The sequence below is a fragment of the Rhinatrema bivittatum genome, chromosome 2 (assembly GCF_901001135.1).
Source record: "Rhinatrema bivittatum chromosome 2, aRhiBiv1.1, whole genome shotgun sequence".
Lineage (NCBI taxonomy): Eukaryota > Metazoa > Chordata > Amphibia > Gymnophiona > Rhinatrematidae > Rhinatrema > Rhinatrema bivittatum.
The window spans coordinates 263,975,841-264,097,736 of record NC_042616.1 but is presented as its reverse complement, the minus strand read 5'-3'; the positions used below and the strand labels follow the sequence as shown (position 1 = coordinate 264,097,736).

The window sequence follows — 121,896 nt, the reverse complement described above, 5'->3', positions numbered from 1 at the left end:
GATTGGATCGAAACTCATGGAGCGGGTACATAACTTCTGAAGGTGAGGAGCCCATCTCTTCACAAAGCCTGGAAATTTTTTCAGCCCTTTGCCTCCAGGCCAGAGGGGACATGGTCTGCAGTCCCTGCAGTTAGCCTGGTCATGCTCTAGACAGAGGCATAAATAACAATAATTATGTCTGTCTATAGCAGACATAATATATCTACAGAAGCAATATTTGAATCCTGGGGCTTTCTTCACAGACATTTCAAAAAGTAAACAGTGACTGAGGAGAAAATTCATGTCTGCGTGCAATGCGGAAATAGCAAAGCTCTGCTACTGGAGAAAGTACTGAACCACACCGCCAGGAAACGTTGCACTCATACAGAATGGTTCTTTCACTCGCTTATTGACAGAAAAAAGTGGTGAGAGACACAGAGGAAAAGCAGAGGAAAGGAGGACCTGGTAAGTTAAAAAAGGAGGGGGCCTAAAACGTCCCTTTTTTTGTTTAACCTGGGCTCAGCCATCCTGGCTAAGAGCACAACCAGGTCAATGGCTACTGGAGAAGAGGGCACAGGCCTTCACCGACAAGCACTCCTTCGTCCTCTTTTCTGCCTTTTTTTTTTTTTTTTTTTTTTTTTTAAGTCCTTGCCTTTTGGTCAGGCTTCTACACTTAAAGCACTCAACTGAGGGAGGGACCAAATTGGTGTCACATCAGGAGCTCAAGTGTTATGTCTGAATCGTCTCCTAATCTATCTTCAGTTTCTTCTTCTTCTTTTTTTTTTTACCAAAAGCAATCCCCACAAGGGAGATTCATATCCACCATCTGCTGCAGATAGAGAGTACTGGCAAGCTGATTTCAGGGCAGAGCTATAAGTCAGTGAGTCAGCTTTACTCCATCTCCATCTGCTGGTAGGAGTGCATAACCCACTGATGTGGATTGGCCTGCCTGAGTGCAGAGGAAACATTTATTGGCCACATATATACCAGTCAACATGCCTAATCTCACCATCCTCAGATTAATACAAGCAATGCTAGGTCATCCTTAATTTTCAAAACTGTGTACACAGCTTCCACACTTAGTAAATGCTCCATGTTACACACACACACTTTGGAACATTTCTTGGTAACATAACACTTTTTACTTAATTTTGAGAGTCAGTTATATAAATGCAAATATCTGGGTGCACTTCTACAAAATCTGCAATGATGCAGCATATTGCAATTATGAGTTGCAGAGAAAAAAAAGCATAATTAACTTACTTATTTTTAATAAACATAATACACCACCTGAAAGTAATAGTTTCTTGGGGTTGTTTTAGTGTTGCCAATATACCTGTAGTCCTGCTTTTAAGAAAATCTGAACTAAAGTACATAAAAGCAATGGGAAAAAAACTCAAGATTGGATCAATTTGTTATGAAATAAATGGAGGTAGCTGGCCACCTCAGGAAACTACTTTTCAGTATATTCCCAAGTAAGGAAGAAAGTCAAGTCCATGAGGAGAGGGCCAGATGACTCTTTCCTCTAAACCCAAGGTCATAAGAGGTAGCTGAATCATCCCTGGTTTAATTTAACTCATTTTACAAAGCACTCAAGGAACTTCTCAAAAGCAAGAAACTTGACAGCAGGCCATCAAATTCAGAGCCAACTCCCATGATGCTTAGGATGCAGAGACAGGAGGTCACTTTGCTGCAAATTGCAGCAGGCCAAACCCTGTTACTTATATGTATTATAAGTTATACTAAAATGCTACATTATACTTCAATGTAATGGAGAGTTTTTACCCAGTGACATGCCATACCTTACAGGAGAGTACACTCTGCTGCTGATAGTGTTATTCTGCAGAAAAGTGGAAGGAAAATGCAAAGGCTATTAGGCAGCACTACTCTTAGCATGACATAAGAAGATAAGATATGCCATACTGGGTTAGACCAAGAGTCCATCAAGCCCAGTATCCTATCTCCAACAGTGGCCAATCCAAGTCACAAGTATCTGACAAATATCCAGACATTAAATAAATCCCATGTTACTAATGCCAGCAACAAGCAGTGACCATTCCCTATTGATTAATAGCAGTTAATGGGCTTCTCCAGGGACTTATCCAAACCTTTTTTTAAACCCAGATATATTAGCTGTCTTAACCACATCCTCTGGCAATGAATTCCAGAGCTTAATTGCATGTTGAGTGAAAACAAAAAACTTTTCAGATTTGTTTTAAATGTTCTACTTGCTAACTTCATGGAGTGCCCCTTAGCCCTTGTATTATCCGAAAGATTAAATAACTATTTTCAGTTACCTGTTCAAGTCCTTTCATGACTTTGTAGACCTCTATCGTATCCCCCCTCAACCGTCTCTTCTCCAAGCTGAACAGCCCTAACGCCTTACCTCACAGGGGAGCCATTCCATGCTTTTTATCATTTTGGTTGTCCTTCTCTGCACTTTCTCCAGTGCAATTATATCTTTGAGATGTGGTGACAGGAACTGCAGAGAGTATGCAAGGTGCAGTCTAACCATTGAGCAATAGAGGTATTATGACATTCTCTGTTTTATTCACCATTCCCATCCTAATAATTCCTAACATTCTTTTTGCTTTTTTGACCACCAGAGCACACTGAGCAGACAATTTCAATGTAATATCAACTATGATGCCTAGATCTTTTTCCTGGGTGGCAACACCTAAAATGGTACCTAACATTGTGTAGCTACAGCATGGGTTATTTTCCCTATATGTATCATCTTGCACTTGTCCACATTAAATTTTATCTGCCATATGGATGCCCAATCTTCCAGCCTCACAAGGTCCTCCTGCAATTTATCACAATCTGCTTGTGATTTAACTACTCTGAATAGTTTTGTATCATTTGCACATTGTGTAATGTTTGAAGACAGGGGTGGGCTTAGGGATCTGGTATTCTAAATTCCATAGAAGGTATCACTATATCTCAGGTCCCTGGTTGGATTGGTGTAGAGATTTTCTACCTCCTTAAAAAATAAAAAAAAGACAACCTGAGGCACTTCATATTCTTCCAACATTTTCCTTTTAAAAATTGTTTAAAAAGTACCCAGTTTAAGGATACAGGGTCTGCCTAGCTTATAGCACTGGGTGCTTTCTTTCTGTTTCCTTTAGGGCCAAGAAGCCAAGTAAAAAAGGGTACAGGAAGATGACAGCCGCTGGAAACTGAAGGGCCCAAGCCCCACAGTGCTCTGTGCTCTAGCTGGGGCAAGGAAAAAAACTCACCTTTTCAACATTTTTTTCTCATACATTTTTATTTAGTATTCTGCATATCTGTTTTCAAACTTGGGGAAGGAAGCCCCAGTCAGAATAATATACTTACTTGGCTTATAGGTGACAACCTAAATCGTTGGGTTAGCAAATAAGCAGCTGGGTATACCTTTTTGCTGGACTAAGGTATTACATTTATGATTAGATTGAGAGTGAAGGAAGAAAAGTTCTACAGTTATAAAATGAGCTAGTTTATGCCACTAAAAAGGTACCATATGCACAGTATTTTTTAATCATTCCAAGCTGATAGGTGGGCAGTCACCATATTAGTTCCATAATATAAATGTAATGAGAGGAAAAACAATTTAGTATAACATGAAGTGCCTCTATAAACCAAGGCTCCTCTAATTTATTTTAAAATGTGCCAAAACAATATACCAATTGTTGCCACAGTCAGAAATGCTGATCGCTCTTTGAAAAGCTGAATCCATCCCTTGCTAGTATGTACATTTATGATGCATGTAATCCTTGCATTTTATACACAGCAAAACATATTTTACATTTCTCTAATTATTACTATTGTTAGCAAAAATAAAACTTCATCTTTGGAAAAAGCATTGAATTTTTAATAATCTCTCATCCAACATTGCGCTGGGAAATGCACGGGTTTTAAAATTTACTTTCTTATATGGCTAAAGTCAGAAAAGCAAAATATGAACAGAATGATTGTATATTATTTCTTAGTTTCAGTTTTTGGGTTAAAATAATACAATTCTTTCTTAATGAAAGTTAATGTTTTTAAGCAAAAGGGGAGGAAAAAAAAAAGATTAAACTTGAAATTAACTATCAATAATAACTCCACTATAATGTGCATGTGAAGAAGAGTCCCAGGTCCTTTTGCATGGCAGGTTCTTAGCAGGTTAGATGATCCTCCTTTAGTGTCTAATTCTCGGCTTCATATCTAAATTAGAAGCAGAAAATGTTAAAGATAAATTATTCATACTGAAGATAATTTTATAACAGCACACTTAGGAGGAAATCTTCAGAAGGGTTTACGCATGTAAAACTAGGTTTTACATGTATACTGTAAATACACATTACCCATGTAAGTGGGCCTTTGAAAATTGCTACAAGTTATTAAATTATCAATAGGTTTTACCACTGTAAGTGCACTTTAAGTGGGTATTTAGACGTTTAAGAAGTGCATACCTCCTTTGAAAATTACCTCCTTAGGGTGGAAGTCTGCATGTATAAAGGACACGCAGACTTTAACCCAAATATTTTTTTTATATTGAAAGTTTTATTGAATATCTACATAGAAAACATTACAATAGCCTGAGTCAATAGCAAACAGACATCCAAACATTTTTTTTTTACAGTATATCCCCCCTGAACCCACCCACCCTTTATGCTAAGTAAAATAAAATGAAAAATAAAAGTGAAAATAAATTTCCTTGAGCAAAACATGATAGATGCAAACTCAAAACCAAACAGAATAAAATATACATACATATATATGCATAGGTTAGATATTTTAGATGGAGGACTGCACTGGTTTATTATCAGAGCATGCATTACAAACAGAAAAATAGACAAAAAGAGCTCACCTGAATCTGCCTAGAAGAGGCACTAAGGTAACCTCAGTGATTTTAAGACTCAAATTAATTACTATCCATACCCTGAGAACGTCTCCAGCGTACAAAAGGGTCCCAGATAGCCCTGAAGGGCTTTAAATGATTATGGCATAAAACCATGATATGAGATAAACGATAAATGTTATTTAAATGGTGTATTATATTCTGAAAAGAGGGAATGGTAGAGCTTTTACATAATAGGTAAATCTCACACCAAATTGCAATAAAGATCTGGTAGCAGAGACGCTGATAATATTTGAAGATACCCTCCATTGGTAGCCCCAACAATACATGACAAGCGTCAAATGTATTTTCAGTCTCTAACACAGTGGATGTCCAATCAGTAATTCGATGCCAGCAAGACGCAACCAGCGGCAATTCCACCAAATATGTATATATGTGCTTATATTCCCGCAATTTCCTCAACATAAATTGCTCACTGAGGGATACATATGGTATCATTTTGAAGGCGTTATGTTATTTTGCTGGCACCTAACAATTTTCTTGGAGATTAGCCCATATCAAACATTTGCTAGCGCTAGAATAAATGACGTCCCAATCTCCCACACTCAATTCTCTCCCCAAATACAACTCCCAAGCCCTAAGATGTGAGAATTTATCGCCTGTACAATGATTGGGGATATCATAGACCTTACATACGAAACCTTCTAACTTGTCTACCTGCTCAAAAAGATTTACCCTGTCTTAATGCTAGAGTTTTCTGTTGTGCCAATAAAAAATGTCTAACTTGAGCGTATTCCAAAAAGCTCAAAGTTTAGGATAACAGTTGACATTACTCAATTTCATAACCTCATCAAGCTGCAACAGATGACCAATTCTTGTTATCCCATGCATTTTCCAGTTTTCAAAGGATCTAAGAGGTTTGCACATAGGAAAGGCCGTATTATGGAAAAGATGCAATAAATAAAATTAAGAAGCATCGCCCACAACTCTATGTTTCCACTGTGACCAGACTCACAGTGTTGCATTCAAGAATACAGGTACGCATTGTAAATAACACCAGGTGGAACAAGGCTGCCATGGTAGAGCTGATAGAGACATTGACCCTCCCATACTTTGTTCCAGGAACGCCCATTGCTTCACTTCCACAGACCTATGAACGTCAATAAGGGTTCTTAATTGCGATGCGGCATAATACCATAAAATATTTGGTATGCCCAAACCACCTCTTTGCTTTGGTTGAAATAAGATTGCTCGGGCTACCTGTGGTGGTCGCCTCCTCCAAATAAAATAAAAAAAATTTCTTTTGCCAGAAGTTCAAAATCACTGCTGACAGAAAAATGGGAATAGTGATAAATAAAGAAATCTGGGCAAAATATTCATTTTAATAATGGCAACCCAGCCAAGCCAGGAAAAACATTCCCTGTTACACTTGTCCAAGTCTCTACATATTGCCCTCAATAATGGATAATAATTCAAACAAAATAAGTCATTTACATTGGAGCTGATATGTATGCCTAAATGTTTCAAGGAGGATTTAGCACTGCAGAAAGGGAATTGGTTTGCTATTAATTTGGCCTCTGTTTATTCCTCGAATGTTAATCAAATTGAGTTTATCACATTTCTTACATGTAAGACACTGATAAGACAGACTAAGAGAATTTGAAAAGAAGTTGGCTGTAGAGGCAGAAACTCACAGTAAAAACATTTAAAAATATATCCGAAGCAGAAAGTCTGCGAGGGAGTCAGTTGGACCGTTAGATGATAGAGGAGTTAAAAGGGCACCTAGAGAAGATAAAGCCATCGCGGAAAGATTAAACGATTTCTTTGCTTCAGTGTTTACTGAAGAGGATATTGGGGAGATACCCATTCTGGAGAAGATTTTCATGAGTAATGAACTAAGTCTCGGTAAACCTAGAAGATTTGGTAGGCCTGATTAATAAACTGAAATTTCAGACCTATTAGTAAAAATTTGTAACCTAGCATTAAAATCATCCATTGTACCTAAAGACTGGAGGATAGCTAATGTAACCCCAATATTTAAAAAGGGCTCCAGGGGTGATCTGGGAAACTACAGACCAGTTAGCCTGACTTCAGTGCCAGGAAAAATAGTGGAAAGTGTTCTAAATATCAAAATCACAGAACATATAGAAAGACATGGTTTAATGGAACAAAGTCAGCATGGCTTTACCCAAGGCAAGTCTTGCCTAACAAATCTGCTTCACTTTTTTGAAAGAGTTAATAAACATGTGGATAAAGGGGAACCGGTAGATGTAGTGTATTTGTATTTTCAGAAGGCATTTGACAAAGTTCCTTATGAGAGGCTTCTAGGAAAAGTAAAAAGTCATGGGATAGGTGGCGATGTCCTTTCGTGGATTACAAACCGGTTAAGAGACAGGAAACAAAATGGACAATTTTCTCAGTGCTTTATAATAAATTTATAAATGATCGGAAAAGGAATATGACGAGTAAATCAGATTTGCAGATGATACAAAATTATTCAGAGTAGTTAAATCACAAGCAGATTGTGATAAATTGTAGGAGGACCTTGTGAGACTGGAAAATTGGGCATCAAAATGGCAGATGAAATTTAATGTGGATAAGTGTAAAGTGATGCATATAGGGAAAAAATAACCCATGCTATAGTTACACAATGTTAGGTTCCATATTAGCAGCTACCACTCAGGAAAGAGATCTAGGTGTCATAGTGGATAATACATTGAATTTGTCAGTGTAGTGTGCTGCGGCAGTCAAAAAGGCAAACAAACAATGTTAGGTGAATAAAATGGAAAATGTTATAATGCCTCTATATTGCTCCATGGTGAGACCACACCTTGAAAATTGTGTACAATTCTGGTGCACGCATCTCAAAAAAGATATAGTTGCGATGGAGAACGTACAGAGAAGGGCGACCAAAATGATAAAGAGGATGGAACAGCTCCTCTATGAGGAAAGACTAAAGAAGTTAGGACTGTTCAGCTTGGAGAAGAGGCGGCTGAGGGAGGATATGATAGAGATGTTTAACATCATGAAAGGTCTAGAATAGGTAAATGTGAATCTGTTATTTATTCTTTCGGATAATAGAAGGACTAGGGGGCATTCTATAAAGTTAGCAAGTAGCACATTTAAGACTAATCGGAGAAAATTCTTTTTCACTCAATGCACAATTAAGCTCTGGAATTTGCCGCCAGAGGATGTGGTTAGTGCAATTAGTGTAGCTGGGTTCAAAAAAGGTTTGGATAAGTTCTTGGAGGAGGAGAAGTCCATTAACTGCTACTAATCAAGTTTACTATCGGACCGATACAGTAAGGAGCGGTAGGAAGAGCTGCGTTAGTGCCGGGCGCACCCGCGTTTGCCGCACGCACAGTCCGGCTCACCTACCGCTCGATACTGTATTTAAATAGCTTGCAAATGCAAGCCGCGTCCAAGAAGCGTCCGAGAAGGGTTAGGCCCGCGCAATCCATTTTACTGTATAGAGCGCTATACAGCGCCTATACAGTAACCTGGGTGCGCTGGTACCTGTCATTTCAAATGACATTTGAAATGACAGGTACCAAGAAGTGGACGGTTCTCCTACGCTTGGGATTACCAGTCCTCTCTACCCTCCTCCCAAAGCAACGAAAGCGAAAAAGGAGCGAAAAAGGAGAAAAGCGACATGTGAAGTGTAACTTACTTTACAACACTGTAAATCATATACTAAATACCGTGCACATTTTTTAGTGTGCAAATGTGAAATAATTGGTTGTTATATTATTATTGTCCAGTACATTGTATGCCTCACATATTCTTGTTGTGATAGTCCTATCCTGGACAGGATTCGGTACTGGAACTCGGGCGCCAAAGGAACAGTAAGTAGCTGGAGGCACCCAAGCAAAAGGAAGGCCTAAGCCTTGTAAGTCCAGGTCCAGAGAATAGGCAAGGAGAGGCATTACTGACAAGTGAGGATCGGAGCCGGCGGCAAGTGGAAGTTGTGGCAAGCAGTGTAGAACTCTGGAAACAGAGGAGTCTGTAGCGTAGTTGTTCAAAACAAGGGTCAGGACACGGAGAAGGCAGGCGTAGTCAAAGCAAGGGTCAGGGCACAGAGAAGGCAAGCGTGGTAAGGCGTAGCAGAGGTCCGGGGCTGGAGAGAAGTTGAAGAATAGTCAGGCGTAGCAATGGTCAAATCCAAAGAATCAGTCCAACACATAGGCGAACAGGAATTTCAGGCCCCTGAGAGGAGTTGGCTGCAGCACCTGGACAAAAATGGCCATTTTAGATTGCACAGAGCATGGTACTCAGAGGTGACCTCCATTCAACTGCCTCTAGCTCTCCAATTAATGGAGATCCAAGTGAAAAATTTAGTACAGTTTTGTTTGAGACCCTAGAGAACATCCGTGTAAAAGTTTGTTCAATTTGGAGGAGGTTGAGCATGGACACTTGGCCCACTTGATATGGAAGACCCAAATGTAATATCTATACTTTCTTTGAGATAAATCAACTTACACTATGAAAAGCATTTTAATTAAGAAATCTAGTCTTAAAAATCCTTGGAGGAATGAAAATTCTCCTCAAACCATTTCTCCCTTTTATTAATCTTTTTGTTTTTACAATTTATAACATTTAGTCAATCAGATCTCATTTTCAAAAGGTACCCAATTTGCACATCCCAGGGTGGGCTTCTTGACTACTGTAGCAGAAGGAAATTGTCAGGTAAATCTTAATTTTTCCTTCCTTGTCCTTCTACTCCACCAGTCAAGAACTTGGGATGTATCAAAGCCCTAGTACATCGAGTGGGTAGATTGCAAACTCACTCTTAAGACAGCTGTCCCAAAATTAGCATCTTATCTCACAAGAATATCCAACTTATAATGCTTGGCAAATGGACCTAGAGTTGTCCAAATTGCCATTTTACCCATATCAACAGGATTTACTGCAGGTATTTCTGCTCATGATGAAGACTATGCTCTTGTCGAATGGGTCCTGATGCCTTCCGGCAATTGCAGCCCCTGAAATAAATACGGCTTTCCTAATCCATCTTGAAATGATCACCTCTGAGGTGGTCTCCCACTTGTGTATGCTAATTAATAACACAATCTATCAAAATTAAGCTATTTACTTATCTTTAAATATTCTCTTACACATTTCCTGACATCTAAGAACTTTAAAGATTGGAGGCCCCTGCAATATTTCTCATCAAAAGATGCATTGGTTTAATATTTTTATTATTGGTTTATGTCTCCAATACTGTACTTAGCATCTATCTTGTTATGGAGACTGCAGAATATAAAACATGCTAAATAAATACCGTATATACTCGTTTATAAGTCAATCTCATGTATAAGTCAAGGGTATTTTTTGGGCCCCAAAATCAAGAATTATCTGTCACCCGTGGATAAGTCGAGGGTAAAACCTAGGGGGCTTATGAAATGGTGAAATCATACTAAGAAACAAACCAATAACTTAAAGTCACTTTTATTTTATTTTTTTTAAAAGAAGAATAAAAGTGTCTCATAAGAAACATTATCAGTTAACACTTAAGAATATCACTTATTTACCAGTACTGGTGGTTATTAAATGAAATATAAAGTGCCTCATTCAAATCCTTCCAAGTCCAATTCTTCATTGTTGGAATATCCAAATAAATAGTGGAACTATTCTTTGATGATGCCATCAGCGTAAATGTCTTCTCTGTCTCCATCTGTTGAATTATCATCCATTGCGGATTCATCTTTGTCTTCATAGATTGCATCATCTTCTGATCCATCCATAATATTGCTAATGCTGCATTTCAGAAATGACTTCTTGACCATTTCTGGTGGAACTGACCCCCAGGCATCCTTTACCCATTTTGCTACCAAATCAATGTTTGGTTTCATCAGGTTCCTGCCTTTCGTTAACTTTGCTTGACCAGAACACATCCATTGTTGCCACATGTACCGCAATTGGTCCTTGAAAGGTTTGTTGAGACAAACATCTGAATGCCTGGAGCAAGGTGGTCAGACCTCCTGGAATCATTGCTAACGTGATCACCATTTTCTTTGCATCATCCTTTACATACTGTTATATATGCGCGGAACATATCCCACACCAATAGTGATGGTCATTTTCTTAGCCTGCACTACCCCACCCATTGAAACAGCCACCATTTGTTCCTTCCTTATCCATCCTGCCCTTTAGAATGAACCTGAACAGATATGTCCACTAGAATTTTTAGGTTCTTCGGCATCGTTTTTCTCTTGAATATTACCGGACACAATTTTGTGCCATCTGCCAGGCAAGACAGGACCACTGTGAAATGGGTCTTTTCATGACCAGTTGTTTTTACAAGTACGGTTTTCTCACCATCGCCAGCTACAGTGTGATTGCCAGGCATATCAAAATGTTATAGGCATTTCATCCACATTACCAATGTTATTCATATTAAAATGATTCTTTATTCTCTGCTAACTAATGAACTTGTGGAACAAACAGATCTTTTCATCAAGCTCTTTTAGGCAGTTTCTGTGAAATCTGCGTGTGCTGACGAAGGCACAATCCATATCTGTTCATGAACCACGAACACCAACCAGACGATGCTGTAAATTCTTTCAGACCTTCAGTCGCTGAATATTTTTCTTCTTTTGCCATTTGAAGGACAAGAATCCTAATGATCGAGTGAGTCACAACGTAGCCATTCTGTCAGCATTCCATTACCCAGTTATTCAAATCCTTTTCCATTCCTTCAAAAGGTGCAATTTTGAAATGCAAGGCTTTCTTTGATTTTGGCATTTCTAGTAGCTTTTCTTCATTTTTTTTCTCCAATCTCTGATGAGTTTTTCTCTAATGTAAAATTCTCTTGCAGCTGCAGAATTATTGGCCTCTTTTGCACATTCTATAACCTTCAGTTTCAGTGATGTGGTGTAAGATGCTCTCTCTTTCTGAGGCTAAGAAGTCATTATTCTAATGGCTATCTCTGCTATCTGAATCCTTTCCTCCCTCCCCCAATGCTGTCCCTATCTGAATCCTTCCCTCCTTCCTCCATGGCTGTCCCTGCTGTATGAATCCTTCCTGCCCTTCCAATTCCTTAACTCACCCGCTGCTATCTGGACAACAATGGCACTTTCAGTTGCTCAGGAATGTCCTCCTTCCTCCCCCATAGTATCCCAGTCTAGCGGTAGGACAACTTCACCAGATCCCTTAACTCGAAGTGCTTGCTGTTACTATGAGGATGATGACGAACTTGCAGTCATTCAGGCACTTCCTCCCTCTTCCCCCGCGGGGTCCCAGTGGCACGCTTTGAACCACATGGTTCTACATGCCCCAATCAGACCCTGCACAACCACAAATCCCGTCGTTGTTCTGATAGCAGCGAGTGGGTGAGTTAAGGAATAGGGAGGGGGTGCAGAGGAGAAGCTGTCCGAATGCCTCAATGAACACCATGGGGGAGTAAGGAGGATGTGCATATATACATATATAAAATATTATGTGCCGATTTAAATGGAATGCTGAAGTTACCTTATGTAACAGGTTTCAACATTACAGAATCCTTACTAAACCTTAAAAAGGACTAACTCCAAAATGCATCTTGCTGAGGTAATTTACAATAAAAACGCAGTTTTCAATGTCAAGTCCTTCTGAGTTGCTTATCCTAATGGCTCATAAGAAGGGCTTGCTAATGCACTTACTACCAAATTCAAATTCCATAACTTTATCATAGACCACAATGTAAGATTAAGGCGTTTTAACTCATTGCCAAAAAGAGCAACACCTCCTTGTGAGACAATATAGATGTCCCATTAAGCTTTCCCCTTAATAAAAAAAAAAAAAAAAAAGAATTGCTGCAGCCTATACTTTTAAAGAATTCAAGGCCAAGACCTTGAGACTCTTCTATAAGAATGTCAGAATATCTCCTATTTGTAACACCATGACAAACAGTTACTCTGTCTACAATATATTGCAAAAATTTGCCATATCCTCACATATACTCTCTTTGTGGAATTCTCTTTAAAACTCAACCTTGTTCTAATAACGTATGTTTTTATCCCTTCTTGTCTAATCTTGCCCACTCAAAGCAATGCCAAAAGTGAGAATGAAGATGGGCTTCCCATTACTACTGATCCCCGGTGAAGGAGACACCTATGTCTTGAAAATGCAATGGTCAATCCACTATCAGCCTGCTTAGATCAGCGTACCATGGTCTTTGCAGCCAGTGTGGTGCTACTAGGACCTGATATATCTAATCCTTCCTGAGCTTCTTTATTACAAGGCCTATTAATGGCCAAGGTGGGAAGAAAGCATACAAGCAACAACATTTCTCTTGGCCACTCCTGTATCAGCACATTCATAGTCTTCGTAGGCTGAAGAACCTTCTTGCCTTTGCGTTCTCGTGGCTTGATTTAGAGCCATCTATGGTTCACCCCATTTTTGTATTTTCTGCTTGCATGCCCAATAGCCTAGCACCTGGGTCTTTGTATTTGGCTCAAAAAATCTGCTTGCCTGTTCTCTTGACCTGCAATGTAAAATGCTGAAACTTATAGCAGATTTTTCTCCTACCATGCAAATAGTAGTTCTGCTTCCTCTGAAGTTCTTTGGCTCTGGGTAACTTCTTGTTTATTTAAGTATGCTACTGCTGTTGCATAGTTGCACAGTGTACTTACTGTTCCTCAACTAATCATTGACTGAAAATGGAGTACTGATAGCTTTATGACCCTTAACTCTAACTGATTTATGTACTATCACTTTGCTCAATCTTGAGCAAAACTGTTCTGGCAAAATGCACCCCAATTCTTTAAAATGGGCATCTATTTTCTTAATATCCAATCTAGATACCCTAGTGATATTCCCCCTCTGCAACATTCAGGGAGTTTGTACATCAACAAAAATCCTACCATTATTTTCTTAAATTATGCATGCAAATATAGCATTCTATCATAGTAATTTATATAAGAACATAAGATATGTCATATTGGGACCGACCAAGGGTCCATCAAGCCCAGTATCCTGTTTCCAACAGTGGCCAATCCAAGTCACAAGTATCTGGGAAATACCCAAACATTAAATAGATCTCATGCTACTAATGCTGGGAACAAGCAGTGGCTATTCCCTATTGATTAATAGCAGTTTATGGACTTTTCCTAATGTGGACAAAAACCTACTGACAAATCAAAGGCATATGTTATAGCAATTTTCAAAAGGTCACTTCCATGGATAAAGTCCTTTTAAATGTGTAAAGCTCAGCATTAAACAAGAAAATGCTTTTGAGCATCAGGTCGCTAGCATTAAACTGTTTTCTTTGTGACTCCAAGCAAAGACAAAACATGAAAATACAATTCTGAATTTAAAACGAGCATGAAATCAGATTGCTGACTCCATATTTTTAAATGGAAATTCAGTATTATAGTTTATTTTAATTTATTGCTGTGATAGGTCTAGCAAATTCAGATACATATGAAACCCGGAATTGGTCTGTAAGGGCCAATCCCTTTTATTTATTTTATCTCTTTTGGAATTTCAAAGTACAATGATTAACATCTTTGCTCTTGCTTTTGAAATGGAGCAGGACATAACAGTACTAGCTTCATAATTTTAGTGTTCCCAGTATAGCAAGTGTCTTCACTGGTGATAATCTCCCCCTGCTTAATGATTAAGTTAACGTTATTACCTCCCTCCCGTTCGATTGTAACTCACCCATGTTCGATGTAAACCGATGCGATATGACTTTCGCCATGAACATCGGTATAGAAAAGAATTAATTAAATAAATAAATAAAAGAAAAACACGACTGTGTTGGGGAAACCAATTCTAGGGCATATCCAAGATCTACTAGTCTCTGGTAATGTGGATCTACTTTTTGTAAAAACATTTGTTCTAGGTTTTCTGGCACTCTATAAAGTCTTAACCTATCCTCAGGAAATCTCTGTAGTTTTGATTTATTTTGACTCAAGACTAGTCTTTCAAGTATCTCACCAAATTCTCTCTTTGCAAGGCATTTGCAGCAAGAACCAGCAGCCTAATGTCTGAGTCATAGAGGTCTTCTAGCTCCTAATTTGCTACTGATCTTGAAGAACTAGAATTTATTACCTTGACAAAATGATTGGCAGCTATAGATTCAAACTGTGCCATCTGTGCTCCATCAAAAAGCTGCAGATTTCTGCTGAACAGAGCTCTTTCCACCCTTCTAGTGCAGATGCCATCCGCACAAATAGTTGATGGAAAAAAAAAAAAGTGAAGCATAATTCCTTGCGTGCAGTGCCTCCTTCTACAAGGATAGATGATTTCCTGCTCAGTGCTGAGAATCTGGCAACAACCTATGGGGCAGATTTTAAAAGCCCTGCGCGTGTAAATCCGGTTGGATTTACGCGTGCAGGGGGGGGGTTTGCGCGCCGAGCCTATTTTAATTAGGCCCGGCGACGCGAGCAAGCCCTGGGGCTTGAAAAAAGGGGCGAGACGTGGGCGGGTCTGGGGTGGGGGCGTGGCCAGCGTGCGCAACCTATACCTGCCCAGAGGCAGGCACAACTTAAATAATAAAGGTGAGGGGGGGGGGGCGGGGGGCGGAGGGAACGGGGAAAACCTTTGGGACTCCCCTAGGGCTCGGCGCGCACAAGGTGCACAAGTGTGCACCCCCTTGCGCATGCCGACCCTGGATTTTATTACATGTGCGCGGCTGCGCGCGCATGTTATAAAATCGGGCGTGGATTTGTGCGCGCCGGGTTGCGCGCACAAATCTACGCCCACGCGTAATTCTTAAAATCCGGCCCTATGTCTTTTAAAAACAGACACTACTTTCCCTGTGGGAAAAGTCCATTTTGAAAGTAGTTTAATCTCCAGTTCTGCATAGAGTGGAACGGCTATGGATACCTTCTGTGTCCCTCTCAGAACTGAATCTCAGTTGGCAAAACTTTTCATACCTAAATTTAAACTTAGTGAAATAGATGGATTATTGAGACCTCCTATTGCTTAGAATTAATCTTTTTTTTCTTTAAAGGCTGAAAGGCTTTGTTTTAGAATTCTTAAGGATCTGGGGAGAAAAAAACCACGAGGCAGGACACCCCAGAGGCATAATCACTTTGTCCCAGCACTTGGAAAGTTAAACAGCAGAAGGTCTTTGTTTTTAATCATATGCGGCTGTGCAGAGCCTGTAACTGCTCAAGCGCTCTCAAGATGGCAGCATTCCAGACACAACGGAAGAAATCACCCTTAGCTGCTTTCTCTTCAGTTAAAAAAAAAAAACCCAAACGGGTGAGGCTTGTCCATAACCTTCCATCCAATGGCTGGAGGCAGAGAACACCGGCTGTATCTGGTTCCATGCATGACGTACATACAGGTGACGTCAAATAATAAAATAAATGCCTCCAACTGCTGGATGAGGGGACTAAACCCACATGTTTCTTGACTGGACAAGGAAATAGGCTTTTAAACAAACATTGCTGGTGAAAGGGATCTTAGCAGTCTTGAAAATTAATCTTTAAAAGTTACCAATCTCTGCTCCAGTTTTTTTTTTTTTTATCAGACTAGCATTGTACTGTTTTTCCATTTACTTAAAGATTTCCCAATTTGATAGACTTAATTTGAAAATATATTCAGGTATCTGTTTTCCCAAGACCTTTTCATTCTTATTTATAGAAGAAATATGTCTTTTGGATGAAGTACACTTGCAACTAGTTTTTGGAGAGCTAAATCTTCATGGTGTACATGCTCATCTTTCTCTCTGTGATTGTAGACGGGAGTCTGAGTAAGAGATGATAACCAGTAAAATGAAACATCTTACTTGGTGAGTCGTTTCCGTAACTCCTTTATCAGGTCATTCTTCTTGGTGAGCATGTCCCTTCATGTTATGGTAAAACAGTTGTCTGCTGAAACTTCTTTTCTAACTCCTGTACATTAGAAAGACCAACACATTACATTGATACGCCTGGTTTAGACAGAACCAGTATTTGCCATTTACTTTTTTAAAATGTAAAACCAAAGTGTAATCCTTTGATAGGAGAAGCCAGCTTAACTTAAATGCCCTGTTTTCAACTGGGTCCTTGAGGCAAAAGGAAATAAGAGGCTTTTTATTTAAAATAATTTATAAAATTGGCCACACACTAAAGGTTTTCGCCCATATTTTGTCTATGGGTAAAATCTTTAGTAATAGGGCCCAAAGTGACTTGCCCAAGTTATACACAGTCAGTAGTAGAGAAGAATCTTGAATTTATATTCCAAGCTTTCTTCTACATTATAGTCTAGTGCCCTAGAGGTTTTATTGTCAGTCCTTGAAAGTCACAAAAGACATGGTTTTCAAAAGTAGCCAAAACATAACACACCACCTTGTTCTTAGAACCAAGTGTATACAAATACATCTCATGAATGCTCATGGTGGTCATGAAAACCAGGCAGGCCTCAGGTACTAGGATTGAGAGCCACTGGCTTAGTGCATTGAGAACCAGTGTACTAAGCCAGTGGTTCTCAAACCTTTTTTCTGTCGGGACACACCTGACAGATGGTTCTCACATGCGCGACACACTGAACACATGACCATCATAGGGCTAAATTGTAAAAGTACAGTTTGCATCCACGGGAACCCCCCTGACCCACAATTATGGATGTAAAGCAGAATTATGACATTCCCTGTACAACTCGCCTTACAAAAAAGATATTCTAGTGTCATCTCAGTAACAGCAACACAAACTCCTACTACCAGGCTCAATAACCCCTACTTATGAAAAGACAGCAGTTTATCACTAATGCATGTCCTCTTGAGAAAATACAACAAATAAGACTGATACAGTAAAATACCTCACCCTCTTGTCACATACACAGAACCAACCTAACATACTCCCAGGATCTACAGTAATGCAAACTAATCTGCACACAGTTACACTTGTATTATGGAATGCATTCAAATAGTAACAACCCTACCTATGAAAAGGCAACACTACAAATATTAAATCAGGCCCTAAACACCAATACACCTCCTAGTAGGAAAATAGAACTAGCCAAGCAGCTATAGATCCCAACACAGAAATAATTGTATAACTATGCTAATAAGCAGAATAATGAACAGAATAATATCTAACAATAAAAAACTCAAAAATTATTTAAATTCTCCAAACACCAATAGATATTTCAAAACAGCAGACATCACATAATATTCAGTAATTAAAATGGCAGTCAATCAAGAAAAATAAAAAGCCACCTTACTAACCCCCTCCAGCAGCTCTCCTCTTCCATGCAGGCCAGTAGCACACACCAGAAGCAGTAGTGGGCTGAAGCTCTTTACTCATGGTCCTCTTCCTTAGGGCCCACGACCAGTCTCTCTCTCACACACACACATACCAGTCCACACCCCCATGACAGTTTCTGTCACAGCCATCATCTCCCAACCAGACGTTTCTCTTACACACATACCAGTCCAACCTTCCAAAACAGTCTCTCTCTCTCATGGACAGACACACACCACACACCCACACACACACACTTCCCCTTCCATAAAAGTTCTATCTTACATATACAGGCGTCTCACTCCCATGCTGTGTCTTACACATACCTATTTCTCACTCCTATGCTAGCTCTCCTCCACATGCACAGACTTCTCATTCCCATAATTCACCTTTCTCCTCCTCTCTCTCTCACTACACAACACACACACCACACACCTCCAGTCATCTCCCTGACAGTCACTTCCATTGTCCTCTCCTATATACATACATCACCTCTCTAACCAGTTTCTCTCCAATGCACACTACCATGCTCTCTCTCACACACTTTAACATAATGATCTCAAATCAATGCTCTCACTTACCACAGACTCTCAATCACAGGTTACAACATACACACTCATCAATCACACATACATTCTCTCATTTACAGACAGGCTGGCTGGCTCTCCTATCTCTCTCTCATTTCCTGAACCCCCCCCCCACCCGAGCACAAATGGTAGCTGCAGGCAGCCTCCTCCTCCAGCCCACTGCAGACCAAGAAAGAAGAATCCCATCAGCCACGGGGAGGCTAATTCTGCTGTCTCTTTGCCGATTGCTGGCTGCTTCAGATTTTGCTGTGGGCCCACACTACTACTGCCGCCCCTACGTTTCCATGCAGCATGGCTCTCTTCCCGCACAACCCACTGCACATTACCTCTTGTTCTGGGCTATGGGGGCAGTGCGGGAAGAAGAAAAGGCCCAGCCGCAGTTGCCAGCCTCCATTAACACTGCTGCCGTTCCCATCCGGGCTTGAATGTGCTGATAGCCCGGGTGGCAACGGCAGCAGTGGAAGAGTGTCCGTGTCTAACTCGGTGAAGGAAGAGGAGGTAAGAGGCAGCGGGAGACGGTAGCATGCGACACACCTCCCGGTGCTTGGCAACACACCGGTTGAGAATCGCTGCACTAAGCATTCGCCCTAATACAGAAAAAAATCAATTGCCATTATGATTCCACACATTTACATCCAATCTGCCACCCTCAAACTTTGGATTTTCACATTTTGTAAACCAATATACTGGCTATACTGAACATCCCTCTAAAGGTTTGAGATGGGGATACTGCAATAACTGGCAATATGTCTAGGACATCACACTTTGACAACTTCTTTTATGCCACATAGATCTAACTTCTACCCATTATAATCAAACACCACCATCACAAGGCTGACATCTCATAACATGATGTTGGTCACATTCTGCTTTCCACACTGATCTCAGATAGGAGATTATGGTTTCAGTTCTTAAGTGGTACACTAGCCAAACTCTCATATTAAAGGGAAGGATGCATTGCTGTCTCTCAATAGTTCAAATTCTCTCTCTCTTTCTTGGAGGGTTGGGGGAAATGGTACTGATTTTTCTTTTTCTGTCAAGAGGTTTTGTAAAGAAATGGTCCAGGAATTAGGATGAGGGCAGCTGGTGCCTTTGGAAAAAAAAAAATAGAAGACTGATCTGTATGTAATAGCAAAAAGACGACAATTTTGGGCTGGCAATACAACATGGTGCATGATTCATCCAAATTCAGAACTTAAGATAAATTTATAGCTGAAACATATTCACTAAAAATGTAAAAGGAGAGTTAAAGAAACAAGAGGAGGAAAGCATATCAGAAGTACACTATAAGCCCCCTTTACACTGTTTTAGAATCACCCCTGTTCCAAACTGCATGGAAAATTAGCATCCTCCCTGTAATGTGTGTGAACCTCAGTGACCTTTTGATATGCATCTCCACAACCTGATGTCATCTGAAATGGGGGCAAAGGGACCACGTAGTGCAAGCTCTGATTCTGATGAGAGTACATGTAAGTATTTAAAGTCGCACTAAACAAGATTCATAAAAGGAAAACAGGTCCTTATAAATGGTTAGGAGATAGGAATTTAAACAAAGATGAGAAATGGATAGATTTTAAGATGACTATCATTGTGCTTATACACAATCTATTGGATATTACAAATTATTAAAAAAAAAAAGAAACTCTCATACAGCCAGATCTGAGAGCGAGAGAAGAAGAAGAAGAAGAAAGGAAAGTGAAAGACAAAACCAGATATATGCCACAAATATCCATTCACACATTTTTTGGACACTTCTAGATGGTATTAAGGGCTGAAATGTTGTACACATTGAGGGGCAGATTTAAAAACTTGCGCGAGCGCGTACTTTTGTTCGCGCAGGCAGGCACGAACAAAGTACGCTGGATTTTATAAGATACGCGCGTTGCCGCGCGTATCTTATAAAATCCAGGCTTGGCGCACGCAAGGGGGGTGCACATTTGTGCAACCTGCGCGCGCTGAGCCCAGCGCGTGCTGCCTGTTCCCTCCGAGGCCGCTCCGATTTCGGAGCGGCCTCGGAGGGAACTTTCTTTCGCCCCTCCCCCCACCTTATCCACCCCCCGGCCCTATCTAAACCCCCCTAAACCCCCCCTTACCTTTGCGCGCGTCGGCCGGCTGCCCCGCTCCGTGGTCTGGTCCCGGGGGCTGTTCCGGAGGTCTCGGCCACGCCCCCGGAACACCCCCGGGCCGAAACCACGCCCACGCCGCCGCCCCCGAAACGCCACACCCCGCCCCCTAAACGCCGCGTCATTCCGAGACGCCCCCCGACACGCCCCCGACAGGAAGCCCCGGGACTTACGCGCGTCTCGGGGCTTTATGCGCACCGGCGGCCTATGCAAAATAGGCGCGCCAGCGCGCGAGGGCCCTGCGCAGTTAAATCCTGAAGGATTTACGCGCGCGGGCCTTTGAAAATCCGCCCCTGAGTGTCCAACTTTCAAACCTATCCACAGTAAAGCATTTACATGTGTAAGTAGATTAAATGCTCACATTTTATTGTGTGGTGGGAGCTGCACAATTTATAAAATACCTCATATTTCTATTCTGAACATACAGGTGATTATTTCTAAGGCAAGAAAACAAATACTTTGTCTACCTATTTTATAAATACACCCACATATATTTTATACATAAAATAATTGTGATAATGCATGAATAAACACCCAGAATTAAATACGGAGGCAGGTATTTTATAAAGTATGCATGTATACAGTTTTGAAAATATTATCTGTGCACACATGTGGAACCACCAGTTTGCCAATATCTCTGCCAGTTCACCCAGTCCTTCTAGACCCTACAACACATCATCCTGAACCCCGACCAGTTCACCTAGACCTCCCACCCAAAACCTGCAAGCAGACAAGTCCAATTTTACTTGCGTGAGTCAATTAGCAAGTGTAAATATATGTGAATACGTTTGGTAATGTATGTCTTACAAAATAGCAACTACTGAAAGTACTTCAAAACTCTGCATTAGAAGACCCCCAACCTCCCCACCCCCATAAAATAGATGCACAAAACCAAAAATACACGTATACTCGGCATATAAGTGCATATGTGCTATTTGTACACACAAAACTCCTTTGAAAATTCACTCCACAGAAGATCATTAGTTGTGACCTGGAAAATCTAAAAAGTCAAAAAAGTAGCATGGCTTAGGAGCCACAGGTAATTTTCCCTTCCAGTATTTTCCCACATCAACAACAATATTGAGAAATGACTACTTACCTGATAATTTCCTTTTCTTTAGTATAGGCAGGTGGCTCCAGAGCCAGTGGGTTAGGCACTTCTACCAGCTGATGGAGACAGAGCAAAGCTGACATCACAGTATATAATACCCCTGCAGTGACATCAGCCTGCCAGTATTCTCTGCAAAAGCCAACTGTGGACAGACTAACAAAACTTGATTATTAACAGATAACCATTCTAGCATTCGGCCAACAGAAAAAACACTGAGCTCAAAGAACGTATTAAATTTAGTTTAGGGACTGGACCTACTTACCAGTAACCCCTGGAACACCCAGCCACGCAGGAGAAAAATAGCCCAATCATTCGGCAGCCAAGGGCGGGAAGCTGGATTCATCTGACTATCCTAAAGAAAAGGAAACTATCAGCTAAGTAGTAATTTCTCATTTCTTAGCTTCTAGTCAGATGAATCCAGAACCAGTGAGATGCACACAAGTTACTTCCGAATAGGGTGAAAGGCTGCTTGCGGTCCAGTCAAAAACCGCACGTGCAAAGGCTGTGTCCTCTCGGGCCTGTATATCAAGATGATAATACCTAGAAAAAGTGTATAAGGAGGACCACATCGCAGCTCGGCAAATGTTGATAGGAGACAACAATCTAACTTCTGCCCAAGACACTACCTGAGCTCTAGTGGAATGAGCCCTAATTTGAGTAGAAAACAGCTGTTCAGCAGCCACATATGCAGCTGTGAATACCTCCTTAATTCAGCAAGGTAGCCCACAAAGCCGGCTCGCCCTGTTTACTACCACCATGGAGGACAAACAGGCAATCTGAGTTCTTGAGAGGTTTAGAAACCTCCAGATACCTCACAAATTTTCTCTTAACATCCAAGGGTTGCACAGGTGATATTCCTCTGCAGCTCTTTCCCTATCCAGATACGGCAGAGAAATGGATTAATCAAGTGAAAATCTGAAACTACTTTTGGCCCAAAGGAAGGAACAGTATGCAGTTGTATTGCCCCAGAGTCACTCGAAGGAACGGCTCCCGGCAAGACAAGGCCTGCAGTTTGCAAATCCAGTGCACAGAACAAATCGCCACAAGAAACACTGTTTTCAAGATCAGTAACCTCAAGGAAAGGTGATGCATCAATCTGAAGGTAGGGCCCACTAAGAAATCCAAAACCAGATTAAGACGAAGATGTTTCACTTCTTTCAAGAAACGGGCCACATCTGGATGAGCTGACAAGGGACCACCATTCACCTGATCCCTTTAAGGAATTAAGGGCCAACCCTTAATTCAATCCATTCTGTAAGAACTCCAAAATGAGTGGGATCTTAACTGAACAAGGATGAACACCTCAATCTTCACACCAAGCCTCAAACACTCGCCAAGCCTGTACATAGGCTAAGGATGTGGAAAACTTTCTTGCTCGTAGCAAGGTGGAAATCACTGCAGTAGAAAATCCATGCTTCAACAAGTCAGCCCTCTCAAGGGCCATACCATAAGACAAAATTAAGTTGGATCTTCATGAATAACCGGACCCTGCCACAACAGATTCATGAGCCAAAATGAATGTATCAAACATACAAAATTTATTTAAATACACCACCCATAAATAAACCTGTATAGACAATAAAAACTAAGCTAGCACACTCACACATACACACCCACAAAATAAAAAATATGTCTTTTTGAGATACAACATACAAGTATAATCTCTTACTGCTAATGCATTTCACATATGTTTCTTCTTCATAAATACTCAAAAAATACATATATCATGTGTTTCTGAATTAAACATCCCAGTTCAAAAAATTGTAGAAACACATGATATATGTATTTTTTGAGTATTTATGAAGAAGAATCTGGATAGGGAAAGAGCTGGGATGTTTATGAAGAAGAATCTGGATAGGGAAAGAGCTGGGATGTTTAATTCTGAATTAAACATCCCAGTTCAAAAAATTGTAGAAACACATGATATATGTATTTTTTGAGTATTTATGAAGAAGAAACATATGTGAAATGCATTAGCAGTAAGAGATTATACTTGTATGTTGTATCTCAAAAAGACATATTTTTTATTTTGTGGGTGTGTATGTGTGAGTGTGCTAGCTTAGTTTTTATTGTCTATACAGGTTTATTTATGGGTGGTGTATTTAAATAAATTTTGTATGTTTGATACATTCATTTTGGCTCTCTAATATTTGTGTAATTTTATGACAAGATTATAGAGAGTTGTATTCAAGTACCCTTTGTGTAATTACATACAACAGATTCATGTGCATCAGAAACCGGAGGGAGGAGTCTACCAGGTGCTTTCGCAGATCCACAAACCATAGTCTCCTGGGCCAATATGGTACCACCAGGAGCACCATCCCTCTGTGATTCTCAATCCTCCAACCATTCTGCCTAATATGGGCCATGGGGGAAAGGTATGCGGCAGCTCATCCTTCGGCCATTCCTGCTTGACAGCACTGATACCCAATGATTTCGGAACTCTCCTGCGACTGAAGAATCGAGGAACCTTTGCACTGCGAGAAGTCACCAGCAGGTCCAGAAACAGAAGGCCCCAGAAATCCACAACCAGCTGAAAATGCCTCGTCTGACAATACCTATTCTCCTGGGTCCAGACTGTCTGATGAGAAAGTTTGCTCTTACATTGTCTTTTCCAGAAATGTGCGAGGCTGAGATCTCCTGAAGATGCCCTTCAACCCATTTCATAATTTGGTCTAGGATAGCAGGATGTTAGTTCTCACACAGGGGTGACATCATCGGATGGAGCCCAGCATGGAACTTTGATCTCAAAGAATCTAGATCTTTTAGCATGCCCTACTGAGCATGTGCAACTGTAGTCATCACCCTGTCCCCTAGGCAGAGTCTCTTAGTCCAAGATACAGCTAATACATGGAGAAACTAACTCCCAGGGTAGGCGGGAGGTTTCATGAGGACTAACATCCTACTGTCCTAGGAGAACACCTATTACAGATACGCAACTCTGCTTTCTTCTGCTGAGAAAGGAGAGGCATCCCAAGCCACTCTCCTGATGTTCACTCTTCTCAGGATCCGACCAGGAATGCAGTCCTAGGTCAGTCCTGTAGCTGTGGAACACAACCTGTTGTGACCGCCCAGAGGGAAAAAAACCCCAACACACACACGTGTCCAAGCAGCAGAGGGCAACTGGAAGCCCTCCGCTGTTAAAATACACTGAGCAGTACTCATGCAGTGGTAACCCATTCACGGATGGCAGCACACCTATGATCCTAGTGCAGTACTTGTGGGAAAAATTCCACGTGCCAGAGTCGGTGGCTACATGCCGCTCCATGACCAAGCACGGAGTGTGTAATGACCCTCCCCCGCCAGTGCTCCTCAGCACTATGCGGTACAGATGGCAGAACCATAGTATGGCTGAGGACTGCACAGACAGGGAGAATGCCGCCTGCCAGTGTCCGAGGCACTTGGAATAGGTGCCTTATCTTTCCCAACCATACAAGCTGTACGTCAACGTCACTAACTCCAGCAGAGTGGAGAGAACAGTGTAACGATGGCATCCCCAGCACCAAGGCTGCTCTGGGTAAGGCGTCAGTCTATGCTGCCGCCACCCCCTGCAGTACCTGATAATGCTCAGAGAGGTGGGCCATCAAACCTGCAAGTCCCACAAGGAAAGACAGCAGCGAAGTCCTAGGGCGTACTGTGGACATGTCCTGCAATCTCCGACTGCAGCCACTGGTGCCCAGAGCAGTGTCAGTGCCTATAGGGCCCACGACGCTTTCCCGCTCACCAACACAAAGCCACCACAGGGCACCCAACTCTACACCTAGGGCCTTGACCGCACTAAACCGAACTATAATCAGTTCGACGGTATATAGCACCATGCCCGGCGCCACAGGTGTCCATGGACATCAACTGCCCAGGGGCCCCAACGGGGACTCAGTGCTCTAAAGTATCGACCTAGGAAGCCCTAGGCATCTGCAGGGAGAGGCCTTGCAGCCCACCCACAGGTTATTGATGCCAAAAATAACCGATCACCGCCAGTACCAACAGCAGTACCCCTCAGCTCACTTATTTGTCCAAGGGTATTGATGCTGTGAGCTTGATGGCCTTGCAAGTATTATGACTAATAAGAGCCTCACTAGCATCCATTAACATTGATGGTGTGCACATCCTAGAATCATCAGCTGAAGGGATAGCTCTGAGCTTCTCAGTGCTCCATAATGGCCACCACCCAGGAGGTTTGAGGGCACTGGACCACTGCGTACAGATGCACCAGTGCATCAGGGTGCCTCGAGTAGTTGGCTACTCCTGAGCTCAATCCATAAGAGGCCAAAAACCCTTGCCACCTGAAGGCTTCAGGGTCACATGGGGGCTTCAAGGAGCCTCAGCGGTCGATGGCCTCAGGGGCGACTAGGGCGCTCAATGGCGAACCCGGTGACTGATTGGTGGAGCTAGATGTAGTCGAGGTGATAATGAGAGGCATTGGTGGTACGAAAGCCTCTATGGTGGCTCTGCACCTCGATGGCCTCAAGGGCGCTTATGATATTGGGGCAGCACAGCATCGCAATGGCATTGAGGTCATGCTGGCACAGAGGCCACTCATATCGATGACCTGGTGGGGGGCCACGGCATCAAGGGCACTTGCCTTGACAGCATCAAGGGATGTCGCAGCATTGATGCTATGCAGCTCAACAGCATCGAGGGCCTGCCACAGTTCAACCTTGACAGCTCCGAAGGTGGACATGCACGCACCTTGACGGATCAAGGGCGCATATAGCATTGAGGGCCCCGCAGGCATCAAATGCACCACGAGCATCGAGGGCACAGCAGCATCGATGGTACTTTAGTCACCACAGCACTGAGTGCAGTGACGGCATAGAGGCATCAAATGCAGCAAGGGCACTGGAGATGGGCACTTAAATGACCTTTTACCATCAGAACCTTTTTTTTTTTTAAATAAAGACAGTGAAGTCTTTGAAGACTTCCTAAAAAAGTGGGAGGACACCATCAGTCACAGTAAAAGATTCATCAGCAGCAGCATACATGCATCAACTCTCCTAGAATATTGTCGTTATAAACGCATCCCCAGGGTGTTAAGAATCAACAAACTGCCTAATTTGTTTAAAGAAGACCAAGAATTTCTGCGATCATGGGAAGCTATTCTGAATAATGTTCTTTGGACCTTATGATTTTGATTAGACATCTAAGAAGAAAGAATAAGAAATTAAGGATGAACCTGACGCAGCTTTAGAATATTTGAAAAAGAATGATCTGTGTTTTGATATGATTTATGCAGATTACAAAGAGAACCTTGAAAAGTTTACAAAAGATCTGTGTTCTGTCCCCAGCAGTGGGTACATGTTTGTATCTGTCTGTATTGTAGTTTAACTGTGTTTAGTGCAGTCTTCACTTCTGAGGATTCTTAATAATGAAGCACTGTTTGTAACCTATGATAAAAATCTGTGAGGCTTTGTCTTTAAGAGGCCCCCCCTCCACTTTCTCTCACCATCGGGAGAGCTTGAATCCTAGTCAACCTAAATTAAGTTTTCCAGGGTGCCTTATAGGTTCAAAGGACTGCCCTTCATGCTCCCCCTGTTTTACATGGTTCTTAGGCTCGTTGCCATTGGACCCTGTCCTCTGCCTCTAGCTGTGTGGAGGCGTTTCTTTTGGCAGCTCTCGGCCACGAGGCAGTTGCTCCATGCTTGCCTCTGAGTAGCTTTGTGCTCTGTGTTACCTCCTGAAATGGATTGGGTTTCACCTTCCCTCTTATTGCCTTCTTCTATGGGCTAAATAAGCCTCATATTCCTCTCTTCCTTCCCACCTCTACAATAACTAACTCCTGCAACACAAGAAACTCCATTCTCCTTTCTCCTGCCATAGTTCCAGTTACCAAAGATTCTTGCCTGGGGCTTTCGTCTGAAGTACAACAATTGTAAGTAAAGTTTACTTGTGCAATCAACAATTTCAGACTTTACAGAATCTTTGTCATGAGGACTGATTGGGGGGAAAGTTTAGCTTCCTGGGTAATAAAACATGGATGTTATGTGAGCCAGAACAATCTGATACATATACAGTTAGGAAAATTTAAACATGATGAACCAGACTAAGAAAACAATGTATATACATGGCACCAACAATCTAAACAAGTGTTTAAATACAATAAGGAATATTTCCCAGTACATAAGTCTAAACCCATTCAAGGTCAGAAAGAAAAAGAAAAATTTACAGGAAAACAGTCCGGTCACAAAGAGGAATATTAAACGTATGAGAGAGGCTTCAGAGCACACTCCTGACCCATTACTGCCATTATTTATTTCCCCGCCCCATATAGTTCATCAACCTACCACTTTTACAAAAAACGAACGTGTATTCCAACTAGGAAAAATGTGGAGAATAGAGTCTGAAAGTCATAACCCATGGACAAACAAATGGGAAAATCCGGGATACAGAGGGAGAGGAAAAGTTTATTACAATCAACCTTACTAGACAACATGGTAAATGACGACAATAGAATTGTTGTTATGACCATCGGCCGCGGCCAAGCCGGCAGGCCTAAATAAAAACAGCTGAGTCTGTAAGCACGATGAAAAGCGCCATCAAAAGGGCCGTGTAGCACAGCTTACCCTCTTCCCTCAGAAGCACCCCGGAGCCCTGGCAGCTGAGGGGAAACGCTGACTGGCTCCCTGAATGGCTGCTGAGGCCCTCCCCTGCCCCGACTCCTTACCTCCAGAAAGGAACGGCAGCCGCTAGACTTTTTTTTTTTTTTTTTTTTTAACTTTGGAGCCTCATGCAGGGAAGGTGAAGGGAGCAGGTGAAGAAGCTTCGGTGAGGAAAAAAAACTAGGAGCCCCTAGCCTTCACCCACCGAACCGCAGCGGGCGAAACCTTGGCAGGGGTGTCCAACCCCTCATCCCCTCCAAAAGGGTAGATCTGAAAAATTCTGATTGAGGGGCTGCTGAGGCAGCAGCACATAGAACTTTAAGAAAATATTAAAAAATTAAAAATACAAAGCAGTGAAAAAAATCACCAAAAAAAATTCACAAGATTGGGAATTATCTGTGCAGGAGCATAGACTAAGAAAGATCGAGGGGCTCATAAGGCAGTGACTATGTATGGGAACAACCACACATGCTCAAAACATTTTTGAGATCTGGGACCATGTTGGCGCCAGATGGCATCACTCCACTGGTTATGGCCAATTTCATCCTTCTTGGTGACAGAAAAAACAGGTAAATCCCTTTGGTACTGACCGACGCCCCTCTAGATCGCTTCAACCCAACTGTATAAAATGACACTACTAGGTGGGCAGAACCAGTTGTCAGCATCCAGGGCCAGAGGAGGAAACTCGGTCTTATTTCCTCCTAGCTTAGCATCCAAAGTTACTCTGACAAAGAAATGCTGGATAACAAGCTAGGAGTAGTTACATCATCATTCTGTTCCTGGCTTGGCTTAGGAAGTTTACAAGGGGGTTCTGGAATTTTTTTTTTTTTTTTTTTTTTTTTTTAATGAAAATCAGATGGGGAGAAGGGGATGGGGAGACCTTTGACCCTATTACATTTTTTTTTTTTTTTTTTTATTTCAATGGGCTGTTAGGTGTGGAAATATAAGGTCTATTGGCCCCATACTGATGAGAGAGAACTTAGCAGGCCAGTGCTGAGTTTCAGTGCTTGAGAGTAAAGTTTATGAACACTGTCTGAACCCCCTAATCCTAGCTGGCTGAGTTTTAGCTGCCTATATTTAGGATGATTTGCAGCAAAAATTCTAACCAGCTGGATTGCCTGAAAATCAGTTTAACTTAGCCAGCCAAATTTTGACCAGCTAAGTCAGATGCTCAGTGCTTTTTTGAAAACTGACCCCTTAGTGAATTTCTCAAGGCATCTTTGAACTCAAAGCAATACAAACTTAGCAACGCAACATAATGAATATCTAAATTTGAAGTCAGAAGATAAAGGACTCAGTTAATCAGATATTCAGAGGACAAGACATAACAGCATCAAAGAAGGGAATGAAAACATACTTTTGAGGCTTCAGTAACATGTAGAGGTAATATGAATCTCTACAAGCAGACTATTCCAATATTAAGAAGCAGAGGCAGTGAGAGAAACAGCTTGCATTCTCCTAAACCGCAGCCTATTCATTTCATTTATTAGGAACCCATGAAGACTGTCTTTGTTCTGACAGAGGTACAGCAATGACAGCCTTTGTGAAGTGATAAAAAAAAAAATTCAACAAAAATTGCTTCCAAAATAAAATAACTAAATTGGAGATGAGAAGACAATATATGGGATTGTATAACAATAGAGAAAAACCCCCCAACTATAATGGAAGTGAAACAGGATGGCAGTTTAAGGATCAGGGACTACAGGAAATCCATCCTATGTCTCAGCTGACCAGGAAGATCAAAACTATGATCTTGAACTGGGAGCCAGGGTGAGCTCCCAGAAAGCAGGGTATCCATGATCTAAAGGATAGTCAGACGACAGGAATCTGAACAAGATCACACAGACAGGGATGTGGTCAAAGAAGACAGATAGGGAAAGAATTAAAAGGCAGAAATCACCAAAGCCAGGGCAAGCTGTAAAGATGTAGCTGGTTACATGCAACTTCAGTCCTAAGAGAGGAGCGGTTAATTTAATAAGATTACTGATCAAGCCTCAGCTCACCTTCTCAGCCAGACTCAGCTGTTCCTGCACCCGGAGTAAATCGTGCTTGGTTGACACCAGGTTCTCCTCCAGACACTTCTGGTTCGCAGTGCTGTCATGGAGAGACTTTTCAAACTCAGACTTCAGCGCCGACACCGTCTTCTCCAACTTGCTGATCTCCTGTGTTTTGGAATGAGTCTTCAAAAAACAAACATAAAATTTGAGCAGTCTGTGCAAAATTTCTGCCTCTCTCTCCCCCCCCACCCCCCAAAAAAAAAAACAAACCTATTCTATAAATCAAGGATTGTCATATAGTTATCTACAGGAATACTTTCATTTTAAAGGGGGAAAAAAGTATTCCTAGTGCACAGGCTATGAGAAAAATGAAATGCTGCCATATGTATTAAAAGTTTAAAATGCAATTACAAAATTCAGTCCTCTTCCTATCTGCACACTAAAAGCCAGGATTCCTGAGGAATAATTACCAGACCAGGGCTTCTGCTTTTTGAAGACAAAAGATTTTTCTTAGGAACCAGCAAAGAATCAGAATTTTAAATGGGAGGATGCTGCCTGCAGCTCTGACCGTGACTAGAAAGAAGGCCAGTAAGCTGTCCATAGAACACCATTACAGCTCATGCAGTACGTAGACCCCACTTTGACTATCAAATTCGTCCAGATTGACATCACAGCTGAATAAGATGGTTCACTAGTTTCTTTTCATGAGATGATGGTGCAGGTAAGAGGGCTTTAGTTTTGTTAGGAACTGGGCAACATTTTGGGGAAGGGGAAGCCTATTCTGAAAGGATTGGTTCTATCTTAACTAGGGTGAAGCCAGGCTGCTGGCGCTAAACCTTCAAAAAGGAGATAGAGCAGCTTTTAAACTAGAACATGGGGGAAAGCAGACAAGTGCTCAGAAGCTCATGGCTTGGAAGTAGGTATCTTCAAAGGATACTAAAATAAGATACAAGTTAGGGCATCCTGACAGAGAGGTACCAATAAAAGCAATAGTAGCCCATGTGCCTATAAGTAAAGAACCACATGAGTTAAGATTCCAAAATACACCTCTAAAGTGAGCAGATTAATATCAGCAAAAAAACCCACACTTTTAAATGTCTGTATGCTAATGCCCAAAGTCTAAAAAGTAAGATGGGAGAGTTAGAATGTATAGCACTGAATACAAGAGATAGACCTAAAGGAAAATTGGTTATTACCTGCTAATTTTTGTTCCTGTAATACCACAGATCAGTCCAGACCAGTGGGTTTTGTATCCTTACCAGTAAATGGAGTCAGAGAACAAAACTTTGGGCACTGCTACATAACCGAGTGCGCCACCTGCAGTCCCTCAGTATTGACCTGTGCTCAAGCCCAAACAACTAAGTTACTAATGGGCAAAGGGGTTGGACCCCAAAAAATAACTAAGCCAAAACCGCCCATAACTAGACAACAAATCATTGAAACACCACAGATCCTGCTCCTCCAAGAGCATCTGAAATGGTAATTTTTTTCTTCAGCAAAATAATTTCCTTTCAAGGCAGTCTTTCGGAGCCTGAAAAGGGGATGGGCCTCTGGACTGATCTGTGGCATTACAGGAACGAAAATTAGCAGGTAAGAACCCAATTTTCCTTTCCTGTACATACCCAGATCAGTCCAGACCAGTGGGATGTACCCAAGCCACTCTAAACTGGGCAGGAACCTGAAACACCCACGCGCAGTACACTCTCATCGAAGGATGACTCATCCTGCGCCCTAACATCCAAACGATAATGCTTGGTGAAGCATGAAGGGAGGACCAAACGGCTGCCCTACAAATTTTTTGCAGTGATAGAAGCTGACACTCAGCCCAAGAAGCAGCCTGAGCCCTAGTGGAATGAGCTCTCAAACCCATGGGCGCCTGCTGCCCCCAGGAGATATAGGCGGAACAGATAGTCTCCTTGATCCACCTAGAAATTGTAGCCTTAGAAGCAGTGTCACCCTTCTTAGGATGCCCATATAAAAGACAAACAGATGATACGAGTGACAGAAATCATTGGTAACCTCCAAATAGCGTAAAAGCATCCATCTGACATCTAAAAGATGAAGGTCCCTCTCCTGAGAGGCATCCTGAGATCATTGTGGGAACCCTGGCAACTCCACCGACTGATTGACATGAAAGGCAGACACCACCTTAGGAACAAAGGAAGGCACCATTTGCAAGGACACTATCATCATAGATTCTCAGGAAAGGATCCCTGCATGACAATCCCCCTCCTCAGAGCACACATGCTCTTCCAGCCATCATCCAGCACTCGTCTCTTCCAGCCATCATCCAGCACTCTCCCCTTCCAACAAACATCCAGCACTCATCTATTCCATAAACCATCCAGCTCTCATCTCTTCCAGCAATCATCCAGCACTCATCACCACCTGCACTCATCAACCACCCTGCCTTCATCACTCCCAGCAACCTTCCATCACTCATCTCTTCTAGCAACTATACTTCTCTCCACGGTCCTAACCATCATCCATACTCCTCCAAAAAGACAACATGATACAAACCTATCCCATACTCACTCCTCAACAGAGTTAATCCACCCTTACTCAATCTACGCTCAAAGAGATCACTGATTCCAATCATGATCTCCCCTCTAACCCAACTCTTAGGTCTGTCTTTAATCACCTTAACTCTTCTCAACGCTTAATCCCTCTCAAAAAAATCTCACTTGCTCAACGACCACCTCCTGGACACCCAACTGGACATCTGCGCCATTACCGAAACTTGGCTGAAAAACACAGATACTGCCCTAATTAATCAACTACCAATACAACTATATGATTTCTTCTCTATCCCCAGACCTAAAAAAAGAGGGGGAGGAATAATGTTAGCCGCAAAAAAAGAACTGAGACTATCCCAGCAAGCCTTTAAATCAACGACCAAACTGGAAGTCGGACTATTCAAATCCACCCAGCTTCAAATCTGCCTTATATACGCCCCCCCCCCCCCAGGGCTCTTAGAATCCGACCCCTCTCCTCTCATCGAAATTATAGCCAAACACATCAACACCAACTCCCCAGCTATCATCTTAGGAGACTTCAACATCCATGTGGACTCCCCTTCTCCCTCATCCAACTGCGAAGCCCTTCTTTCCTCCTTCCAGACTATGGGCTTCAAACAAATTATAAACAATCCCACGCACAAGGTAGGCCACACGCTAGACCTTATATTCACGAATGAAACCATCTCGCCCATCTCCCCTCCTACTTGTACCCCCATCCCTTGGTCAGATCACTCGCTGATAGTTACAGAATTATCAGTAAAACAAAAGCAGACTCCCATGGTCACTAAAACTTCTATCCAATTCAGGAAACCATGTTCCATGGATACACTCAGCAACAGCCTTGCCACGGACCTAACTAACCTGGACCTCTCCGATGCCGACACTGCTATTAACTCTTGGCTAACTATCACGCATGCAGTAGCAAACAAAATCTGTCCCATGTCTTCCAAAGTTATCAATCCAGCCCGAACCAACAAAAAACCCTGGTTCTCAACAGAATTAAAAAAACTTAAACAAGACCTACAACACAAAGAACAACGCTGGCGAAAGGATCCCTCCCCTACCTCACATGCTTCTTACAAAACCGCAATGAACTATTATAGAACTTCCATTCTTCGCACTAAACGAGATTTCTACACCGAAAAAATACACTGCTTCCTTTATGACCCGAAAACTCTTTTCTCTTATGTTGCAGCCCTTACCACCCCTATTCCCCCTACCATTCCAGAAGAAGAAGCCCAAAACAAATCTACAGAGCTGGCAATCTACTTTGACAACAAAATCAAAAATGTACTTGCTCCTCTGGCAACATCTAACACATCAAACACCCCTCCTCCACCTAGCCAACATTACTCCCCAGCTGTCCACAAACAGACACTAGAATCTTTTGAACCCACATCTTCCTGGGAAATCGAATTGATAATCAAGAATATGAAGCCTTCATCACATCCATTGGACCAAATACCTACCAAACTCCTTCTCACCATTCCGAACACTATTGCTAAACCTCTGGCCGATATCATTAATTGCTCCCTCATTCAAGGATCTGCCCCTGACTCATTAAAAACTGCTTCTCTGAAACCCTTACTAAAAAAACCCAACCTGGAACCAGCCAACCCTGTAAATTTCCACCCCATTGCAGACTTACCTTTTATAGCCAAGCTAATGGAAACGCTGGTCAACATTCGACTCACAGACTACCTTGACTCTTACAATATTCTCTACCCTTCTCAATTCGGATTCAGGAAACGCCTAAACACAGAATCTCTCCTTCTTTCATTAACGGACAATATCCTGATGGGCAGTGACAAGGGCCAATCCTACTTTCTAGCTCTTCTCGACATTTCCGCGGCGTTCGACACTGTAAACCATACTATTCTCATCAATACGGCGCGAGTGTAGGAGGTCGCTCCCGGACCCCCGCTGGACTTTTGGCAAGTCTTGTGGGGGTCAGGAGGCCCCCCCAAGCTTGCCAAAAGTCCCGCGGGGGTCCAGTGGGGGTCCGGGAGCGATCTCCTGCACTCATGACGTCGGGTGACAGGAACCAAAATGGCGCCACCTTTGCCCTGTCATATGGTAAGGGCAAAGGGCCACTGGCGCCATTTCTATTAACGCAGCCGTGGCCCGAGAGCAGGAGATCGTGCCGGGACCCCCCCACTGGACCCCAGGTAATTTAAAACATTTTGGGGGGGTTCGGGAGGGTGGGGGATTTGTTTTAAAGGGTCGGGGTGGGTTTTAGGGTTGTTTTGGTGTGCCGGTTTTTCCACCCTCCCCCGATTTTTTACGATTAAAAAAAAAAAACAAAACAAAACACATGACGATCAGATTTCCCTCCCCCCCCCAGCCAAAATCGATCGTTAAGACGATCGATCACACGATTCACATCCCTACTTGACTCTGGAAGAAGAGGCAGTGGAATATGGAACTGCTCTGAGAAAGGACTCCACCTGGATAACAGAGCACGCTGCAAAGGCTGCATGTGAGCGAATGCCCAAGAAACCAAATCCAAAGTGGAATACATGGACCCCAGAACTTGCAAGTGGTGCCAGATCGCAGGGATCTCTCTTCGAATGAGGGCCTTGACCTGAGATTGTAACTGTCACATGATCCGCTGCCAGGAAAACTTTGCCGAGACGACTATTGAAGCGCGCTCCCAAGTACACCAGAGTCTGAGTGGGCTCCAAGTGACTCGTCTGAATATTTATGATCCAGCCCAGCAAGCACAAGGTAGAGATCACACTCTGGATTGTTCTTTCGCAGTCTTCCAATATTTATGGAATTGAATATATATATCTACGTCAACTCACTATTATGGCAGGACAGTTATTTAAGGACCTTCATAATTATGGGCCGATTACATCGCCACAGGCTCTTAAAGTAACTGAATAGTTTCAAAGCCCTTATTTTAATCATTGGTCCACAAAAAGTTAAACAAGGGAATCGCTTATCTGTGGTAGAACCACAAGGGTCCTGGAAGCAGCTCTAAGATACTCTCACCCAGGATAGATACTGCTTAGGTACATTTTACTTATCTGGACTGGTCTGGTAGGATGAGGAAGATTCAGTTAAGCCTTACCATCTAATTGTCTTTCCTTGAGTCCTGACAGATCAGTCCCGAGCTGAGAGTAGATTGGTGGTCCAAAACAGAAAAAGAAAAAGAAGAGAAAAAGTCAGAAGATGAATGGTAGCTATGAATTAGGTGTAACTAATCAATGGACAATTTCAACAAAAGAAAAAAAAGAAGACGAAGTGGCAATAAAATACAGTTCATAAGAGAAAGATAAACAGAAAACCTTATCCCAGGATGAAAAGGATGTCCCAGGAAAGAAGAGCAGAGGTAATGCTCAATCACTCATTTTATTTATTTATTTTTTTATTGAAATTAGCATGGCATAGCTTTTTTTTGTTTGAGTTCCAAGAGAATCTTGATCTTCAGCATGGGCAAAAGACTATAGATACCTTCCCTGCAGCACCAGGCTATAGACAGGGGGGGGGGGGGGGGGGGGGGGACGACATCTGGTCAAAACAACTTGCCCTCTACCTCCATCTGCTGGTAGGAAGGATGAATCCCACTTGTCTGGACTGGTCTGTCAGCACTTAAGGAAAGACAATTAACAGGTAAGGACTAATTAAACCATTTTCCCCAGCTCTATTTCTGTTTAAACTGTATTAAGATATATTCCATTCTTCTGTGCTCTGCCAGCTTTTTCACCTCTCTTTTCAACCAGCGAGCAGTTTTGCAATTGGGTAGGAATGCTGACTGCTCTTTTTACACCTGGATCTTTTTGGGCCTAGTTGGGTGGATCAGAGGAGCTACTGAACATGTATCTTCTAACCTACCTGCCATCACCCAGACATGCCAGACTTATCCTAAGTAAACATTTTTCTTACAGAAAAGCTCTCTTAGAAAGTTGGTCTTTCTATGTCCTGCTCAAGCACTCCTCCAATGTCTGATATACAAAAGCTAAACTAATATTAAACACTCTAGAAAAAGTAGTATTCTAGTTTTACAATACATTCTAAGCAACATGCTGAACTACTGCTTTAGATAATAAAAAGGAGAGACGACAGCAGAGACGTATGCTCACCTTCTGATCTCCCTGAACTTTCTGTACATCTTTTAGAACTTTCTCAAGTTTTGATTTTTCATCTAATGCGCTTGTAGCCTGGGAAAAATAAGAATATAAAATCTGTTACAGCTGTTTAGCATGTGCACCGGAGCCAATATTTATGTTAAAATAGATTGCAAACGGGGAAACAAGACCATGTCCCAGTATCTGGAAAATGTTCTCTTCAGTCCCATCCTAGGAATTTGCCACTTGCTGATTGCCTTAACTTTCTGCCATGGAGCTAGGTTTCTTCTAAATTTTCTCCACATCCCATTCTCATCTTTGTTGGCCCTCTCTCTTCCTTGCTATCCATGCATCCTGTGCTGCCCGTTCTGTGGCTTGATAAGGCAGCATAAGCAGAAATAACCCTGAATTACAGGGTAGGCACAGACTGTGCAAGGAAAGAAAACACAGAGTTAACAGTTGGAGGGAGTCACTGTGGTCCATTTTCAAAAGCCAGGTGAGAGGCAAAAGTTACCTAGATAACTTTGTCCATATATTCAGTAGCACTTACTTTGGTAAAAGTATCACTGAATGTACTCTGATAAACTTTACCCAGATAAAGTTATCCACATAAACTCTACCCCTGGAGTACAGTGGGAGGAGGAGAAGGTCTTACTGCCTCCTGCTCTGCTGAATACTGTGTCTATAAAGCTGACAGGTACCAGCACTTAATATTAATTTACTTACTACACTCTGGGGTAAAGAGACTAACCCTGCTCAGAATACATTTCCAAATAGGGACTGATCTCTTCAAACAGGCAAAGGACAAATTCAGAACTGAAATTTTGTATAGAGAATGGTCCCTTGCCTGTCAGTGAGGGGACCAACTCCGGTTCAAAACTCAGTTCTGAACAAGTATTGTCTTGTCACCCAAGTTAAGTGAATAAATTAATACTAAGTGTTAGTATCTGTCAGCTGTACTGGTACTTGGCATTCAGCAGGAGTAGGAGGATGTAAAAGACTCTTTTTCCTCTCACTCTACTTTGCTGATATTTTGGGTATTTCAGGGAGAGCAGGTTGCTACATGCCCACTATGGGCCGGATTTTCAAAAGGCCTAGCGGTGTGCATAAAGCCCCGGGACGCATGCAAGTCCTGGGGCTTTACAAAAGGGGCGGTCCGGGGGCGGGGCCAGAGGTCTCCGACAGAGTGACATTGCAGCTCTGTCAGAGGATCGCATGCCAGATATTTTGGGTGTTTCAGGGAGAGTGGTCGCATGTGTGCCCTTGCCTATGGAATGACTTCCAGGGTTGACGTCATGAGGCTGAGGGCTTGGAGGTAGTCCCATACCTTGGGGCGAGCATAGGTCAACATTTTTCGCAGCTGACCCATCAGTTTCCTTCTCCTTGGAGGGGAAAGGAAGACCTTGTCCTGTTTGGTGTCGAACCGGACTTCTAGGTACTCTGCAGTAGAGTCTTGACTCTGTTGGTCGCCTGGTGACTCTCCTCTGGAGACTTTGCCCTGATCAGCCAATCGTCCAAGTAAGGGTGTACCAGGATTCCTTCTTTCCTCAGTGTTGCTGACACTACCATGATTTTGGTGAAGGTTCTGGGGGTGGAAGCTAGCCTGAAGGATAGCGCCTGGAACTTGTAATGATGGTCCAGTATTGCACAGCGTAGGAAGTGCTGATGGTCCCGATGGACCGGGAATTGGAGGTAGGCTTCGGATAGATCCAGAGAGGTCAAGAATTCTCCCGGCTGTACTGCCCTTAAGACTGAGCGTAGGGTTTCCATGCAGAAGTGTGGTACCCTCAGGTAAAGATTGACGGTCTTGAGGTCCAGGATAGGCTGGAACATTCCTTCCTTCTTGGGGACGATAAAATAGATGGAATAGTGACCAGTATTTTGTTGGTGCATGGGCACCGGGGTTATCGCCTTTAGGCTGAGTAGTCTTGCTAGTGTGGTTTCCACTGCCATCCTCTTGGGGTGGGAGTGGCATGGTGATCTCATAAATTTGTCTGGAGGGATGCTGTGAAATTCCAGAGAGTATCCTTCTCGAATGATGGTTAGGACCCACTTGTCCGACGTTATCTCGACCCATCTTTGGTAGAAGAGGGTAAGTCTGCCCCCTATGTCTTCCTGTGGATGGGTCTGCTGTTTCTCATTGTGGGGTACGCTGGGGCCTGTACCTGAGCCTGCTCCCCTCTTGGTGTGCCTGTTCCAAAAGGACTGAGATCTTCCTGAGGGGCAAGGTGCTTGGTAGTGTTTGTTCTTGAAAGGTCTAAAGTGCTGTGATCCTCTGCCCTTGGTTCTTCAGGGGAGAGGAGCGTTGACTTCTTTTGTTTCTATCTTCTCTGGTAGCAGACGTACTGGAGATTCGCCCCATTTGTTGGCTAGCTTCTTCAATTCACTTCTGAACAGGAGAGATCCTTTAAAAGGCATGAGGTTTGCTTTGGAGGTCACGTCGGCTGACCAATTTCGGAACCATAGTTGTCTTCTGGCTGCCACTGCCGTGGCGACACCCCTGGCTGAAGTGCGCACTAGATCAGAGGTAGTGTCCGTGAGGAAGGACACCGCAGGTTCCATTGTTTCACCGGGCGTGGTTGCATCTCTGGCAAGGAGCAAGCAGGATCGTGCCACCACGGCATAGCAGGACACGATCTGTAGAGTCATAGCTGCTACATCAAAGGACTGTTTAAGGATGGATTCCAGTCGTCTATCCTGAGCATCCTTCAGTGCCGTACCTCCCTCAACGGGGATTGTCGTGCGTTTTGAGACTGCACAGACCATAGTGTCCACTTTTGGGAACTGTAAGAGTTCCTTGGCTGTGGGTTCCAGGGGATATAGGGCTTCTAAGGCCCTCCCCACTTTGAAGCTGGCCTCTGGGGCATTCCATTCCAGGTCAATTAGTTGCCGGATGGCTTCCAACATAGGGAAATAGCATGAGGCCTGACAGAGTGACACCAAGATGGGGTTAATCTTTGGTTCCGCTATGGGGTCCATGCCTGGAATGCCCAGTGTCTTCAGAGTCTGGGCCACCAGGTCTGGTAATTCGTCTTTGCGGAAGAATCGGAGCATGGTTTGGTATGGCTCCATCCCTGGAGGGATTTCTCCTTCCTCTAGGGAGTCAGTATCGTCATCTGAGGTGTCCATATCCCTGTTAGGGAGGTTCTTGGTTAGGCGAGGCATATCTCGATCACCTTGGGAGGTGCTGGGAAGGGCTTGCGCTTCTGGCAGGGCGCAGCCGAGGCTGGTTGAGCCTGAACAAACGTTTGCAGCCCTTTGAAAAATTCCACCCAGGAGAAGGTCCCTGGGTCCATGTTGATCCCAGGAGGAGTTGTAGTAGGAGCCTCAGAGAAGCCTTCTTGTGGGAGCGCTGAGTTAGAGATACATAGGTCTGGGGTGCTATCATCAGTGGATCTGGATCCCTCTCCTGGCTGTAGGGGGCCTTGTTTTGGTTCCCCCCAGGGCCTCTTCGCACTGCTGGCATAGGCAGGAGTTCAATCCAGGATGTGCTGCTCTTAGGTGGCAGGCTGGGCAGAGTGCTTGTCCCCTGGCCTTCTTGGAGGGCGGTGCCATGGTTTGTGCAAGTGGAGGGCTTCAAACTTGGCTGTGCGTGTAGGTATGCTCGCTGGGAGGCTTAGTTGTGTGCTCCGCGTGCGTAGAGGATGTGCACGTGGGATGCGCAGGGTTGTGTGCGTGGGCTACGAATTTTGTGCGTCCAACTCCGTTGCGCGCCTGGCACAAATGCACGCAACCGGACCAGAAATTTGCGTCGCTGTGCGCCCGGCTCAGTTGTGCGGACAGAGCAGCAGCCGAGAGGGAAAAATGGCGCCGACGACTCCGCTGGCAAGATGGCTCCTCCACTGGAGGGTATTCACGTGTGTGAACTCTCGCACCAAATCGAGGCCTGGTCCAAACAGGACCGCTCAACCCGATTTTTTTGAACCTCGTCGGGAGGAAAAATTTGTGGAGCTAATCGAGCCTTGGAGACCGGAGGCTTAAGTAAAGGTTTCTACCTTACCTGGTCTTGGTGCTTACCGGTCGTGTGCCGGGCGGTCTACAGCTGCAGGGGGAGAGGGAAATACCTTCACTGCCGCGCTCGATTCTGCACCCGCTGCCTCTCAGCCACTCTGGGGGCTAAGGGAGCTGGCTACCGGACCAAGGCTTGCCTCTGAGGGATCTTGGAAATCACCTCAGGAATTCTCAACTGGGGGAGGGACCCTTAGGTATCACCACAGGAGAGCGGGGCTCATCTTAAGGTAAAAATTTTTTTTTCTTTTTTCTTAGTTGTAATTTTGTAATTGCTAACACTATTCTAGTGTGGGATAGTGTCCGCATCTGCTTAGGAGACGGAGAAATACTGAAGAGCTAAGCTACCCGCACAGGTATATATAGAGAGTGATGTCAGCTTTGAAATCTGACTCAGTCTCCCATCTGCTATCAGGAGAGCACTATACCATTGGTCCTGAGTCCACCTGGCTACATGCTAGGAAAGCGTGTGCACTTCTTTTAAAATCTACCCCTATATTTTTATCTTGGGGATTAGGAAGGGAGGAGGGGATGCAGCCATTGCTAAATTTTCTCTCTTTCTCTTTGAGAGGGCATGAGGATGGGAGGGAGCATGGAGGATTGGGGCCTGTCTTGGTTATCAGAATAGGACAGCTACCTGACTGACCTGAGTTATTTAGGTAACTTTATCCTACTAGCACTGAACATCAGTGCTGAATGGCTAAAATTTAGCCACTCCATGAAAGAACCCAGCACCGCTTTTACCCAGCTAAATTTTATGCGGGTAATGAGTTGCTTGGACAAAACTTAACCGGGGAATGGTAGAAAGCAGAGTTGCTTACCTGTAATAGGTGTTCTCACAGGACAGCAAGATGTTAGTCCTCACACATGGGTGACATCACAGGATGGAGCCCAATCACGGAACACTTTTGTCAAAGTTTCTAGAACTTTGACTGGCACCTACTGGGCATGCCCAACATGGCACTAACCCTGCATCCAACAGGGGTCCTCCTTCAGTCTCGTGGATAGCAAGAAGTACGTGCGAAAAATAAAATAATAAATCGTGAACGAATCCAACTCCACGGGGTGGCGGGCGAGTTTCGTGAGGACTATCATCCTGCTGTCCTGTGAGAACACCTGTTACAGGTAAGCAACTCTGCTTTCTCACAGGACAAGCAGGATGGTAGTCCTCACACATGGGTGAATAGCGAGCTGAGGATGCAATGCACCAAATGCACCCAAAAACGTGCAACAGGCACAACAACAGGGATGGATTTGGATAGGAGGGCATCCTGAAACCCTGAATGGGTCGCTGGAAGGATATTGGGAAGTTAAACTGAAAATAAGTTGCGAAGAACTGACTGGCCAAAGATGGAATCTTGCCTGCCGGCCTTATCAAAGCAATAATGGGCTGTGAAGGTATGGAGAGAGCTCCAGGTAGTAGCCTTACAGATGTCAGTAAGCGGCACCGAACAGAGGCGTGCCACTGAGGTTGCCATGGCCCTGATAGAGTGTGCTTTTACATGGTCTTGAAGTGGAATGCCTGCTTGCTGGTAGCAAAAGGAGATACAGTCTGCCAACCAGGAGGAAAGGGTCTGTTTTCCCACTGGATTTTCCAATTTAATGTTATCGAAAGCAACAAACAGTTGAGTGGATTTCCTGTGGGCCGACATGCGGTCCAGATAGAAGGCTAGGGCACGTTTGCAGTCCAAGGAATGTAGAGCCTGTTCTCCTGGGTTTGAATGGGGCCTTGGAAAGAAAGTAGGTAAGATGATAGATTAAGATGAAATTCTGATACTACCTTTGGTAAAATTTTAGCACCACCCTGTCATGTAGAATTTTAGTGTAAGGCAGGAAAGTGACTAATGCCTGCAACTCACTAACTCGCAGTAGAACAAGTGAAGGGGTCTATGGACATGGACGTGCACCAGACCGTAAACCTTTTCCATTTAGAACGTTAAGATCGTCTCATGGAAGGCTTTCGTGAAGCTACCAGGACTCGGGATACAGACTCCGAAAGGTTAAGGGGTTGGAGTATTAACCTTTCAACATCCAGGCAGTCAGGGACAGGGCCTGGAGGTTGGGTGGCGTAGGCACCCGTCGTTCTGAGTTATCAGAAGAGGATCCTCCCCCAGAGGGATGTGCCGGCATACTGATAGGTCCTGGAGGATTGGAAACCAGACTTGGCGTGGCCAGTGAGGGGCTATCAGAATCAACAAGCCCTTGCCCCTCCGTAACTTCACGAGAGTTTGATATGAGTGGAAGTGGAGGGTACGCATAGAGGAGACCATTGGACCACGAGAGGGCTAAAGCGTCCCTTGGTTGTGAGTGGCGGCTGCAAGTGAGGGAGCAGAAGTTCTCTATTTTACGGTTGTGAATGGACGCAAAGAGGTCTATGTGTGGATAACCCCAATGTTGGAAGATTGTGTCTGTTACTGTGGGGTTGAGAGACCATTCGTACGGATGAAAGGTTCGACTCAACTTGTCCGCTAGCACATTGTCCATGCTTGCCAAGTAGGTCGCCCTGAGGTACATCGAGTGGGAAAGAGCCCACGCCCATATCTGCGCAGCTTCCTGACACAGAAGATAGGAGCCCGTTCCCCCATGCTTGTTGATGTACCACATCGCCACCTGGTTGTCGGTCTGAATCAAGATGGCTTTGTTCGAGAGGCAATCCTGAAAAACATTGAGGGCATATCTGATTGCCCGAAGTTCCAGGAAATGTATTTGTTTGGCTTCCTCTGGAGACCGGTTCCCTGATTCTGCAGGTCGTCGACATGAGCATCCCACCCTAGGTTGGAGGTGTCCGTCGTCAAGTTAATCTGATGTTCTGGAGCCTGAAAAGAAAGGCCTTGAAGGAGATTGGAGTGTTGCATCCACCAGGCCAGTGACAGGTGGAGCTGCTTGGTAACGTGGACAATGCTGGACATTGGATGATAAGCTTGAGCCCACTGGGATTTCAGAGTCCACTGTGTTACTCTCATGGCTAGGCAGGCCATCGGAGTGACATGTACCGAGGATGCCATGTGACCCAGCAAAGTGAGGAAATGATGAGCCATTGAGTAATCTCGAGCCTGGAGGTATTGCGCCAGGGACGTGAGAGTATGAGCACGATCCTGAGGGAGGGAGGCTTTTGCCTGTATGGTATCCAAGTCTGCCCCTATGAAGGATAGGGTTTGAGATGGAACTAGCTTGGACTTGGCATAGTTGACCAGAAACCCGAAAGACAGAAGTGTATGGAGAGTTAGACATAAGGAGGCTAGTGCATCCTTTGGGTTGGAGCCCTTATCAACCAATCGTCAAGATAAGAGTAGATGGATTCCTTGACCCCTGAGGTAGGCCGCGACCACTATGAGGCACTTGAAGACTCGAGGTGCTGACGCTAGGCTGAATGGCAGTGCCCGGTACTGGAAGTGTCGGGGGCCGACTAGGAACAGAAAGAATTTGTGATGAGACGGAGTGATCAAGATGTGTGGGTATGCGTTTTGAAGATCTAGAGAGCAAAGCCAATCTTCTCTTTATAGAAGAGGAAGCAGAGAGCCCAAGGTTACCATCCTGAACATTTCCCTTTGTAGATACCTGTTTAAGGCACGTAGGTCCAGAATTGGACGAATGCCCCCCGACGTTTTTGGAATAAGGAAAGACCGGGAATAGAACTCCTGCCCCTGTTGGGAGAGGGGCACTGGTTCTATCGCCTGGGAGTTGAGGAGGGTGGAAATCTCCTCCTCTAGGAGAGAGGAGTGGTCAGATCATCCCCACTTCGGCCGAGGTGGGGAGTCCGCCGGTACAGTCAGGAAGTTGAGGTGGTAACCTTGAGTCACTACAGTGAGTACTCATTGATCTGTAGTGATCGTGTGCCATATGTTGGTGAAGTGGCACACTCGACCGCCGACGGGTATGGATGGTAGAGGAGGTTGGCATATGCTCTCCAGCGAGGAGTCAAAATCCTGAAGCTGGGCCCAGTTGAGGAGCTGTTGAGTCTTCTGAGGCCGGGATTGTCTGGGCTGATCCTTCTGGTAAGGCCTGGAGGGGCAACCCCGAGAAACAGGACGATAATATCTCCGCGGCTTGAAGGACGGCCGCTTAGAGTCCCTTCTGAATGTCCTCTTGGAGGTGGACGAGAAATCAGAAGGCACCGAAGAAAGCTGACGTAGCGTCTCATGGTGGTCCTTAAGCTGCACTACGGTTTCCTGGATTTTGTCCCCGAAGAGATTATCACCAGCACAGGGAAGGTCAGCTAACCGGTCCTGTACCTCTTGTCTTAGGTCGGAGGACTTTAACCAGGCCCACCTCCGTTTACTAATCCACACTGCGGACAGCCTAAGGCAGTGTCAAAAATATCATACACAGCGCGGACCTCATGCTTGCCAGCATCTAGACCCTTCTGAGCCAGGCTACTGAGTTGATCCTGAAATTGGTCGGGCAAAGTCTCAGAGAAATCCTGGATCTTCTTAAAAAGGTCCCCATTATACTGGGTCATGTATAACTGGTAGGAAGCTATGCGAGAAATAAGCATTGAACCATGGAAAACACGTCGGCCAAATGCATCCAGGAACCTCTGTTCCTTCCCTGGAGGTATGGAAGAATGAGGCTTAGAACGATGTGCCTTCTTCTGGGCCGACTCCACAACCACAGAATGATGGGCCAGCTGTGGTTTCTGAAAACCAGGGGCTGTTTGCACCAGGTAGGTGGCATCTGTTTTCTGGTTCACCAGTGGTACAGAGCCTGGATGTTCCCAATTCCTCTTCAGTAGGTCAAGAAGAACTTCATGAACAGGTATGGACATGATCTCCTTGGGTGCGTCTACAAATTGGAGCACTTCCAGCATTTTGTGCCTGGAGTCCTCTTCTGTCTGAAGCTGGAATGGTATGGCTTCAGACATTTCCTTTATAAAATTAATAAAAGGACAGGTCCTCTGGAGGAGAACGTCTTCCCTCTTCAGGGGGAGATGGTTCTGAAGGCAGGTCATCAGTATCTTGGGAAGAATCATCCGTCCAAGGATCGTAAGTTTGGTCTCCGGCTCCCATGGGATCTCCAGAGGGAAGACGTGGGGCTATTCCTAAGGGATCAGGTCTAGGCACCGATGGCACCGGTGGAGGCATAGACGGCATCGACAGTGGCACGATTGAGGACGATGCGGCATCGATGGCGGAATAGGCACCGATGGAACCAGTGACATCGGCGGGCGAGTCGGTGGCAGGATTCCAGACGGTCCAGGTATAGGTTCCGGCCTCGGTGCGTCTTCGTCCTCCGACAACAAAGGAATCGGGGTGGAAGGCATGGGACATACTGGTGTCTTCGGTTCTACCGGTGGAAAGGCACCAATCAATGCATCCAGCCTGCCCAGTAGCGGTGCGAGCACCGTAGGAATCAGGTCGGTGACCAGAGCTGGAATCGGTGCCAGCGTCGATGGAAGTTGAAGCCCTGTAGTGCCTTTACGATGGCCTCTTGGATCATCCAATTCCTCGCGGAAGCCTGGGGCGTGTAACCCCAGCTCCGGAGTAGGAGGCAGTGCTGGTGTAGCCAGAGGGTCCACCGGTGAAAGTGGAGTCGCGGCTCCCGGCACCAATGAAGGTGGGGAACGCCTTGGTGAACCAGTCGCAGAGGAGGATGGGGGCTTCTCTGGATGGGATTTCTTACTCGGTGGCTCTGTCAACGCAGATGCTGAGGGCTTGCCTGGATCGGCGGACTGAGCCTTACGATGGTGGTGCTGACATTTTTCACGATGTTCACCTCGGTCCTTCTCCAGAGCCGAAGAGGAAGAAGTCGATGCCTTTGGAGTAGTCTGTGCCGGGTGGGCAGCACTGGTATCCTGCTGCTGGCGAGAGGTCGATGGCACCCGTTCAGATTATGTCAAAGCGCACGATGGAGTCTGTGGCTTTGCCTGAAAAGAAACTCCATCTTCTCTGAGCAGGCCTTACAGCCCTTTGGTGTCATTTGGGCACATTTGGTGCAAGTTAAGACGTCATGGTCCGACCCCAAACACAACACACAAACCCTATGCGGGTCTGTGATGAACATTGTCAGAGGACAAATCGGAGCACTGACGAAAACCTGACGCCATTGCTTTGACAAAAATGTAGCTGCAGTGCGGTCGATGGCCGGTAGGCCCCGAAGGGAAAACTCTAAGGGAATCGACAATGGAGGGTAAAGCCTTACCTTACAACAGAGGATACGGAAATTGATAGGGGGACCCCGGATGAGGTAGAATTTTTGAAATTTTTAAAGAAGTTCCATGAGGAAAATTCCTGTCAAGAATCTCTAGAGAGCTCCTTAACCCACGTGGCTACTGCTGCGTGGGGAAAAAAAAAAGGAGACTGAAGGGGGACCCCTGCTGGATGCAGGATTAGTGCCATGCTGGGCATGCCCAGTAGGTGCTAGTCAAAGTTCTAGAAACTTTGACAAAAGTGTTCCGTGATTGGGCTCCATCCTGAGGATGTCACCCATGTGTGAGGACTATCATACTGCTTGTCCTGTGAGAAAAGGGAGAATAGAGTTAGTCAGCCAGAACTTAGGGTTCTATTTCTTTAAAAAACAAAAAAAAGAGACAAGAGAGATGACGTCAGACAGTGTCCTGTGGCCTCCCAGGGGTTGTCAGGTCCTGAGGGGACCATCCCTTATGGTGATTGAGGCGGCTGCGGCCAGGGGTCGAGGGCCCTTTTGTGCCAAGGTGCAGCAGTGCTTGGGGTGATACCGGGGAGCCCGGATCACTCTCCCCAGCAGGACCACACCAGCACAAGATCCAAGATCTGCGGATCAGGTTTGGACCTTTCGCGTGTAATATAGAGGTGTGCTGCTTTTGGAGAGGGGACTTCGAGAAGGAGGTGGTGTGATGAGCGTAGAGATCGAGAGGGTTGGTAAAATTTGAGTAAGGAGTTGGCCCATGGACAAGAGCCGTCATTCAGAAGTTTATATATTATCGTTCCCAGTTTTTATTTATTTATTTAAAACTTTTCTATACCGTCGTATAGTGGAGCACCATCACAACGGTTTACAGTTAGGCACAAATATGTGGTTTCTAATTTATCCAAAGGGTGCCATTATTATACGGTAACATAGTTCGATAATATACTCTAAATGGGAAAGGGTGTGATTACCATTTACTATTAACTGTCTTTATAATTTTATACTTAAATTGTGAGAAAACAAAAAGTAAGCAATACTGCTTTTTCTTGGTGAATTCCTGCTTTGTGTATGTGTTATTCCGTTACCTCACTGTGAAATGCTTTTTTGAAGAGCCATGTTTTTAAGCCTTTTTTGAAGAGTTTTATTTCTTTCATTAGTCTTAATTCTAGTGGTAATGTGTTCCATAATAATGGTCCTGCCAAAGATAGTGCTCTCTCTCTAACTTGGGTTAACTTTGCTGTTCTGACTGAGGGTATGGTTAGTAGAGCTTTATTGGCTGATCTGAGGTTTCTTTGGGGGACATGTAGTCGTAATGCGGTGTTTAGCCAGTCCGAGTTTTCGTTGTTTATTAGCTTATGAACTGTGCATAGTGCTTTAAATTGAATTCTCTGTTCTATTGGGAGCCAGGGTAAATCTGCAAGTGTTTGGGTGATATGATCTCTTCTGCCTTTACCAGTAAGTATTCTGGCAGCCGAGTTCTGTAGTATTTGCAGCAGTCTGATAGTGGTGTATGGTAATCCTAGGAAAAGTGTGTTGCAGTAGTCCGTGCTGGCAAATATTAAAGCTTGTAGTACTGTACGAAAGTGTTCCTGATTTAATAAGGGTTTTAGTCTTCTAAGGATCATTAGTTTGGCGTAGCCTTCTCTTGTTTTTATTGATATGTGTTGCTTAAGGCTCAGTTCTGTGTCTATAATTACTCCTAGGTTTCTAGCTTTATCAGTTAAGTCTATTGATTTGTCATTTTTAAGTCGAATGGGATTTTGAATTCTTTCAATGTTTTTTCGTTCAAGATGTATGAATTCTGTTTTTTCAATGTTGATTACTAGTTCCATTTGGTTTAATAGTTGTTTTATTATGTCTAGGTATAGCATTGCTAAGTTTAGAGTTTTTTCAATTGATTCTTCAATTGGTAGAATTAATTGAATGTCGTCAGCATAAATGTAGTGCATGACACCTAGACCAGCCAGTAGGTGGCAGAGGGGGAGCATGTAAATGTTAAATAGAGTTGCTGAAAGTGCTGAGCCCTGGGGGACTCCTGTCTTTAGTGTGATTTTCTCTGATATTGAGTTTATCTGTACCTGATAGGATCTATTGTTAAGGTAGGAAACGAACCATTTAATTGTTTTGTTTTGTAATCCAATTTCTTCCAGTCTGTTCAATAGTATGTTGTGGTTTACTGTGTCAAATGCTGCGGACAGATCTAGTAGTATCAAGATGTAGTGTTTTCCACTGTCGAATCCACGCAGTACGGTATCTGATAGTGAGATTAGTAGAGATGTGAATCGGAACCAGAATCGGATCCGATTTCAGTTCCGATTCACATCTCTATAGATGTGAATCGGAACCAGAATCGGATCCGATTTCAGTTCCGATTCACATCTCTAGAGATTAGTAATGTTTCGGTGCTATAGTGTTTTCTGAAGCCATGTTGTGATGGGAAGAGTATGTTATTGTTGTCTAGATGTTCTGCTAGTTGCTTTTGTACTGCTTTTTCTATTAATTTTGCAATCATGGGCAAGTTTGAAACAGGTCTATAGTTACTTAGGACGGTTGGGTCACTGTTTTTATTTTTCAGAATTGGTTTTATTATTGCATTTTTCAGGTCTATTTGATGTGTTCGGATATGGATAGCCAATGGAGATGAATTAGAGTTGGTGTAATGTGATTTGAACGTTTTGTGTCAGTCAGGGAGTTGTGCAGCAGAGTTGATTAAGAGTTAGATAGATCGTAGAGTTGCAGCAGGAAGACCAATGTATAAAGCACTACAGTAGTCAATACTAAAAAGGTAGTTATTTACAGAATTAAAAAAAGATGAAAAATTATTAAAACTTTTCTATATTAAAGGCATAAGAATTACTCACAAATCATACTGGCATCTTCATGCAAGAATAGGAAGAGTAGGAGTGGGGGATTCTCTTTCACAAATCTCTTACTATTAAAATGTTGAAAATAAAGAAGGATAAAGAGGGCAAGCGTGTGATGCTTAATACCACCATAGGCTCCCAAACAGAACAAATGTCACGTTTTTGATTCCTCGACAGAACTGGTAGTGGGAGGCAATTTCAATTTAACTATCCAGCCCTTTTTAGACAATTCTAAACCATCTATGCAATCTCAGAAAACACATAGAAATTTTTACATATGTTGGAAATAGTAGATAACTGGAGAACATTAAACCCTACCACAAAAGATTATACATTTTATTCTGTGCCAAACTCTTGCACAGATCTGCTGTTTTGTTCTTCAAGGCTGGTAGAAAAACTTCTCCAAGCGGGTACTGTGCTCGAGTATGGATGGACCATTTAGCATATTTCAGCCAAAAACATATTGTAGATTGAATGATACACTCTTGAGGATGAGAAAATATGCTTAAAGATTGAGGAGGAAATACAGGAATATCTCCTCTTTAATGATAATGGTGAAGTCAATGAGGCAATCTTATGGGATGGATTAAAATGTGTTTTTATGAGGAAAGTTAATTATGTGGGCCTCTCTGGTTAAGAGGCAGAAGCAACAAAAGGCAGCAGAATTAAGAATGTTTATAGCTGATTTGGAAAAACAACAAAGAAAAAAAAGGATCCCAAAACATTTTGGCACAATTGGAGGAACTGTGAGATCAGTTGCAATCACTGCTACTTGATCACATCAATTAGCAGTTGATACAGGTTAAGCAGACCTACTTTGAACAAGGGAATAAGTCTTCTAGACTTCTGGTGTTCAAATTGAGAGGACAGGTAGCACAGATGCAGGTAAAGGGGACAAGGATAAAAGAACGTCATCTAGAATAATGATCCTTGTCGAATATTGCAGAGGTTTCATGAATTTTATCAAGATCTATACCAAAAAGAAGAATATTAAGGATGATGATGTAGTAGCATACTTAGATGTACAGTTGCTTAGTGTGACACCAGAACAGGCAGTGTTAGAGATATTTCAGAAAGGGAAGACAATAGTCATTCAATACTTAAAAGTTGACAAATTGCTGGGGTTAGATGGTTGTACTGCTTGATTTTACAAGTGATTTTCTAGCCTCTTGGTTGGCTCCCTTTGTACATTATTTTTAAAGGATGGTGGATTACCACCATCGATGAGGTTGGCGAGTATCGCCATCATTCCTAAACCAGGTAGAGATACCACTATATGCAGGTCATACAGACCTATCTCTCTGCTCAATATTGATGTAAAAATATTAAAAATCTTAGCATACAGATTAGCTAGAATTTAATTGGATTAATCCATGAAGACCAATCTGGCTTCATAATGCAGAGGAACACATTAGATAATATTAAATGAGTACTCAAATCTTATTTGGGCTTTCGGAGAGGTGCAACAAGATTCTGAATTGCTTGCTATAGCCGCGGAAAAGGCATTTGATAAGAGTACATTATGTAATGGGAGGTACATCCCATTACTCAGATTAAAGGGGAGTGAAGGGGAAGAGGAAACCAATGTAGGCAGAACTTGGGGTGGGGGACAGGATAACTACACCACAGGGCTAAGGGAAACGGAGATTGCGCAAGACCAGGAACCAAGTGGTGACCTGATTAAGAAGGAGCTACCAGATATACAAAGCTGGTGAGGAAACCAAACAGAGATTAACTGCAAGGGGAAGGAAGGAAGAGAAGCTGCTAGCATCTAACAGCAGAGAAAGTCTGCAACTGGACTGCAGCGGGAGGAGTAGGAAAAGTTGAAATCCTTGGCATTGAAAAGGGAGTAATTCAGCTTGTGGGTTTCCTACAAAGGGAGAGGTGGCAATCCTCCCCAGCTACGGAAAAGTAACCAGGCTGGGGGGCAGGGCAGCCAGCACTTTACTCCCAGACACTTAAGTGCTTGGGCTAGGGACAAAAGGATCAGCTGGGAACTGCTGTTTACAAAGGATGGTACTGGAAGGGAGAACCAGAACGATTCCAGACTCAGCTATGCTTTTAGCCCATATTCCAGCTCCACTGGTCGTAGGATTCTGCAGAGGGAACAGGCCTGGGGAAGCTCAAGCAGCAGAATTCTACCCAGCGGGTCCCTACAATTGGCAGTTCATGTACAAAGTATTGGAGAAATATGGCCTGGGGGACCAGTTATGTACTTGGATATGGACATTATATGATTCCCCTCAAGCCTATATCAAAGTTAATGGAGGGTCTTCAAGAACTTTTTACCTAGAGAGAGGGACAAGGCAGGGATGTCTGCTATCTCTGCTCTTGTTCACGCATGTTAGATCAGAAGGAATGGGGACATTAAAGGGATTACTAGGGGACAAGCAGAATATAAAGTCTTGCTATTTGCAGATGACAGTGTTTACATAATCTAACCCTTAAACATCCTTACTAGTTCTAGTTGAAGAAATTACACAGTATGGATGAGTAGCAGGCTTTAAATATGAGTAACGTGGAAATTCTCAATTCATCTACTCCCCAGGGACTGGCAAACCATTTACATAATTTTCCATTTAAATGGGTAACTGAATATATAAAATATTTAGGGTTCAGATTAACTAGAAACTATCAACATTTAACAAGATTAAATTATTCTCACTGATGTCAAAATTTAGATATTTTGAGCAAGTCCACTATATCCTGACTGGGGAGGATAGTAATACTAAAAATGAAGTCACCACTGTGACTGTGTTACCTGTTCAAGGTTCTTACCGTGGCTCTCTCCAGGGGAGACGTTAAAAAGATTCAGAAAAAGTTTCTAGATTTTCTATGGCAGCAAAGCCTCTTAAAGTTGTTAAACACGTTATGTTTCTGCCTAAAGAAGGGGGAGGCCTGTGTGTCCCAAATGTAGAATGTTATTATAAAGCGGCCCAGGTTAGAGCAATATTGGAATGGCACAGAGCACCACTGAAGATCACTTTAAGTGGGATCCAGATACATGCCTACCTCTGGTTGTGCAAACTAGAATCAAAAACATCTGTAACTCTTTTACTAGGTGGACTTTAGAAATCTGGGGCTCTATCAGGAATAAGATGACCTCTTGGGGGCCATACTCCCCATTACTGGCTATTCGACATAATCCAGCATTCCTGGCTAGAATGGAGGGGGCACGATTTAAAATTTGGGAAAGAAAGGGACTTGTTTGAATTGGACAGCTTTTAGTTCCTCAGGGTTAGTTAACCTTTGCTGATTTGAAGGAAAAATATAGTTTAGATGATAGAGATCAGTTTGCATATATGCAATTAAGAAATTACATGCACCAGAATTTGGGCAAAACCTAGATGGGAAAAGGGCACTCTGTTTGAAATTCTGTGTAAAAGGGTTGCTTCCTAAGGGATTCATTTCTAGCATCTATAAAGTGCCGAGTCGATTCCTAGAGGGGCTACTTAAACATGAGCGAGCCTGGGAGGGAAATTTAGGGTTTACGGTTGAGGAAGAAACCTGAGGAGGATATTAGAAGACAATTTAGGAAAACATCTATCGCTGTCTCATTAACAGAATATTCTTTTAAAATATATTTCCTGTGGTATTACACCCAAATTAGATTGAAAGCCATGTTTCCTAATGCATCTGATCAATGCTGGAGGAATTGTGAAGCACGGAGTTCGATGGCAGGTATTGTGCCCGGAAATTGTGCTTTACTGGAATATGATATGTGCTTTAATTGCAGACATTACTCAATTTACTACAGACAGCAAGCCAATGGTACTTTTACTATCGGCTTCAGTGGAAGGAACACGAAAAATATAGATCGCTGGGTGACTCAAATACTACTTGCCATATGACGCAAAATAGCCTGCCACTGGGAAAACAAGAATCCACCTAGCAAGATTTTGGTCTATCAGCGACTTCTTCAAATTTACCAGATGGAACATTTGAAAGCACTTTGGTGAGATACCGTCTCTAAATTTGAGAAAATTTGGAGTATTTTTCAAACCTGGAATAAAGATAAAAGCTCTTCTTTTTTGGAGGAGGGATAGGGAGGGTGTGGGGGAGAAGGGTAACACTTGTATTGATGACATATTATTGCATTCCAGTATGTCATTCCAAAACTGTTTCAATAAAACAATTATAAAAATATATATATATTGCTCCAGCTTCCCTTGTTTTATGTATTTTATAAAGTGAACTATTAAGTTCTGGAAAAGAAAAGAAAATTCCAGAGAACACTGGCTGCACATTTTCACATTCTGCATACAGTAAAAGAGCATGCCAATCTTCTCAAACTCCACCGCCCAAACTTGAATGAGGTGAACATAAGGATTATTGTGCCCACCATACAGACTCATACACAAAGTTACATTTGGAGGTATGACATTACCTGTGTTTCTATCGTCCGGAGTCTGGCCCTTAGTTTCTCATTTTCTTCATGAAGCCTTGCAATTTCCTGAGATGTGAATAAAACTGCTCATGAGAAGGAACCACCGAGGAGTAAGGATATCACACCATTATCCATTCCCACAGTAATTTCACAATAGCTTTTAGACACACAAGTGATGGGCATGGATGCAGCCAAACTAGACCACTATCATCCCAAACAGTCCTGGGATGAACAAAAAAAACAAAAACATACAAGCAGACATACATTTTGCGTTTTAGTAAACCACACAATGCCCTGCTCAGGAAAGGAGGAAGTATTTAAATTTTTATTCCAAGCAAAGAACTATATTCATTTTCCATAGCTGGGCATCCAGGGTACTACAATGCAACAAAAAAATAAATAAACCAGACCAAAACCCCATCTCTCCTGAAAAGGAAACAGATGTCATTTGCTGGTTTTGAGGGCTACATGTGTCAGTAAAGGGACAATCTAATCCCGCTTCAAAACATAATGTTGAAGGGAGATTGGACCTTTCACTGACAGTTGGGAGTGAAGGGATCATTCATTGCCTGACTGCAATGAATAAATTAATACCAAGTGCGGGTAACTGTTGGCACTCAATATTAAGTGGAACAGAGAGATAAGAGCCTCTCCTCTTCCCATGCTGAACTGGAAAGGGAGAAGCGCAGACTTGATCAACCATGGTAAAATTAAAAAATATTTGAGCTGGGAGGGAGATCAGGTAAGACACAGCTACATCTTTTTTTTATCCTGAGCAGTAGGAGGGTGCTATTGGTCACTGACTGGTCACTAACTTTAGAACAAGAATTTTTCTGATCAGAATTAGCTGGCTAAAATAGGAAAATTGGTTCTTACCTACTAATTTTTGTTGCTGGAGTCCCACAAATCAGTCCAGACTCATAGGTTTTTCTCCCCTACGAGCAGATGGAGACAGAGGAAAAAAAAGCTTTATTGAAATCAAGTTACTTAAGCCAGTGTGCCACATGCAGTCCCTCAGTATACACTATACCCAAGCACGGAGCCCATTAGTGTACAGACAAGATTCAAAAACTCTTAAACTAAAGAAGGCCACCTCCGATTATATACACACACACTGGAGTGGTCTTTTGAAAACAGGGCAGGGGTTCTGGACTGATCTGTGGGACCCCAGGAATGAAAATTAGCAGGTAAGAACAAAACTTTCATTTCCTTATCATCCCCCAGATCAGTCCAGATGTACCCAAGCTCCCCTATACTAGTTGGGAACCTGAAAGACTGAGTCGCAGCACACTTTCAGCAAAACTAGCTGGTTCCAGTGTCCAAACATCTAGCCTGCAATGATTTGCAAAAGTATGTAGCAAAGACCAAGTAACTGCCAGACAGATCTCATGAGAGAAAAGCAATTGATGCCACCAGGGTTCTGATGGAATAAGCCCTCAGTCCCTCTGGAACTTAGCGTCCTTTACAAAATATAAGATGATGCAATGGCTTCCTTTAGCTATCATGCAATGGTTGCCTTAGAAGTCTTGTTACTCTTACTTGCTCCACTAAAAAGTACAAATAAATGATCCAATCTCCAGAAACTGTTGGAGACCTTCAAATAGCATAGGAGGACTCGAAGTACATCCAGGAAGTGTAATTCCTTAGCCTGTGGAGAAGAAGACTCCAAATTTCAAAAAGCAGGGACCTCCACCTTCAGGCTTGCATGAAATGGAGTTTCCACCTTTGGTAAAAGATGAAGGATCTGTGTGTAAAGATACCTTGTCTTCCAAGAACTAAAGGAAAGTCTATACAAAACCACGCCTGAAGTTCAGAACACACAGCTAGCCAAACAAAACATGCCACTGGCTTTTGATGTGGTGTCTTTTAATGATGCTTTCCTCAAAGGCTCAAAAGGACAGACCACGCAACACCCGTAAAACTATATTAAAGTTCCATGGGGGAGGAGGGGGGGTGGGGGAAGACAACGGGAGTTGTAAACGGTTCACTTCCTTAATGAAACTCACTATATCCGGATGCCAAAGTAGAATCCTAAACCCTACCTCTAAAGCAGGGCAAGGCTGCCTCCTGCACCCTTAATGAACTCAAATCCAGCCCCATTAGCAGACCCCTCTGCAAAACAGGCAAGTATTCAAGAAACTGATGCACGAAGTAGATGAGCACGCGCCTTGAGAGACCATGATTCAACCACTGTCCACATCTGGACATAAGCCAAGCAAGTTGAGGATCTCCTGGCCTAAAGCAAAGTCACAATAACTTTCTTTGAACACTGTTTAAACGTAACAGATTTCGCTCAAAAGCCAGGCCATGAGACAAACGTGAACCGCCTTTTCCAAGAAAATTGGTCCCTGAGGCAGCAGTCCAGGAAGATGCCCAATACCAACAGATTTACCAGATCTGCAAACCACAGACACTGCTGCCCCTTCAGAGCCACAAGGACCACCTTCCCTTGATGATCCTAAATACGCCTTAGAACTCTGTATACCAGAGGCCAAAGCAGAAAACATGTAAAGCAGGATATCACGCAGCTACGGCTGAACAAGAGCATCAAGATTATCTGCTTCCACCTCTTGTCTGCGACTAAGTACTGACAAGCTTTGGTGTCCTTCTTTGACAGCATCTAGTCTAGCTGGAGAAATCCCCAGTTAAAGTGAATGAGAATCATCGCCATGCTCAACAACTCCTGTTCTCTGGGGTTTAGTATATGTCTGCTAAGGAAATCTGCTTGCACCTTCACTACCCCGGCCCCATGTGATGCCGACAAGGCCAATAGATGCAGTTCTGCCCAGTGAAACAGCTCCTGGACCTCCAAGGACACCATACTCCTTTGCCAGTTGATGTAAGCTACCGCTATCACATCATCTGATAAGTTTCTTATTGCTTAATCGCTAATTATTGAAAGAAAACAGTAATGCCTTCCGGATCACTCTAGTTTCCCAGAAACCAATGGACCATGATGCGTCCATCAACAACCCATGACTCTGTGCTGTTTGATCCTGACAGATTGCCTTCCTTCCAGTCACACTGGCATCTGTGGTCACCACTACCCAAATCAGAATTTCCAGCCCCTCGCCCATCTCTAAATTGGCTTGTGAAAGTTAGCAGAAGAGAATTGACTTTGCCTCCTCCTGAAGGGTCAAATGGAATTGGAAGTTTTCTGTCAATTCAAACGAAATGCCTCCTTGAGTGAGCAAATATGTGCAAATGCCCCTGGAAGTAGATCTAGGGTAGACACCCTAGAACCAAGGATCTGCCAATAACCCCAGAGTCTGGATACTTGAAGCGCTTGCAGCTTCAACAACCTCTCCTTTTAGAGAATTACCTTGCTCTCACGGGTTGAGCCTTTGGGTACCGGGGCCTGCTGGGCTTAGGTGGGCCTCAGTATGTCGTCGTCAGTGGAAAGGAAGCGAGGTCAGCCCAGAGGCAGCAACAGGAAAATGGAGAAGTCTGTACTGGATGAGGCAGAGTCCCGGAGACCAGGGCGCCAACAGAACCAAAGACAGACAGGGGGCGCCCGAGCAAGAGCAGGCCAAAGACTGAATAGGCCAAGTCCAGGATGTAGACTGAAGAGGCTTCGTAAAGCAAGCTGAAGTCAGGGCCTGCGGCAATCGAGGAGTGGTGGCAAAGCAAGTCTGAGGTCTGGGTAAGGAGAGAGTCCATGGAGTAGTCAGGCAATGCAGAGGTCTGGGCTTGGAGAGAGTCAATGGCGTGGTCAGGCAATGCAGAGGTCGTGTCCGAGAAGGCAATCCGAAGGAATGGAAATCAGGAACGCAAGAACAAAGGAGAAAAGGAGAAAAGAAACTGGAACTAGCAGGAATCAGGAACCAGGAACGCAGGAGAATGACCTGGAGACCTGTTGCAAAGGCAATCACTGGAAGTCAAGCCCGGCCTTAAATACCGGAGCTTCGGTGACGTCATCATCCGGGGCTGCAGTCAGGTTCCTGCCGCGGGCCCTGCAAAAGGTGCACTGATGCACGCGCGCCTAGGGAAGGGCATGGAGCTGGACGGCGGCCTCTTTCCGGGGGCCACGCGAAGAGGCCTGACGCAGAGCATGGAGGTCTGTAGCTGAAGCTGAGGCACCAGGGGAGGCCCGAGGACGGAGCCGGCGGCCCACCGCCGCCAGAGATGAGGAAATAGGCCCTGGATTCTTCAGAGAGGTGAGGGGGCCGAGCCGCGGGGCTGCCGCAGCTGGCACACACAACAACAACAACATTGGGAAAAAAAAACACTTCCCTTTTTTGAAGTCTTCCGCCAGGGCCTAAGGAGGGAATCAGACAGAGAGAGGGAACATGCCTCTGGGATTGAGGGAGCCAGCACCGCTGGCTATCAGAACTTTCTCAGCGTCCAGGCACAAGCTACCAAGCGCCACTGACCCCCCTCAAACAGAGAGATGGTCAGAAATCAAGATCTAACACCCTTGGGAGCAATCTAGATCTTCCAGTCCGACTGCATGTTTTGCACTTCTACCATCTGCTAGGAGACAGAGAAATACTGAGGTGGCACAGTGGCTTTAGTAATATGAGTTCAGTAAAGCTTTTTTTCTGTCTCCATCTGCTGGTTGGGGAAAAAAGCCGATGCATCTGGACTGATCTGGGGGACAATAAGGAAAAAAAACATTACTCTGGAATATCCCTGACACCACCTCCTTTTATCTAGCTAACTTGTCTCTAATTTTGGGAGTGAGCAGGACAGTTAGTCAAATGTCTTTTAGTATAGGTCTCTTAATATAAAAGATGGCAATTATCGGCGACTTTAACTCAAGTGATAAATGTCTTGCCAGCATAAAATCGGCATTGAAAATGTTCTTCCCTCAATACAGCTAAAAATACAAGCATATTGTTAGCTTGTAACCCCAGGCATTTCCTGGGGTTTGATTGTGTTTGGGTAGTCGAAGTAGTGTGTTTAGACTGCATTTTCAAATCTACATCTGTTATTTTCTATTCAAAAAGTATCCATACAGGTGCAAAATGTCTGTGGATACTTCATACCCACAGTAATGGTCAACACAAAAGCACATGCATACTTTTCTTTTGAAACTTGGTGCAAGGCCTGCAAGTAAAAAAATAAATAAAATATACCTATGGATGATGTCCCAATGCAAACATCTAAAAAATTGCTCCCAAAGCAAATGCATTGGCATGCAATTCCAAAAATATTGCTAGAAATCTGTACCAACCACACTTGCCAATAAGGAATGGCTTCAGATTGGATTAAAGGCACCGCACTATAAGCAACTACATCATAATATTACAGAAATGCCTGCTGCTGAAGCACACTGGTGACCATATAATGACATTTTTCTTGTTCTCATGTATAAACTCTGCTGTTAGCTTTTGGTCCTGTCTGAAGGTCTCGTCTAGGTTCAGATTCAGCTAGACCCCAGCAGGTTTGTCATAGTATGCTGGGAGTGGGAGAGTCCTGGTGCCATCATTTCCAGCTGGGACAGCTGGAAGGTGGGCAAGTGCTGCAGCGGTCTGTGTAGGAGAAACAGGTCACCTAGTTTCCAACAATTTGCCTGCTGAATCTGATCTAAGGCTCACCAGAGGCAAACCTCTTTGTAGTCAAATTCCTGATAACCTAGGTCAGCAGCTTATTTGTGCCCTCAACTCCCCACCCAAAAATAATGCCACTCCTACCTTGTTGAGCAGCTCCATTGATCCACCTTCATTTAAAGGGGCAAGTCTGGGCTTATGGGTCTCTGGATTTCCCTAAGGAGATGGAAAATGCAAGCAAAAATCAGGTTTAAAAAGAAAAAAAAAAGTGAAGAATTAACTATTACTTCACACTCTAAAATAATTACTGTAAATCAATCAACAGCAAATCATTCAGAATAACAGTAACCGTGAAAGATTCTTTAGTCCAAGCAGAAACATGCATAATCCCAACATTTATTCTTCTGGAGCTCTGGCATGCTTCACAAATACATACACCAAACCAAATCAATTAAATCCAACTGCCAATCAAGTTTTATTGGAATCATTTTTTTGCCTCATCGTAGTCTGAAACAGTAAAGCATAGAACAAAGCAGTAAAATTGTTTGTTGTTTTTATGTTATTTTATTTTAATGATTATGTACGTTTTATTGTACCCTGCCCCAAACTATTAGAAGGGGCAGATAATAAATCCTTTTAGATAAATATGACAAACATTTTCATCATAAAAACACCTGGGGTAAGAGGCCCACTTTCAAAATGTCAAACTAATCTCACTTAAATTAGGAATCCATTTGGCCAAAAACTTTTTTTTTCCAATCTACATGCCTGCACCAGCAAAAGGCTGGAGCCAGGGGTGCTCATGAACCACAGCTTATTGCAACCTTGCAGAGAGGCTTTAGAAATAATGTACAGCTGCAATGTCTTACTTACAGGTTTAAAGAAACAAAACAGGTAAACCATTCAACCCCACTCCTAAAATTTTTAAGAGGCATAGAATGATGCACAGCCAATTTATTTTTCTGCGTTGGTTTACATATAGATGAGGAAATGATCAGCCACCCTACAGCTCCAAACACTGAGATTTGGGTTTTTGAGGTTGTCTTTAGCACTCTTAGAAGCAACATGAAAAACATGACTACTTCATAGGTAACAATGGGCAAGTGTATCAACTCAGAAGCTACTATAGAGAAGTGCCCAACCCTTCCCCGGGGATGTGTGCGTAACAGCTCATCTTGCACCCAACAGTTTGTACCTTCTCAGGGCAGCACCTTCAGAAAAGGATCACCAATGGAGTGCTTCAATGCTTTAACAGCAATCAGTCTTGCTTGATACAAGTGCACTAGAAATCCTAGGCTATACACATTTTACAACCTGTGTCTTACCACTGTTAACAACTCAAATGAACAATAAGACAGTACAAGGCAGAGTGCCATCAACAATTACTGGACTTCTCCAGCAGGGAAGATCCTCATCACATACTTACACAGTAAAAGCTCTCAGTATCTTTTTGAAAATTAGATACAAGGTCTACAGGTATTTTGCAGCTTCACAGGCTATCTGAAAATTTCCCTCATCCATATATATCAAACTCATACCAACAGCTGTGCAGAACTGCAGCCAACCCCCAGATGCTGCTCATCCACATCACCTCCCTCTCTGCAAAGGACACTACATGCCAAAACCCTTTCCTGCTCCTCAGATATGCAATGCTCTGTGAGAACACAGGCCTACCTTTATGTTTGATGTTGTAAATTCTGCCTTTTCAAATTCTGCAACTTGTTCTAATAATGCCCTTCAAGACAAAGAGAAAAAAAATAAAAAGGGAGTTGCTACCCACTGTGCACACAAATCAGTTAATTTAAATGTATAGGTCTATGCAACAAACATTAGCATACACATTAAGGCCCTCGTATGCATGCTAAAAATAGCAAGATATACAGGAAGACCTTATCAAATACATTAAAGAAGTCCAAAAAGACATAATGTGAGCCTGATAAGGGACACAGATTTTCACATGCTCATGCTTAAGTATCAAGTTGTGCTCACCCTCCACACTGTTTAGTGAGCACTAACTGGACACTATACAATATCTGTTATGCCAGGGTTTCCCCAAGACTGTCCAGGAGACACCACATCCAGCCAGGTTTTCAGGATATCCGCAATGAATATGCATGAGACAAATTTGCATACACCAAGTCTCCATTGTATGCAAATGTATCTCATACATATTCATTGTGGATATCCTGAAAACCCAACTGGCTGTAGGGTCCCCAGGATTGGTTTGGGAAGCTCTTTGCTAGGATCTGGTGTTAGTAACATGCTCATGTCAATAAGTTAAGGGCAAGCTAGATCACATGATCATGCTAAAATGAGCCTACTCTTGAGAGGACTCTGCTAACTGGAAACAAAGAGCTTGAAAATGAAGGCCAAGGACAAGAGATGATCTGCACAGCTTACCCATAGGCCCTTGGGAATTAATACATTTCACCACACTTTTCTTTGCCAAAACAAAAAAAGAACCGACATTTTGTGAGGGAATTCTTGTACACACTCAAGCACTGCTCCATACCTCACAATGTACAAGGCATATAGGTTTCATACTGGTGTGTAAATGGACAGTTTCCAAGTCATTGGCATGATTAAGGATCACTGCTGTGATTAATCTGACCACTGACGGCATTCAAAGCAGTGTTTGTGGGAAGCTTAGCCCCACCCCCTGGCTAGCCGGAATAATGGGGGTTCCCCCTAACAGTAAATTGGCTAAGTGACTAGCTGATGTCAGTGCTCCCATTCCCAAACCTTCCTCAGTCCCTGTCGCCAGAGTAAATGGTTTTGTTAAAAGCACGGTACAAGCAAGAAAGGGGAGACAAGCAGAAAGAGACTAGGAGGTGATAAAGGACACACCCTTGTGCACTTAAAAAAATTAATCCACTTTACTTTACACAAGGAAAATTTATCTCCAAGCAACAGGTAACAAAGGTCTTTGCCATCATTGATATTGTTACTGTGGTCCAAGATGTTCAAGTTTTGAGGCTGACGAGCAGTCTGAGCCTCAGAAGCATTTTTCAGCTGACCAACTGCCATTTCTGTGGGCTCTGAAGCAGTAGCATACTGTGTGGTACAGCCATTGTGGTGCCTACACTATAGTGTGGTTGTAGAAGGAGGAATAGTTGGATACCACTGCCCTTCCAAGTCACAGAGGCCAGATTCTTCCCTGACGTCCCTCCTAGCATGCTCTCCTCTATCCCCCCATCACTTACCAAGGACAGCAGTTTAGTAGATCCCATGTGAATGTTGCCATGGTTGGAAATAGCACACGTTCCCAGCCTTGACAATGCATAAATGGCAGCCTCCCATCCTGGCACTACCATCTTTTAAATGGGCCATAGGTCATTTTAAAAGACCCCACACACCTTGGAAAAAAAAAAACATCCATGGGCATCTCCAATTCCTGCTAGTCCCACACCAGCTCAAAACACTGAATTAAAAAGTTCTCTTTGTCAAGTCATGGCCACAATTTTTTTTTTTTTTTAATATATCTACCTCACCCCCACCGGGGTTCGCCTCTCCCTATGTCTCCTCCAGATAACACCATTTGTGTGTGGGGGGGGGGGGGGCGGCTGACTTCAGAAAGCAGAAATGGTTCCTGCTCGCTCCTGTTATTTTGAAAAATGGCACCAGCTGACCACAGCCTCCCCTATGCTCCTCTTGTCAGGGGAAAAATGAGTGCCTGGGATCATTTGGTGCCATTTTTCAAGATGGGCACTCTCAGGGCAGAAATGAGAGAGAATAGCTCCTGCCCTCTGAGGGCTCCTCTAGCTTACCTACAAACAGGGTAAGCTGGAGGAGTCCTTGGGGCATGACTTGACAAGGGGAATTTTATTTATTTTGTACAATTTTACAGGCTGGCCTAGGACCAGCTAGAGTGGGGATGTCTGAGGCTCAGGCATTTCTCAACGGAGTGGTGGGGGGCTTTTAAAACGGATTTGTGGCCCTTTTAACTGTGAACCCCAGGTGCATCACCAGGCACATTAACTTTCTCCTGGGAACATCAGCAAGTTACCTCTTGAGATGTAATTAATTGCAAGCCATTTTATTTCTAGGAAAAGTTTTCTGCAAGCTGTGTTATTCTTTTCCATAATAATGAACTAATATGCATTCATTTACATATAATGCATCTCATTTTTAACTCATGCTGGGCCTAATTTTTCCGTGTGTGCTAAGCTGCAATATTGGTTAACAACGTAGCTTATTAAATAAGCCTTAAATCATCTCCAACAGTATCTCTCTGGAGCCAGAACCTAGGATCTCAACAGGAGACTCTTCCCATTGTTCCCACTCAGGGATACACTCTTGTACCTTATTGGTGTTGGAGGGCATCTACTGGACTGAAATATAGGAAAACTGGTTCTTACCTGTTAATTTTCGTTCCTGTAGTACCACAGATCAGTCCAGACTCCTTGGTTTTGCCTACCCTCCAGCAGATGGAGACAGAGAAAGTTTTACTGACACTGCCAGAAAAGCCTGATGCAGAAGGAGGATAAACTCAGAGGGAAACTCCCCTGGGATCTCCTCTCCCTCTGAAGGATGGTCGGGCATAGACACGTCATCAAAGGAGCAATCCTGCTCCACAGGGGCTAAAACGGGGGAGGGGAGGGGGAATCCTCATCCTATGATCCCTGCTGCGGAGGAGCCCCCCCTCACAGGAGGGGGCACCAGCTCAGCCAACTGAAGACCTGATTTCCCTGGCCTAAGGCCCAAGGAGGAACCCTCCTGGCCCGAATTGCTGCCCGGGCAAAGAGAGGCCGCATCCAATGCCTGCCCCAGCGCGCCACAAGCACGGCAGGCCAACATTTTGGAGCGGGGTGTCATTAGCGGTGCCGTGCAGCCACGCGGACCGGGTGAGAAAAATCAGGCACGTCTGGCCTAAAGCGCAGCTCCCAGAAACAGAGAGGCGCAGAAAATACTACCGAGGAGGAAACAGACCGCGCGACGCGGCTGTCAAACTGCGCCACAAATTCCTTCTCCTTCCCTCGCCGTCAAAGTGCCCGGAGCTCCGGGTGCCGACAAAACTGCGCGGGAAGACCAGCTGCTCAAATCCCAGTGGCCTGCCGGCAAGCAGACAAGACCCGTCCCCAGCGCAGACTCCTTACCTCAGTCCGAAGAAAAACATTCGGTTTTTTTGTAACCTTACGGAGTCAGCCTTAGAGGAGCAGGGATCCAAAGGAGCAGCTTCGGTGTGTGAGGGAGCACACCGGCCTGTTGTGAAGCTTCAGTCAGGGATGTCCAACCCTCCCCCCCGGTCACCCTGCTTCCGCTGAGGGATGGCCCATGACGGCACCTAACACCTCAGGGAGCTAGCCTACCAACTATCTAAAATTCTCTCTTTTTTGTTTTTTTTAAACTCTCAGACTGCAGGAGTGCACATCTACCATCTGCTGGAGTCAGAGAAATACTGAGGGACTGCAGGTGGCACTCTCGTATATGTAGCAGTGCCCAAAGTCTTGCTCTCTGACTCCCATCTGCTGGGAGGGATGCACAACCACTGGTCTGGACTGATCCGGGTATGTTCAGGAACGGGTACTCCGTGTTGAATGCCCGCTCTCCTGGGCGTGCAAACCTATATTTAGAAGAGGGGTCGCGCTAAAAGGAGGCAATAAGGATGATTATGTGCCCCTAGCGCCTCCTTGGCCCAGGAGAGGTGGCTCTGTCAGCAGGGTCAGGAAACAGACGCTCAATTTTACGAGCGTCAGTTTTCGAACCTGCTGACAGCGATAGATTAGGAAAATGGGTGCCGGCAAAACTGAGCATCCATTCTAACCGGACCAGCTGGCACATTTATTTATTTTACATTTTTGGTTCCTCTGATTTAATATTGCTAGGATATTAAGTCAGAGGGAGATGGATCCATAATTATTGTGGACTTGATTAAATGACCATTAATAGTATAATGACTTATTTGGATAAATGTATCTTAACAAATTTATTTAAATGGCCATTGTAAAGTTCCTAGCTAATAAGTATTTGCTTGTTGGGAGTTACATAAAATGTGCAATAAATAAAAAATTTAAAAAAAATAAAAAAAAGTAGTATTTTCAGCTTTTCTGTACACTTTGGGTTGCTCCTAAATTAAATTAATCTATAAGCGTAAAATGTGTGGATTGGACACATTTTACTTTCAGTATCCCAGGTGACTAATAGCCTCATCAATATGCATTTGCATGTGATGAGCGCTATTAATTTTCAGGGGGGTTTGGCTGCGCATTTTCAAGGCACTAAACCCCTTACAGTATAAGGGGTAATAGACGCCCCTCGAAAACACGCGGCCAAATCTATGTTAAACAGTGCGCATAGCCGAGTGCACTTTACAGAATTTGCCTGCATGAGTTGAAAAATCCTCAGAGGTCTGCTTAGATCACCTGTCCCAACCCCTCTGCATGCAGTCTGTGGTAGTGAAAAATAGTTAAAGCAATTCTTAAGAGCAGAAGCCTTGCTCCTTCACTGAAAAAAAAAAAGAAATCCAGTTCCGGGAGGTGGGGCCCCTCCCCCCACCCTAGCCCATCTCCCTGGACCCACTTTTTGTACTAATAAAATTGCTCTGATGGACTCTCATCCTGGACCCCATGCTTACACAGAAGAAAAAAGCTCCCTGATGGTCTAGCGGCCCCCTGATACCCATCCTCTTCTCCTTACTCCACAGATAGGAAATGGTAGTGCAGGTGTGGCCCGGAGCTGTGCAGCCCATTTATGTGATGGCAGCCCCACAGTCCCGGGGCTGCCAGCATGTTTTGTGTAGGAGGCTTTCACTGCCATGGTATTTTTCTCTATGGGAAAATACCATGGGCCACAGTATTCCCCCTCGGGGAAAAATACCGTGGCTTTGTGAATGACCCCTCAGCTGAATAAAACAAATAGGAAAAAAAACCCAAAATCAGCCAAGTTAGCTGGATAATGACCCTACCCCAACATGCCTCTTATCTAGCTACATTTTAGCCAGATCAGGAATCATCCAGTTAAAATCTAGCCAGACAAGAGCACTGATATTCAAAAAATTGCCATTTAGCCAGATAACATGTGAGTTAATCAACTAATTGCTTTTGCATATTAACACTTTCCTAAAACATTATGCAGTGGTAGGCCATAATATACTATTAAGGAAAGTGTATCTAGTGCTTCACAATACCATAGAAGCGTCTAGAGGCATTTCTCTGAAAGTTATTTCTTTGACATGCCAGCAAAATTGTAGAAAGGGCATGAACTAAAAGTGTGCACATGGTCTCCAAGCTTTAGTGCACAAAGGCTTCAATAAGCACTGTTCATCAACAGAGAGAACGCCAGAGAGAGAGCTCTCCTCGGGCCTGTACCCCGAAGACAGCAAATTACTTAAATATTTACACAAGGCAGCAAGCAGGTGAAGTTTAGAGACAGGCTAACGCAAGCCTGCTTTGCAGAGGCAGCTTAGCAAATGCCTTCCAGCACCAAAATCATGATCTCCAAGAAATAGACATGTTATTCCCTTCCAGGTAGAAATTCATACCTAGAAGATAACAGTGTCAATCAAAAGCAATAAAAAAAAAAAAAATTGAATATATATATATATATATATATATATATATATATATATATATATATATATATATATATATATATATATATATATATATAAAAAAAATATTTTTATTGTTGGAATGTTTTACAAAAAATAGTAAAATTGATATTAAGTACATTTTCAATAAAGTATAATTATTTTAAATTAAATCACGGAGTTTTTTTAGATTAATTATCTGAGAAATAGTAGTGCTTTTCTCCCCAAACATTTTGGTTATTGGGGTTTTTTGTGTATATATATATTTATTCGTCCCCTCCCACACACATCAAGTTATGTTAAAAGGAGTAACTAGAAATCATCTGATTACACCCCAAATTACACTTTTCTCATTTTTCTGTAACTCAAATCTAAGTGAAAAGGACCCCATAGCTCAAGCTGTGATACTGCATGCTTTGACGCAGGAGATCTGTGTCAACATTTTCTGTCAAACAGGGTTTGGGAGCACTATATAGGCAGTGCACCAACAGAGCGTAGCCTTCTCATATCACCTTCAGCACCCAACGGTCCGATGTAATCTTTTCCCACTCCTTGTAGAAGCTGGACAATCTGCCTCCTCCAGCTTCTACAGAGGAGAGGGGACCATGGACTTCATTGGGCTGATTTTCTGGTCCAGTGCCCTGTCCGATGCCGCCTCTGCCCGTCCTGAAATCTCCATGAAAGGACTGTTGGCGTCCACTGCCCTGTTTCGAGACGGAAACAGACGAGGACTTGCTGGAATGAAACAGACGGGAATCCCGAAAACAAGCCCAAGAAGGAAGCACTTTATTGGGCTTCCTGACCTCTGATAATCTATTCCCCTTGGACTCCCCCAGGACCTTTATCACTGATCCAGGTCCTCTCCAAATAACAGCTTCCCCGTAAAAGGGAAGATTACAGAGCTGGACCTTGGACGATAAATCAGCCAACCAGTTACATAACCACAGCAGCCTATGAGGCTTAACCGAGGACACCATGCAGCGAGCTGATGTATGCACCAAATCATACAAAGCATCTGCCACGTAAGCTATGGCTGCCTCTAGATGTGCAGCCTGCAACGCGCCATCTGCCACGGATGTCGGCGTCGGGCTCTTCTGAACCCAACAGAGACAGGCCCTTTGCATTAAACTGGCAGAGACAGTTGCCTGAAGACTCAACGCTGAGATCGCAAAAATCCATTTGAGTTGCACCGCCAGCTTACGATCCTTGACATCCTTCAGGGCCACTGCCCTGGCCATCGGGATTATAGTCTTCTTGGTTACTGCCATGACAGCCGCCTCCAATTTTGGGATCTTCAGCAATTCCAGGGAGTCCTCCATTAAGGGGTAAAGCTTGGCCATCACTCTCCCCACCTTCAGGCCAGCATCCGGGGAGTCCCACTCCCAGTTCACCAGCTTTCAGGTCTTCTTGGGTACTGGAAAGCCCATCCAGGACTGGATTAACACCCTCATTATCAGACTCTTCCTGAGTGACTTTCACTTCTAATTCCTCGAGCACCTGTGGGATGAGGGTGCACAGTTCATCCCTTTTAAACAGACGCACTACCCGCGGATTGTCTCCCTCCGGGACTGGGAACTCATAGGGATCAGAGTCATCTTTTGCTCCGTCTGCTTCAGAGGTCGGCAGCACATCCGGCTAAGCTCCTGCATCGAGGGGGTCCAATTGGGACTGATCTGAGTCCCCACTGTCTCTGGGACCAGCCTCTGCAGCCTCACACTGCAAACCCAGGCGCTGAAGAATAAATCGCCAGTCCCTCGAGAAGCCACTTTAGACTTTTTAGCCACGGAAGCCCGCGGGCAATCCCCTACCAACCTTCTTCCTCTACTTCTCCTAGCCGGGTAGGCCTTATGGAGAAGGAGAATAAAATCCAGGGAAAAAAATCCCCCGATCCCGGGTGACTGTCAGCTGCCTTGTCCTCCCGTTCTGAGGCATCCTGGCTGACAGAGGAAAGAGCAGGGAGTGAATCGCCTGACCGCCCTGCAGTCTCCTGCACTGCCTCCCCGGTGGCAATGGAACAGGCCCTGCAGACCTCCTGCCGTGATTTCCTGCATGGCTCAAGGGAGCTTCCTGCCCTGAAACGCATGCCAGGCAGAGCATGAGTTAAGACACGCGGCAGGCAGTCATTTTAGTTTTTGGCACCATGTCTTCCGATCGCATCCCGCAGCTCTCCCCCACAAGGCCTCCTGCATGGCAACGCGTGCTATACTAGGGCCCACCGAGCCACCTCCGGGAACGGATGCAATCCCCACCAGGGAGGTCCCAGGAACACCAAGTCCAGTCGGCCCCACCAGAGCACAGGACTACACAAGTAACGAGGCACTGCGGTTCCCTCCTGGCACTAGTGTCACAATTGACTGCGAACCCCCGGAGCCCTGGGTTAACAGCCAAGCGACCTGGTTGACAGCTCCTGCTGACTAGGCCTGCCCCGAAGTTCCTGCTAAGCTCTGCACTTCTGCTTCTTGTATGCTACTGTGTTTTGTTTTTTTTAAACAAGAAAATTAAAGAAACTTTATCAAGCAGGTACTTCCCTGTCCAGAGGAAGAAGGGCGAGAGGACGCTGCTGGAGAACACAGTCAGAGGTATCCAACCCCCCGGCGGCCCGGCTCTACCTGAGGGATGGCCTACGAAGATACCTAACACTGGGAGCGTCTGATCTGGAACCTAAAACTACTGTAAAACAAAAACAAAAAAAATGTTTCCTTTTTTTTTTTTTAAATAAACTAACAGCCTGCAGGTGCATCTCTACCATATGCTGGAGTCAGAGAAATACTGAGGTCCTGCAGGTGGCACTCTCAAGTAAGTAGCAGTGCCTCAAAGTTTTGTTCTCTGACTCCATCTGCTGGAAGGGATGAATAACCCACTGTCTGGACTGATCTGGGTATGTTCAGGAACAGCACTTAGTATTCAGTGTAACAGGGAGATGTAAGAGCCTCTCCTCCTGCTCGGTTTTTGGGACACTTGGGAGTTTGGGGATGGGAGACAGATTTTTTTTTAATTTAAGGTTTCATTTCATTTATTAAAATGAATATTCTGCCAATTACCCACCAGCATCCAGGTGGATTACAATAAATCCAAAACAGATGCAGCATTAGAAAAAAAACAAACCGCAACATCACAACATTGTAACGCACAAAACAAAACTAAAACATAAGAATTCAGAAATGAATTCTTTACCAACACCTGTTCCTACCCCACTCATAATTAGAGGACATTGATCTTTATCGGTATACAGGAAAATATTCATGGACCTTCCTGTGTACATACTTAAAAACAAGACCGAGTCTTAAAATAAGATCTCCTGTCCACTAATAACCAGTGACGATTGACCCTAGTGCTCCCATTTTATGCATAAACCCCCCCCCCCCCCCCAAGACGTCTGGCTGTATTTGATAGTAATTGTATCCTGTTACAGTAACCAAATTTTGCTTGACACAAAGGAATGAACTGTGGCCAAATCAGCAGTCTCTGCAAACAGGTAAACTCGTGTATTAATCTCAACTGACAAAAACATGACCCTATCACTGAAATCTAGGGAATCACACAGATGGGCATCCAGCTTTATCATTAAACTGAATAGCACATCCTTTGCTGGCAAAGAACACCTATGAACTGCAGTAACATATTTGAGTCCTAGACAGCCACAATGCTGTTGGTTTCTCTGGGGTTAGCTTCCATGTATGGCGTAACAGCCATCCTGCCCACCATGTGCAAGCATGGATTTAGCAGATAGTGGAAACCTTTCTGGCTAGTTGTTACATAGGTGAGAAGCTGAATGCTGTACATAAAACATATAGAACTTGATTCCAAATTTCCCCAATTTCTTTGCCCAGCGGTGCCAAGAACATATTAAACAGAATGAGGACAAAACAGAGCCCTTATACTAGAGGTCAAACATTAAAAGAAGTTCTCTCCCCCCAAAAAAATCATTAAGCCCCATCTGTTAAGAAGGTTATAAGCCATACCAACAACATTCCTCGACGACCTAATTCCCCCGATCATTTTAAAAATAAGCCATGATCTAAAGTATCAACGTGGCTGAAAGATCAAGTTGTAAGAGGAAAGCATCTCTCCCCAAATATTATTCATCAACATGGTTTCCATATTATAATCTTCCTGGGATCCTAATCGCATGGAACGGAAAGCATGCACGAGCTAAAATCTCCACAAATTGTTGGTTAACCAAACTTCTCAATAATCTTAGACCAACAAATTTGAAACAAGGTGATAGCTACATAATCGATTCCTCAATATTCCCCATCCACCCTTTCTTGAAAATGGTCTGCTCATTGCCTTTGTTAATTCTTAAGGAATTAAGACTTCTCCAACTGAAAAATTTACATTATGGTTTGCAAAAAAAGGAAAAACCACCTGCTGAAAGCACTTAAACCACTTTTACTGGTACTAGATCCAATCTACTGAAAGAAGATTTTATTGTACTAAAAGGACTTTAACCACCTCAAATGTCATAATCCATCGAAAAGATGGAAGAATCCCTACGTTGATATTTATGATTAATGAATTGCTCACATGAGATAATCCCCTATACCCACTTCCTGTTCACCCAGCTGCATATTATACTCTAGTAGTCCTGGATGAACCCACTGCAGAAGGAAAAAAAAGACAACAAAAATAATAAAGGGGATGCAACGACTCCCTTATGAAGATAAGTAAATAAGTAAGGGCTCTTCAGCTTGGAAAAGACAGCTGAGAGGGGATATGAAAGGTTTATAAAGTGATGTGTGGGATGGAACAGGTAAGGAACAGTTATTTAACCTCTCAAATTGTAGTAAGACAAGGGGACATTCCATGAAACTAACATGTAGCAGATTTAAAACAAATCCAAGAATACTTTTTTCACACTCAGTGAAAAATAAAACTATGGAATTTGTTGCCAGAGGACATGGTTAAGCAATCTTGCATGGCTGGGTTTAAAAAGGTGTTTGGACAAATTCCTAGAGAAAACGTTTACAGACTATTATAAGCCTGGCAGATTTTGGAAAGCCACCATTTCCCTCTGGGAATCAGCAAGCAGAATCTACTCTGGGTTTTGCTGGGTTCTTGCAACCTGGATTGGCCACTGCTGGAGACAGGAAACTGGGCTTAATAGACTTTTGATCTGAATTAGCTTGTCATATTTTATGTTCTTATAAAGCCTTGCTGTCAAGAATTAGAGGAGTGGATCAGTGCCACTCATCCCTTACAATTTGTTATGATATTGGCGAGTGGTATGGAGGTCACTCAGCCCACATTACAATTTGTTAATATAGTGAGCTGAAGAGGAAATTGGTCACTGCTCGGCCATTTTTATTTTTTTGTAATTATCCGACTAACTTTAGGCAACAATATTTCCCATAACAGCTGGCTGGATAAACATTTAAAACAGAAAGAGGCGGGAAATATTCAAACATTAGGTTTTGTCCAGCTATCTCCAAAAGTTAAGTCACAATAAGCCTTTAAAACGGTAAGTAAAGTCTTGCCATTTATTCTTTAAACCATCAACATCTGCTGGTGAAAGCCAGGGACCTGCTCAAGTCTGCCCACAGCTGAATTCTGGGGTCCCCTTTCCTGATGTACTGCATGGCTCCCCATGCTTGGGCAGGCTGAGTTGCTGTTGGCTAGCATAAAGAGCGAACAAAGAGGCACTGACTGCATGAGCACATGTGGAAGGGCTCCTCTTGTAGATACACACTGTTATGGAAGGCCTTGCATAGTTATGGGAGCGCTGAGGGAGCGGTCCCACTCAAGGGGATAGTGTGCCCTTGAGCCTCGGCACAGTCCCAGACGACTCCAAGAAGCATCGAGGGTAGGCGAGGCACGTCCCAGCATGGGTGGAAGCTGATAGTCCAACCCTCTGCCGGACCTGCATGCTTCTGGAAACAACAATCATGATGTTGGTAATGAACAGTCCTCTGACAGTTCCCGGCCCTTTCGGACCTGCCGCTGGAATGGCAAGAAGCAGCAGGCCGGACTCCGGACGAGGGCAAACGAAGGCTCAGGACAAGGCACTGGAAACGAAGACATAGGAACAAGGCACTGAAGACAAGGACTCAAATGAGGCAAGGTTCAAGGTATTCAAGGAATTCAGACAAGGATTCAGAAGCAAGCGAAGTACTGGGTTGAGCCCTACCACGCAGCGCGCCCTACTCAGTCCACCCCAGGGCGGACCCATGGGACTGGTCACGGACCACGCTGGACGTGAGGCAGACTCTAGACGAGGTATGACAGGCTGAGGCTGGAACATGGCAAAGATACTGAAGAGGCCTGCACCGGGGCACGCCCTACACAGCCACCAGTGGCTGGTCGCGGACCACGCTAGGACGGCGCAGGTTCAAACAGTCTTAGGCATGGACAGAGCAAGCTCAAGTATCCGAGGGCGAAACAGAGTTCAAGACACAGGACCAAGACGGGACTTGGCTTCAGGCAGGAGGGTCCCTCTCGAGGCTTGAGCTGCGGACATGAAGAAGGATGGCGACAAGGAACCAAGGGTAGCAGGTATCAGGACAGGATCACGGACATCAGGAACGGAACTGGAATGGGAATATCAGAAACAGGTAACACAGGACATGGAGCTCCAATGAAGAACATGGACCTGATGGAGCGCTGGAAGGCAAGACTTCCAGGAGCAGGAAACTCCGATGCAAGGCAAGGCAGAACTGAAAGTGAAGCCCTTTTATAGGCCAGAAAGCAGGCAACTCCCTGGGAGGAGTTCCGATGGGCCACACCTGGCTGGCCCTATAAGTATAAAGAGAAGCTGCAGGCCGATCCCTTAGAGAGAAGGGCGGGGCCCAAACCAGAAAGTCTAAGCTGAGACTGGAGCAGGCCTCAGGCAGGCCCTGAAGACATTGAAGGCCTCCCAGGCCATAAAGCAAAATCCGGAAAGCCAGTTCAGGCGAGGCCCCGGCTTCGGCGTGGCCTCCAGAGAAAGGTGAGAGGCCTCCTGTGGCTCCAGCTACGGGAGGAATCGTAACATACACGGCTTTCCATGGTAGCTGGGACAGCACACTCAAAAGCAGAGTCTGTTGTGCTATTCCATACAGCACTACGGCCTAAGCCATGGAACAGCCCATGCGTTTATCATCATCTCTTTCTTCCCCTGCCCCACCCACCATTCTATTTATCATTATACACTCCAAGTCGCCTTCATTTTGCTGGAGTCGATTTTCCACATCTTCAGCACTTGCTTCTGATTTTTCTCTCCTCTTTACTCAACTCCCTCCCCATTTCATTCTCTTCTTTTCTTCCCCCAATTCTGCTCACCCTACGGCTGTCTCTTTCTTTGCTTTTTATAGTCTCTTCTCGCCCGCTAACTTTGCTGCTTCTTCAAGCTGCCTGCCCATACACACCACCAGTCCCTGCATTTTTAGCACTGGGCCATTGACAGTGCCTGGCTCAGTGCACAGACAGGGGAGACAATGGTGTGCAGCTGTTTCACAGGCAACTCAGCTGATCACCATCAAAAGGCAATGCAGCCTTTCCTAGTCACTCCCACAGTAATCATGATGGACATGTTCCCTCTGTTAATGAGGTGCTATGCTTTGACACAAGTCTTTCACCTCTGTCACAGACTCTGGGAAGATCCCCAGCTTGGGATTCCAACATAAGTCTTGCACATAGCAGCAGTAGCACAATATTGCCACGAAGCCATGGGCAGCACCTACAATGCATAAGAACACGGTATGAATATTCATTACCAGCTCTGGGAAGGCAACTTAGAAGTGGCTACAGAATGGCGCATTTTCCTGCTTTACCCTGCTTTCGCCATGACATTACACAGCCTGCTCACGTGGTTCTCTTACTCAACAGTTATTGTTTTTATTGGAAATCAACATAGTGGGCAACCTCAGTCTGGAAGAGAAGGAAACAAATTTCAAAAGCAATAACTGGCCCAAACTGGCTATGAAATTCTCAACCACACATATTGCTGTACTACAAAACATTATGCATCCACCAGAGGTCAAAATCTGGTAAAAGGTTGTGCTCCTGTAAATTGCACGTAGCTCTATAGCTTCCCTTTTCTGTACTTCTCTATCCCTCCCACCCCATGCAAGTCATACTCAGTTTGGATATCTTTAGAGTGCGCAGCTACATGATTCTGCGTTAGACACCAATATGGGCCTGATTTTTCTACAAGTTTGTACCTATGAGAAAATACCTTAAGAACATGCCATACTGGGTCAGACCAAGGGTCCATCAAGCCCAGCATCTTGTTTCCAACAGTGGCCAATCCAGGCCATAAGAACCTGGCAAGTACCCAAAGACTAAGTCTATCCCATGTTACCGTTGCTAGTAATAGTAGTGGCTATTTTCTAAGTCAACTTAATTAATAGCAGGTAATGGACTTCTTCTCCAAGAACTTATCCAATCCTTTTTTTAAACATAGCTACACTAACTGCACTAACCACATCTTCTGGCAACAAATTCCAGAGTTTAATTGTGCGCTGAGTGAAAAAGAACTTTTTCCAATTAGTTTTAAATGTGCCACATGCTAACTTCATGGAGTGCCCTCTAGTCCTTCTATTATCCAAAAGAATAAATAACCAATTCACATCTACCCGTTCTAGACCTCTCATGATTTTAAACACCTCTATCATATCCCCCCTCAGCCGTCTCTTCTCCTATATATTCAGCACAGCTTCAGTCAAGTGATATCCGACACACACATCTAGCCTGGCTCCCCTTTAAGGCTGCAAACATAACAACATTCAGTTAAAGGCCTCTGTGCGTTAGTATACCAGATACATTACCGGTTTTCCAGCTCAGAAATGTCTGTTTGGAGCTTCAGGTACCACTTTTCAGCCTGAGAAAAGAGCTGGCGAAGGAGCAGCACATTTGTGTGTGCAGTGTTGATGAGCTCAGACTCCACCTCGCTGTGAACAACAGTCTGCAAGCCATCCAGCATGTCAGACACCTCGTCCATTGTGTAAGTCTCCTCTACCAGCCTGAGCAATGGCAAAAAGAGCAGACATGAGATATATACTGGCAGGATAAACCAATATTCTAACTAGAAAATTATACTAGAGTGCTTAGCAAGGGGGAAAAAAAAGCAGTTTTCATCTATAACCTTTACTTAACTACTACAACTCTTTCTATAGCATTACTAGATGACATACACATAAAAAAGAGACATTTCCTTCTCTGTAGAGCTTACAATTTAATCAAGACAAACATACAGGACAAAAAACTTTCAATAAACACCCTAAATCAAATGCTAATTTTCAATTTAAGGGCATGAGCATTCAGAATTAGACATCAGACACCAACAGGGTGAATGCAGATGTGTCTAATCAAGGCACAGACATGAGGAATAAGGATATGGCATCTTGCCATTGTATGTGGCTCTTGGATCAGCAGTACAGTTCTGGGCCCAATACTACAGGAAGGATATCAACTGCAAAACATGTGCAGAAAGAGCAATTTCACTACTTAAAGAGATGAAAAAGTTGCCCGATGAGGAAAAGCTGAAACTGTGCCTCATTTCTACTGGAAAAAGAGAAAGAAGACAAGATTACCTCCAGAGGAGGAGGGGAAATTACACCAAATGCTTCCCATATCACAGTTCCTCCAACCCTGTGGGGCAATTTGAAATAACAAGAGAGGCCCTGTCTGGACCTTTTCTCTTCAAGAGAAAGGTGACCTAGTGAATGAAGGAGATGCTGCAATGTTTCTTACAATAATACAGAGCAAGCAGGTCACCAAAGCTCCCTTAGGGAAGGTCATTATCAAGTACAAATGAACAATGCACTTCTGCCTCTCCTGCTGGTTCACACCTCACTGTCACCCTCAAAATCCTGACAGGAATCCTGTATGCATATTGAAGAGGGACTGAGGAGAGAAAGAAGTCTCTGGAAAACTTGGTACAGTAATAAGGTAAAAAGATTAGAGACTAGGCTGTCTCTCTCTAGTTAGATAGACCTGTTATGGATCCCTCATAGCCAGATCCCAAGAGCAGCATATTCTATAGTGGGGGCTATGGGGGGGGGGGGGGGAAGGGGGAGGGAAGACTACAGCATATCAGAAGGATCCAGTCTGTTCTAAGCAAGGGGACTCCTTACTAATGGCATGCCCAGTCACATGAGACTCTGAACTTCAAGCTCAGGGTGGGAGAGACTGACATTTTGGTAGTCCCTCCAGAGGTATTAATAGATCACAAGCGATCATCAGATGAGAGCACCACAGATTTTATTTCCTTGAATTTGAGTCATTTCTTCTATGTATTCTGGAGGTGATTAACACTATAAAATAAAATATTGCAGCCGTAGATACTGCAGTTAATGCTTAACACAGCCACAGCAGAACTTACTCAGATTCAGAAAAGTGGGGGGCAGCAGGATCTCTCAGGAACTTTAAACATTTCTACTGTATCTCAAGAATGAAATAGACAGCAGAAAGAAAATGGAAAATCTACAAGATTTTACTTTAACTGCCCAGTATTTTTATTTGCTAATGTCACTGCTTTAACTGCAACCATATATATTTTAATAACTTCTCTACACATTTTAAAAATTTTACATGATTACTGTACAGTACACCATGTTAGAAAATCCAGTCCCAGAGACAAGTTTACATATCACGTGCAAGTGAATCAAATATTGAGCTTAGGTATGTATAATCATGTGTTCCCACCAGTGTATTTTATCCTACTTTCTGGGCTTATGGCATTGGGGGTGGGGGGAGGGTGAACTTGTGTGCATTCCATTCACCTTTGTGCTTTATCTGTTATACCCACCAGATTTTCAGGACATGTCAGAGGGGGCATGAGGATTAAGGAGTGATTTATTTTCTTTTTTAATCAGATCTACATATTTTTGTAGATGCATATGTCCTGGAAAGTAGGCTCCTCCAGAAGCTTACTTGTTTACCATGTGTTTGTGATCTAACAGCAACTGCATTGTTTTATTGCATTGTCCAATAATTACTGTATTTTTATTTTGAAGGTTTTTACTATCTTCAGATTAAGACGGAGATGGACAAACTATGGTCTGTGGGCCACAACTGGCTCTTAAAAAGGAAGCCTGTCGGTCCTTTATCTGTCTCAAGATTCAGCATGCTGGAGGAGCATCAGGATGGAATCAAGTCTACTAATGCTTCAAAGGAGCTTCAGCACAGAACTCTGGAGAGGACCTCCCCCCTTGTAACTGGCACCCCTTGAATCTCTGGTGGAATCACTCTCTTCGTGTCCTTGGACTTCCACAGGATGGTGTTATTGCTAATTTGTAATGTTGGTACAGCACGCAATACTATACCTCACTGTCACCCTGAGGCCAAAATGTTTGACCACGCCTAGTTAAAAAAGGTATATGAATGAAAACTACAATGGCTCCTGATATTACTAATTTTTATGTTTCTGATTTTGAAATAGTTCTTGACTTCTACTGCTTTTACTGGCCTACTTTTATTATGGAAAAGATATCCTTAAGATGCCAAAACATCATTAATGTATCAGAGTTGATTCTATTCCACGAGTGGCTGAATTTATTAAGAGGAAATACCCTCTTAATAATTTTATTAGAAGATGGTAATTAAAATTATGTAGATCAATATATTGTAATGCATTGGATAGCAATACATTTCTACATACAAGGAAACTGAAAGAATATTTATCTAGTCAATTCCTTTGTTTCCAATTGTTATATTCTGACGCCAGTAACTTTCATGAACAGTAAAGATTCATGGGGAACTGCGTTGCTTTTTGAAGCAAATTTGTTAGGTTAATTTTGGAATTATATTTGTAAAATTATTCACTGATTGTTTCTGAACATATTTCACACATACTAAACGCTGAAACACAGTCCGTGCTGCTATTTAAAGTTACTCTTTGGAGTGATGTTTTTACTATCTGCCAGGTTATCATTTGATGCTTTTTCAATTATAGCATCTGAAATCATCCTCTGGAAGATGTAATGACACTAAAAGGTATCATCCCATAATTTTTCAATTTTAGTTTCTGGCTTGTGCTATCACCCTTGATTGCCACCATGTTGGTGTTTCTTCAATTTTATACAAGATGGCATTTGGGAAGTATATTTTGTCTATTTTAACTGTGAAAGTCATGGCTAGAATAAATGAAATATTTTGCACTTTATTGATTACATTTTATAACACTTTGATGGATACTACAAAAGAGAACATATAAAAATTAAAAAATGTCAGGGACTCATATCTTGGCTGAATACCTACACATTGTACAGTAATCCCTTTAATTTCTATCACAGTTAATACTTTTTTTTTTGCTTTCCAATACAGTTTTCCTCTGTGCTTGATAAGATGTGGTGTTATGTGGCTTCCTTTTCTTTTTTCAAATTTACATATAAAACAGATTTGCTAATCAAAAAGGTGCTACAGTCTTCAGTGCTAAGGATATTTAAGAGAGGCATAGTCACTGTGGTCTACCTACCCCTATACATACTTCATGTAAGATTGTACTATGCCTGTACACCAAGATGATTAGCTCCCTAGAAAAATATTTAAAGCAGTTTTCCAACAAAGTGATAGTTATACAATGCAGAGGAGACTTTTTGGAGCAAACATCAGCACATGGTGTCAGCTCCCGACCTAAGTCTTGGTGTATTTTTATTTGTGCAAGCACACTGCATTAAAAAAACTATATCAGAAAAATAAGTAGGTATAAGCCACAGACACACACAAAAAAAGAACTGTTTTATTTGATGTGCAGTGAAAACAGAGAATGGCTTTCAGTCTAAGGAGCAGGGTCTGCGTTTTGAGCGGAGGACAATCACTTCTTGACATAAACTGAGAACCTGCCATAAAATGTGTGTTTGGAAGGGGGGGGGGTGGCTGTACCATCCTGCTACCTGTCCCCAATGGGGGGGGGGGGGGCACAATAATGTAACTGCTGCCAAAGCAAGAGAATTAAACAATCCGGTTAAAAAAAAAATGAAACAAAAGGTGACTTGGTAGAAGCGGTCCTGTATTTTCGCTCCGGCAAAGAGCCTGGGGATGACAAATGCCCTCGTTACTCCCTTTCTTTGTTTTACCTGCTCTCCTTCAGGTCATGGAAGCAGGAATCCACCGTCTTCAGCCGCAGGGCGCGCTTGGAGCGGGCGAAGCGCATGTAGCTGACCACCTCGCTCTGATGGTGCTCGTTCAGCCCAAGCTCGGCCTGCGGCGCAGGGGAAGAAAAAAAAAACACAAGAGACAGATCGGGAGTCAGGCGAGAGAGCTATGCGGAGCTTCGGGCCCGGAGGAACCCTCCCTCACCTGCCCGCTACTTACCATGGTCGATGAGGAGCAGCAGCAGCAGCACGGAAGAGAAAGGACGGGACCTGGCTGAACAAGGGGGTAATTAGATGGAGTTGGTTGCCATGGTAAAAATAGACACGCGATTGTTGCTTCTTCTCTTTTCATTGGCCGCTTCGTTGTCACGTGAGCGGAAGTGACTTGGGCCTGGAGGTGGGGCGCGACGTGCTGCCGAGAGCAGCCGTCGCGCATTGCGCCAGGATGCGTCGCGTTTCCACGGGTTACCGACGTCAGGGCGCAGGTGCCTTTCGCCGCCCTTTCTGTAGATTCAATTCATTTGGTGTCAGGCTCGTGTCCATGGCAGGCAGAGAAGCCAAGAGAATCAGGTCGATCCGAGAGAGGCGGGGACGGCGTCAGTTACCCCTGCCAAAAATACGCGCATTGCTTCTGAATTGTTCTGGATACGCTTAATATATGCATTTACATACGCGTGTGTGTATGTAAAGAAAAAGCATGAGGTCACAGATAGTTATGACTTTTGTGCAATCACCTTTATCATCAGCCCTAAAATCTTGCTCATTAGTAGAGGAGTGGTTTAAGCCCTGGGTGCACAACTAACAATACAGGACTTCCACTGTCTTATAAACACTTATATTTTCAAACTTTGACTACTGCAACTCCCTTCTATTAGGTCTACCCTTAAAGTCTACTAAATCCTCTACAGTTACTTCCCTTGATAGGGACAAGGACATTCACACATCACCCCTACACTGATTGCTCTGCACTGGCTTCCTGTACAATCCAGAATTCATTATAAAGTATCTCTAATTTTCAGTATCATCGACAATATTAAACCATGTTTATTAGAAGTAACAATTTAACACTACACACCACAGAGAGACCTAAGATCACAAAACAAAGGACTTCTAATGGTACCTTACACTTGGAACATACACCTAACGCATATAAGAGACCAAATGTTTTCCATAGCAGGCCCCCAAGTTGTGGAACTCATTTCCAGAGTCAATATGTCAGATAACAGAAAGAAAGAGTTTCAAGCATGAACTGAAAACATGCTCTTTAGAAATGCTTACGACAATGTAAAATACCAATATGTGGATAACTGCTACATCAGTACCAGAGATATAATATGGGTAGCCAGGACTTAACGCTTCTTCTGCACCTGCCCCTTCAAAGATCATCACAATAAATACACATACAACTGAGTGGGATTGGCCACTGTTGGAAACAGGATGCTGGGCTTGATGGACCCTTGGTCTGACCCAGTATGGCATTTTCTAAACAGGCCACAGCTTTATTACAAGTAACAACCAGTAGCTCAAGCCAAACATAAGAAAGCAACCAACCCACAGTGGATCCGCCACCAACAAGCAAGATGGACACCACCAGGCCACCCAGCCTGTAGGTTAACAACATTAACAATTAGGGATGTGAATCGTGTGATCGATCGTCTTAATGATCGATTTTGGCTGGGGGGGGGGAGGGAAATCTGATCGTCGTGTTTTTTGTTTTTTTTTAAATCGTTAAAAATCGTAAATCGGGGGAGGGCGGGAAAACCGGCACACCAAAAAAACCCTAAAACCCACCCCGAACCTTTAAAACAAATCCCCCACCCTCCCGAACCCCCCCAAAATGTTTTAAATTACCTGGGGTCCAGTGGGGGGTCCCAGCGCGATCTCCCTCTCTCTGGCCACGGCTGCGTTAAGAGAAATGGCGCCGGTGGCCCTTTGCCCTTATCATGTGACAGGGCAAAGGTAGCGCCGGCGCCATTTTGGTTCCTGGCTCCCGACGTCACGCGTGCAGGAGATCGCCCCCGGACCCCCACTGGGGTCAGGAGGCCAGCTTGGGGGGCCTCCTGACCCCCACAAGACTTGCCAAAAGTCCAGCGGGGGTCCGGGAGCGACCTCCTGCACGTGGGCCGTATTGCCAATCTTCAAAATGGCGCCGGTGCGACCTTTGCCCTCACTATGTCATACGGGCGACTCGCCCGTATGACATAGTGAGGGCAAAGGTAGCGCCGGCACACAAAGGTAGCGCCGGCACACCAAAAAAACCCTAAAACCCACCCCGAACCTTTAAGACAAATCCCCCACCCTCCCGGCGCCTTTTTGAAGATTGGCATTTTTGAAGATTGGCATTTTGAAGATCGCTCCCGGACCCCCGCTGGACTTTTGGCAAGTCTTATGATTATGAACTAGAATGTGTATATGATGTGGTTTTGAACTAGAAGGTGAATGTTGACACACAGTGTGTGATCGTTGACCATGAATATGAATGTGCATATTGTAAACCGTTGTGATCTTCTTTTGGAATGATGGTATATAAAATGCCTAAATAAATAATGTGCAGGGCACTTAATCTACATTGATGTTGCTGGAATGTATTTTTCTCAACTACCCCAACCAAAGTGGAGTGATGCTGACCCTCCTTGACATGAGTATTCTGTCATGTCTGCTAGCAGTAACAGAAATAATGCTGGCAAGTCCTGTGGTAGAAAATAGGAGTACGCTTAGACCCCGAGCAGGGGCGGCTCAAGGCAATCTGCTGCCTGAGGCAAGGGATGGTATCCCACCTGCCTGCCTGCCTGCCCAGAGTAAATATTACACTGGGTCCTAGAATACCAATACACCACCTGCCAGGGAAACAAAACAAACCCAATTGCTATAGATCCCTACACAGACACTACAAGCTAGCAGAATCTATCATCTTAGTCACACACACAGAGTAGAGACAGACCCTCACCAAATACAGAATAAAGGATCATAAATTAGGCAAAAACTGTAATGGAAACCCCAAGAAGCCAGACTCTTTGTATAACAATGGAAAAATAGAAAATAGAACCACCATTCCTCATAAAACAAATACAATCAAGAAACATAAAGCATCAATTATAATAGTAAAACCATACTAATAAAAGAATATTTCAAAACTATTGATAAATAGAATAACTTCTATCTGTTATGGATCACCTCCTCCAGAGGGGAGGATTGAGTAATCTGATCAAGGCTGCTCCCTCAAGGGGAGGAGCTAACAATCTGTAATACTCCGTAGGTGGGGTCAATGATCTGTTGTGGGTTGGCTCCCACAGTGTGGCAGTCTGTATGATACCGCTCTAGTAGTGTAAGGAATAAACACTTAGTGAAAATTGGTGAATCCTTGGGCCAATGGTAGATGACAGCGCCCCCAGGAGGATATCCTGAGAGGGACCACCGGCTAGGCTGGAGTATGGAGACAAACACAAATAGTTCTTTATTAGACAGGAAGTAGAACCACCAGAGGTGGCAGTAGTGAGTTGATATGTCCAGCAGGGCTGAAGTCCCTCAGATACTGGAACTGCGATCTCTGGGTTGCTGAGCTGTAGAGAGAGACTATAGGTAGTGAGTAGACAGGGTATCCTGGCTACATAACCAGTAGTAGATGATTCACTCACAATTGTAGATATCTGTAATGGCTTCCATGCAACAGAGAGTCTTCAGTATATTCAGGAACAGGAGCCGTAGGCGAGTACTGGTTCCTATATGCAGTCTGGAATAAGAACTCACAATATCTGTGTATGAGATGGCTTCTGGAATGGAAGAAAGTCTTTGGAGAGTTATAGGAACATAGGCCCTTGTGGAGTGAGTACCGGTTCCTATCTGCAATCTGTATTTATTTATTTATTTATTTATTTAGTTATTTATTTATTTATTTATTTAGAGACTTTTATATACCGGTATTAGTAGGGACATCATACCAGTTTACATTTGAACAGCAGGTTTGAAAGTACATATTAACAGGGAGAAAGAACTGGGAGGGGGATAACACAAGAGCAGCGTAGAAATGTAGCTTAACAAACAGGCGAACATAAAAAGCTTAACAACAGGCAAACATAAAAGCTTAACAACAGGCGAACATAGTAATGTAATAGTAATATACCAGAAATAGGTATGCGATAGCTTCTGAGATAGAAGAGAGTCTATGAAGGGTTTTAGGAGCATGGGCCCTCGTGGCACGAGTACCGATTCCTATCTGCAATAGTAACTCACGATCTCCGTACCTGCGATAACGTCTTAGACAGAAGGGAGTCTTCAGAGATTAGGAACATAGGCCCTCATGGAGCGAGTACCGGTTCCTATCTGTAATAGAACTCACAGTGTTCACGTCTGCGATCGCTTCCAGGCAGTAAAGAGTCTTCTGAGCATTCAGGGACGTAGGCCCTCGAGGAGCGAGTACCGGATCCCGTCTAGCAGTCTGAAATCAAGAAGAGAGAGCAGGGCCCCTGAGGAGCGGGTACCCCTTGGTAAGTTTGTGGAGACAGAGCAGCAGAGAAAGATTTCTCCTTGCTAACTCGATTCATAGTAGCAAACAAAGACCTTTTAAGTTGGAAGTGGATGACGTCACTACGGGGGGACGCCCCCCGAGGTTCGCGCCCTTGCCGGTACAAACTCTGGAGCGCGCGCGCCCTTACGTCATCAGGAACATAGCAGATCCGCAGCATCAGGCCAGCCCGGGGAAGAAGCGGCAAGGAGAAGCCGCGGCAGCATCTGCCCATCAGAGCCGAAGGGAGTTGCCGCAAAGGTAGAGAGCGAGGGCGAGAACAGGCACGAACGCAACACTCGCATGTCCATTCTCTCTCACTCATTGTCCCATACACACACATACATGCTTTTATACACATCCACAAACTCTCTCTCTCACAGACTCAGACACATTCTCAGGCCCTAAGAATCTCTCTCTCTCCCCACCCTCCACACACAAGCTCTTCCTCCCCTGGATTCTCTCATACACACACATGCTCTCACTCTTATTGGCTCTCTCACATAAACACAAACACACCCAAGCAAGCTTTCATTCATTCTCACACACACACACACACACACAGACCTCCAGGCAGCTTCCACATACACACACTGACACCCAGGCAGGCTCCCATTCATTCTCACACTGTCCCTTGCTGCACCCCAGGCATGCACACATTCATTCTCTCACACACACAGATCCCCAGGCAGGCACCAACTCATTATCACACACACACCCTCAGGCAGTCACCCATTCATTCACACACACACACACACACACACACACACACACACACACACACACACTCCTATTCATACACATGCATCCACTGAAGGCAGACCTCCTCTTTTTCTTTTGCCAGCAACCTCTGAGTCTCTCTCGTTCCTCTGCAATCGCTGTCATTACTGCCTCATGGCAATTGGGGAGGCGCAGATAGCTGCTACTGGCCCTGAAGACCATTTTGTTGCCTCTTCTGTGCAGGTCCTGCAGTATTAAAAATGTGCAGGCTTCCAGTTCCTCCATGCTGATCTTGTAAATTGCGAGATTGGCATACAGAAAGTGCTGCTTTTGCACATTCCCAAAGATAACATATGCCAATCACTAAAAACTATTTTTTTTTTTTTTACCTTTGCTGGCTGATCTTGGTTTTCTAATCAGTTGGTCACAGGCTTTTTTTCCACTTTCCCTTTCTTTTTTTTTTTTGCCAATTCCTTTTACAGGGTCTTCTTTTCTGTTTCTTCTCTCTCCATCTGTCACCTTCCCTTCTTCCCTCAAACATGAACTCAGGGTCTCATTCTCACATGCTGTCTCTCACACATGCACAGGCTTTCACACTCACATGCTGTCTCACGCATACACAGCTCTCACTCTCGCATGTTCTCTTTCATACATACATACACATTGTCTCTTTCCCATGCTGTCTCACTCTCATGCATACACACATGCTCTCTCACTCTCACATGCTGTCTCACGCACACAGCTCTCACTCTCACATGCTCACTGTCATACATACATAACACTATCTCTCTCTTTCACATGCTGTCTTACTGAAACACACAGGCTCTCACTGTCACATGATGTCTCTCACACACACTTAGGCTCTCGCATGCTGTCTCTCCGAACATTCAGGCTCTCACTCCCGCACACAGTCTCTTTATTCAATCTCACAAACACACAATCTCTCAGCTCACTCTCATAAACACATACACTCTACAGGGCCTCAATCTCTCTCACACCTCTGGGCTACCTCTTCGCGGGTCGCTGCAGGATGGGCTTTGTGGTGGCCCTGCTGCTGGGCCTCCTCTTCTTGGGCCGCCATGAGGCGTCACAAACGCTGCTCCTCTTCAGTACGTGGCCGATGCTGCTCCTCCTCCTTCCTGCCCGCATGGCTCCAGCAACGTTTTTCTTCTGGGGCCGTGCTTGCAGGAAGGAGGAGGAGCAGCATTGGCTGCGTACTGAAGAGGAGCAGCGTTTGGACATGACCTTTTTCTTTGAGCTGTGGTGGGATGAGCTCCACTATGGCCCTGCCCATCTTCCTGCTGTGCGCTGGCACAGCATAGCAGCAATAATTCCCTGCTCAACTGCAGGTGGGATGAGGTCCACCGACGGCCTTATGGGCCTTTCTATCGACCATCAGTGCCCCCATCTGCTCCCTCCCTCGGTACACCACTGCGGGGAAATATCTGCAGCTGACCGATGAAATGCTGCCCATGAACTTTTAAAAATAATAACACTGCCATGCCCGTAGCATTAACCTTTTTTTTTTTAAACTTATATCCTGCGTAGTGGCATGACGAAGCTGCAAGGCAAGAGGACATGTCGTCGCACCTTGGCTTCAGCCCTGCCGCATGCTCAGTGAAGCTGTGTAGCACGAGGCGGTGACCTGGGATGCTGCTCATGATGCTTTCTTAAATGTGTGCCGGCCACTCTGGTAAAGTGAAGCATTAAGATGAGGCAGACGCTGCAGGGGCATTTTTTGCCGCCTCAAAATTCTGCCACCTGAAGTGGCCGCCTCACCCTGCCTCTTTATACAACCGTCCCTGCCTCTGAGCATTCTATTGCTATCTCCAGCAGCAAGAACGGGTGAACGTTTAAACAAGAGGCTCGCAAAGTAGGCCATCGAAGCTGTGTACAATCCACAAGTTTATCACATTCATTCATGAACCTTTCTCATTTCCAAAAAGCAGGGATTACTAACTAAATTTACAGTGGATCGGTGCCTTTCCACAGACACACAGCGGATCTGCATGGATTATGATGAGATCCACTGTAGAAAAATTCTGGCTGTGATGCAGACAAAGCATGGAGTAGAGCAGATGCTCAGTTAACATGGAAAGAAACAGGGAACGTGGAAGACAAAAAGAACAAAGTGGATAGATGGGATCAAGGAAGCACCAATATGTCTGGGCAGCAACTTTCAGGAGTAGTTGGGGATGGGTCATTTGGAGAGAAAGTGTGCCCATCGGGTCACCAGGAGTCAACACTTACATGATATCGTGATGGCACTTAAGAACAAACTGCAAGAAAATATGATGTTTTTTTGTCAAATTCAAATCAGGCTGAAATCCATTTGTTCAAGATCAACTCAAAGCTTCTTTGCAGTGCACCTCCCTGCCTGTCCACAGCAACAAGGAGCTCTGCTCACCCCGCCAAGCTCACACTCAGTTTGGGTCTAAAACTTAAAGCAACAGTACTTCATATTTCTTTAGACTTGGCAGTTAAAGTAAGCAGAATCAGCGTAATCGATTTGTTTTCAGTCTTGTATTTAATTCCATTGCGGTCATTAATGTTTCATGTTCTTGGCAGCTCCTTCTGGTCAGCCACACTCATCCATTAGGAAAGGGAGCAGTTGTGCATCAGGCTGATACTGAATATGGAAAGTGCAAAATTACAGCACAATGCTGGGAAGGAAGAGTTTATTTCACCCCTGACCCAATCCCTCCCCAAAAGTGTAAAACTGTAATCAATAAAAGAACATGTTAGGATGAAAAAGAAAGGATTCCTAGGAATTGCATGAAAATAGGAAGTAAGGCAGCCAAGCTGATATTTAGAGGAATCTAGCTTGTGTGGCTACCTTAGGGCCAGAGGCACTTAGCATTTTTCCTATAAATATAAAATGGGAAAACCCTTTTTGTACATCTGGCTTTTAATGTTCCTCCAGGGGAGCGCTCTCACCCTGTGGATGGACAGTAAGCCTGATGGAAGCCCCTCATGTCAGGGGATGGGCTGGCCCTTTGTTCTGATGCACATTTCCACACAATGGATTCTCTCAACTGAGGGTTTTCCCATTGGCTGACACTTGGAGCAAACCTGATCAATCAGGTCAAATATACAGTATGTATGTAAGGCAAGTCATGTTGAATACAGATGGTCCGATTTTTCAGTCACAGTGATGGCAATTCTGAGGGGAGTGGCACGGTCCAACTATTTTCCTGGTCTCTCCCCTTCCCTGCAGGTTTTTTACCTCCCTGTTCCAAAATCAGCTCATCTCTAATGTTGCTTGGCTTCATGAGGTCACGCTGCAGCTTCAACAGGCTGCATAGATAGTGTGTCTGGAAAAGAAAAAGAGTTTTTATAGTCATAACCTCTTAGTAAAACTTGCTAAATGTCCTGCAAAAGCACAGATCGTTTTCTCAGTGGCCACTATCCAATTCAATGACATTTTTCTTGTTGCAACTAGCATATATATTATGTTCAGAAGAAGCACTTCAGAATTTTCCCCACAAGGGTTCTTAGGCTTCAGCCATTCACCAGCTGATTAATTTTGACAGCAGGTATGATAAACCTGATATCAACGGATGAGGCTTGTCATGCTGGAGGGCAGACGCAGGTGAGGAATTTCTTGCAGAAGCAATGTGGTTATTTGTTTGACCTTTATTTTTTTTTACTTACACAAGCAAAAGCTGCTTGATTCGCATATATCAGATCGAAAAATTTCCCTAAAAAAAAAAAAAAAAAAAAGAAACCTAGGCGTGTCACTTTATGAAAAAGTATAAAAAGCTAAGGCTCTAAGCTTTCCTGCTCTAGGTTCTGACTGCCCACAGCCTTCACGCTCTTGCGTCGCCTAGCTGACTTTTCATTATACAATAATAACCGCAGCCATGTCAGTCTCTGGCAAGGTAGCTTACTCCTCCTCCTCTGTGAGCAGTGGCCCTCGCGGCTTTGCAGTTGCTTCTAGCCAGAAGTCCAGCTATTCTGCTGGCTTAGGGTCCTCTGCTGGCCTAGGGGGAGGTGCTGGGGGTGGATTTGCCCTTTCTTCAGGCGGGTCCCGTCTTAGTTTGGGAGCTGGAGGATTTGGTTTGGGAGGGGGAGTTGGCTTGGGAGGTCTAGGTGGTGCTGGTGGTGCAGCAGGATTTGGAGGCCTGGGATTAGGTGGTGGAGTAGGTGGAGGAGCACTTAGCTACAGTGCCCTAAGTAGTAGCCCTGCTTTTTCAATGGGGCGCACTTTAACTTATGGTGGCCTGAGTCTGGGTTCCTCGCTGAGTGCTGGGCCAAGCCTTGCCCGGGGTATACCCCAGTTGCCTTCTCGAGCCTCTGAAAAGCAGACCTTAGCTGGACTGAATGAGCGCTTCTACTCCTATGTGGAGAAAGTGAAGCAGCTACAGCTTGAGAATAAGACTCTGCAGGCCCAGTTACACCACTTGACTGGAGGAGCCTCTGTCACGTCCTCCGCTGACCCTTCTGCCCCAATCAACGTTGAGATTCAGTTAACTGATCTGAGGAGCACTGTGGAGAACCTGACCTTAGAGAATGTCAGATATGAGATTGAACTGGACAACATCAGGGGAACAGCCGAGGAACTCAAGGCTAAGTATGCTTTACATATTGGCTTTTTGATATTGACTTGCATCAGTCTATGTGTGTCCTCAGTAAAAATCTCTGATTCGGCATAGACTATTAGGCTCTTCCAGATTTTTCTCAGACCAGCCTTATGGAGGTCTATTAACCTGGGTTTGATATGTGACCCACACTCCTGCTTCAGAATTAATCTAAGACTTTGAATATTACCAAAACAACAGTCAGTCTTTTGGAAGAGTTATGTGCTGCTGTTACTTACTCGGGAGATATACCGGTCAGCTAAAAACAGGGGGAATAGCTTTTAGGAGCTGAATGACTAGGGCTTTTTTCCCATTTTGTGTCTGGAAAAAAAGTTTAGTAAATCAGAGCCTTAATTAGCTAAATCCTGATCTTTTGGCTAAATGGAGTCACTGCAATATCTGGCATGCTTTTGGGAGGGGGTTATAGGAGAGATTCTAAAATACTGGTGTTGAAATATGAATCAAGAAAGAAAGAAGAACAAAAGAGAACCCTTGAGGAAACTAAGCCTAATGTAGTTTTATTAATTATAATAAATAATTTAGGGGCATCTCAAAGAGCATGATGCTTGATTGCTGGAAGCTCAGAAATCTGTACATGGGAACGTGATTTTTCTAACCATTTCTGCTTGGCAGTAAAATGTTTCATGTATTGCTGGTGAATTTTACCACTTGCTGTGTGCGCTTCTGAAATATTGCACAACCTAGAGCTTGGTCTACAAGTCCCAAACGGATCTGCGCAAATATGCATGAAGTATATATTTGCATGCGTTGCCTCCAATTTGTGCAAATATATCTTATGAGCAATATGTATTGTGGATATCCTGTTTGTGACTTTTGAGGACTGGAATTGTCCACCCCTGACTGGGAAGGGGGGGGGGGGGGCTTTGAATATCTCACTCTCCAGCTCTTGTACCATTTTTTATAGAATCACCTATCTAAATCAATTAGCTGATCAGATTTCTGCCTTTTGTACAACATTTTACTCGCAAATGTCAGTCTCCATACCTGCTCCTGGGGATAGAACATGTTATAATTATTCATTCAGTCTGCATCTATATTACTTTTGTTTTGCTCCAAAATATCCTTTGTAAAACAGTAGATCATTTTCAATGCCGGACTTTTTTATCAGTGCCAGCCTTCTAGTTGTACTGTAATCGTGGAGGACTCTCCTTAAATGTGGCTATGGTGCCCGTACTTTAAGCCGCATTAAAAGGTGATCCTGACATGTATAGATCGGGGGAGGAAAACAGTACATATCTATGGGATTTCCAAACTGTGCATTATTTTGACCCCACTCAGCCAAATACCTTCATAAATTATTAGGTTTGCTCATTAACTTTAAATTATTATTTTTTTCAGATATGAGTTTGAGCTGGGTGTGAAATTTCAGCTGGAGACAGATATTGCGGCCATGAAAAGGGTAAAGCTGTTATTTCACTGTCACAGCACCTGCTGAGTGCAATGTCAGATCCTTGTTTTCACTTGGGAAATGTCACAGTTCAATCCCCTGTTTGGAAAGTAATACACTAAAAAAAAATAAAAAAATAAAAAAATATCAAAACAATCCAAACACTCTCCCTAGATTATTACTGGTATAATATTGGAACAGAAGTCATTTTTATTCAGTAGTATTTGATTATTATTGTTTAACTCTTTATATAGAGATTGGAAGCTTGAGAATAGGTTACTTTTCACATTGCCAGCGCTACAAACGATAAACATATCCATTCATCATGCACGACTCCTCGGACCTGGTCAATACATTTTATACAACATGTAATAAAATAATGCAATGCCAAAAGATTCCAAGCCATGCGTTCACTTCAATGTATTTTTGGTAACTTGAACTCACCTGCCCAGAGGAGCAGGTATTAATCATCCATTATGCATGGAAAATTTCAAGAGGCAAGCCTGATTTTAAAGAAGAAAGTTATAGATTCAGTAGGAGGCTTTTCTCTGTAATATATGATGACTTTGGAACCTGGCATTAGATGAGTCCCATGAATTGTACGTGTTTGCACAGAAAGTCAGGATAGAAACATGAATAAATAATGAAATTAATTCAGTTTTCAGTTTATAGAGGAGGGGTCACATTGCATGCAAGAGAGAAAATATTATTAAAGAAATTGGACACTGAGCCTCAGGGGAATTTTTTTTTAAATTACATTTTGTCTGGTATACATTGATCAAATGACCTCAGTATTGGAACTGTGCCTCCTGTTGAAAACTGGAAGTCTGTAATGCCCACAGTGTTTGAGGACAGGAATAAAATAAGAACAAGAGAAAAATGTCCTTGGGTTAATGGAGACGTCAGCTCAGCCCAGAGCAGTGATAAAATATAATTAATTTAACTGTGAATCTGGGAGTATTCTCCCCCAGCCTGTGGCCTTGCGTACTCTATATTATAGCATCTGCATAACAGGGATAGGCAATATGAAGTGCCACAAACAGTTTTGGTTTTCAGAACATTCACAATGGAGGAAGTGCTTGCAAGTATTTCTCATGCATATTCACTGCAGATATCCTGAAAACCAGACCTGTTTGTCGCACTCAAGGACTGGAGATGCCTATCCCTTCTATATAGGGTTGGTGAGGGGCTTCTCTCTTGTCAGATTCAGCACCACACGAGGGTAATGCCAGGCCCAGGAGGACAAAGCACAGCAGAGCTACTCTGCATTTCAGGAGACTTCTGAAAATACCATTAGAGAAAAAGAAATGTCTCCTATGGACCACTTTTATTATTAGGTGCCAGGCAGTTGTGAATAAAATAAAAATGAGAAAACAAACAGATCAGTAGAAAACTCAGGAAATGACCTATAAGGCCCGATTCAGCAAGGTCTTTTGTCTTAGACACAGAAAGGGAGAAAAGCAATAGAGAATCAGATCCTTAAACACCAGAAAGCAGTTTGGAGAGCTTATTTTTGCTTGTTCATGGTAGATAGTGTGTGTTTGGAACCTTTGCTCATGAGAATGTCTGTAATCGGAGTAACATGACATCTCATTGGCCGAGGTGCTGCCTGGAGCCCCTTTTCTGCCCAAGAAAATAAATTGCACAAATATTCCTGGCAAATGCTGGAGATTCTTTTGGTTACTGGCTTCTTCTTTTCTTATTGGTAAAAGAAGGGACCTCTCTGTACAGCTCTTCCTGACTTTCTGAGCTATACTCGGTGGTGCTGGCATGCCTCCTTGTTAGACGCCGGAGGAGGATGCCATGGATTTCCATAATTGCATCACTAGTGAACCAAAAGGCGCTCATTGCATTGAAGGGTGTTAACCTTACTATGTCCATGGGAAACATCTTAGCACATCTGGCCCTATCTCAGGTGAAGTGAAAAACAATATCTAGTATGGATTCTTGAAAAGTGGAAACATAATTTGATTACTTGGCTACGCTGCTGCTGGGCTACAGAGTACACATCGCTATAGCCAGAGCAAATGGTAATATCCCCCTATAAAACAAGGTCTGGCAGTACCTCCATTCTTGTTCTCCTGCTTTAACCCTCTGAAGAACATGCTAAAAACGGAGGCTAACAGTTATGATAGCTATAAAAACAGACCCTTTGCCTTTGTAATAGGATCTTGAAACTGCCTCAGAGCTGCGTGCTGCACTGGAGACCAAGTATACCACCGTGCTGGATGACTTAGATTTCATCAAGAAAACTCAGGAAGAGGTAAGCAGATGATGGCAGAAAAAGACCAAATTGACCCAACCAGTTTTGCTCAGTTGCCGTTCTTTCACTTTGGGGTAGATGAGCATGTAAGTTCCCATACGCACCCAACACTAACTTTCCTTCCACCCCCAAACCTCCCCATGTATTTTACTTCAACTTTCAACCTTTTTCCCACCACTGCCCTCCATACTAGACCCAAGTATACATGGAATCTCTTCAAGTACACAAATAGGCCATTTTCAAGCCTTGTCACCTTCTTTATGATTCTTAAAAGACTAACACTAAATCCAGCAACCACCTCCCATGTATTTTAACCAAGTTTTCTAACAATCCACATAGATGCCAATACTAATGAATCAATTTTCCAAAGCCTATGACCTCCCCATGCTCACAGAAGTTTCATTTTTAACCATGATCACTCCTTGCAAGTTACCAAAGTGCCTTCTTGGAAATCCAATGCAGCCATGCCACTGTTCTCTGGGTCATAACCACTGCTCCATGCATGTTACCCCGATGTTTTCCTGGAAGCCCAATGCAGGTTGTATCTACAGATACAACAGATTATCCCCAATGCCTGCTCAGAAGCTCAATGCCGTCATACCATTTCTGTTAGGGTCGTAACCACTATTCCGTGCAGGTTACTCCTTGGCTACACCCCCTAAGCCTGTGCTACCCATTATGTCATGCTTCCACTATTCCTTCACTTTTTGCAAATGAGGATCCTCTCTGTTTATCCCATAATGTTTTGAAATCTATGACTGTTTTAGCTTCTACCACCCATTCTGGGAGGATATTCCAGGCACCCACCACCCATTCCATGTAAAAATATTTTCTGACATTGCTCCTAAGTATACCCCCTTGGAGGTTCCTAGCATGACCTCTAGTTCTACAACTTCCTTTCCATGAAACAAGAGGTTACTTCTTATCTATTATTTTACCTTTTAGGTATTTAGATGTCTCTACAATTCCACCACTGGTCTTCCTCCTTTCACTGACAAACCTGAAGAAAGTTTTATCTCCTCTCGTTACCTTTTCAGCTATCTCTTCTTTCACTCTTGTTTTTGACCATCCTGATTTCAGTTCTCTTGTTTTTCATCTTTAAGGCCTGGATTCACCACTCTATCGCAGAATGGTGAATCCAGCGAAAACGGGGGGTGGCGGGAAAAGGGGGGGGGGGGGGGCGAGCCTGCGAAAGCCGGCAGTCTTCGCACCACCGCGGTGTTTTCACTGCCGGCTTTCGCACCCAATAGCGCCACAGTGAAAGGTGGTGCTATTGGGCGTGCTACTGGCGACGATAGCGCCACTAACCTTATCGTCGCCAGTGGAGACACCGCCGAGTCCACTTCCTCACCGCCCCGACTCCTCCCCTCGCCGACTCTGCTCCGACTCCGCCCCCAGCCTGCTATCACAGGCAAAAAGGGCCTTTTCACATGCAATAGACCTTTGAAAATGACCCCCTAAGAGACCTTCCTCTCTGAGGTCAATATTCTGTAATCTGGTAAGCGGAGAAGTTATCCGGATTAAGTTACCCAGATAACTTTAGCCAAATATTCAGCAACACTTATCCAGGTAAAAATGTCACTGGATGTACTTGGCCAAAGGTACCCAGATCAAGTTATCTGGTTAACTTTGTTGCTCACTGGGCTTTTGAATATTGAAAAAAAAATATTAGGCCAATGGCACCCTGATCCCTCCTCCAACCTACTTGCAAGATAAAAAAATCAGGGGGTCCAGAAGCACCCGATCCACCCTCCCTCCTCCTCCTCCTCCCCAGTATATCTAGAAAGATGCAGTGATGGCTGCTAAGATGTTTAAAAAAAAAAAAAATGTAGCATGAGCTGAGCAGTCTTCCTTCACCTCTCAGGATACTTAAGAAATGGAGTGCAAGCTGAGCAGCCCCAATTACCCCCATCCCCTACCTTAAAAAAAAGTGTTGCCTCAAAATCCCACCTAAACTTCTGAACTCCCAAAAGCGCCCTGGAAGCCCAGCAGGAGGAGGAGAGGCTCTAATCTCCCCCTTGGCTGAATACTAAGTGTTGGTGCAGCTGACAGGTACTGGCACTTCCTATTCCTTCATTCATTTGGCTCCGTGGCAAACAGACCAGTCCCCATTCAGAATCCAGTACTGACGGGGATTGGCTCCTTCCCTGCCGGTTCAGAACTCACTTAGAGAATCACAGATTTTCTTTTCTTGTTTTATTTAATTCTTTTAAATTGACTTCATCATGAGATAATTCAATACTGGGAACAGTGCATATCAGACTCTTGCACCCAGACAACGAGACAACACTGATTTATTCAAGTCAATAAAATACAGAGTCATGAAGAAAGAAGAGGAAAGAGAAGACACAAAGGCATACAGTATTATCTTCATATAATGTATGCTCTACTGCCAGATGCAGTTTGTCTTATAAATTCTTTTCTCTGAATTCCAGGGCCACACAATTGTAATCTGACCTTGCAATTCAAAATTTCATCTTGTAATCTAAGATTTCATACAGATTCCGGTGTTAATGGAACATTTTTGTTTGATTTGAGATCATGAGCCACAATTTGATGGGGAAATATCTGAATTATGGGTTGTGGTTTTGGATCACATTCAGAGATTGTGAATTTCTGGCCTGTTTCCATTCTTTTTTTTTTTTTTTAATTTTTGGTGTTTCAAAGACCTCTTTAAAATATTCTTAACAGCCCATGATTTTCTGGAGGCTAGTGTAAGCAGTGAAAAGAGTAAAATCGTATTTTTGATGTCATTAGAATGGAGAAAACCAAATAACTCAGCTCTGGTAGAATGCTGTTTGAGCTACTTCCATGTAAATACGTTAGGTTATAAAGTTTTCTCCAATATATGTGAATAGTACCGATTCTGAAATGTATTCATAGGCAAGTGACTCTCATACCATCCCGCAAGCTCGTTGGCATATCTGCTCTCAAGCCGCATCAGGGATCATCTTTAATCACTGGTCACAATTTTGCCCATGTATTTATATTGCAATTTTTACTTTTTTTCTTTTTTTCTTTAAATAAAAATTGTACTTCCCTTATGTAGCTCAATGTCCGTGGAGGGTAATGCCCTTCCAATTACTTTTAAATGCAGTCCAGAGTTCAGTTCGACGTGCACGTTTCGCGTCCTGTGCTGCTTCAGGAACCTGTCTGGCTGTATTCGCGTGTGCCAAATTTCCTTCGGTTACACTTCAATATTGCCTCTCCCAGACCGCGACGAAGTTAAATTCACGTTCGCGAGGCAATATTGAAGTGTAACCGAAGGAAATTTGGCACACGCGAATACAGCCAGACAGGTTCCTGAAGCAGCACAGGACGCGAAACGTGCACGTCGAACTGAACTCTGGACTGCATTTAAAAGTAATTGGAAGGGCATTACCCTCCGCGGACATTGAGCTACATAAGGGAAGAACAATTTTTATTTAAAGAGAAAAAAAGAAAAAAAGTAAAAATTGCAATATAAATACATGGGCAAAATTGTGACCAGTGATTAAAGATGATCCCTGATGCGGCTTGAGAGCAGATATGCCAATGAGCTTGCGGGATGGTATGAGAGTCACTTGCCTATGAATACATTTCAGAATCGGTACTATTCACATATATTGGAGAAAACTTTATAACCTAACGTATTTAGATTTAATTCATATTGGACTCGTTGGTTAATCGATTGAGTTTATTGATATATGAGCTACTTCCATGCCATAGCACATATTTTTTGCAGCATTGCAAGTAATGTGCAGGTCTGGAATAATGTTAGTGGAGGCCTTTAGGGGGAGCTGTGGTCTTAGTGGATGAAACATTTAACTGTTAGACAAGGATAACTCCTGAGGTATAAACAAGAAATCCTCCCTACTGCTCGCTGTCCCTTTGGCTTTGGGGAAATCATTTTAGTTCCCTGTGCCTCATCTTACCCACCAGCATTTGGATAGTAATAATATAATCATCATATGCTTTTTCTCTCAATGCCCTCTTCCGCAGTATTTGTGCAGCTCGGGTTACAGATCTTCTGCCCTGGGTGTGGCTTGCCCTTCTTCCCCCAATGCTCTTAATGATTCCAGTTTCTATAGGGGAGCTGAAAAACGGTAGATGTTTCGGGGGAAATCCCTTTTTCTCTCTGCCGGTTTCTGCTTCTCCAGTAAGATGCTGGGTGGATTAAGAACATTTGAACTCCTGGCTGACCCGATATCAGTTGCTCATGTTTGGATACTTAGCCCTGTTGGTGTGATAATAGATAAAAGCAATGCATCGCTGAAATCAGAGTGCATGGGATCTTGAATGATACCTGTGTGTGTTTCTGACAAACTGAATAGTAAAGATACTTAGGGTCCTGTTTGGGTGAAATCCACATTGTTATTCTTTGGTCCAATATAAAGCTAGACGTTTGTCTAATATGCCAGGTTTAATAGAAGAAGATTAATGATTAATGCCTTTTGAGTGGTGTGCTCACTGCTTCCTTGTTGCAAAGTTCATGGTGATGCTTGCACACTAGCAACCCACAGTAGTTCATGCCAAAGCCTTTTTTTGATGCAGTTGGTGCCAGGAAGGTGTTAAAAGTATTTAATTATACACCATGAATACCTAACGTTGACCACTTAGCTTTATGAAAGTTGCTGGTGAGACTCTTAAGGGGCAGGTGGTTAATGGCATACCATTTTTAAATGAATGCTTTAGTTTTCTGTTTGCATTAGTTTGTCCTTCTGATATAATTAGAAAAGTTGCTCACATGTTCATTTTCAGTTTCTACAGTTAATTGATCTGTGTGTATTTTCTTCCGGCAGGAGCTTGCCACTATTCAGAGCAAACTGGGCAGCACAACTGACACTAGCTCTGTCTCCATGATTGAAGTGGATACTGTCAGATCATTTGACCTCACTTCTGCATTAAACAAGCTGAGAGCGGACTATGAGAAGTCTGTCCAGCAGAACAAAGACGATGCAGAGATCTACTTCAAAGCTAAAGTAAGTAATAGGGATCTTCTTTCAGCCACTGCAACTTGCTCCTTTCAAGCAAGGTGAGATTTCAGTTGTGCAGAGAAATGGCAGCAAAATCAGCATTTACAGTTTGATAGTGCGTAGAGAGAGAGAAAAAAGCAGAGAATTATATACACGTAGCCAAACTGGGTCACTTGGAAGTAGCCTGCAGATCTTAATGGGGAGGTCCCGTCTCTGTTGACGAACCTTATTGCCTATCTAGCTAATGATTTTTAATGGACCACTTGTCAAAATCTTTGCTATTAACTTTGACCACATCCTCTGGCAACACATTTTACAGCTTAACTGTGCTGTGGTGGGCTTGGACAAGTGGACCCTTGGAAAACTGACTGATATGGCCAAGGCACGGTACAGAATCATGAGGCAGAGGCATGGTCAGCTTGGCGAGTTTGAGGCAGGTGGAGTCCATTCAGAAGTAGGAGACAAGCAAGGATCAGGGTCAGGCAGCAAACAGAAGCAAGGTCAGGAATCAGGCCAGGCCTCCTCTCCATCGGTAGTCTGAAACAGGAACAGCCAGATATAGAGGAATGAAGAAACCGAACCTGTTGCTCAGGCACCAGCCCAGATGAGCGAGCTTCCTTCTGTGTTAGAGCAGTGCTGATGATGCCATCAGTTCACGCCACTGAAAATCCTGGGAGCTGGCCCTGTAAAGCTGATGAGCTGCTACAGCCCTTACTCAGAGCAACGCAATGCAGCAGTGGAGCAGGTTTCTGGTGAGCCATGATGAGAGGTCCCAGCAGGTCTCAGACTCTGCACTGGACCCGGAACCATGAGACCCAGGACACCGACCACGCTGCAGCACCCTGTGGGCGGTGGCATGTTACATGTGCCTTGACTGCAAAATGACTTTCTCCAATTTGTTTTAAATCTGCTACCTGTCAGTTTCACGGAGCGCTCTCTAGTCTCAGTCCTATTTGAAAGGATCACTAAGCTTTCCCATTCATGATTTTACAAACCTCTGCCTGGTCCCCTCTGTTGTGTCTCCTCCAAACTGAATGGCTCTAACTTGTTTAGCCTCTCTTCATAAGAAAACATCCCCATTATCCTTTCTGTTCCCCTTTCTGTACCGTTTTCCAGTTCTGCTGCACCTTTTTTTGAGATGAGATGACCAAAACTGCACACAGTACTCAAGCCGTGGTTGCATCTTAGATCTATACAGAAGCATTATGATATTCCCAGTTTTATTCTCTATTCTTTGCCAAAGAATTCCTAACATTCTATTTGCTTTCTATTTTTTTTTTTTTTTTAAGACAGCTTCTGCTGTACACTGAGCTGAGGATTTCAGTGTTTCAGCAGGAAATGACAAAGCTGGTATATTTTTAATCATAACGCAGGACTTTTCCTCTAAAAACAGTACAGCGGTCAACATTTGATTTGTTTTATAGTTCATACGTGAAAAGTGCATTTCACGGGCAATGCGGTAAACAAAGGTCCTGATGTATTGCTCCCATTTTATGTTTATGGGAGCAACGCTTTACATATCTGGACTCAAATTTGGAAAGTACACATGTGTTTTTAAAATTGATGCGAGTAACCTCTTATCCCGATTCTTTTCTTTAGATGGAAGAGATACAGGGTGAAACATCAAAGAACACAGAAGTTATATCAACAGTGAAAAATGAAATTGGAGTAGTAAAGAAAGACTTACAGAATTTGAACACAGAACTGCAGTCGCTGCTTTCGACGGTAAGTGCCTTAGACCCAATCAGATGTCTTTTGTGTGTGCATGCATCTGTCTACCAATCAAACGCTTCTCCTATTGCTTGACATATAAGCCAAAAATATCACAGTTTTCAAACCTGCATATGATATGTTAGCACAGAAATCCATGCATGTGTATGCATCCCTCAAGTAGCAGCGCCTGTTCTTCACTGCTGAATTAACATTGCCAATAAAGGAGAGGGTTCCTTTACCAGAGATCATACAAAGAAGCACTGAGCTTGGTTTAGCTACAGTAGTGCTGAAGGTGGGACCATCTCTTTTGAATTTCATGAGGTCGATATTCAAAATGTGTTCAGTGCTATTTAGCCGCATAAGTAGGACTTATACGACTAAATAGCGGCTGCTAAGTAAATATGCGCCTACATTCAGCAGCTACCGCTTAGCCACATAAGTTACTTATCCAGCTAAAAACTTAGCTGAATAAGTTGTGGGTGTGTAGTAGGAAGATCAGGGTGGAGCGAGTTAGCCACATAACCTATCCAGCTAACTGGCGATATTTGGGGTTATCCGCATAAGTTATACTGCTAACTTAGATGCACCCAATACAGGACTAGACATAGTCGATTAGAACTTATCTGGCTAAGCGCTTAGTTATATACATGTGTATTTAGTGGCTTAGCCATGCCGCTGAATATACATCTTAACTTTAACTGGATAAATTCTATCCGTCTAAGTTACTTAACCAGACAGTTCTGAATATCGGGCCCCATATGTTTGCCTCTATATAATTTGTTGCTATTGTGCTACAAACTGCAAACTCCTCCCCTTCTTCCTCCTTCTTTTTTGCTTTTCAGTTAAAGAGGGCCCCTGCTAATAGCCAGCAACCTGTCTCTCTCTCCTGCCTTTGGGCATCATCATGATGACAGCCACCAGTTGGATGCTTTTGTAGGGGCATCTCTTTAGCGCTGGGGATCATAATGACTCCCAAGCATGCAAAGAGAACGAGACACTTCCAGCAATTTGATGGGCTCTTCTTTAGCTGAAAACCAGTAAAGATCTTTCAGTGTTAGCGATGTCCGTGATTCTTTATGCTTACCTAGTATACGTTTGTTCTCATAACCGATGCATATTTTAATTTTGTCAAGAATATGAGACACTTCTCTTTCAAGTGGTATTGCATTGCAGAACAAATATCTCTGGGGTACTGTAATTAAATCACGTAGGTAATGTCAATGTCTAACTCTTTCCCAGTCACAAATGATGGGAGATGCCCGCCTGAGGATTATACCCTCCAGTATGCTCAGCTCCCCTCTGTTGCAATGAATTGGATCCACAGGAAACTCTTCACAACTTTCATCATGGTTTCCCTATTTCATAGGTGTCTCCATTAATCAATCGCTGAGGAGGCTAGTAACTGACATAGAAACATCGAAATAATGGCAGAAAAGGACCAAATGGTCCATCCAGTCTTCCCAGTAAGCTTATGGTAGGATCTGCTGTGCCGTGTAGGTTACCCCAGGCTTATCAGTTTCCCAGACCATAAAATTCAGGGCCCTCATTGGTTGCTGTTTGAATCCATTTCCCCGTTAGGCCTTGCCGTTGAAGCAGACAGCAATGTTTTGAGTTGCATCAAAGTATCAGTCTTATTGGTCAAGTGTAGTAACTGCCGCATCAGCAAGTCACCCCCATATTTGTTTCCCCTGACTTTAAAAGTCAGGGCCTTCATTGGTTGCTATACAAATCCAGTTCCCCCTTTCCCTCTGCCATTGAAACAAAGAGCAATGGTGGAGTTGCATCAACATTATCAAGGCTTATTTGTTAAGGGCAGTAGCTGCTGCACCAGAAAGTTACTCTATGCACTCTTTTCTTCATTTGCATCATTTAGCCTTTAGGGATTCACAGTATTTAGCCCATGCCCTTTTGAATTCTTTCATTGTTTTGGTTTTCACCACCTCCTCTGGAAGGGCATTCCAGGCATCCACCACCCACTCTGTGAAGAAATATTTTCTGACAGTGGTTCTGAGGCGTCCTCCCTGGAGTTTCATTTCGTGATCCCTAGTTCTATTGATTTCTTTCCTACTGAAAAAGTTTGATGTTTGTACATCGTTAAAACTTTTAAGGTATTTGAAAGTCTGTATCATATCACCCCTGTGCCTCCTCTCTTCCAGCGTATACATCATCATATCCTTCACCCTCTCCTCATAGGTATTCTAATTCTGATACTGACCCCACACCATTTTAGTAGCCCTTCTCTGGACTTTCTCCATCCTGTCTCTACCCCTTTTGAGATAAGGGCTCCAGAACTGAACACAGTACTTCAGGTGAGGCCTCACCAAGGACCTGTACAAGGACATCACCACCTCCATTTTCTTACTGGTTATTTCTCTCTCTGTGCAGCCCAGCATTCTTCTGGCTTTAGCTATTGTCTTATCACATTGCTTCACCATCTTCAGATCACCAGAGACTATCACCCCAAGATCCCGGTTGGTCTGTGCACATCAGCCACCCCCTCCCCCCGCCATCTTATATAGCTCTTTTGGATTACCGCATCCCAGACGCATGACTCTGAACTTCTTCTGAATCTTTGGCCACTCTTCAAGCTTTTGTAAATCACTTTTCATTCTCTCTACTCCTTCAGGCTGTTGCAGATCTTGGTATCATCCACTATGCTAACATGCTCCCCACTCACCTTCTACCTTTCATTGAACTTCCCCTTTGCTTTTTCCAACATATCTTCAATTTAGTTAACACTTGCACTCTGATCAAATATTTTACATCACTTCATTGAACTAAAAGAAAGGTACTGTAGTTGCAGAATGCAGAGGAGTTGCTGGCTAGTGGATCCACAAACTGTAACACTTGTGCAAACCTTTCGGGGTGAAGTGCAATTTCATAGCCTGCTCAGTTTGACAATCCATAACAGGGCACAGCTCTTCAATGTGGGTCATCATTTACTCCTTTTTTTGAGCCCTCATTCTCTAATATCTAGATCACTGTTGATGTCTTGATACAGCTTGCTCTGAGATCTCCCTCCCAGGAAGTTTCCACATTCTATTGAACACATACTTACAATAATATTGCAATATCATGACAAATATACTTTTTTCAATTTTGTATTTTTAGAACTTTGCTCTGGAAAATAGTTTGGCAGAAGCTATAGCCAGGTCCAGTGTAGGAATAGCAGAGTACCAGTCGCAGATTACCAGCTTGGAGGCTGCAATTGATTCAGCGAAAGTGGAACTTCACAACCTCATCCTGTCTTATCAAGAGCTGCTGGATATCAAACAGGCTTTAGACGTGGAAATCTCCACCTACAGGAAACTGCTAGAAGGAGAAGACTCCAGGTAAGTTCTGTACATGAAGGCAACATAGCCCATGTATCTTACAGCCCCGTTTTGGTTTTTTTCTTGAGCCACCCTCTCCGTCACTTCTGATCAGATGCAATTTAACATCTTCCAGGTGTAAAATCCAGACTTAGCTACCTAGGATTCAGGATTTTCAGTACCCATTTCATGTCAGGGTCTAATACTGGCCTAGGAACCCATCTGTATTCTGTAATAAACAATTGCAATAATAAACAACGGAACTGTTAAGGTCATACATCTCAAACACAGTGTAAATACAAACAAAGTGTAAAACCCAAAGTGCCCCGATACCAAACAAATGGAGTCGGTCAATGGTATCTTATACAAAATGCTCTTTTGGACACTGACCTGAATGATAAATGGCAGCTCTGACCAAATGCACTTTTAGATAATCCAAATACCCAAATGCAAACGTATGTCCCAAAAATGTTTTGCTCCTTTTTAGTTTTTCAATTTATCTGTCATTGACTTATCTGCAAAAACAAACATTTGTGCCAAAATGTATCAACGCTTCCCCAAGTTATTTATCTTGTCAAAAAAGCATCTCTCCAGTCCTGCGATGGAGCCAACCGATGAATAGTCTCAAATTACTGTATGCAAATGTTAGAGTCGCTCTTCTCACCGTCATCATGAAGAAACTTCTTTTTCCATGGAGAAGAAAGCTATCAGACACTGCTTCATCACAAAGAAAATAGGCATCCCAAATAGATAGCCCAACACCGGTGTTTCGGCTTACTGCCTTCTTCAGAGATCTAGATTGTAGAATCTTTTAACTGGACGTGACAGCTGTGAGATATCATGGCTGATTTTAAAACTCTACGATATTCTAGACCCCTGAAGAAGGCGGTAAGGCCCTGGGAGGTCATGGGGACTTATCTAGGACCAGATTAGGACAAGGGTTACAAATATGCTTGGGATATAATTGCAGGCACAGGTGTCCGCAGACAGTTTTTGTGGATAGTCAGACAACCAGATCTGTTGGATGTGGTTTAAAGACTGGGCTGTGAACCACTGTTATGCTGCACATTTGTTTACTTTTGCTAAACTGTTCTGTTATAGAAAGAACAAGATAAGTCATGATCAGGCAAATAATATTAGAGTCAGGTATGTGGGGATTGGAGAGCACAGCATAGTCCAATTCAAGGCAAGGATCAAATGTTTGAAAGGATTAAAAGAGAAAGGGCGGAGTTGTCACTCATTGTCGAAAGATTGCGTTCCATCATGAGTGCAGAAGAGATGTTTAAAGGAATATAGAGGGGGCAGTGTGGATGGAAAGTGAGGCCTAGTGCCAGAGTAGTTGGAAGGAGTGCAGGTGAGATTTGCACCAGTTTAATATGTGAAAATCGGTATAGAAAAAAAAGAATTACCATTTCCATAATATCTCTGTGGAAGATGATAATTTGTATGGTTATATTGCCTCTGCTCCAGTGACTTTTCGGTCTAAGTTTAAAAATGTGGACATTTACTTGCTAAAGGTCACGCAGTGGAGAGCTGAATCAAAGCAGGTTCTCTATTTATTTAGTTAATGTATTTATAAAATTCATAGGCCATTGCCGCTCGATAAACATGCTCAAGACAACTAACAATAAATACAACTAAAAACATTCAAAAAAAGGGAATTAAAATAATCTGGGCAACTAGCCATAAACATAAAAAGCAATACCTGCAATACATTTTTTTCCTATGACCACCGTGCTACAAGGCCTGCTCTTTTTTTTATTTTGTAACTTTTTAACAATTAAAGGGGTCGATGCAATAATTTTCGCGGGAAGCTGGCGCTGACTTTTCAGCGCCCGCTTTCTTAACGAACGCATGGTGCCCACAAGGGGGGTGCCATGCAATAGGAAAATTAGGGGGTTGCGCTAGCAAGGAGGCGCTAGGGTCGCTCGCTCGACCTTAACGCCTCCTTGCTAACGCGACCCCGCAGCGGCTGCCGGTAAATTCGGCATCGGTTTTCATAACTGGCCATCTGCCAGTAATGAAAACGGACGCCGTTTATTTTATTGCATGCGGAGTGAATGAGTAATAGCTTCATTCACATGCATTTGCATGGGATGAGCGCTATCTCATTCAATCCGCGTCAGACGCGTGTTAAATAGGCGCTAATCCCCCTATTGCATTAGGGAGTGGATTAGCCCCTATTTAACTCACTTCCGACTGTGGGTTAAACAATGCGCTCGGCTGAGCACACTGTATTGCATCGGCCCCAAAGTGAACAGGAGACTCAAGTTTGAGTCTCTCGTCTGATGGGACCGGCAGGGGTCAAGCAATGCACCTTATCTCAGGGAGGATGGCTGAGGCAACTTCCGTTTACCGAAGGAAAGGCCTTGAGAGTAAGTCTCAGCGGAGACTTCCTTGACGCCCTCCTGGCACTAGGGTGGAGGATGAAAAGAAAACATGTAGAGGGAGAGAGTAGAAACCTGCACTTTTATTGAGACCCTGCTATGCAGGGTCTCACAAAGGGTCCATTGAGCCCAGCATCCTGTCTCTAAAAGTGGCCACTCCGGATCATTGGGAAGTATCCTGCAGATCCCAAAGAGTAGACCCATTTCTGGTTGCTCACCTGACAAGTCTTCCTGGCTAATAATTGTCCAAACCCTTTTTTAAGCCTAGCTATGCTAAATTATTTATTTATGTTATTTATTTTTACAAATTTGTATTCCACTTATAGCTAGAGCGTGCTAAATGCCTTGACCATATCCACAGACTACACATTCCAGTGAAAAAATACTTTCTCCAGTTTGATGTAAATCTAGTTGCATGGAGTATTCCCTAGTCCTTTTATTGTCGGAAAGAGTGAATAATTGTTCCCTATTTACACATTGTACCCCATACATGAATTTATAAAACTCTATCATATGCTCTCTGTCATTTTCTTCTCTGAGCTGTTTAACCTTTCTCCATAAGGAAGCCATTCCATCCCCTTTATCATTTGTGCTGCCCTTCTCTGTCCCTTCCTTTATATATTTTTCTGAGATGGAGTGGCCAGGACTGAATGCAATACTCAAGGTGCAGTCGCACCATAGATCTATACAGAGCCATTATGATATTCTCAGGTTTGTTCTCCATTCTTTTCTGAATAATTCCTTTTACATTTTATGTTTCAAACACACCTCTATTTCCAATCATTTTTTTTGCAGATTTCCTGATGTGGAGGTGTTATCCAGGGGAACGTACACCTTTTCCTGTAAGTATGCAAGATTTTGTACCCTGAAATATATATATATATATATATATATATATATATATATTTTATTTATTTTTTTTTTTTAATGCTTGGCAGGTTCCTCCTGTTCATTTGGACAGCCAGCTCAGCTGAAACCTGTTCCCGCTGGGTCTGTACACATAAACCTTTGTGTACAGCTACCTGGAATTCTTCTTCATTTTTTCTTTTCTTTCCACCAATCAGTCTAGCCACACGCTAGACTGATTGGTGGAAAGAATTGCAGTGACAGTCCTCTGCCTGAGTGTCCTGGCCCGTGTTCTCTCCAGAGGCTGGCACAAATAGCAGCTCTTGAACTGGCCAGTAATTATCACTGTTGAGCAATGACTGGGGGTGTTCCCTTGTGGAGCCTGTGAATGCTTCCTGTCAACCTGGAAATCAGGAATCAAATCTAGGTCTCTCACATAAGATTGTGCAGCAGTGCTGCTGGGTCCTATTGGTGAGGGCCTTTCAGAGGTATGACCAGGGAGTTCAGACCTCTTGATTGGGTCCAGTAGGAATGAGTGAGGTGAGATACTTTCTGGCACATTAGTAGTTCCAAAATGGAGAAAGTTATTGTTTTTGATGGATTGATAAATAAATAGTTTACATGCTAATATCTTCTGACAGAGACACACACCTTTCTTGTTTTCAGTGCCTTGGGATAACGGTAGAATATGTAGGATGGCAAATCAAACCTGAGCTGTTTTGATTCTCAGGAGGAGCCTCTTTGTACATTTGTTAGCAGTACAGACCTCAGGTGCTAAAAAAAAATTAATTCATTAGAAAAAAAAAACTTGAAATGGAGGGTCACTGGTCATTGCCCTAGGTCCCTGTCCTTTATGTCATTTTCACACTCAAATATATGATCTTCAGTTTTTCTATCACAAGTAAAGATCAGAAAGATGAGCTACAGGAAGGCTTACGAAGCTTCCACGCTGTGAAATAAATACCTTTTTAAAAGGAATCAGGGAGCATCTAAACCTTAAAAACCTTCTGCAGCCTACACTTCAAAGAGATTGTGGTTTGATGCTGCTGCTATTCTCATCCATCTCTTTTGCAGACCCTCCAGCTCCTAACTCTATCTGTGCTCTGGCCCCATTCTATTTTCTGGACTGGATAAGTCTTCTTAAAGTCATAAGAACCTTAATATCATATCTTAATATCACCAATATCCATCCCCCTCCCCCCCTCACAACACGGCTTCTTTTCAGTGTTGCTCATGGGACATTCTCTGTAGCCATCTCTCTTCACATAAAAGGACACCGCACCTCACATTTAATATTTGTTTTCTATACTGTTTACGGTTCTTCTTTTGTGGACATTGCCTCTGATAGAGACAGTATTAATTAAATGTGGCTGTTATGTTATATTATTATTTATTTCTATGCCGTCTATGTCAAGGACCCTAAGCGGCTAACAAGAGAACATACACAATTATTGGGGCTACAAATGAATGTAGAAATAATAATTATAATAACTTTGTTTCATTTCACTTTGCCAGCTGAAAGTGGATTCCAGAAGAAAGAGGACAGCATATTATCACGTAAGAGCCTCTACTAATAGGTTCTTTTTTCTAGCAGTAATTGTAAAAATATTAATTTATATTTGCTAAACTTTACTGGAACTGAAAAACTAGCTAATGTGTACCCTGCAATCTAAAAACAACAGAATAAGAGCATGTGTCCAAAGCAGAGAATGTACTACCACTTCTTATTTCAGCTTATGGAGAAGGTGCACGGGCGTGTACACACACACACACACACACACACACACACACACACACACACACACACACACCTATTGAAGGAAAATCCTACCTGCTAGGACCAGGACCCATTGCTCCATGTTTGCCCCATTGTAATGTAGCAGGCTGGCCAGCAGCATGAAGACACAAAGCACATACAATCAGGGTGCGTGTGGCTTCTCGCCCTCCACTGCGCTTCCTGTTTTATCAACCAGAGGCATGTGCTGGCTCTGTGTCTCGGCACTGCCACTGCTGTGGACTCTTTGGTATTGAAGTCCTTGTATTGCGCAGCAGGGCCATGACCACTGCCCCTGGCCTGGAGATGGGAGACGGTAAGGTCAGGAGGGGAGGGTGGAAAGGAAGAGAAGGGAGCTAGGAGGAGAGGGAGAGAGGCAATAAGGGGATCTGGGCTGAGAGCCAGAGGGGAGGAAGTGGACTGGAACTGGGAGAAAGCGGGTGAAGGGGAAGATGGGGGCCAGAGGGCAAGAGATGGGGTGAGAGCCAAAGAGGAAGAGAGGGTGGGCTGGAAAGGGCAATAACCGAGGGATAGGGAGTTGGAGAGCTGGGGAAGAAGGAAAGGGAGGGGCAAAAGAAGGCACTGAAAGATGTGGGGAGAGCTTGGGAGGAGTGATAAAGATTGTGATGACAGAGGAAGGGTCATGGAGAGAGAACTGAGATGAGAGAGAAATATTTGAAGAGAGCAATTGAGAAAGCTGTAGAGAGAGACAGACGTTAAAGTAACACAGGAAGCAGAACCAGGAAAAGGAATGAAAATCAGATAAGAAGAAAGCAGAGGAAATGGAACTAGGACAACGAAGACAGAAAGTAACATGTTGAATTTAATTGTTGAAGTATCTGCCTTTCTAAAGTAAGCACATTATTATGTATTATATATACGGTTTATTTTTTTTAATTATGTGTGTAACATATGTATCAATTTTTTCGGAGGTGGGAGGTTCTCTCTGCCATTTCGTCAGGGAAGAGAGGAAGGTGGAGAGGCCGTACGGGAGGGAGAGGAGAGTGGAGGGATTTGATAAAGGGAAGAGAAGAGAGAGAGAGAGAGATGATGGGGAGGGAGGAGAAGCTGAAGGAGAGAATGATGAGAGAGAAGATGGAGGGGGGAAGATGGAGTGGAAGAAGAGAGAAAAAATCAAACATTAATGGAGGAAAGAGAGAGGGAAAAAAGAGTGAAAAGTGAAGACAGATATGGGCAGGCTTTTGAAAATGCGGCTATTGACTCGCCGCCATCGAGTCAGTTTTGACTGTCACTGAGTGGATAGGCCGATGCCAAAGAATCCCCACTCAGCTGAAAGGAAGAAGCAACCGGAGGAGCTGGCCACAGGTGAGAACAGGAAGTAGTGTGGCAGAGGCAGCTGCAGCAGTGGGGAGCACTCCGACTGGGGCCCAAGTATCGAGGCATTGGGGTCTTGGGTGGGACTGCCAACTGGCTCCAGATTTTCAGGACAGGTTTTATCGCACTGCATGTAGGAGCTTGCAGTTTTGCTTGTCTTAGGGCATGCAGAGGGCAATCAGAACTACAAGTCCCTGCATGCCATGGGGTAAAACCAGGAATGGAGCAACCTGTCCTGAAAATTTGGAGCCAATTGGTAACTGGGGGGGGGGGGGGGGGGGTAGCAGGTAGATGGATTTTGGAGTTGATTACTCCACTTTCCAAACTCAAGTTCAAGACAAGATACATTTTCAGCACACCAAGATGCAACTTCAGCCCCAATTAGGGTCTGAAAGCCTGTAGCAGGGACACATGGAGGAGAGAGGGAGATGCAGCAATGGTGGGGGGGAGTAGAGGAGGATGGGTCGGGAGCACAGGAGAATAGGAGGGCTGGAGGGGAGGAGAATAAGAGGGCTGGAGGGGTGGTAAAGAGGAGAAGAGAGCTGAATGAGAGGGTTTAGGGGATGGGGTGAGCAAGGAGAGTGAGAGGGCTGGGAGGACTGTACCTGAATGGGGTGGCAAGAGGAAGAGGAGAATGAGAGAGCTGCACTGAGGTGGGGCGGGAGGTGAAGGAGGAGAATGAGAGGGCTTCACCGGGATGGAGTGGGAAGTGGAGGAGGAAAGTGAGAGGGATACACCATGATGGAGTGCGAGGTGGAGGAAAATGAGATGCATGAACTGGGATGGGGTGGGAAGGGAGGAGAGCGAGAGGCCTGCACTGGGTTGGTAGTTGTGCACTTGTCAGAGAAGAAATCTACTCACCATTTACTCTGTCACTACCCTCTTATTCTGCCCCCACCAACAAGACTAATTATTTGGGGGCCAGGAGACCATAGTAAGTAGCTTTCATGCCTGGTGAGTAAGTCCTGGAGGAATTTTTGATTCCTGGGTTTGACTGTGAGTGGGATGGAAGGGTAATAGAAAGCAAGGGGAAGGATGAGAGATTAGAGGGCTTGAAAGAAGGAAGAATACCCTCACTTTTTTTTTTTCTCCTTCAAACCCTGCTCCAAAGTGAATAGAAAGTTTTGAATTTTTTAAAATGGTGGTTATATATTGAGCAAGAATATGTTACAATCATGAAGGATTTAATTAAGCTATTTAATTTAATATTGTATTGCCTTCCCACCTTCTCTCACAGTTTTGGTGCGTATGATATGCTTTCCTTTTGGTTGAGTCCTGGCAAGGAATTCTTCCTTAAGCTTGGAACCTTTTCAGTGCCTTTTTCTAATCGCAGGAGACAGCCCTGCAGTCAGAGTACATCGCCTCTCTGATGTCCTCAGACTGACTGGCCCCACTGAGTGAAAGGCCTAGGTTTGGAAGTCCTGTACCCTGGGGCACACTACTGTTGCCACACCACAGAGCCAGTCTGTCACTATTGCCAGCTAATGAGAGATCATTTTTATTCAGGTTCCTTTGACGACATCCACATCTGAGTCCTCCTCTCTCGGCATGCCAGGAAATACTGTGTGCTAAATGGACCACGACCTTCCAGTCACCACTTTCGGAGGACTCTCAAGCTCTCTGAGATGCCATAGGCTCTACGACACCACTTCAGTTTTTCACGATCCTTCTCTTGCTTTGATGGGATTTTCTTTCCTGTGGCAAATTTGATGGTACACAGGATTTCTGAATGAATTTCACTCCTGACCTTTAACAGTTTTTTGTTGTTGAATTAAAAGAGAATGATGCATTGGAAAATCTGTTGTTTTGCTTTGTACAGCAGTGAAACACTAATTTTTCTGTGGTTAATGCACTGAGTGCTTTGTCTCTCTTGGTTCAGCTGTTTGAAGGAAATGTGGAAGTTAGGATAGCCTCAATTTTTATCTTGCATTTAAAGTTCTTTCGAGAAAAGCACCCATTTAATGTAGATACTTCAGAGCACATATCATGATAGAGAGAATATCTTACACCTGACAAACCTCAGCAACGCTTGACTTCACAATGGAATTGTTTTAAAGAACATACTGTGGGACACTCTTGTACAGACTGTATCTCAAATACCTCTGTAATATCAAATGATGATTTTAGCATCACCCATAGTGTTTCATATCTTCCCTAAAGACCTCTGGGGAAATCTGCATGCAGTAGAAAGTGATGCTGATGGTGCTCCAATAGGAGAATGTCTTCCCTCTGGGCCTGTAGGGTGAGCCACATCCCTGCACAGTGACCACGAGCTGCTATCTGCACCGCTGAAGGGGCCATGCATCACATCGGCATGATCATCCCCTTCACACCATCCCCAAGTGCAATCATCTCCCCATCCGTCCTGCTGGCAGGGTTAGAGGAAGATGCTGAAAATCCTGTGCCTAGAATCATGTGAGATGTAAATCCAGCCCCAAATAAGACTCCCAAATTTGCAATCCACAGATCATAATCTACAAACCTACAGTCCAATGATAGGTGATTTGTTTTGGATTTTACATTACCATCCTTTGGTTTACGATTCAGATCACAAGTTGGACATCATTCAGAAATTTGTACGAGTATGCACCATAAGAAAGCAATTTTTTTTTCACATAGAGGCATAGTGCTGGATGCATGGAACAACCATCCAGTGTACATGGTGAGGACAAAAAACAGCAACAGAATTAGAAGGCCATGTTCCTTGGTGGTAAGATCTTTTGTATTGTAGTAGATTGGGTAAGTGAGCAGATTGAATCAATCTGTGGTATGTGTTTGACACCATATTCTGTGTTTCTGGAGGGGTAGGCAACTCCAGCCCTTGAGTGCTGCAAGCTGGTTGAGTTTTTAAGATATCCACATGTAAAAGTGACCATGGGGAGGGGGAGGGAGAGAAAATGACACTCTATACATCTCCCACTGTAAGAGGAGCACTTTCAGCTCAGGGTGGGGCAGTGTTACAAGTGTCTACAGACCCTTGCTCCCTAGGCAGACCAATGTAACACCGCCCCCCCCCCCCCAACCCACCTTGAGTTGAAAATGCCCCTCTTACAGTGGGAGATGTATAGAGTGTCAGATGTTCTTGTTCTCTCTCTCCCTCTCCCTCTTATTCCCTCCCTCCCGGTGTTCAGGATCCCTCTGGCCTCAAATCTCCAGACTTGCGCCTCATCAGGACCAGTAGTAAAGTTACGCAGGTAACATGGTGTGTGTTGCCATGATCAGCCTTGCAAAATTCAGGGGTTACATGTGGAAGTCTTGGCCCATGCCCTGCCTCCTTATTCTTGAAGCGTGCAGAGGTGCGTACGCGCGTACTTCCCGGCTTCTTAAAATTCGTGTTGCTCGCATGCAGCCCACGTACGTGTGTATGGGGCTGTTTTTGCGCGAGCAATGCTTTTAAAATCTACCTGTGAATATGTACATCTTATATACGTTCATTGTGGATATCCTGGAAACCTGACAACTTGCAGCATTTAAGAACTGGAGTTGCCTACCACTGTGTTTCAGTTTCCAATTATCTGCTGCTTCTAGATTGCTACTGGAGCGCATCAGTTCAGACCTCCCTTGGTTTGAAACAGAGCAATTAATACAGAAAATATCCTCAATCTCTAAGCAACAAATGGAAGCTCTGTCTCCTTTTTAGGTCTTGATGATCCCATGTTAGTCTGCAGGAATAAGCATGATTACCCCAGGGCAGTGCTTCTCAATCCAGTCCTTGGGTTGCACTTAACCAGTCAGGTTTTCAGGATATTCACAATGAATAAGCATGAGCTAGATCTGCATGCACTATTTCTGATCTATTGCTTGTATATTCATTGTGGATATCCTGAAAACCTGACTGGTTAGGTGTGCCCTGAGGACTTGGTTGAGAAGCACTGCCGTGGTGCATGGGCGAGCAGCTCTGGTCCTTGAGAGCGCAAACTGCATAACACTAATGAATATGCATGAAGTAAATATGTATACAATTGAGGCAGTGTACAATCAAATCTATCTCATAACATGCATATTCATTTAGGATATCCTGAAAACCTAACCAGTATCCAAGCCGTGAGGACAGGAGTAGCCCAACCTTTCCCTGGTATCATGCCTACATTTTAACAAAGGTTGTACCAATAGGCCTACCAATAACCCTCCTATAGAGACAATCTGGTTCAGAAAACTCTCTGCCAACATCTATTTTCTAGAGCTGTGATATCAGCTTTTGTTTCTCCATAACATTTATTTCAACTTTTATACTCCTTGGGTCCCTGTGTGCTGTGCTTGTGTTTGTGTGTATGTGTATGTGTGTATGTGTATGTGTGTATGTGTATGTGTGTATGTGTGTATGTGTATGTGTATGTGTTTGTGTGTATGTGTGTATGTGTGTGTGTGTGTGTATGTGTTTGTGTGTATGTGTGTGTGTGTGTATGTGTGTGCGTGGATGTGTTTTTATGTGTTTGTGTATGTATAAATGTATGTGTGTGTATATTTGTGTGTTTATGTGTGTGTTTATGTGTGTGTATGTGTATGTATGTATGTATGTATGTATAGGTGTGCTGTGACATTGTGTCTGAGGTGTTCAGCTGCCCGCACAGTACCAGCACATGCTGTTTCTGCCACTGTTGTCTTACATCTCCCATGTTGCAAGTGTAAGGGGGGGTCTAAAAGTGCCCGTCCCTTACTAGTGAGGTAAGTGTCTCCACAAACACATAGCTATGATGACAGAGAGAAGGTGTAGTGATTTTTCAGACACTCCCCACTGGGAGGTGTCTAAAGTTTGGTGGATTGAATATAGTGGAGAAGCTTAGATGTCTTCTAGGTCTTCTCCTGTGGAAGCAGTCCAGGACTCGAGGTTGGAGTACCTGGAGCTGCAGGAGAGGGCATGAATGCTTGCAGCAGCCATGGGGGGGGCTCTACGGTGGGATCTGTTGTAGATTCCTAGTGACGGGGCATATTCCCCACAATGCTTGGTCCAGTGGAGATTTTTCACCAGTGAAGGGGTGCAGCTGTGAGGAGCAGAGCAGGCTCCTGAGAATGTCGATCTGTAGGAGTGTGGACAGCCATTTTTTTCCTTTCATTTTGTTTTGTGTGCCAGCCTGGTTCTGCCAGTGCCATTTCTAAGTATCCCGCTAATGAAGCAAGAGCAACCAGGGATCGCTAAGAAGGATTGTGGGGGGAGGGGGGGGGTTGTCATCAGTGAAAAGCATTTTAGAAACAAAATGTTTTGTTTCATTAAAAAACTAATTGAAATTAAATGGGAAATTTTGCTAAAATGAAGAGGTGGCAGCTGAAACTTTACCGGTGTGAACTGCCAGAGAATTCTCAGTGGCGAGGGATCTCAGTTGTGTGATTTCAGCGGAGGAGAAGGAGAAAGCTGCAAGCTTGAATCAGGTTCAGAAAGGGATCCCACAGCCTGGGAGGCTCCTTGGGATCCCCTGAAAGGGGTTTGGGGAGACAGAGGAAAGCCCTGCTTGTATGTTCATGGATTATTGTGACAGGGTTTCTATTCTAGATAGAAAACACATGAAGTTTGGGGTTTTTTTTGGTAAATTGATCGCTATACATCAAGGAAGTAATTTTTAAAGGAGTTACATATGTAAATGTAACATTTATTGTACAATTTTCAAAAGGCATTTATTTGCATAAAGTGCATTTACATGTGTAAAACAAATGGACAATTCGATGACACATATTGTAGCAATTTTCAAAAGCCCATTAGACGTGTAAAACCCATTTTAAGCGTGTAAATGCTTCTGAAAATCAGGCCCCAAGGTTTTGTATTTTTCCAGTAAACAGTTTTATTTTTGGAACAGCACAGCATGATGTGGGGAGTGGATCTTTTGCTGTGTGATAACTATACCCTAACTCTGTACACCCCAGACCTATTGCTTCTCCCCACTGAAGAACACCAAGGGCTGTAGCAATCCAGCCAGCAGCCTACAGCACCCAAATGTGCCCCTACATTGTAGAAGAGGACAAGGGGGTTTGGTGGGTACATTGTATGTCTTCTTTGCTGCTTGTATCACTTCTTTGCAGTTATGAATCATGCTCTTAAGTGTAACTGTTACCTCTTGTATTTGATTTTCTTCTGTCTTTCTCTACCCTACCTGTTTCTAGCATGCAGCATTTTCTCCAAAATAACACATATATATATCAATCCATACATCAATCCATACATCCTTTCATACATGCACTGGGGTTTACTCCGGAGAGGAACATATAACCATTCCTGGAAGTGTCTTTGAATGTGTAGCCTTCTTTCCAGCTTTGCATCTGCTGTTTTCTGTGTTAAGAGCATAATAAATGCCATGCTGGGTCAGACCAAGAGTCCATTGAGCCTAACATACTGTCTACTAAAGTGGGCAATCCGGATCTTTAAAAAGTACTAGTGGATCCCTATTGGATGTATTCTCTAGTCCTTGTACTATGTGAAGAGTTAATAACCATTCTCTATGTCTCTGTTCCATCTCACTCATGATTTTCTTAACCTCTATCACATACCTTCTCAACTGTGTCTTTACCAAGCTGAAAAGCCCTAACATGTTGCCTCTAGGGGCATGTGCAGGATTGTGAAAACACTTCCCTCCTTCTGGCTATATGCAACTATTCCACCTGCAATTCTTTTAACTACTGGGCCTTAAGGATGTGCATCCCTTTAAGATGAATGGCACATCGAAACGACTGCCGAATGATTAAAAGGTGAGGTGAGAAAAGCTATTATAAAAAAAAGAACACCTTTCAAAAAATGGAAACAGGATCTGAATTAAGAAAACGGGCAACACCCGTTTCCAACAATGGAAAGTAAGATGCAAAGCATTGATAAGGAAGGAGAATGCAGAATATGAAAAGAAGCTTGTTGTGGAAGCAAAAACTCAAAATAAAAATATTTTTGGGTACATTTGAGGCAAAAAGCTTTTAAGGACCATTAGATGATCAATGATTAAAAGGGCACTAAGGAAGGACAAAGGCCATTGCTGTGAGACTAAATGAATTCTTCATTTTGTTTTTACTGAGGAAGATGTAAGGGAGATATCCATGCCAGAAATGATATTTAAATGTAATGATTCAGAGGAACTGACACAAATATCCATGAAGCTGGAAGATGTAATAGAGCAAACTGACAAGCTAAAAAGTAGAAAATCACCTGGACCAAATGATATACATCCCAGAGTGCTGAAAGAACCGAAAAATAAAATTGCAGACCTATTATCAGTAATTTGTAAACTATCATTAAAATCAGCTATGTTACCTGAAGACTGGAGGTAATGCCAATTTTAGAAGCAGTTCCAGTGGTGATCCAGAAAACTACAGACAGCTGAGCCTGATATCAGAGCTGGGCAAAATGGAGACACTATTATAAACAACAAAATTACTGAACATTTACAGATACATTTTAAGACCCATGTGCATGCACACATGGACATGGCGATTTTATAACGTGTATAAGCATGCGTGTTATAAAATTGGCTATATGCACATATATGTGAGCATGATTTTATATTAATGCTTGCAAATTACACCTCGTGCTTATAAGAGGTGGGAATTTAGTAGCTATGTGCACCGATGCAATAGCCCTTTTTCCAGTTTGCCTCAGTAAAGGAGAAGATTTCCTATTCAACCTAGCTAACTTACCTCCCTTTTACCCTATTACCCCATATCCTTAAAACCCCGCTGATTACTGTATTTTTTTTTTTTACATGACTTACACACCATCCATAGCAGAAGTAAAGTTACTTGGTAGGGGAACCTTGCGCGCGCTTGTGCATCTAAACACTTACACGCAGACTTCATGGTACAGACCCGGCTCACCCATGTCTCTCCATGCCCCGCTCAGACTATGCCCACGCACCACCCCTTTTGGTGAGAAAAAATGAGAGATATGCACATACCCGCATGCCAGACTGAATTATGCGTGTGTCTCCCGGCTTTGGCGCACTTAGGGATTTTAAAATTGACTAGATAGTCATAATTTAATGGAGCAAAGCCAACATGGATTTATTCAAGGGAAGTCTTGCCTCATCGATCTGCTATATTTTTTTGAAGATGTGATTAAACATGTGGATAATGGTGAACCAGTTGATATCTAGATGTGATGACTGGCGTAGAAGTGAGCCTTTGATGCTGTGGCATAGTTGATACAACCACATAGGTGAACCTATGAGGCCTATGCCGACAGCAGACGAAAACATCCTGAAGTGGGACAGACTGGAGCTTCACCTATACCAGCCACCGCTCCCGCAGGTTGAGCCTTTGGGTTGTGGTGGCCGGTAGGACTTAGGTGGGTACTTAGGTCAATATAGAGAGAACAAGACTCCAAGGACATTCTGGGGTTAGGACAGGCAGGCGTAACTCCATCAAACAAGGTAGGGGGGGATTTAGGTAGGGCCGGGGGGGGTGGGTTAGATAGGGGAAGGGAGGGAAAGGTGGGGGGGACAAAAAAAAAAGTTCCCTCCGAGGCCGCTCCGATTTCGGAGCGGCCTCGGAGGGAACGGAGACAGGCTGCGCGGCTCGGCTCGCGTAGGCTGCCGATTTTGCGCAGCCTTGCGCGCACCGACCCCGAATTTTAAAAGATACGCATAGCTACGCACGTATCTTTTAAAATCCGGCGTACTTTTGTTCGCACCGGTTGCGCGAACAAAAGTATGCGTGCGCGTATTTTTTAAAAATCTGCCCCTTAGCATAGATTTTAACATCCACATTTAATAAAGTCTAAGAGTAATATGTGTAAGAAGAAGGTTGTTCTTTGTTGTTCCTTTCTTAGGAATAAGAGTTATTAATGCACATTTAAGAGAATGTGGAAGCTCCTAAGTTTTAACAGAATCCTCAATCATAGCACATAAAGGCTGTACCACAAAATCAATCAGAATTTTATAAAAGTCAGAAGTGTAGCTACCGGTATCAGGCTCTGGGAGTCTTTTGATTTTTCAGGTTATGGATTGCTTTAGACACCTTCTCAACACCTAGTGGCCGATTAAGGCTTTCCAGTTTCTCAACAATAAACTTAGGTAAATTAGGTCCTGCAAAAAAAATTCCTCTCTTCTCATATATAGGATAGCATAAAAACCTCAAAAATAGCCAATATAGCTTTAATATCCTTATTAGAGTGAGTATGGTTTCTGCATTACAGAAATAAATCGAGAACCACTCATATTTCTAACCAAGCACACTAGATTTTTCTCCATCTTATTACCAAAGCGGAAAAAAATTATGCTTTGATATAGGACAGTATTACAGGTTCTTTGATGCAGCAAAATGTTAAGCGAGTTCTGTATCATAAAAAATTGTTCTCTATTTTCCAAAGTCATATTTCTAGCTAAAGCTAAGTGCACCTTCCAAAGCTGAAATCCAATAAAACTATTACTTTACTCAGAAACTTTTTTTTAGCAATAGCACAGGATATTATTTCCCCTCTGAAGACAGCTTTTGCGACTTCCCAGAACAACTTCGGTGTTTGCAAATGTTGCTCATTATTGCTCTGAAAATCTGCCCATTTATTAATAAGGAATTCCTTGAATTCAGGATCATCAGCTAAATTAACCAGCATTCTCCAATAAAAGTACCTATCCAGCCTACCAACTCTAAAGTTTATAATCACAGGCACATGATCAAAAAAGGCATGCACTCCAATTTCTGATGTGTGGACCTTCGTTTTCTTAAATGGTAGTTATTTTTAAAGACAAAAAAGGAAAAAAAAACTGGTGAGAAAACTCTACGGATATGTGTGGTATTAACATCATTTGTTATTTTGATCTGAATATGATTTGTGGCATCTGTGGGTACACAGCAAACAGAAAATGTTTATGCTTCAGAACAGATGTCACTGTTACAGGCTTCCAGGATTTCATTATAAGCCAGTAATCATACAGAAATACAAAACAATAATTTCTATTTATTTATTTCTAAAAATAGTTGCTCCTTAAATGTATAAACCGTTCAGTAAGTGTAATCACTGTACCTACATTTTAGCAATATAATAAGTTGTGATTTATCAAGTAATTAAACTAAACTAAAGTAATACCCTTAACCATTAAGCCTTATGATTCATCTTTGATGCAACTCCAACATTACTCTCTGCATCAATGACAGGGGGTGGCAGGAAATTTGAATCAAACAGTTATCAACAAAGGCCCTGAAGTTGGTGGTTGGTGAAACTGATAAGTATGGGAAAATAAGTATGGGATCTTGCTGGGCAGACTGGATGGGCCATTTGGCCTTTTTCTGCCATCATTTCTATGTTTCTATGTAATAGGAATGTGCACATTGAATTTGGTGGGTTTGTTTTGACGGGGGGCAAGAGTTCAGGGTTGTTTTTTTTTTATTTCATTTTTTATGTTTAATTTAATTTCATTTTGCTTTACATTTTTGTGCAAGCCATTTACAAATAGCACACACAACGGATTTTGTGTGCACTGTGTCCATTTTCTGTATGCGGTTTGCAAAATGCACACACAAAAACAGAAAAGGAAATGAAAATAAAACTAATTCCCTTAGAATTCTTTTTGTGCCATTTAGAAGGGACACGCAATGAAGCAGCATGTTTTATTATGTTGCTTCCTGGCATTTCAAAACGAATGCACATCCCTATAAAGTAAAGATATGTAGCATAATTTATTTCATTTTTGTTCTGTATCATTTTCTTGTGTTTCATTTTAGTTTTAGCATGCACTATTTGTACACTTTACTACCACTTGTCCCGGTCCCAGTCACCATATTTAATGAAATCCCATGCTCTTCCATCTGCTCCCATTTGGGCTTTCTCTCATTTGGGTGAGAATAAATCGTCAGTTTTCCAAATGGAGAAAGGTCATTAGTGGAGTGCCACAGGAATCGGTACTAGGACCTGTGCTATTTAACATATTCATAAATGATCTGGAAAAGGGAATGAGAAATGAAATGTTCAAATTTGCAGATGTCGCAAAATTCTTCCACGTTATTAAAACAGCATTGGATTGCGAGGGACTGCAGAAGGACCATTATGAGACTGGAAGATCAGGCATCTGAATGGCAGGTGACATGTAATGTGGAAAAGTGCAAAGTGATGCACAAGGGCAAAATGAATCCCAACTACGGGTACACGATGCTGGAGTATATATTGGGAGTCTCTACCCAGGAAAAGGACCTTGGCGACCTTGTGGACAATATATTGAAATTGTCTCCTCGCTGTGTGGCGGCAGTCAAAACAGCAAATAGAATGTTAGGCATGGTTGGAAAAGGAATGGAGAATAAAACAAGGAAATATTTTACTGCCTCTATCGAGCGGTGCGGAGGAGGGCGACAAAAATGATAAAGGGGATACAAAATCTCTCTGTTGCCAGAGAATGTGGTCAAGACAACTAACGTAACAGGGTTTCCTGGAGGAAAAATCCAATGAACTTTATTACTATTAGCCAGTAGACTAATGAAAGCTATTGCTAGCCCTGTAAACAACCGTCAGGAAATACTTCACTGGATGTGCCAGGTACTTGTGACCCAAACTGGCCACAGTCTGAGACGGGACACTGGGCTTGATGGACCTTGTTCTGACCCAGCATGCCATTTCTTAGGTTCTTCAATTCTGTTATACAAGCAGAACATGAACAGATGTGCCTGGGAACTTTTGAATTCTGCTCACCCTGCGATTGTGGATTGTGAGGGAGGAGGCGATGAACCCTGTGAATACATTTTGTCATAGTGCACTGCTACACCAGTAATACATACAGCTATTTCTCAGTCATACAAATTAATGTTCACATATAACATTTACTTCCCTCCTTCATACCATGCACA

At 43.5% G+C, this 121,896-nt stretch overlaps 2 protein-coding genes across 2 annotated transcripts; one reads left to right on the top strand and one right to left on the bottom strand.

The window, feature by feature from the left end:
- Window positions 1-3,597: 3,597 nt before the first annotated feature.
- Window positions 3,598-80,737, bottom strand: LZTFL1 (leucine zipper transcription factor like 1). The gene is made up of 10 exons (XM_029589460.1): window positions 80,582-80,737; window positions 80,344-80,468; window positions 76,093-76,287; window positions 61,495-61,555; window positions 59,965-60,036; window positions 54,329-54,394; window positions 36,980-37,057; window positions 30,379-30,555; window positions 16,524-16,629; window positions 3,598-4,164 (listed from the first exon to the last, which is right to left on the bottom strand). Exons 1-9 carry the CDS (start codon window positions 80,711-80,713, stop codon window positions 16,588-16,590), a joined length of 948 nt encoding a protein of 315 aa, XP_029445320.1. The 5' UTR covers window positions 80,714-80,737; the 3' UTR covers window positions 3,598-4,164; window positions 16,524-16,587.
- An 8,978-nt stretch (window positions 80,738-89,715) lies between these two features.
- Window positions 89,716-111,945, top strand: LOC115084509 (thread biopolymer filament subunit gamma-like). The gene is made up of 9 exons (XM_029589458.1): window positions 89,716-90,155; window positions 91,522-91,582; window positions 93,738-93,833; window positions 98,615-98,794; window positions 100,388-100,513; window positions 103,613-103,833; window positions 106,995-107,041; window positions 108,561-108,602; window positions 111,661-111,945. Exons 1-9 carry the CDS (start codon window positions 89,779-89,781, stop codon window positions 111,684-111,686), a joined length of 1,176 nt encoding a protein of 391 aa, XP_029445318.1. The 5' UTR covers window positions 89,716-89,778; the 3' UTR covers window positions 111,687-111,945.
- Window positions 111,946-121,896: the final 9,951 nt, after the last annotated feature.

Excerpts from the sequence above, each read along its gene's own strand:
- LOC115084509 (XM_029589458.1), top strand. The coding sequence starts at position 89,779 with ATGGGGCGCACTTTAACTTATGGTGGCCTGAGTCTGGGTTCCTCGCTG. Across the intron at positions 93,834-98,614 it reads TCAAGAAAACTCAGGAAGAG|GAGCTTGCCACTATTCAGAG; the intron begins GTAAGCAGATGA and ends TTCTTCCGGCAG. Across the intron at positions 108,603-111,660 it reads AGAGGACAGCATATTATCAC|GTTCCTTTGACGACATCCAC; the intron begins GTAAGAGCCTCT and ends ATTTTTATTCAG.
- LZTFL1 (XM_029589460.1), bottom strand. The coding sequence starts at position 80,713 with ATGAAAAGAGAAGAAGCAACAATCGCGTGTCTATTTTTACCATGGCAA. Across the intron at positions 80,469-80,581 it reads GCTGCTCCTCATCGACCATG|GCCGAGCTTGGGCTGAACGA; the intron begins GTAAGTAGCGGG and ends CCTGCGCCGCAG. Across the intron at positions 60,037-61,494 it reads TTACAACATCAAACATAAAG|GGAAATCCAGAGACCCATAA; the intron begins GTAGGCCTGTGT and ends CCATCTCCTTAG.